This window comes from Canis aureus, chromosome 9, assembly GCF_053574225.1.
Source record: "Canis aureus isolate CA01 chromosome 9, VMU_Caureus_v.1.0, whole genome shotgun sequence".
Lineage (NCBI taxonomy): Eukaryota > Metazoa > Chordata > Mammalia > Carnivora > Canidae > Canis > Canis aureus.
Window position 1 is genome coordinate 4,960,647 of NC_135619.1, and position 125,688 is coordinate 5,086,334.

At 44.7% G+C, this 125,688-nt stretch overlaps 2 protein-coding genes and 2 long non-coding RNA genes across 10 annotated transcripts in view; 1 reads left to right on the forward strand and 3 right to left on the reverse strand.

Annotated features, from left to right (window-relative positions):
* Nucleotides 1-475: 475 nt before the first annotated feature.
* LGMN (legumain) lies at nucleotides 476-32,573 on the reverse strand. 2 transcript variants are annotated; one of them, XM_077908540.1, is made up of 14 exons: nucleotides 32,416-32,573; nucleotides 23,058-23,224; nucleotides 13,155-13,252; nucleotides 11,920-12,001; nucleotides 10,189-10,274; nucleotides 9,080-9,155; nucleotides 8,300-8,362; nucleotides 7,501-7,567; nucleotides 6,563-6,681; nucleotides 6,387-6,476; nucleotides 4,248-4,448; nucleotides 2,582-2,752; nucleotides 1,106-1,173; nucleotides 476-877 (listed from the first exon to the last, which is right to left on the reverse strand). In XM_077908540.1, the coding sequence occupies exons 2-14, from the start codon at nucleotides 23,193-23,195 to the stop codon at nucleotides 835-837; spliced, it is 1,302 nt and encodes a 433-aa protein (XP_077764666.1). In that variant the 5' UTR covers nucleotides 23,196-23,224; nucleotides 32,416-32,573; the 3' UTR covers nucleotides 476-834. The 2 variants fall into 2 exon arrangements, with proteins under 2 accessions (XP_077764666.1, XP_077764667.1); XM_077908541.1 differs by lacking the exon at nucleotides 32,416-32,573 and adding an exon at nucleotides 16,415-16,514 and having other exon boundaries at nucleotides 23,058-23,184.
* A 26,827-nt stretch (nucleotides 32,574-59,400) lies between these two features.
* On the reverse strand, nucleotides 59,401-64,035 carry LOC144320251 (uncharacterized). The gene is made up of 2 exons (XR_013385807.1): nucleotides 63,805-64,035; nucleotides 59,401-61,888 (listed from the first exon to the last, which is right to left on the reverse strand). It is a non-coding gene; the product is annotated as an uncharacterized LOC144320251 (long non-coding RNA).
* Nucleotides 64,036-64,284: 249 nt separating this feature from the next.
* Nucleotides 64,285-97,656, forward strand: GOLGA5 (golgin A5). Of its 3 annotated transcripts, none has more exons than XM_077908543.1 (13): nucleotides 64,285-64,493; nucleotides 66,393-66,966; nucleotides 73,734-73,961; nucleotides 75,527-75,746; nucleotides 76,602-76,725; nucleotides 79,889-80,092; nucleotides 83,799-83,969; nucleotides 86,986-87,114; nucleotides 89,526-89,624; nucleotides 91,537-91,762; nucleotides 94,100-94,205; nucleotides 95,623-95,686; nucleotides 97,186-97,656. In XM_077908543.1, exons 2-13 carry the CDS (start codon nucleotides 66,423-66,425, stop codon nucleotides 97,264-97,266), a joined length of 2,196 nt encoding a protein of 731 aa, XP_077764669.1. In that variant the 5' UTR covers nucleotides 64,285-64,493; nucleotides 66,393-66,422; the 3' UTR covers nucleotides 97,267-97,656. The 3 variants fall into 3 exon arrangements, with proteins under 3 accessions (XP_077764669.1, XP_077764671.1, XP_077764670.1); XM_077908545.1 differs by lacking the exon at nucleotides 64,285-64,493 and adding an exon at nucleotides 64,969-64,989; XM_077908544.1 differs by lacking the exon at nucleotides 64,285-64,493 and adding an exon at nucleotides 65,536-65,683.
* Nucleotides 97,657-114,337: 16,681 nt separating this feature from the next.
* The window catches only part of LOC144320253 (uncharacterized), a 12,891-nt gene continuing 1,540 nt past the window's right edge, over nucleotides 114,338-125,688 (reverse strand). The window contains exons 4-7 of one of the 4 annotated variants that reach the window (XR_013385811.1): nucleotides 123,250-123,338; nucleotides 116,512-116,677; nucleotides 115,777-115,968; nucleotides 114,457-114,900 (exon numbers count right to left, since the gene is read on the reverse strand). This is a non-coding gene — a long non-coding RNA (uncharacterized LOC144320253). Of the gene's footprint in view, nucleotides 115,969-116,511; nucleotides 116,678-122,429; nucleotides 123,022-123,249; nucleotides 123,339-125,688 lie in introns of those variants that run through there. The other 3 variants (XR_013385810.1, XR_013385809.1, XR_013385808.1) reach the window with 3 other exon arrangements.

The following is a 125,688-nucleotide window of genomic DNA, read 5'->3' on the forward strand; positions in this document are numbered from 1 at the left end:
CAGGTGACTTGGCTGGGTGGCAATCCGTTCCTGTTTGCTGCTCTAGGCCGCCCCCTACAGGGGTGCGCTCAGGTCACAGACACGTCCTCAGGGAAGTCCCTGCTGAGTTCATCCATGTGGAGGGGGGGCGCTGGGCCCAGGGAACAGCCAGGCAGCCTCTGCCTCCAGAAGCGGATGCACCCCCCACCCCCCCATCCAGTGAGCTCAGACCCTGACGCAGCTGAACTGTGAGACGCCCTAGCACAGCCCTGCCAGCCAGGGAGGAACTTTCTGCAGACACTCGGGATGGGGCTGAAGGGGCTCAAGGGGAAGTGGCACCCAGATTCCCCTGGGATCTGTCACTGGAGGGAAAGGCGCTGGGGGCACAAGGGCAGCTGGTCACAGGGCACAGGAGGCTGACGCGTCTAGGGCGCAGGACTGCGGGGGAGAGGGCAGCACCAGCTGCAAAGTCAGGGGCCTGGAATTACTACTCAGGCTCAGTCATGAATCTTTATTTTCGTAAGCCTTACCCGTTATTGATAAATAAAGATATAAAAACAATCAAAGATCCTAGCATTTTCTAAAGATCATTTTTCATAGGGGGCTGTGCATCCATCTTGGGTAAAATCATTCCGAGGATGCGCAGGCCCGGCCTCCAACCCCTTGGGACAGAGACCGTGGTGGCAGCGAGAGCCTGATGCCCCCCTACACCTCAAGACTGGAAGCACACTCAGAGGCAGGCAGGCCCCAAGGCACACGGGACCTGAGGGAGGTGGGGGAGGGAGCCTGCACCCAGGAGCCCCAAGGCCCCTCCCGGGTGTGGGTCCGCGCAGAGGCGATCCAGAGGCCAACGTGTCAGTAGTAGCGGAGGCACACCTTGTCCATGGACAGCTTGATTCTGCAGGAGTCAGGAAGGCAGAGCGGGTGAGCCGTGTCAGGGGTGGCAACCCCACGCCAACCTCACACAGCCTGGAGCAGGCCATCCTCGGGACGCAGCCGTCAATGGTGAGCACCCGGGGTGGGGATCTGACGCCCTCCCATGTGGTAGGCAGAGAAGACAGCTCCCCGCCTCGCAGGGCCGACCCTCCCACTGCTGGGGGGGGCGGGGGGGAGGCCCGTGACCTACCTGTCGATCGGGAAAGGCCTCTCACAGAGGTTGGCGAGCACGTGTAGCTGCCTGAGCGCATACTCGTACTGCAGGGAAACAAGCCCCCAGGGACGTGGTCAGACGCCCGTCGTCGTGTCGCTGCACCCAGCTCCTCATGGGGAACCCCACCACCACCACACTCCCAGACCTAACGCCTCCTGACCCATAGTCCTGGACCCCCTCCCCCAACTCGGTCATGCACTGAGATTTGTGGGCTGGGGCCCATGGCGGGGTTGGAGTTGGGCCCCCCGCCCGCCTGGCCTCCAGTTCCAGGAACCTCCTTCTGGGGGGGCCTGCACTGAGGACGGGACCGGCGGATGCGGCTCCAGCTCGCAGCAGGTGAAGACTGCAAGGACCAGGAAGGATGGTTTATCTGGATAAACCTCCCAGGGAGTCTGGAAACACTCAGGAGGAAGGAACAGATCCACTCCAAGTGGTTCCAGACGCAAAACATCAACCCCCGAAAACAAAGCATTTATTAAACGAGGGGGAGAGTTTCAATTAAACAAGTGAGAAAAATACCTGCCTGACAAAGTTAAAGAAAGAAAAAAATAAAACTGAGAGCCTCTGGGTAACAGAGTGCATCATCCCGAGCTCCCAGCTCCCTGTCTTTGGGGACATCACAACCGAGTACACACATCACGGCCCGACCGTGCCTCTGCCACAATGGAAACATTCTAGACAATTCTTCCCACGCAGAGGCTGTAGCCGCAAGGGAGTAGCGCACACTGGAGATGTGGCTACTGCAGCCAAGACACAAAGCTTTCATCTTATTTCATTTGAATTAGTCTAACGGATTTGAATCTAGATCCAAGCGGCCGTCCGAGGCCAGTGACCCTGCATGGGGAGCACAGTTGAGAAGCAGAAGTCGGCACACCTGGGAAACGCTGGAGAGGAAGCATTTCTGGCTTTGCAGGAGGCAGGAGCCCCACAGACTGCAAGGGGAGCATGGCCACGCCCCTGGGAGACAGTTTATGAGGACAGGCTGGGGCAGGACAGGCTCGCGGCTGCCCTACCAACCGTGTCCCCACAAGGGTCCAGCCGCACAGCCTGACCAAGGCGCCTACTGCCCGACCTTGTGGGGTCTGCGGGGACGGAACCACGTTCCCATCCTCTGACAGTAAGTGTGGGGATAGGTTGGGGGCCCAAGAGACAGAGTCTCGATGGCCGCTGGGGCGTGGGGCATGCAGGGACCCGGCAGGCGCTTGTGGGGAAGCAGCACCCCCAGTCACTTGAGTCATGACAGACACATGCTCACCCACCTGGCAGCGTGCATGCCTGGGGCCGGCTCCTGCAGTCAGCAACCAGGCCGTCCTACCCCCACCCCTCCCCACCCCCATGCCCGTCGGAGGCCCCAGGCGGCGCCTCTGGTTCCTGAGCCTGGATGGGACCCTCTATGAGGCAGCAGGCCTCCTGTGACCTCAGGGGACAGGCACCTCGCAGTGGGGATCTCACCATGACGGAGTGCCAGTTGAAGCAGTGTGTGCGGAAGTGGGTCACGGCCGCCTGGAAACAGTCATAGGCCCTAAGCTCGGCCCTGTCGGACAGCAGCCACTTGGCCTCCGCGTCGGAGCTCGCCATCAAGGAGACCATCTTGCGCACAGCTGTGTCAATGACGTGCCTTGCCTGTGAGGACAACACAGCCTGACTCAGGGTGGCCCCTTGGAGCTGTGATCGCCCAGGGGCCTGTGTACAGATCGCTCTCCTCACGTGGCTCCTGGCCCAGCAACGCCCACAAGGCGCTGGGGGGCTTCACCGGCCTCCAGCTCAGGACGTGATCTGGGTCCTGGGGTCAAGTCCTGCGTTGGCGCCCTGCCCGGCAGGTGCCTGCCCTCCCTCTCCCTCAGCCCCTCCTGCTGTTCACGCTCTCTCCCTCTCTTACTCTCTCACTTGCTCTCTCTCAACTAAATAAATGAATCTTTAAAACAATCAGACGCCAACAACGGCATCCTGTGGGGGGAGCCATGTGCAGGGGAGACGTGACAGCCAGAAAGCCTCGCACGACCCTGTGCTCTTGGGGTCTCTGACAGATGGACACTTTTGCCTCCAAACACCTGAGGTGCAGGCAAGGCCCACCCTGAGGAGCGCAGCAGGTGTACAAACTGTGGCCAAGCAACTGTCCCCTGAATGGGGCCGCCTGTTCCAGAAACCACCTGACAGACATGGGGCACAGAGGGTGGTGGCACGTCCTTCCCACATGCTGAATAAAAAACATACTTTACCACAAAATAGGTCGAATACTTTTCTAACAGGTCAATATATTTTTAAAACTTCAGCGTTCATTTCTAACGCAGCAGATACCACAATCACCGCATGTCAACACAGCACTTTGGAGTCCAGGCTCTAGTAGGAATGGAGGGAGGTCCCAGACCAACCCAGACCAGGACCTCCTTGTCACCCTGTGCTGCACTCTGGTTACTACGCCCCTGCGGGGCCCTGTTGGGATTATCAGACACAGGAATGGGAGCCAGACCACAGCCGTGGTCTCTGTCTTGGAAACGCGGGCTGCACGGCACATGGCGGACACTGCCAGGATGACACAGCCTCTACCCGGCCTCCCGGGGCCCGCGTGCCAGCTGGTGCTTCTAGACACATGGCTGCAGCTTCAATCGCCAATTCTGCAGGTTTCAAAGAATCAGATGAGCTGCTGCAAACAATCAGCAGTGGTAAAAGGGTAAAAGATCGCTCACACGAATTTTAGGCTCAGGAAGAATTTTAGGCTCTATGATTTCCTAAGGGGTTAGAAACGTAGGCTGCATTGCATTTTTTTAAAGCCATGATTGGCTAATAACTCACCAAGTGGCAACACACACGCAGAATGTTTCCTGAGCAACTAGGAATAAAAACAAGGAAACGCCCACATCCCATCTGTGCTGCTGCTGCCCAGGGACCAAGGTCAGGATAAGGACAGCTCGGCCCTGCTCACTCACCTCCCTGTTAACACACACAAGGGCCACACGCCTTCCCACTGCCTCCTATGTGGCCGGAGGGGGTGGGCCCTACTGTGGCCCAGCTTCACGTCCCACTGGCCAAACATCAGGACGCAGACACCCAGGTCCCTTGTGCTGCCTGCTGAGGCTGGGAGCAGCGACTGGAAATGGTTCCTTCAAGCACGACTTACATCCAGGTGCCTGTGGATCTGCTCCACGAGAGTCCTGGACTCCTGCAGATCATTGGTGCTCATCAGCTTCCTTTTCATGATGGTGAGGGGCACCTCAGGGCTCGGGGTGAGGTCAAGGTGCTTGACAGGAGGCAGGGAGATAGGGGCGCTGGCCTTGTGCTTCATCCCCTGGAACTGCATCACTTTCATGGCAGAGATAGACTGAGGAGAGAGGGGACAGCCAGGTGAGTGGGAGAAGCAGACAACCCATTTGGTCCTGGCTCTGGCCGCTCGGGGAGGCTCCCCGCTCAAGCCCATGACCTCAGGACCACAGAAGGGCCCCAGTCACAGCCTGTGAACACACACTTGGCCCTCAACACGGGGACAGAAGACACATGTGAGCACCTGAGGTCCCCTAACAATGAACTTCGAGATGCCTGAAATCCTCTATGGGAGAACCACTCACTGTGTCACAAAGGAAAGGCCATCACAGCTCCACGGGGACCTGAGCCAGGACTCAGGTTTTCAGCCAGGAAAGACTCTGGGTTCTGCTGCCCTATCCAAGCACCACCCCCTCCCCAGCCAACCCCACAGCCGCGCGCCACCCCCCCGCCCAACCCCACAGCCCATGCACCACCACCCCCAGCCAACCCCACAGCCCACGCCACCCCTCCACCCAACCCCACAGCCTGTGCCAGCCCCCCCTCCTGCTCGACCCCACAGTCCGTAATCCCCTGGCCAACCCTGGATTCAGGATCAGGAAGGCACAAAGCCCAGCTTAGAACTGGATGACATGTGGGTCCACTGAGAGGGACGGCGGACCGTCAGGGCCAAACAGGCATGTCAGCCAGGCTCCAGACTAGACCCCCCATCAGAGGGAAGAAGTGTGACAAGGAATCCTTTTCCTAAACCAAGCAATAATAATCTAAAAAGTTCTAAGACAAACAATAAAATACACACAAACATCTATCAACACATCGTGTTTGGAAAGGTCCATCCTATGTCTTCAACCAAGACCAGGCACAGCCTGTACAGAAGAAGTCAAATGCCAGCAGGAAGCCTCTCATGCTTCAATCCCACAGCCAGGGCAGTGCCACCTCTGATCCTGCCTCCAGCAGGTCACCTTCCCTTGCCATCTCCCCTCCTTGCTCCACCACCACTACTCATGAGGCCCGAGAAGGCCTGGGGCACCCTGAGGGCATATCTCCTACCCAGGCTCAGGTCTACATGGTGCCAGCGAGGAGCTGAAGGCAGCGGCACTGACCAGCTCACAGCGTCTCCTACAAGGACAGTGCTGGCATTGAAGGAACACATGACTGCTGGGGCAAGATAAGCTAGTGCAGGGGCAGCCCCGGTGGCGTAGCGGTTTAGCGCCGCCTGCAGCCCAGGGTGTGATTCTGGAGACCCAGGATCGAGTCCCACGTCGGGCTCCCTGCATGGAGCCTGCCTCTCTCTCTGCCTGTGTCTCTGCCTCTCTTTCGCTCTCTCTGAATAAGTAAATAAATAAATCTAAAAAAAAAAAAAAAAAAAAAAAGATAAGCTAGTGCAGGCCGCCTGGGGAACACTGTTCGGTCACAAACACCCCCCTGCACATGGCAGGGGTCAGCTCCAGCTGGCAGCACAGCAGCCACCTGCTGTGACCTCTGTCCACACAGCCCTGATAAACTCAACCATTTAACCACTGTAGGTCCCTTCTCAACACAGCTGGGGCTGGGGCTGTGGAAGTCCCTACATTCTGGTCTGACAGTAAAGGTAACAAGCTGCCACCACATGCAGGGCTGGGGTCCTCTGAGGCACTGCCCCGAAACTCACAGAAGCTTTCAAGGCTGTGACCTCTTCCCACGTGCCAAGCCTGCTTAGTGTTTCTGGTGCGTGGTCTTCTTTGATTGAACTCTACATCTCTGACCGAGGAGGACATGGAGATTCGGGGAAGCAGTCCACCCCAAATCTCACAGCTTTTCAAGAGTGAACCTGACAGAGTCTGATCCCAGAGTCCAGGCCCGGTGCCCCGGATGCAGCTGGCAGCAAGGGGCAAAGCCATCCACACCTCAGCCATCTCTCTCCTGGGTCCTCACCCTTCTCCCCCAAGAGAGGCATGTTCCGGGGGAGCCAGGCCGAGGCTCTACATCAGTGGCAGCAGTGTGAGGCTGCCCTTCTCACCTTGTTTCCGTACTGCATGACGTGGCTGGTGTTGGTGTGGGACTTCACCAGCTGGTACTGCCTGTGGAGGGTCTCCTTCGTCAAATCCTCCTGCAAAGATGGAAACATGAAAGTTCTCTGATGATCAGAGCCAATGACCACGCCTCAGTGGAACAGCCAGATTCCCAGGGGCTCACCACATCCGAGTCCTCCATCCAGTTGACGCTATACCAGTCCCCCAGGAATGTGGACCTCTTCTCGTCATAGTAACAGGCGTAGGATGACTCGCTGGGGTTGGCTGCTGTGGTCGCATAAACTAGGAGGGATTCAAGACGTCGTGCTGTAACCCTCTGCCCCCTGCTGTGGGTCCTTCCCTCCTTCCCAGTGCGCTCAAAGCTGGCAGCTGTACCCAGCCCTGTTCATTCGGTGACAGTCACTGTCTACAATTAAATGTAGGAGAAAGAGAAGCCGGTTGACAGACACTTTCTGTGAAAATAAATAAGCAAGCTCGCATGCTTACTAGGACGCCGAGGTATTTTAGAACAATGCTGAAAGATTATAATAGCTCTGGAAACTCAAAGGACATGAAATGAAACCTAATCTCACTTCCAGAGAAATCCACTGTTTACTGGAAAACGCTTTGCCTAAACATACACGATAGCCAGCATTTACTATCTTGCTACTATGGGCTCAGGATCGTGCTGGGCAAATGTCAACACCTCAAATGCACCTCCCCCAGCAGACAGGCACCATCTTTATCCCCATTTTACAGGGGGGAATAACCGAGGGTCAGTGAGGGTCAGTCAGTCAACTGCTCAAGATCACAGCCAGCTGGCAATGCCTTGCAAGGGACCAGAGCTGGTCTCAGGACTATGTGACCCTGGACTTCAGGAGCTTTACTAGTCCCTGGAAGAAGACCAGAAAGCTCCCATTGGTCTTTTCTCCCGGACCACTAATATGTGAAGGCGGAGCCCAGAGCTGCCCTTACCCCTACTTCTGTGCACCAGGCTACCCTAGTTCCCTACTCATAGAGACCCCTTGGTTCTTCACGTCACGGAATCGGAGTGGAATAACCAACTGTGCCACTGAGCAACCTGCTCACCCGCTGGGCTCAGAGGCCAGACCCACCGCCTACCATTGATGTTGCTGGGCAGGTGCCTCATCATGGACCCAGATTCACAGGCTTCGATGTAGAACACCATCTGTGAGGCAGATGAGACAGGTGACCTCACACACATGTGGCTCTGGCTCTGCCCCTCTCTTCACCCACTTTTGAGAGTCTTTTACTCTTGCTTCTGGGAGCTACCTCTGCTGTCAGGGGCTGCTGCTGGAGGCTACAGAAGCTGCCGTCATGCAAGCCAGAAAGACTCAGAGCTATTCATTACTAACAGACTAAATGATCTATTAGTTCAAATGATGCAGGCAAATAGTCCCACAGGTCATTCTAAGGAAAACTGTTTCGCTATTCGATACAGGGAGACAGTGCAGCAGGCCATCTTTCCAACATTTCTGTCATGTACGTGCCTGGGCTATTCAGTTTCTGTAAAGGCTGTTCCTGGGATGAGCAAAGGCCAAAGTGTGGGTAAGATGGTGGTATCTTCGCCAACAGCTAACTGGTGTCAGCGCTAAAAACAGGGGTCTTCAAAGCAGCCCCTAGACCACTAGTATAAGCATCAACTCAAAGCCAAGTTTTCAGGCCTCTCCCCAGGCTCTGAGTCAAACTCTAGACCTGGGGTTCACACCGTGTCTTAATAAGAACTCTAACAATTCTGATCTAACAGCTAAAGCCCTAGAATCACTAAAGGTAAGTCCTGGAGAACTGCCGATCAAGACTGACCACATGGACTTTCTCCAGAAAACAGCTGTGTGGAGTGGGGGCAGTCGTGGGATGGCAGGCTCCGCATCACCCCCAGGCCATCAAGTGTTGACATTACCTTTTGGTACATCTTGTGTTTGTACATGTAATGGATGGTGTCATTCAGGTCCTTCACATGAAGCTGAAAGGTAGGAAGACTGACATTCAGACCAAAAGATCAAAAGAAACCATTTGCTGGATAACTTGCTGATAAAGCCCTAACGATGCTCTGTAAATTCTGGCCCTTAGAAACATCGTGACCCGCATTATCCCCACGTGGCATCTCACGTGTTTTATTTAAATATTGAAAAAGGGAGGGACACCTGAGTGGCTCAGTGGTTGAGCATCTGCCTTTGGCCCAGGGCGGCGTGATCCCCGAGTCCTGGGATCAAGTCCCACATGGGGCTCCCTGCATGGAGCCTGCTTTTCTCCCTCTGCCTGTGTCTCTACCTCTCTCTGTGTCTCTCATGAATAAATAAAATCTTAAATTAATTAATTAATTAAATGTATGTATGTATGTATATACATATTTATAAAGTGGAAGAGAATGTGCTTTCTCATTCATTATTTTGTCTGAAGCATTCAGAGACCGTGTTCTACTATTGCATCTAGTGCCATGTACCCAAGTCTGGAGACGGTTTACTGAGGCTGGGATATGAAGAGAAATGCAGGGAACTCCTGCTGGAAGAGATGCTTCTGCAGATTCCAGGCTGCTAAGTGTGTCCCCTGCACTCACTGGCCACACACAGAAACCAGACCAGGCAGGGCGTTAGAAACACACATTACAGTCTTAACGTTGACACCAAGGTTGTGTTTGCCAGCCTCCTACTCTGTCCTCACGATGTTAAGAAAAACTCACTTCATCATTAGGAAACACCAGGATGCCAGTAGCTCCATGATCAGTGAAGTAAATGAACACATGATCCCGGGGGCCACTGTCGAGAGAGTGTGACAGACAAGGAGAGTCAGATTTGACCAGTTCCTATTCCCACTTCTCTGAAAAGTTGCTCTTACCGAAAAGTAAGAAGAGGCTTGAGAACTACGGTCCCCCAACCAGACACGACGAGGAACCCAGGGCCTGCTACCCTCCTCTGCCCTCAGCCCCCTCTGAGGGTGACCATGAACCCCAAGGCACATTCTAGAGCTTCACAGTTATAAATTATAGTCAGGAAGGCAGAGACGTCTGCTGGGTAGTTTATCTTATGGACCAGGTGTGATTCAAAGAGTGGCATCCCTTGGTAACCAGGATGCACGCCAGCAGCCACTCTCTTACCAGGTCTCCCCAAAATGAGGAATGAAGCCAGAACACACACAGAAAAAAAGTCCTTCAGCTCAGACATCCTCTCTTCCAGGCCCTTCCGCCTGCACATCGTCTGCCCACGGTGTGCCCTGCCCACCTGCCCATATACTCACTTGTGCTTACCCCTCCCCTCCAGCATGAGAGGAATAGTACCACCTGTTAAGGACCTGAGGCGGTCTGAAGGCATGTGACCACAGTCCCGATATCACTTAAAAGTGCTATATAAAGAGATGCTAAACATCTCCCACCCAGCCAGTGGCAGGCAGCAGGGCTGGTTTTGCCAGTACAAAGGCTAGTGCTGTGCATGTGGACATGCTCCTCTCCCCAACGGGCCGACCTCGAACACAGCACAGAACAGCAGCCCAGACCAATGTGACCAGCTGCGGGGCTTCAGGCCCGTCTCGGGTGCATTCCGCTGGCTGTGGAACATACCAGCACTAAGACCCATGGACAACAAAAAGCAATGGGTATAAGTAGTAGGGAACATTTCATTAATAATAATAATGAACCACCCCGGCTCCTAGAGTTTATTCAGTACAGAGATGGGCTCCCCCGAAGAAGCCACAGCTCTGCACAGCCTGTCTAAAGTCAGGACAAGGTAAAGAACGTCACCTATGCTGGGTGCCGAACCACTCAGGAAAGTGTGCTAGCTATAAAACAGACGTTACCTCTTCAAGACCTTTCCAGAGCCTTTGCCCTTCACTGCTTCCTCGTCACCTCTCAACACGGCGAGGAAATTTTGTGGGGTGACATCCTACAAAGAATTGGAAGTCAAAATCAGATGTCGCTGTCATTCCAAATCAGAGCGATTACTGATGTAGCAGACCACACATCTTTAAGGCTCGAGGTTTAAGAGCAAAGACTGGAATGAAGTAAGACCTGACACAAGGCCAGTGTTTCTGGAGCCTGTGCATGACCTCCTGTCAAATATCATCTTGCTGCTGGCTGATGGCAACTCCTGCCATCCCTTCCTGACCATTACGAAGTCCACGTGTAGAAACTCAAGACGCTGGTAGGTAGGGACTAACAGCAGAGAAGGAGTGAAGCATCTCAGAGGAAGAGCAGGGGGAGGAGAACCATTAGTACTGGGCCTCCCTTATGCATCCAGTTTGCTGTCTACAAAGTCAAATCCCAAGGATACTTGAGGTCCTTCAAGGTTAAAGATAACACCGATGCCTGAGCATTAAAAAAAAAAAAAATATATATATATATGTGTGTGTGTGTATATATATATATATACACACACACACATATATATATAGAAAAGTATAAGGAGGGAGGAATCACCAATTTTTTTTAATAAATTTATTTTTTATTGGTGTTCAACTTGCCAACATACAGAATAACACCCAGTACTCATCCCGTCAAGTGCCCCCCTCAGTGCCCGTCACCCAGTCACCCCCACCCCCCACCCTCCTCCCCTTCCACCACCCCTAGTTCGTTTCCCAGAATTAGGAGTCTTCATGTTCTGTCTCCCTTTCTGATATTTCCCACACATTTCTTCTCCCTTCCCTTCTATTCCCTTTCACTATTATTTATATTCCCCAAATGAATGAGACAATATAATGTTTGTCCTTCTCCCATTGACTTATTTCATTCAGCATAATACCCTCCAGTTCCATCCACATTGAAGCAAATGAATCACCAAATTTTCTATACCTACCATCTAAGAGTCCAGATGTTTCCTTATTTCACTATATTAAAGAATTTTCATGAAAATGGGATCATCTACATCACATGTATGATGTGTTCAGTTTAAGTGTACTTGAATTTAAAAGAAAACTGAAAGAACTGCTGAATTTCAGATAAATGCTTCTTTAACTATCAGGAATATTAGTTCGTAAACGATGCTTCTGAAATCAGGAGAAAGAGACCATGGCAAACCACAAGACAGCATCACTATGGTGCTTTTTACAAATGTGTCAATTGCTTCAGCCTGTATCAACAGGGGATACAATTCAGAAGTGATTTGCATTAACAATTAATGAAAAACATTCTCAGCAAAATCAATCCAGGGCTGCTCTGTGCCAGGATTGGTGCTGAGAAAATTGATTTTCAGAAAAGAGCATAGGTCTCTAATTAGGTTAGCAGCAAGACCTCAAGAAAATCAGGTATTACTGAAGGAAATCTACGATCAGGCTTAAAGTGTGGGACGACCAGAATCTAAAGATCAGTAGACTACCACTTATTTCTAACTTGCTTTTCCAGTTTTTTTTCCCTTGGCTTTCTTACAAAACTCTCAGAAATTACTCCTCAAGCACAAATCTTAACAGGAACACAAAGCACTGACCAGAAATCAATTAGTCCAGTGAGGTTCAGAACCTGGAAATGCAAGAATGAGGGGAGAATCATCGCTGGAATGAAAGCAAAGCCTTTGGCTCCATGCCCACGCCCCTCACCTCGCCGGTATAATCCTTGAGGACACCCTGGTAGACGTCCGAGCCATTGGGTCTGTTAATCACAATGCCTGGTGTGGGATTGCTGAAAACCAAAGGACACATTAGAAGCACATGATGGGTCACATCTCTGAAATCTCTCTTGAAAAACAGGCCCCCATTACATATAAAAATAGTCGACAACCACGTTTGCTAAAGACATTTCTTATCACCCACCCAGTCGCCAAGGTACTAAGGGTTTTAGAGCTTGGGGGGTGGGGGGATCTCAGGCAGCCCCCAGGTGTCGAGTTCTTGGCAGGAGCAACCAAGAGCTATCCTGGAAACTGAGGACAGGTGTGCCTGGCCTCCTGTGAGAACCATTGAGCATCCCGAGGGCAAGATCTGAGCAAAAGGTTTCTCAGAGCAAAACTACTTACAGAAAAAGACAGGAGGAAAGACAAGACCTTAATACAAGAGCTTAGGTGTGAAAGCCCAGGATGGAGTATGTGCCATCACAGGATCCCCATTGTTGGCTCCAGCCGGTAAGTCAGGGAGAAACCACGTCTGTAGACATAGTACCCACACTGCTGCCCCGGTCTCCTCAAGACATCAGAGAGGCAGGCATAAGAGAACTATTCATAAAACTGAAGTCAACAAATAATAAAAGCAAACAGGCCCAGAAAGAAGGGTAGTTGGATCTAACCTACAAACGAGAGCCTTCTATGCACGGGGCTGCAGAGGCAACTCCTCCGTGCTGTGCGCCCTGCTCTAAGGTCACAAACAGGCCATGCAGAACCCAATGTGAGGTCTCCATGCTGAGGAGGAACTCACACTTTAAGCTCTTCCAGAGCACTGGCCCCCAAACACCCCTCAGCACTCAACCGCTGCCGCTGCCCCTGAGCAATGTTCCAAGTTCTATGGAAGCAGCCTTTGGGGTTTCATCTGCATGTCTGTTTTACGTTCTAATGTCTGTATTCTAATGCTGATTCTACAGATTCCTATGAGTCTGCATGCATTTATTAAAAAAATATCCTGGGGGGGCACCTAGGTGGCTCAGTCTGACTGGTGGTTTTGGCTCAGGTCACGACCTCAGGGTCCTGGGATTGAGCACCTCATCGGGCTCCCTGCTCAGTGATGAGTCTGCTTGTCACCCTCTCCCTTTACCCCTCCCCCCACACACATGCACATGCTCTCTGAAATAAATCCATCTTTAAAAACATCCTGAATTCACCACCAAATTCAAAACGCTGCCTACTTACTCTTCAGAGTTGGCAATGTCATCGTACATCATCACAATGATCTGTTCATCAGGAATCCCATTTCGGTGAACAATCTGGTAGGCGTGGCATGCATCTGCCTGGAAGGAATGATTTTGTCAAGTCTTAGATTTTGCCCAGAAGGAGGCCAATTTTGGAGTTCTATGGAGCAATACATTCCTTCTCATGGAAGACATGCTCTGACTTATGCTTTACTGGTGAGGTATTTAAATTATCTTAAAACACAAACACCAATATTTTTTCAACTCAGTTTTTTTTTTTTAACTTTTTTTTTTAATTTTTATTTATTTATGATAGTCACACAGAGATAGAGAGAGAGAGGCAGAGACACAGGCAGAGGGAGAAGCAGGCTCCATGCACCGGGAGCCCGATGTGGGATTCGATCCCGGGTCTCCAGGATCGCGCCCTGGGCCAAAGGCAGGCGCCAAACCGCTGCGCCACCCAGGGATCCCGTCAACTCAGTTTTTTAAACTTCCTCATTTCACTCAATATCCAAACTGTTATTCATCAGGCAGTTGGTGAAGATGTGGACAATACATGGACATGCACACAAAGCACCACCACTGGGTAACCAGGCCTTCAAAAGCCCTGAATAATTTTCCCTCTTCCACGCTATGTAAGTCTCCTGAAAGCCCTGAGATGGGTCTGAAGAACAGAATAACAAACGAAAGACCCAAAGCCTACTTCTCTATCAAATGGAATTCTTCTGATCTGAGTCACTGTGGCTGCCCATAGCAGCTATTCAGAGACCTGAGTGAAAACTCTTCAGCTCAGGAATGGAAAGGATGAATGTACTCTCTAGTTTAAAAAAAAAAAAAATTGCAACCACCGCAAGGCTGACAATATTAGGGATGAAAGAAAAGCTTTTGTTAATGTGAGTCTCCGTCTGTAAGAGGCTGAAGACATTCTTTGCTTCCTTTTTCAGAAGACATGCAGTAGACTCCAGGACAAAGGAGTCATTTGAGGACCATGAAGAAAAATGTCCCCTAACGTTCTGCTTCTGTTTAATGATGTCTTTCCAGAAAAAAGACACAGGGGCACCTGGGTGGCTCAGTCAGTTAAGCATCTGACTCTGGATTTTGGCTCAGGTCATGGTCTCAGGGTCATGAGATGGAACCCCATGTCAGGCTCCAAGCTCGGCACGGAGTCTGCTTGAGATTCTCTTTCCCTCTCCCCCTGCTAGTGTGCTCTAAGATAAATTTTAAAAAAGAATACAGACATAAATAAACATGAAGAGAGTAGGGAGCCCAACTATCTCGCTCTCTAAGGAAGACGGCTTTAGGAACTGGACCTTTTATACATAATGTCTTAAACACTCATCAGGGCAATAAAGCTCATCAAGCATTAATCCCAGCGTTTTGCCTGTAGATGACTCACACATACAGACTTCACAGCCACAATGGGTGTTAAATACACCACTGCTGAATGTTGGGTGGGTAAATCCCGGGTTTGGCACTCGGGAGCTGTGGGATGAATGGATGGCTGAATAAATAATAAAAACTCACACATTTATGGACTTGTCAGGCATATACGGACTAGTGTTTGTCGGGTACTGCGCTGAGATTTTTCTATGCATTTTCTCATTTGATTCTCATAGCAACCCTACATGATCAAGGTAACGATTCCCACCTTATAGATAAGGAACCTGGAGCTTAGGGAGGTGAGGTGACTGGCCCAAGTCACCCAGCTCAGAGTGAGATATCCCTGGCACTGACTCCAGAACCTGATGCTGCTTTACGCAGGAACAACAGGGGAATCGTGAAAGTTAAGCCCATGGAAAGGGAGGAGCTGAAAATCATTAAAAAATAATTACTACTGGGGATCCCTGGGTGGCTCAGCGGTTTAGCGCCTGCCTTTGGCCCAGGGTGCAATCCTGGAGTCCCGGGATCGAGTCCCACGTCGGTCTCCTGGCATGGAGCCTGCTTCTCCCTCTGCCTGTGTCTCTGCCTCTCTCTCTATGTCTATCATAAAAAAAAAAAAAAAAAAAAATTACTACTTTACATCCATACAAATTGTTGAAATGTTTAAGTCCCCATAACTGTAACACCATCTGTAGTAGGAAAGATGTTCTACTACGGTGGTAGCCCCCAAAGATGTCCACATCCCGAAGCCCAGAGCCCGTGACTAAGTTACATCATATGACAAAGGGGAATAAGACAGTGGATGGATTTATGGTGGCTCACTGGCTGACCCTAAAATAAATAGGAAGGTTATCCCGGATTAATCCAGTGGGCCCAATGTGATCACAGGCGTCCCTGTATGTGGAAGTAGGAGGCAGGAGAGTCATGTCACAGGGATACAATGTAAGAATCCTCAACTGTCACTGCTGGCTGTGAACACAAAAGAGGAGGCCGTGGGCCAAAGAATGAGGACAGCCCCTAAAAGTTGGAAAAAGTAGGAACATGGCACCTCCCCCAGAGTGCCCAGAAAGGAACACAGACCCATTTAAGATTTTCTCACCTCCAGGGCCCTAACATAATAAACGTGCACTGTTTTAAGCCACTAAGCTTGTAGTGATTTGTTACAGTCACAACAGGAAACTAACCCACTGATGGTGGAAGTTTACTGGGATTGGCACTTCCCTCAGGAAGACACCTCGTCATCATCCAATCAAGTTGAAGCTCATCCCCACCAACCCGGTGATTCTGCTCCTAGCAAAACCCTAGGGGAACTCTACCCATGTGCCATAGAGGATTCCTCAGAGCAAAACAAAACAAAACCAAGAACTAACCCAAAGGACCATCAATAGCTGGAAAAACAAACTGCTATGTGTTCCTATAACGGGATGCCATGAAGCTCACGTAGGCAGATGGGTGAATGAATGAAATACAACCCATGTTTCAAAACAGATGAATCTCAGGAACATAATGAGAAAAAGAGCAAGTCGTAGAAAAATACACTCACTATGATTATAGTTACATAAAGGCCAAAACAGGCTAAAGTAAACACTATATGGTTTACAGTTAAATACTCACATGGTGAAACCATAAAGCAAAGTGAAGGAATGACTGACAGAAAATTCAGGCACTCACCCTCTGACGAGGAGAGCAGGGGGAATCAGTCAGAGGATAGGATCTTAGTAATGTTCTTTTTTTTTTTCTTCAGTCTGATACAGATATTCATTTTCTTATTACTCTTTAACTTGCACACACATGTGATATAGACAATTGTTTGCTTTCTTTTTCATTGAAAAAAAAAACAAAACAAAACATCAAACCAATATGATGTCAGATTTCACCCACCTTTATGATACAAGTGGGCAGGCATACCACCTGCTCTCCTTGGTGACAAGGCATCCTAATTACTGATTTATTTTGTCGGAAGCCAGGTTCATTTAAAAAACTAGAATAAAAACAGGAATAAATCTAACAAAAGTATAAGACTTGTACACTGAAAACTTGAAAATATTGTTGAGGTAAATTAAAGATCCAAATAGAGAGATTATCTCATATTCATGGATTGGAAAACTTACTGCTATTAACATTTAAAAAAAAATGATCAGCAGGCTTTTTTTGCAGAAGTCAACAAGATGATCCTAAAACTTACAGGAAATTGCAAAAAACCTAGAATAGCCAAAACAATTTTGAAAAAGTTAGAGGACTTTCACTTCCTTTCATATGTTGTATGTATCGTATACTCTATTCCTACAATAAAGTAAGCTAGAAAAAAGAAAACATTAAGAAAATCATAAAGAAAATACATTAGGGTATTACTGTATTTATTGGAAAAGATCTGCACATAAATGGACTCATGCAGCTCAAACCCATATTGTTCAAGGGTCAGCTGTACACTGGGGAAAGAAGAGTCTTTTCTTTTTTTTTTTTTTTTTATTTATTTATGATAGAGAGAGAGAGAGAGGCAGAGACATAGGCAGAGGGATAAGCAGGCTCCATGCACCGGGAGCCCGATGTGGGATTCGATCCCGGGTCTCCAGGATCGCGCCCTGGGCCAAAGGCAGGCGCCAAACCGCTGCACCACCCAGGGATCCCAAGAAGAGTCTTTTCAACAAATGGTGCTGGAACCATTTGGAAATCCACATAAAAAGATGAACTTGGGCCTTCATTTCACACCATTCACAAATATTAACTCAAGATGGATCATAGACTTCAATGTTAGGGCTAAAACAAACACTTCTGGAAGATATATTAGGAGAAAGTCTTCAGAGTTATAACTGCCAAAGATGTAGATACACCACCAAAAGCATGGCCTATAAAAGAAAAAAACTGATACACTGGACATCATTAAAAATTTTTTTTAATTTTTTTTTTTATTTATTTATGATAGTCACAGAGAGAGAAAGAGAGAGAGGCAGAGACATAGGCAGAGGGAGAAGCAGGCTCCATGCACCGGAAGCCGGATGTGGGATTCGATCCCGGGTCTCCAGGATCGCGCCCTGGGCCAAAGGCAGGCGCCAAACAGCTGCGCCACCCAGGGATCCCTCATTAAATTTTTTAATTTTCAAAAGACACTGTTAAGAATTTGCAAAACTTGTATGAATAGAGAGCTTGTATCTAGAACATCCAAAGAACTATAGTAACCCAATTAGACAATCCAAAGAAAAACAGAAGATGTAGGGGGTTTTGTTTGTTTTAGAAATTTTCATTTATTTATTTCAGAGGGAGAGAGAATGAGCAGGGGAGGGAGAAGCAGATTTCCCGCTGAGCAGTGAGCCTGAGCAGGATTTGATCCCAGGACCCCAGGATCATAACTTGAGCCCAAGGCAGATGCTTAACCAACCGAGCCACCTGAGTGGCCCCCAAATGGAAGATTTGGAATAAGCATTTCACCTAAGATACACAAATGGCTAAAAAGCACATTAAAGATGCTCAATATCACTAAGTTATTCGGATATGTGAATTAAAGCGACAAGATATCAATTCACAGCGAGACAAACAGTAACAAGGGTTGGTGAGGATGTGAAAACCAGGACCCTCCTCCATCCACTGCTTGTGGGAACATAAAACGGTGTTGTCCTTTTGGAAAGCAATTAAATGGTCTCTTAAAAGGCTATGCATAAAGTTACCATATGACCCAGCAGTTCGATTCTTTCTGCACAAGAGAAACAAAAACATTTATCTGAGGGAAGATGTACAGGAAAATATTCTTAGCGACATTATCCCTGATAAGCAAAAAAAACGTACACAACCCACATGCCTGTCAACCGTAAAGGGGCAGATACAATGTGGTTGATACATACTATTAATATTCTTGCAATAAGGGATCCCTGGGTGGCGCAGCGGTTTGGCGCCTGCCTTTGGCCCAGGGCGCGATCCTGGAGACCCGGGATCGAATCCCATGTCGGGCTCCCGGTGCATGGAGCCTGCTTCTCCCTCTGCCTGTGTCTCTGCCTCATTCTCTCTCTCTCTGTGACTATCACAAATAAATTTAAAAAAAAAAAAATTATAAAAAAAAAAAAAAAAGATTGTGCGGGAAACGGCATTTAAAAAAAAAAATATATTCTTGCAATAAAAAGGAACAAAGTGCTGACATGCTACAAGGCAGATAAACTTCTGAAACGCTATGCAAACAGACACCAAACGCTACAGGTCGAATGACTGCATTTACATGAAATGTTCAGAAATGGCAAATTTATAGAGACAGAAGGTGTGTTTTTGGTGGTTACCCAGGGCTGGGGGCGTCTGAGGAAATGGGAACGTTCTAGCGCCGGTTGGCGGCGGCAGCTGCACACCCCGGTGAGCTGACCGAGCCGCCGGAGTTGCACACGTGTCCCATCACATGCCAGCGGCGCCTCCTACGGTCTGGACTCCTCGCCACCCGAGACGCACACGCTTTAAGCCCCATTTTGAAAAGGGGGACGAAGGCCCAAAGGGCTCAGAGACTCAGCCGGGGCCCTCCCTCTCAGTCAGGTCGCGGTTCCCTCCCGCGCCGCGCCGTGCGGCGCTGCCTCTAACCCCGTTAGCTAAGTCGGTGGCACCGCGGTGGGCAGGGGTCAGAGGCCGCCCACACACATCCCCGGTGCCTCCGAGGCGGCACGCGAGGGGGCACTGGGCAGAGGCGAGGCCCGCCGGCCCCCGGAGGCGACCCCCGGGGGCTGGCCGCGGTCCCTCACAGCCTGCTGGCGCCACCTCCACCTCAGGCCCACCGTCGGCCAAACAGGGGCAACCGCCTGGGAGCAAAGGTTAGATTCAACTGGCACGCTCCAGTCTCGGCCACCGCAACGGGTCCGCCTCCGAGCCGGGCAAGCGCCGGAGAAGGGGCCTCGCAGTCCACTGCCTGCCTGCCTGACGGGGGCACAGGGACCGCTTCCTGCATGTGCTGAGCACGGCGAGGCAGGGGCTTTGTGGAGTTGCCCCCCGCCCGAGCCAACCACCAAGTCAACTGTTCCAGAGGAGAACTGAAGATTTAACATGAGATGGGATCAGGGGCAAGGGGAACTAGGGAACTTTCTAGAATGATGAAAGGGTCCTAATACTAGACTGTGACAACGCTTGCAAACTGCATGAATTTCCTACAACTCATGGAACTACACAATTATAACAGGTGAATTGTACAACACGTGAATGTCTGCCTCAATAAAGCTGTTATTAAAAAGGAAGATCGGGGGGGCAGCCCGGGTGGCTCAGCGGTTTAGCGCCGCCTTCAGCCCAGGGCCTGATCCTGGAGACCCGGGATCGAGTCCCATGTTGGACTCCCTGCATGGAGCCTGCTTCTCCCTCTGCCTGTGTCTCTGCCTCTCTCTCTCTCTTTCTCTCTCTCTGTTTCTCATGAATAAATAAAATCTTCAAAAAAAAAAGTGGTGATCGAACACATTTTTTAAAAATCTATAAAACAAAAGGTGGTCTTTTAGAAATGGAATGACTCTGCTGTTCGGTTCTCCATCACATCAGTCTCCCAATTCCAACAAGTGCGACTCTCCTAGCTTCTCCCTCTCCTCCCTGCCTCCACTGATCTGCCTCCCAGCCCCCAGGACAGATGTTCTCAAAGCTTCTGGAAGCAGGCAGTAGCCCCTTTCTCTTCACTGCAACCCAACTCCAGACCAGCAGTGAGGCGGGGCAGGTGCCAGCATCCCGCAGCTCCCACCCCTGCCAATACCCGGCAAACCACCTTCCCCCTAGGAGCCCCAAGGGCCAGCCACAGTCTCAAACTCTCCCAACCCCCATCGTCCCAGTGCACGTGGCTCACATGTGCCCTTCCTCCCCACTCCTGTCACCCTGAAAGGCCCTGTGTGACAATGAACTTCACCTGCAATCTACTTCGACAGCCACCTCTGCTGCTCCAGCCCATGTCTTCCTCCTCCCCACACTCAGACCTTTGCCCCTGAGAGGAACTCTCCTCAACCCAGGTCCTCCGCTGGTGCCTATTTCCATCCCCTTCACAAGCCTGTCCCCAGGTGCTGCCTGCACTTCAGGACATACCTCTCTCCCCTTGGTCACAGCCACGGCAGAAGCCTGTCCTCACGAGGACTTGCCCGCACCCCAACTCAGGACCCAGTGCAAACTGGCTACCAGCCACACCTCAGACCAATCCCCTCATCCGTTAATCCCAGCCAAAGATGGAAAACGGAGAAACCCAATTTGGCCAAGACAACACATGATTTAAATAACCATCATTGGGGGCGCCTGGGCAGCTCAGTTAAGCAACTGACTCTTGAGCTCAGCTCAGGTCATGAGCTCAGGTCATGAGCTCAGTGTCATGAGATCGAGCCCCAGGTCCTCCGGCACTGCACTCAGCGGGGCATCTGCTTGACATTCTCTCTCCCTCTGCCCCTCCCCCCACCATGTGAGCACGCTCACTCGCGCTCTCTCTCTAAAATAAATCTTCAAAAAAAAAAATAACCATCATCAAGCATATAGCAAAGTGCTCAGCAGCGATTCAGGGACTTGTCCTCCCTAAACAAAAGAAATTTGTGTTAATATGAATGTGTGTTAATCCAAGCAAAAGGTACACTTCCATAAAAAATCTAAGTTTATAAGTCTGTATAGGTTCTACGAGGAAAGTTCATTCAAGTGCTCTTTTAATGATTAGGCTCCAAAGTCAAGAAATTAAATGCTGGCCACAGCTGAGAACAGAGCAGGCCAGCAGGGCTACAGGCTGAGGTCAGCCTGACTCAGCATGGCAGTTCCTCCACAGGGAGGCCAGGATGAGTATTTCACTCTGTGGCCACCTCTTCTCCTTGCTTCCCTTCATTCTATTTCAATATTATTTCACCCATGGAAACTAGCGATGCTTTAAAAAAAAAGAAAGAAAGAAAAAAGACTTCTCTAGGAGCAAAGGGTAAATGGGGTCCTATACTTAATAATGTTTAACCAATCATATATATATTTTTTAAGTTGATTGTGTACAAACCAGTGTGGCGGATGAATGAGCCTATTGACTATCTGGTGACCTGTATTTAATACTTTATCTTTTGAACTTGTGGTTAGAGAGGAAGGAAAAAAATCGAGAGATGATTAGTTTCGTACTCAGGTTGCACCTCTGTAACTGGGTCAGGTCTGTGGTTAAGCATTAAAAGGTAAAGGGATCACTTTGCCATTACAACAACTTTTCAATCAAGCCAAATTTCTTGTTCAACTAACATAAAGGCTGAGATCCCTGGGTGGCGCAGCGGTTTGGCGCCTGCCTTTGGCCCAGGGCGCGATCCTGGAGACCCGGGATCGAATCCCACATCGGGCTCCCGGTGCATGGAGCCTGCTTCTCCCTCTGCCTGTGTCTCTGCCCCTCTCTCTCTCTCTGAGTGACTATCATAAATAAATTTAAAAAAAAAAAAAACTAACATAAAGGCTACTCACAAAGTGGGTCATTCAACAATCGTTATGTCTTAGAGCCGGTAGGGAGTTCTAAACCAAGCCCCTACTTAACAGATATGAGAACCAAGGGCTGGGAGGAACACACACAAGGTGGCACCACAAAGCCACCAGGTGTGTGAAGACACTAGGCCTGTGCCGTCCCGTACAGCAGCCTCCGGCCACACAGAACAACTGAAACTTCAGCTGTGGCCAGTCCAAACTGAGTACACTGTGAATGTACATGCATACCCACTTCTGGTGATTTGGTGAAAACAAACATGTAAAGTATCTCAGATTAACTTTCTTTAGTGATTACAGTGAAATGATGATAGTTTGCATATGTTGGGATAAATAACAGGAAAGTTAATTTCACCTGTTACTTTTTACTTAAAAAAAAATGTGGCTGGGGTGCCTGGGCAGCTTGGTCACTGTGGAGTCCGACTTGATTTCAGCTCAAGCTGGGATCTCAGGTTCCTGGAACTGAGCCCTGCCCTGGGCTCTGCACTTAGCAGGGAGTCTGCGTGGGATTCTCTCTCTCCCTGGCTCTGCCCCTCTATGCTCACTCTCTCTCTAAAATAACAAAGCTTTAAAAACAAAACATAAACAAAGGAGGTCTTGTGATACATGGACTCAGGCCTGGTTCTGTCTGCGCTCAGCCTGCGTGTGGCCTCGGGCGAGGCTCCTCCTCTCCTTTACCGCTCCGTTTCTTCATCTGTAAAACGAAGGCCTCAGGCCAGTGGGTCTCGGGGAGGACATGGGGCAGAGGCTGGAGACACTTCGGGTGGGTATGCTCCAGGTATCTGGTGTGTGGAGGTCAGGGTGCTGCCAGACACCCCACAGGACTGGGGCAGCCCCCACAGCAGTTACCTGGCCCCAAACGTTGGCATGCCAGGGCTGAGGAACCTGGCGTGAGACTCGGGTGACCCCACAGGGGCTATTTTGACGAAGTGCCAAACTGTTTTCCCAAATGACTGTACTATCTACGATCCCCCATTTCTCCACATCCCCACCGACACACATACTTCTGCCAGCCCTGAGGAACGTGAAGGACTTTTTTAAAAGTCTGTTCTACTGACAATGTCCAAGGCTGTTTACAGAATACCAGCGTCATAAAGAAAAACATGAGCCACTGTCTTACCTGGTGCCTGTAGTTATACCAGCCGTTGGAACCTGCAACAATCACCACCCAGTGCTTGCCCCCGTCCTCGGGATCATCTATGGGAACAGCACCAATTCCCAAGACCATGCTGAGCAACACGGCCACTTCCCAAATCATCCTGTGCCTCAGAGTTCAATGGCAGAAATCTGGAAAGAGAAAAGCAGAATCAAGCAAAAAGGAATGACAAAAACAGACGACTACTGTTGTCCCCTAAGAAAACATCACAGCAAATGAGTCAGAGATGAAACCATTTGGTCATCAGACAGAACAGACTAAGGATAAAAACGATGACAGTGTGGAATTTTATCTTTACCTCTGTAGCCCCTTTCCCCACGGGAAGAAAGATCTACCCACTACAGGTTGAAGTTATGGGTATAAACCAAAAGAATACCAGGATAATCCTTTTGGCCATGTTAAAAGGTTTTAACAAGTTTTTGTTACAACTTGGAATACGTAGATAAAACCAACAAAATTCACCAACTGGAAAAATGTCCACCACGTTGTATGAAATGTCTGCAAGACAAGATGACATACGTAAGTAATGTGTGCCTACAATGTGTAGAAGGCAGGCATAGAAATTTGGTAGTTATTGATTGGTGGTAGGTGGAATTCAGGATGATTTTTTTCCCTCCTCTCTTTCTTTTTACCATAATTAACTGACATTACTTATGCAATACAGTTCATAAAAATTCAACGCATGTTCAATATAAGCACCGAGGGACAATTTAGAAGTTCACAAGTGAGATACCTGGATGAGCTATAGTCAAACAGTGGCAGCCCAAATTAACGTCTTTATACAACACTCCTAACCCATCTACGTGTATGCAGAACAGCAGGCATGGCAAAGGGTTCATTCCTTATTTTACAGAAAGGAGAAGTTAAAGCACACAAACTTGTCCGATATTCAGTTAGCCAGCTCTGGCCAGAGACCAGAACCTATGCCTTCTGAGTCCCTTGCTCAGCCTCTCAGTGACACGGCCCCACACTGAGACTTCATTTTTAATGAAGTACGTGCCCGATTTTATGCTTTACTGCCAAAACTTTCAAGTTTTAAGGCACAAAAGGCAGCACTCTGGCCGAGTCCTGGCCACAGCACATCACCCAGATCAGACATGTGCTCCGCATCCTGAATGTGTTATTCTAAAGAAACAGCCTTCCTGTGACAGACGCTAGGCCTGTGACACTGAGATAAGAGGGAAAACAGTCTCTGAGATGTACGGACACAGCAACAAAGTCTGCCAGGCTGACCTCTGACTCCTATGCCGTTCGTCAAACAGAGCTCATTCACTTACCTGCTCGTTTGTTCACCCGGGTGGCCCTAAACATGAGGGAATAGGAAACCCCGAATCCGATAAAAGTTTAAAAACCTAAGAGCACCTTAGGCCAGTGCTTCTCCAACCTGACTGTGACCCACAACCTCTGGGGATGCAATGCTGATTCAGTAGGGCCTGCGCTGGGCCTGAGACTCTGCATTTCTAACAAGCTACAGGCAATGCCCAGAACTCCACTCATTAACCTTGGCTCTAGTTCATGTCTGGCCCAAAGCCCTGTGAGCTGACACTGTTCCTTACCTGCCACCCCCTCCCTCTCCAGTATCCCCTTCAGGAACTCAGTTCTTTTTTTTTTTTTTTTTTTTTTTTAATTTTTATTTTACATAAAGCTCCACGCCCATCGTGGGACTTGAACTCACCACTCTGAGATCAAGAGGCACAGGCTCCATGGACTGATCCAGCCAGGTGCCGCATCCAGGAACTCCATTCTTAATGCCTAAACCAAGTTGGTGCTAGATTCATATTTCTCTAGCGTGACTTCAAGGTCACCCACCAATGAACGGGTAACCACAACAAAGTACCCTAGATCTGTTTTTAAGCTTATTCTGAAATGGCCATGCTTTTTGTTTGTTTTGTTTTCATTTTTAGAACAGTACATGGCAGATGAGGCCAGGGAACAGACGAGGGCAGTGGACTGCCCAGGCCACCTGGTGCCAGAACCAGCCAGCCACCTGAGGATGCTGTCCCCATATCCTCCTGGCCCGAATGGGAGGTAACAGCAGAGATGACAGTGACTACAGAAGTGATCCCACCAGCAGCTCTTTGATGCTGAGATCGCCTAGCGGCCTTCTGACTGCTGTAGAGCCTCCTGGGAAGCCTTTCCCTAGGGTAGCAGCTGGCACATGTTGTCTCTAAAGGGCTGGACAGTAAATATTTCACCCTGCAGCTCTCAGCTTCTCCTCACAACTGTTCAGTTCTGCCCTGGTACCATGGAAGCAGCCAGACACCATAATAATAAACCAGTGGCCGTCGAAATGTTGTGATAAAACTTGGACAGGTGGTCTCTGGGACCCACCCTGGGGAGCGAGAATATGCCCTCAGCCCACATGACCAGAACAGCCTAGCTTGTTCTTATCGTCTTCCATCAGCAATCATTAGATGGGCTCCTGGTTTGCATACCAGTCTCTTCTGAGTCTGGCTCATGTGACCTTTTTTTTTTTTTAAGATTTTATTTATTTATTCATGAGAGACAGCGGGGGCGCAGAGACACAGGCAGAGGGAGAAGCAGGCTCCATGCAGGGAGCCTGACATGGGACTCGATCCTGGGTCTCCAGGATCATTCCCTGGGCTGAAGGCAGCGCTAAACCACTGAGCCACCTGGGCTGCCTGTTCATGTGACTTAATCATGAAGAGGCTCATTCCTGGGGAGGCCCTGGCATGTGACTTTCCCCCTTCATATTTAGGAAGAAAAAAGGGTATGTAAACTACCAGAATCAAAAAACTGGCCTGAGGGCCGCCTGAGTGGCTCAGTGGTTGAGCACTTGCCTTTGGTTCAGGGCATGATCCCTGGGTCCCGGGATCAAATCCCACATCAGGCTTCAGGGAGCCTGCTTCTCCCTCTGCCTGTGCCTCTCTCATGAAAAAATAAATAAAATCTTTAAAAAAAAAACAGAAAACAAAACCTGGCCTGACTGTGAACCATAGAAGTGACAGCACCAGCTTAAGTGCCAAAATTGGCAACCACCGCAGCATGTACTGAAAAAGCACCGCCAGGTTATTTTTACAAATTCAAAATTATCTGTCATTCTTCTACTAACACACTAGCATGCTACCCCTCAGTGAGGAAAAGTGCCTTATTAATACACACGCGATACTTTCACAGTTAACATTTGGCAATGGTTTGTCTGCCACTTTTGTTTCTTATAAACAGAGTATGGTGCCTTGAACAGAATAGCAAGCTAAGTGTCTCACAACATGACACTGATCAGAAAATGTCACTTAATAAGCACATATGTTAAGTGGCACCTGGGTGGCCCAGTCAGTTCAGCATCCAACTCTCGATCTCAGTTCAGCTCTTGATCTCAGGATTATGAGTTTGAGCCCCGTGTTGGGCTCCATTCTGGGTGTGTAGCCTACTCAAATTAAATTTTAAAAACACATTATGTTAATACCATTTGGGGAAACATCCTGGGGCCTGAGGTGAAGATCAGACGTGAGCTGATTTCCATTAGCTGATTTTCCATTAGCCTCAGCAAGAACACATCTCAAAGCAGCCAGCCTCATCCAGCCATTTCCTGATTAGCAATATTCTTGATGATGTCAAAGCCTCAAAACAAAGTCCCAAATGATCCTGCAACATGTCTATGAGTCTACCAAAGAGAAAAGTTCACAAAGACGGAGTAAGCAATCTCTGCCGAAGTAGCTCTTTGCGATGGGTATTTTCTGCAGTCTCCCCCCTTCCCACCCATACAACACACATAGCCTGAGCACCCAGAGTGCTCACAAGCACAAAGAGGGAACCAAAGGACAGAATGCTTCACTGAGCTGACATGTAAATCCACACATTGTCAGAGGGATGATCTTTAGGGAAAAACTAAGGCAGGAGGAGTTCAGCAGCTGTGGGAGGCATTATTTTTCAAAAGGGAAAGACTTTAAGGAGGCGAGGAGATGGGGCCCCTGGGTAGCTCAGTGCTTGAGCATCTGCCTTCGGCTCAGGTTGTGATCCCAGGGTCCTGGGATCCAGTCCTGCATCTGGGCTCCCGCAGGGAGCCTGCTTCTCCCTCTGCCTGTATCTCTGCCTCCCTCTCTCTGTGTCTCATAAATAAATATATAAAATCCTTTAAAAAAAAAAGGGGCGGGAGGAGGTGAACCCATTTCTAACAGCAAAATGCTGGAGCAAGAAACACCGTTATCTACAGCGCGCTGCCTCGTTAAATCAGTTACGGTACCCCCTTAGGATGGGACACTGTGGAGCCTTTTAAAAGGTAGGGCAGCCTGGGTGGCTCGGTGGTTTAGCGCCGCCTTTGGCCTGGGGTGTGGTCCTGGAGACCTGGGATAGAGTCCCATGTCAGGCTCCCTGCATGGAGCCTGCTTCTCCCTCTGCCTGTGTCTGTGTGCCTCTCTCTCTCTCTCTCTCTCTCTCTCTCTCTCTCTGTGTGTGTGTCTCTGATGAATAGATAAATAAAATCTTTTTTAAAAAATGAAAAATAAAAAGACAAGGCAGACTTCCATGGGCCAAGAGCAAGAAGATCTGGGGGCTGTAAAGGGTATGTTCTGAGTGTGCAAACCACCTGTGAGGAGAAAAGGTGTCCCCCAGGGTGACCTGTGTTGAGATGCTGCACAGGACGGCAGAGTGTGTCTGCGATAAACCACGCAGTGTACACTTCACACGATCCTCACGAAGCTTCGTGAACCAGCCTCGTGGCTCTGCTCACAGAGCTGAGATAAGGGAGGCTGGATGGAGAGAGGAATACGCTGGCAAGCAGCCCTACTGGGGGTGACACACAGATCTGGTCCAGAGACTGCTTTTTCTACCATACCTCGTCGCTTGTCACAAAAAGAGTTGTTCATGTGAATGTTTGCGAGACCGGGTAACCACAAGCAGGCGCCCAGGACGCTCCACCCAGGGCTCAAGCCCTTCCTCCAGCAGGTCACCCCACCACCACCCCACCATGCTCTTTGCCACCCTACTATTTTAAGGCAGTTGTGGGCAATCTGCGTAAAGAGCTCTCCTCTTAGAAGAGCCCTTCAAAGGAGAACCTGAACCACACAAAGTCAAGACCAGCAGCCAAGCCTTTACAGATGAATTTTACCAGCCTCCAATGATAAGTCCTCTGCTGTTCCCACTTTGCCCTGTGTCCCTCTCAGGCTACAGGGCTACCCAAGGTCATAATTCCATTAAAGGACTCCACTTGACTTAAAGAAGTATATTAGCAAGTGAAGTTAAACTCTTGAGAGGTCTGGGACAGAATGCCCATTCTAGAGAAACCGTCAACAGCAATCCAGGTAATGAGACCCCAATCACAGGACTATCTAAGCAGCACAGTCAAGTTCAAACCAAAGTCTGACACCAGAGCCCACACTGTAACTACCACCAGGTATGACCTCTCACCACCAGTCCTGATTGGCTACTGGCCCTGGGTTAGAAACAGGGAACCATCAAAGCCAAGCAAAGCAGCCAGCTCAACAATGACACCTGAAAAGAGCCTTCCAAACGTGAACGTCTTGGTTCCTGCTCGCTACTCTCCAGAGGCTTACAGTAAGATCAACAAAGGCGGACCCTGATTGACCCATGCCGGAGAGACCAGGGTTAAGGATAAGGACCCCTCCTTGACCAAAGTGAGCCATCTCAAGCAGATCTTGGCCTGCTAAGTTCAGTTTACCAAGAATCCTATGAGAACGGCCCACTTTGACATCTAATCAAGTTCCTGTCAGTAACTTTCCATCCGCTGACTCTCTCAGCCCATAAATCCCAGCTATCCTTGATGTATTTGGACCTGAGCTCATATCTACACTGAAGTTTCTGGCCCTAATCTAACTGCTGGAAGAAACTCTGTCTTGCTGTTTTTAACAAGGATTTAGAGCAATTTCTATCACAAGACATATAGCTGCTAAGTCTGACAAAAGCCCTCCCTCTGGGCCTTTGTCTCCCTATGCAATAACATGGTAGAACTAAATTATTAAGGTCAGATTCAGTTCTCAAATCTTTAATTTCCTGTTTGAAGAGTGACACTAAAACAAAACCCAACTAGCTCTTATCTCAAATCTCCAATGAAAACTGTAGTCTATTCAGGTTAATCAATATTATTCCTATGGAGAAAATTTCTGATTCAGTGGCAAACTGGATTCTAAATGAAAGCATGTCTTTTGGTTCCCTAATTCTGATTCTATGCAATATTTTCCTTTATATCTCTGTAAACTGGATAATGGCAATGCAAACAATTCCTATTTAAAGACACACAAATGAATTATATCAAATGGAGGTTGGGTTGGTTTCCAGTAGAAATAAGCCAGCTTTGCCTGCCATTTGCCCATTCATTTCATGATTTCTGACCCTGGAGTCTCCTTTGATCCGGCTGCAACCATCACATTACGTCTCCTCATTGTAAGTTAAATGTAATCTTTAATACGTGTTCACTTTTATACATATCTGTATTGAGTGATGACTTGACCTCTTAAAAATTATCTTTTGGGGTGCCTGAGTGGCTCAGTCGGTTAAGCGTCCGACTCTTGGTTTCAGCACAGGTCATGATCTCATGAGTCATGGGACCGAGTCCAGAGACAAACTCTGTGCTCAGCAGAAAGTCTGCTTGAAGAATCGCTCCCTCTGCCCCTCCTCTCACTCTTTCTCTCTAACAAATATATATATATATACATATATATATATTTATTAATATATATTAAAATCTTCTTAACATTACAAAAAGTGTGAGCAACTAAATTGTATTTCCAAATAGACACAGTCAATAAACACTTTTAAAATCTCTTAATGGTCATTTAGAAGAATTTTGGAATCTAGCAAAGTAAAATTTGCCCAATCATTAACAGTTTTTCCATTTTTATTTTCACAGCTACCTGACACCTGAATTCCTTTTACCAAAATTACTATTTTTGAAACCTGGTATCAAGGTAGTTTGTAGTATTTTCCCACAATGATTGAATGACTTTTCTAGCCAGATGTGGAATTCTTAAAGTTAAAATTTTGTTATAATTTTTATTTCAAGAAATCGAAGGGTAAACAACAGAAATATACCAAGTATAATGAAAAACATCTGGCAACTATCATAAAGCCCATAAGCTGTTAATATACTTTGCAAATCTGTGAACTCTCTTTTCCCATAAAATAAAATATTACAGATGAAATTTCTTCCCATGTCCCATCCCATTCTCCCCACAGAGAAGATAACGCACGGTCACAAGTTAATATTTCTTTTCATTCACTTTATTATACTTTTAAAACATATATGTCCACTTTATAAACATTCCCTTCTAAAGGACATTTAGGCAGTTTCAATTTATAATAATTGTTTGTCATCATAAACAATGTTGCAATAAACATCCTAATACTCCTGGCTTATAAATGTCTGTTTCTTAGGCTACTTTCTGGAAGCAGAACCACTTGGTCTTAAGGTACACATACTCATTTTGATAATAGCTATTCAGTTCTAAGACACACTTCTGCCTGTAGTGAATCTTTTCCTCAAATGTCTATCATCTCTTAATAGTATCAGACTTTATAATTTGTAATCTGCTGAATATGAAGTGATCAAATCATGGGTGCAATTTCCACTTCCTGGAATGCAAGACAATTTGGGTCTTATCCTTAACCGCATCCTCGATACTTGTGACAATTTCCCATCATAATCTGGGATTTGAATTATGGTCTACAAAGCAACCTCTGCAGTTAAAAAAAAAAAAAAAAAAAGTGCTGGGTAGTTCCTCAGAGGATAGGTTGGAAAACTCAAGAGACAGCATTCACTTCAATATACTTTTACTGAACAGTACTGGATATGGTGTATTTCACCTCCTTAACAATTCAAAACTTTCTCCTCTCTTCTCCTTTCCCACTGCAATGTGGGAAATTAAATCCTCAGCAATTCTCCTGGGAATTACTGCTTAGCTCCCTATTGTGACCCTCTCCAATACTTCTTCACACCACAGACTACCTAAGATACACATCTATTAAACTCAACTTCCCAGGCTTTCAGGACAAAATCTAAATCTCTTAGAGCAGCACAGAAGGCCCTGCAAGTTGTACCACTCTACTCTTAGGAATCGGAGCTCATGAAATCTATAATCCACATGAAACCCTTTGTTCAAACCAGGCTCCAGGACTCCAGGTCCAAAATCCTGGCTCTTTCCATGCCTTCACCATGCTGTTTTCCTGGTGAAACCTTCTCCTTCATCATAGTAGCTTCTGCCTATCTCTCAAACCCCACTCAGGAATCCCCTTCCCAGAAACCAGGATTAGATGCTTTGAACAGGATTAGATGTGGCTCCTGTGTAAACCTGTAACACTGGAATGATTCTCTATAGACTGCCTCTCCCCTTTACAAATAACCCCTGCTCAATAAATAAGGCTCAACGAACGTTTGCTAACTAATGGAACCCTACAGAAAAAAAAAAGAAAAAAGAAAAAAAAAAAAGCTGAGCTACTGCACTATGTACCACAGGGCAAGTCTCAAACTCTTGGTGTTTATTTTTATCTATAAAATGAAGCGCATGATACAAAGTTCCCTCTCCCAGGCCCCAGATTCTACAATGCTCGGCCCGGAATAACCCCTGTGCCCACAGTCTCATTTCCAGTAGTTAAGGGGCAGGGGACCTAACCAAGCTTTCAGTTTCACGCCGAAGCTAATCATCCTGAGTTCCACCCGCTCAAGCCCCTGAGAACAGGGCATCCCTCACGTCCCAGGAGGGATGTTTTTACACGGTTGGGTATTTCTGTCGTCGTAGGCAACAGTTTTTCCGCTTAGGCTAAAGAACCGGGTGGAAATAGGGGCAATCACCGCCTCCCCAGCCCCGAGCGCCTGACCTGCGGCCGAGCGCGGAGGCCGGAACCAAGCGCCAGACCCGCCCCGCGCGCCCCGCGGGCCCCAGCCAGGACCGTCCCCGCGCCCCGCGGGCCCCAGCCAGGACCGTCCGCGCGCCCCGCGGGCCCCAGCCAGACCCGCCCCGCGCCCCGCGGGCCCCAGCCAGGACCGTCCGCGCGCCCCGCGGGCCCCAGCCAGGACCGTCCGCGCGCCCCGCGGGCCCCAGCCAGGACCGTCCCCGCGCCCCGCGGGCCCCAGCCAGACCCGCCCCGCGCCCCGCGCTTCCAGCCGAAGCTCGCACGGCGAAGGAGCTCCAGGCAGCCGACGACCACCCTCGGGCGCGGGCTGAGAGGTCGCAGCCTCTCCCGCGGGATGCACCGGTTCCCGAAATCTCTTTCGCAAGGTGAGGAACAGATTACTCAGGGCGGCGGGAACTGAAAATCGCTCCCGTGCGGCCCGGAGCCGCGGCAGGCGGACGTCCCCGGCCCGGAGGTGGGCGCCTGGCCCGGATCCCCGGCCGGGGCGCGCGGTTACCTGCAGCGGGACGGCGGCGGCGGCCAGACCGTGGGAACTCCGCGCCACGCGCAGCCTCAGACGCGCACCTCGTGACGTCGCCCTGCAGTGATTGCGGGGCAGCCGCGGGCCCCGGGCTTTAGTGGCCTAGGGCGCCGCGGTGATTGGCGAGCCTTCGGGGGCGGGTGTCTGCGGAAGCCAATGGGAGGCTGAGGGGGCGGGGCCCGAGAGCCAGACGGACTACAAATCCCAGCATGCACGGGTCGGGGCTTCTGACCCACCCCTCGCGAGCCCCGGGAGAAGCTTGGGCGGTGAAATGGGGGTGGGGGGCCGAGGGGCGTGGGGCCTGCCTGGAGCCACGGTAATTCCAGAAACGTCCAGCGAGGGGTCGAAAGCAGGGCGCCGAGCGCTGCCACCTGGTGGTTTTCAAACTTGTCGCACTTTGGAATCATCTAGGGAAACTTGAAAAATACTGATGCCCCTGCCCCTCCAGACTTTCTTTGTCTTGAGTTCCTTGGTCTGCACGTGTCCTGGGTTTGGGAATCTTTAAGGATCCCCGGGTGATTTCGGAGGCGCGGATTCCCTTAACCCTGGAGCTAGCCCCCTGAGACATAGGCACGATTATTGTAGCTCCTGCTTTACAGTTAGGACGATTGAGGGAGGTTGAGCCACGGAAAGTAAATTAATCTTCTGAAGATCACATAGCCCTAAAGTGGCAGGGCCAGAACTCACCGCAGGGCAATCTGTCTAGCTCCAGGATCCTGACCTCTTAATCCCTATGCAATGCTATTTTTCAGATGTTTGGTATTATTATTTCATAGGGAAATGGGGAAACAGTATAGGTACCTGTGCCTGTGGTAGAGCACAGTAAATTGAGTTGAGTGGAATTGATGTGAGCGAATAAGTGCAATCCTACCCAAGCTCATCAAGTGTAAGATCTAGGGCAACATTCACGGGTTGTGTCATTTGATCTTCTTTTATAATATTTTTTTTTACAGTAAGTCATGCATCAGCATATTGCCCTGAGCCTGCTCCCTATTTTTATAATAAAGTCTATGAGAACACAGCCATGCCACTGGTTTAGGAATCATCTCTGGCTGTTTTTGCAAAAAAAGGCAGAGTTGAGTAGTTATACAAGAGACTGTATGGCCCACAAAACCGAAAATATTTACTGTCTGATCATTTACAGAAAAAGGTTGCCAACCCGGAGTCAAGTACTTCACACCCCTAGCTTGGAAGTGACCATGGCCTTCAAGCCCAGGTCTATCCAAGTCCAATGCCAATTCTCATGACCAGGATGCTTTCACAGTCTTCCTCAGTGGGGAGTCTTAGGAGTTCATTCAACCATTTATGCAAGAACACGTTTAGTGAATGTCCCTTATGTGCCAAGTGTAACTGATTATTGAGAGAAATTGGATTTCTTTTCTTTTTTGGGGGGGGGGGGAGAGATTGAGAGAGCACATGCAGGGTGGAGGGTGTTGGAGGGGCAGAGGGAGAGGGGGAGAGAGTATCTTAAGCAGGCTCTATGCTCAGTGCAGAGCCCTACTCGGGGCTTGATCTTACAACCCTGAGATCGTGATCTGAGTCAAAATCAAGAGTCAGACACTTAACCAACTAAGCCACCCAGCCACCCTGAGAGAAATGGGATTCTGTTCCTTCCCCTTGGTAATTCACCATCTAGTAAGAAAGGAACAGCATGTCTTTAACCACTCCCTCAACTCACCTAGAATAAATGGTGACCGTTGGCTGGTTAGGTTTTCACAGGTGAAATGGAACCAGGAAGTGGTGGCCTGATGCCAGGTATATTTAGGCAAACAAGGATCCAGGAGTAGCCCCCTCAGTCTTCCTCAGGAATACCATAAACTAAGGGCTCAGAGGGTGGGACAAGAGAAGGAGGTTGAAAGTTGAGGACCAATAGGTGGCTGGGGGTGACGAAGAAGAGTTGGAAGGCAGGCAGGCAGGGACAAGGGGCCTCCAACCTAAGAAGAAATTACCCTTTAAAGGATTTTACACCACCCTGGAAGGAGCCCTCTGCCCTTTCCTAGGTGATAGGTAGATGACAAAAACCTGATTGGATGATAGGTGAATTGGAAGGTTCATCAGATTAAAAGAGCCCACCAACAAGCCCATAAAAACCCCTAGACTTAGAAACTCTGGGGCCAAACTTCTTGGGCCCCCTCTCTCTTTGGGAGCATTGTGCTATTGCTTTACTATGGCTCAATAAACTGTGCTTTGCTGCCCACCATTCTTCATCTGGTCTACCTCTTCATGGTCACCAAGAACCATGGGCACCAAAAGAAGAAATCCTGCAACAGGGGTTGGCAGAGGCTCCCATGGTAATGGTCGGGGGAGATGCAGAAGAGACTGCAAGGTGGCTAGCCTAGGCCACAAGGAGGAGGCTGGGATGACAGAGGCCTGGAAGGAGAAGTAGGCGCACATAGTGGGCTCCAAATTCCAGTCCCAGCTCCAGCACATACAAGCTATGTGACCTGAGCAAGTCAGTGCCTGTTTCCTCAACTGCAAAATGGAAGAACCACACCTATTCTCTATAACTTAAAGGAAACACAGTGCTGAGCACCCAGTGAGTGCTAAGTAGTACCAGTAGCCACCTGCTGGGTTAAGAGCAGAATGAGAAAAGGAAAATAGGAATCTCTGACTTTGTGGCTGCCTGTGCTCGGATACCTCCACCTCCGCATGAAGTGGCAGCATGGTGTGGGAAGGGCAGCACCAGTAGGAGACATCAGGAACCAAGAGGTAGGCACTGAAGCAACCCCAGGGTGGCACAGGTGGCAGGGGGGTGGCAGGCTCCCTGTAAACATATAGGCATGGAGCCCTCTCAAATGTCCCCAGTGGAATTCTCACCGGGAAATTCACAGTGTGGGGGGCTCGGATGTTAGGGTGGCTCAAACCAGATTTAAATCTGTGATATCACGGACTTAAATCTGTGACGTCACAAGAATGTGGCTGATCACCCAGCCCACCAGAGATAAGGGCACTGAGGAGACCTTTCAGATTCTTTTTCTATCTAATAGTGGGAGACTAAGTGAAAGGTTAAGATTGGGATCCCTGGGTGGCGCAGCGGTTTGGCGCCTGCCTTTGGCCCAGGGTGCGATCCTGGAGACCCGGGATCGAGTCCCACGTCGGGCTCCCGGTGCATGGAGCCTGCTTCTCCCTCTGCCTGTGTCTCTGCCTCTCTCTCTCTCTGTGACTATCATAAATAAATAAAAATTAAAAAAAATAAATAAAGGTTAAGATTATAAAGCAGTAAGAGAGAAAGTAAGAAAGAAATTGGTTTAGAGTAGGGTTTCTGAAAAAAAAAAAAGGAAAAAAGAAAGAAATAGGGTCTCTGCACCTCAACACAACTGACATTTGGGGCCCGCGTAATTCATTGTTGCATGTGGGAGGTTGGGGGATGTCTGGCAGCATCAGCGTCTCTGGCAGGTATGCGCCTGAGGCCAGGACCAGCCTTCCCTCAACTTGTGATGACCAGAAATGTCTCCAGACATTGCCAAAAGCTTCCTGGGGGAAGGAGGGGCAAAACCTTCATGTACAGCCCCTCCGCCCCACCCCTGCGTGTTGAGAACTGCTGGTTCAGACAGAGATAGGGCTCATCGTATCCTTCTGGTTGGCCCTCCTTCCCAGCTCCAGATGTCCTATGTCCTGGGTTTTGATTTTCCATCTCTGCCACTTCCTGGCTGTGAGATCCTGGACAATCGTTTCACTTCGTCTGCTTTTCCTAGGGTTGTAAATCAAACAAATTGACACGCATAATGAAAAAACTCAGAACAGACCTAGTCCGGTGTCAGCTGTTACGGATTGCGTGATGCATGGCGGCCACTAGCCAGCACCCTGAGAAGCCTACATTCACTTGTCACAGATGCACTGACCTTTTTCATGTAAATATTTTGATTGAAATATACAATAGTGTTGATCTAAAAAAAAAGGGTAAACTGAGGCAAGCTCAAAAAGGAGGAATTTATTTGGGAAGAGCAGGGGAATTGCAATTTGAGACAAGCAAACTGTTGAAAGCTACAGATGAGCCCAGTGAGGGTTTGAGGTGGATTGTACTTGTGGGCAGGAAATGTAAAGAAGGGAAGGTTCAGCCAGAACGTAAGAAGCAAATGTGAATGAAGACCAGCTTAGAAAATGAAGGAGTCCAGGACAGGCCCCAAAAGGTGTCCCTTTGGCGTTTGGACTTTCTTGAGCTGAAAGCACTGTGGGCTCAAGAGAAACTTTGATCCCTCCCTTAACCACATAGAAGAATCTATAGGGTCTTTCCCCAAAATAAGAGTTATTAATGAAGATAAATCTCATCTGAGTGACCAATCTGTGTGGTAGGGCAAACTTCTAATTACCAAACATCCACTCCTCTTCTTCTCACCCTGTGAGTGCTTTCCTTTCCTCTGAAGGCCCAGACCCCTACCCCTTCTCCTTAGCTCAGGATGACCTATATAACTCATTTCCACTTCCTTGGAATGTCCCTGTCTGTGTGGATTCCCCACACGTACATTATTAAATTTTATTTTCTTCCGTTAACCTGTCTCATGTCAATTCAATTCTCAGTCCTGTGAGAAGGATCTCTGTGGGGACCAGGATTCTTGCTTCTTGACACAGTACAATATATAGGAGAGAAAATTTGCTACTTACTCCATTTTTACATGTCCAGTTCAGTGGCATTAATCATGTTCATGTTATCACAACCAATCTACTTCCAAAACTTTTCATCAACTTGAAAATTATGCCCTCCTTCCTCAAATAAACTCCTACCTGGCTAACATCATTTGACTGCCGCTTATTCCCATGACCTCATTTCCTGTCACAGGACGCACTCCACTCCAGCCCTTGTGGCAATTCCCTCCAATTCTAATGCAACTCCCTCTTCCTGGCATGCCCTTCCCCCTGAGTCACCCGGCTGGCTCCTGCTCCCTATCCTGTGCCAGCTGTCCTAAAACAGCACACAAAACCCCATTACTCTATAGAGTTTTTCATCTTGCTTTACTGGTTCTCTATACATTTCTTAATTTCCTAGCTCTTCACTAAAATTTAAGAGCAGGGGCCTTGTTTCTCTTACTTATTTCTATAGCTCCAGTGCCCAAAGCAGTAGCTACCATATAGTAGGTACTTGGTAAATAACTATCAGTCAAAATTTTTAAAAGATTTTATTTGACACATACACACACACACACACACACACACACACACCACAGCGCAAGCAGGGGGAGCGGCAGGCAGAGGGAGAGGGAGCCCGATGCAGGACTCCAACCCAGAATCCCAGGATCATGACCTGAGCCAAAGGCAGATGCTGAACCATCTTAGCAACCAAAATCACCCAGGTGCACTTATCAATTGAGTTAAATGGCACAATAAAGGTATATGCACAGATTGCTGTGGTCCTGAACACGGGGGGTGGGGGGGGCACCATCTCTTCCTGGTGGTTTTTGAAGGACTTCCAAGCAATTGATAAGCATTAATTTAACTCTGGTAGGCAGTATTCTTAGAATGGCCCTCCAGGACCCCTCACTCCTGTATAATCTCCTCCTGCAGGATGGGTGAAACCTCTAAATAGGATATGTTAGAAAAGAAAGAGCAGGCCCAGAATGGAGTCATTTATGATAAAACCCCCATAGCAAACCAACTGAGACTTCATACCTAACCTGATTGCAGTTTCAGCCTCTCCCAGGAGTGGAATTATTAAAAGCTTGGAATTTCCAGATCAACACAAATGAGGTAATCTGCATGATAGACCACTGCCCTTCCTCCCGGCAACACTCCTGCCCTCCAAGAAAAGTGACCTGGCCAGGAAAAAGTCTTTTCTTTTCTTTTCTTTTCTTTTCTTTTCTTTTCTTTTCTTTTCTTTTCTTTTCTTTTCTTTTCTTTTCTTTTCTTTTCTTTTCTTTTCCTACTAACTTCCTTGTCCCACCATTTCTGTATGTTAGTCTTCCATTTCTTAAAAAAGATTTTATTTATTAGAGAGAGAAAGACAGTGAGCACCAGCAAGGGAGGGGGAGGGGCGGAGGGAGAGGGAAAGGCAGATGCCTGGCTGAACAGGGAGCCCGATGCAGGACTCGATCCCAGGACCCCGAGCAGAGGGCAGACGCTTACCTGACTGAGCCCCCCGGGCACCCCTGTCTTCCATCTTATACAGCTCTTCTGACCCCCTTTCTACTTGCTAGCAGGATACTGCCTTCAATACTTCATGAAGTATTGAAGCCAATTCGATCTCCAAATTTACTCAGTTGAATTTTTGCTTTTTAAACAGATTACATATCACTTCTATGATTATGTTATTGATGAAGGATAGTTGGAAGAAAGGCAGGCAGGGACAAGGGGCCCCCACCCTAAGAGGAAACCACCCCTAAAAGGATTTTACACCACCCTGGAAGGAGCCCTCTACTCTTTCCCATGTGACAGATAGATGACAAAAACCTGATTGGATGACAGGTGCTTAGAGGGTCAATCAGATTAAAACAACCCTGCCAACAAATCATAAAAGCCCCTGGACTCAGAATCTCTGGAGTCAACCCTCTCAGGTCCCCTCTCTCTTTGGGAGTGTTGTATTGTCACTTTACTGTCACTCAATAACTAGGCTTTGCTGCCCTCGGCTCTTCATTGGCTCTTCATCTGGTCGACCTCTTCATTCTTTGAAGTGTGTGACCAAGAACCATGGGAAACAAAGGAAAAGGACATCCCATAACATTATATGGCAAAAGGAGATCTTCTGAGCTGTTGAGCCTACTTTGATTGTACGAGCTCTTCAAAAGGACTTTTCTCTGGCTGGCAGTTGAGATCCATTGCTGATGAAGACACATTATAGTAGCTGCTCAATAATTGTCTCTTTATTCATAATAATAATTTTCATCTTTATTCATCCCCATTGCATCCCCATTTCTTTATAGGTTAGTCTTACAACCTGTCCTCCACACAGCAGCCAGACCGCTGAGGCTTCTAAATCTTACACTTTTAGATTACCTTTCTGTCCCAAACAAACCTTACCATGGCCTTTGAAGCCTTCCATGAGCTGGCTCCCCAGCTCCCTCTGCCTCAAAGCCTGTGCCCACTGAATTCCCAAGATTTATTTGTTGTTTTCTTTGTATTGTGAAATATAACAAGTGCACAGAAAAGCACATAAAAACATGTACCTAAATGAATTGAATAAATAATTGAATTTATTTGAATAGTTGAATGAATAATGAATAACTATTCACTGAATAGTTGAATGAATAATTATAAAACAAATCACCCAGGTCAAGAAATAAAATCTCATCAGCACCTCAGTAGTCCTCCCCTGCCAAATGCTCCAACCTGGCCACAATTCCTCCCCACTCCCCAGAGATGGACCTTGTCATCTGTCCGCTATAATTTTTTTTTTGCATTTCTTTATATGGTTAGCATCTAAGTCTGTGTCTTTAAACAATATAGTTTGATTTCATCTGTTTTTGAATTTACATGAGTTGGACCATACTGTCTTTTTATGCCTTGCTTCTTTACTTAAAAATTTTTATTGTTGAAGTATAGTTGAAATACAATGTTATAGGGATGCCTGGGTGGCTCAGTGGTTGAGCGCCTGCCTTCAGCTCAGGGCGCGATCCTGGAATTGAGTCCCTGCATCCGGCTCCCTGCAGGGAGTCTGCTTCTCCTCTGTCTTTGTCTCTGCCTCTATGTGTCTCTCATGAATAAATAAATTTTTAAAAATACAATGTTATATTAGCTTCAAGTGTATATAGCATATTGATTCAAGGATTCTGTGCATTCCATAATGCTCTAGCTTTTTTTATTGAAATATAATTAACATATGATGTTATATTAGTTTTAGGTATCAGCGTATTGATTCCATAATTCCGTACATTACTCAATGCTCACCACAATAAATGTAGTCACCGTTCATTATTACAATATTATTGACTATATTCCCCGTGCTGTACTTTTAATCTCTGTGACTTATTTCTTTTATAACTGGAAGTTTGTACATTTTAATGTCCTTTAACTATCTTGCCCTTCCCCATACTTCCCTCCCTCCTGGGAACCATCAGTTTGTTTTGTTGTTTTTGTTTCTTTGCTCATTTATTGAGTTTTTTAGATGTTACACAGAAGTGAAATTGTAGGGTACTTGTCTTTCTTTGATTTATTTCACTTATATGCCCCGCTTCTTTTATTTTTTTTTAAAGATTTTATTTATTAATTAATGAGAGACACAGAGAGAGAGGCAGAGACATAGGCAGAGGGAGAAGCAGGCTCCATGCAGGGAAACCGATGCTATCCTGGTGCACGTATGCATGAGTTTCTCTTAGGTAAATACCTAGGAAAACACAGGGTAAGTACCATTCCAACTTTTCTTTAAAAACCCAAACCAGTTTCTGTTAAGTTTTTTAGTAACTAGATGGAAATGAGACCGCCAAGGCAAGCGAGGGTCCAAGAACAGATTTTATTGCAGGCACCCTCGGGCGAGGTTCCACGACTCACGGGGGGCGGGGGGGGGGGGGGGGGGGCGGGGGGGGGGCGGGGAGTGAGTCGAGGAAGTCGCCCCAAGACAAGGTGGTCGGGGGTTTACATAACGTTGTAAGGCAGAACGGTTTCCTATTGGTTGGCTCATATGCAAAGGAAGGATTGCAATCCAACCAGTCAGAGTGACCCTCACTATGCAAAGGAAGGATTGCAATTCGACCAGTCAAAGGTGACTTCCTCCTCTGGGGTTTGAAGGGCATTGGGTTCGGTTGGGGAAGTTCAAAGGAGAGGTGGAAGGGTCTGCTCAAGCTGTCATCCCAAGTGGAGGTGGTGACAGGAACCTCAGCCATTTTGGCGTATCCGCCATCTTGAGGAGTTTCCCTTCCCGCCTGGCCCCAACAGTTTCTAAATGAGTTGTCCCACATTACATTCTACCAGCCAGGGATGCAAGTCTCATTTGCCGCATGACCCCACCAATACTTAGTATTGTAGACTTTTTACCAACCTGATATGTAATGCCACTTCATTGGGGTCTTTAATCCGCTTGAAACTGGTATTTGTGTATTAATTGAGGTATTTCCTCACTTGAGTCAAATGTCATTCTCTCAGAAAGGCTTTCTTGAATATTTATTAAATATTACATGGAATAGACAGCCCTACCCACCCCAGGCTCTCTCTCCAGGGTTCCATCTACCACTCCCTATCCTCTTACCCGGTTTTCTTTCTCTTGTGATCTAAAAGCTTTACACATATTCTTTTAATCCTCATGACAACCCCATGAGAAACAGCCCTATATGGTGGATACTATTATTAGCCCATTCTATGGATGAAGAAACTGAGGCTGGAGACATTAATTGACATGCTCAAGGTCACAACCAGGCAATAGTGCAGGAGTGCACTGTTTATTTATTATGTGGGTCTCCACTAGAATGTGAGCTCCAAGAGGACAAAAACTGTGCATGTTTTGCTTACCTTAGTGCCTCTGGTGCTCAGTACCTGGTAAACAAGAAGTGCTCAGTATGTGCTTGCTGATTGGCCTTGGAAAAGCCTGGCTCCAAGTTCTTTGGAAGAGCTGAATGTGGTATATGAGGCTGATCTTCAGAACTGTAGTGCAGAGATTGTGAAACCTGGTTCTTTTTCTTTTTTTTTAAGATTTTATTTATTTATTCATGAAAGAGAGAGGCAGAGACACAGTCAGAGGAAGAAGCAGGCTCCATGAAGGGAGCCTCATGTGGGACTCGATCCCGGGACTCCAGGATCATACCCTGGGCTGAACGCAGGCTCTCAACCGCTGAGCCACCCAAGGGATCCCTGGTTCTTTATCATTTTGTGCAAATCCTATCACCTTAGAGTTCTTTTCAATGGCTAAGCCAGGCTGCTTAACCATGGCACAATTGACATTTCAAGGTAGATAATTCTTTGTGTAGGAGACTGTTAACGTTTGTGTGTTATAGGATGCTTACCAGCATCCCTGACCTCCACGATTAGACAGTTGCAGCCTGCCCTCCCCCAACTGTGACACTTAAAACGTCTCCAGACATTGTTAAATGTCCTCTAGGAGACAAAATTGCCCCCGGTTGACTGTACTGAGGGAAGCCTTGAACTTTTTCATGGAGGAAGAGTACCGGAACCTAACCCAATGTCACAGAGTAGGGAAAGAGAAAGAGATGATCTGGATATACTGTCATCCATCGAGAAGAGAAAATCTGTCCAAAATTTTCTTGGGGGAGTGCTAGTCAATAAGGATTTTCAAGGCCAATAAAAGCCAGGAATTTTCATGTCCCTCTAGCAAAGGCTCACATTTTCATAAGATAGTTCAGAAATGGCTGAGAAAGGTGTATGTGTGGCTGTGCGGGTGTTCTGAAGGGCAGCCCAGAATGATTGACCTACCCCAGCAGAGTTTGGAGAAGGCAGCTGAGAGCTCCTGGTGGCTCATCAAGCACAAAGTATAGAAGCAAACTGTAGAGCAGCACCATAGAGCCAGGAGCAAGTCCCAGTTTAGCATCTGAGAACCTAAGTGGGACCAGCCAGGTAGGCACCCCTGCCGTATGCCAGAGAACTAACCCAAGTAAGTGTCCAGGCAGCAGAGACCAGTAAATCTTGGAGGATAACATTGAAAAAGGGCCCTTCTCCCTGGCCACAGGTTACCTCAGTCTACCCTGTCTCCAGACACCATCTGGGAAAGAGAAGAGGGGACAGGAACTATGACAAAGTCTCAAAGTGAACAGTGACATAAACAAGATAGAGAAGATTTGTCTGTCATGAAGTACTCCAAGTGTTAGCAGTCCAGAGCCCTTGGTATTAGGGACCCAGGCTCCTCTGTCTTGAGTTCTTCCGTTCCTAGACTGTTGGCTTCATCTGGTCCAAGATTGCTCTACATCGTGTTCCATTCCCCAATATGTATATGTATCATGTCCTATTGGCCAGAACCGAATCACAGGGCCATACCTGGCTTCAAGGGAGGCTGGGAAATGTAGTTGGGCATTGCCATGGTCCTGGCTAAAACTCAAGGGTTCTATTATTAAAGGGAGAAAGAGAAAATAGATATTTGAGAACAACCAGACATTTCTGCCACCCAGAAGGTAGACTGATCACTTTTCCAAAAAACAGTGCTAGAAAGTGATTTAAACCAGAAGAATCTGAGATGCTTCTTCTTCTTCTTTTTTTTTTTTTTCTTTTGGATTTTATTTATTTCTTTATTTGAGAGAGAGAGCAGAACAAGAGAGAGAGCACCAACAGGGGTGAGGGCCAGAGGGAAAGGGAGAAGCAAGCTCCCTTCTGACCAGGAAGTCCAACTCAGAGCTCGATCTGAGGAGCCTGAGATCATGACATGAGCCAAAGGCAGACTCAACTGATTGAGCCACCCAGGCATCCCTGAGGTGCTTCTAATTGGCAACCTTAAACTGCCTCCCTTTCCTTGCCCTTTACCCTACAAGACCCATCAACACCATCTGGAAAGGAAATAGAAGAACACAATATGGAAGGGAATGGAGAACACAATATTTCCTGCCCATCTGAGGGTAACTGTGTGATTGTTGAACCTTACCAAGAGAGAAAACAGAACTATGTAAGGTTTTTATTTCAAATTCTGTTCCAGAACACCCAGGCAGGCCTGCATAGGCTCACCCTTGGGAGAGGAGGAGCAGGGGGCTGTATTGCAACATGCACTGTCACCCCTAAAGCAGATCTAGCAAGAGCCACATGAGTCTTCTGCAGAGGTCTGGTGAGGACTCAGTAAATTTAGTAGGCAATGATAGAAGAGGAGGAGGTTCTAGGGTAATCGGAAACACGTCTGTACTGTTCTATTCATTTATTTGTTTTTAATAGACTGCTTTTCTAGAGCAGTTTTAGGTTCACAGCAAAATTGAGCTGAAATAGGGCACCTGGGGGTCTTGGTCGGTTAAGTATCTGCGTTTGGCTCAGGTCATGATCCCAGAGTCTCAGGATCGAGACCTGCATCAGGCTCCCTGCTCAGTGGGACGTCTGCTTCTCCCTCTGCCCCTCATCCCCCACTTGTGCTTTCTCTCTCGCTCTCTGTCTCTCAAATAAATAAATAAATAAATAAATAAATAAATAAAATCTTTTTTAAAAAATGAGCTGAAAGTACAGAGAGTTTCTATAGAGGTCCCCATCTCCCATATGCACATGGCCTCCCCAGCTATCAACATCTTGGTCCATTTATTACAGTCAATGAACCTACACTGACCCGTGACCATCACTCAAAGAGCACAGCTTATATCAGGGTTCACTTTTGGTGTTGTACGCCCTATGGATCTTGACAAAGGTAAAATGACAGGTAGCCACCATTTCAGTATCAAACAGAATAGTTTCACTGCCCTAAAAATCCCCTGTACGTGGCCTATTCATCCCTTCCCTCCCTTGGCAACTACTGATCTCTTTCTACTGTCTCTATAGTTTTGCCTTTTTCAGAAAGTCAGAGTTAGAATCCTATGGTGTGTAGCCCTCTCACACTCTTGGCTTTTTTTTTTTTTTTTTTTTTAACTCATCTCTATACCCAACATGGAGCTTGAACTCACAACCCTCAGATCAAGAGTTGCATGATCTTCTGACTGCGCCAGGTGCCCCAGACTGGCTTCTTTCCCTTAGTTACATGCATTTAAGTTTCTTCCATGTCTGTTCACAGTTTGATAGCTCATTTCTCTTCAGTGCCAAATAATATTCCATGGGCTGGATATACCACAGTTTATTTATGTGTTCATCTATGCAAGGATGTCTTGGTTGTCCCCAAGTTTTGGCAATTATGCATAATGTTGCTGTAAACATCTATGTGGTGATTTTCTGTGGCTCTAAGTTTTCAGCTTCTTGGTGTAAATACATCGTATGGCCAGAGTATGTTTAGTTTTGAAAGAAATTGCCAAAGTGTCTTCCAAAGTGGCTGTCACTGTTCCATCTTGCATCCTCCCCAGCAATGAACAGGAATTCTTGTTCTACGTTGTCTCACAAGCATGTGGTGTCATTGGTGTTTGCGATATAAGCCAATCTATGCGTAGTTAGTGGTATCTCACTGTCGTTTTAATTTACAATTCCCTAATGACACATGATATTGAGCATCTTCTTATATGTTTATATACCATCCCTGTATCTCCTTGGGTGAGGTGTCTGTCCAGGTCTTTTGACCATTTTTTTAAAGATTTTATTTTTAAATAATCTACACACCCAACATGGGCCCAAACCCACAACCCTGAGATGAAGAGTCACATGCCCCATCCACAGAGCCAACCAGGATCATTTTTTTAATTGTGCTGTTCATTTTCTCATTGTTGAGAAAACAATGTTACGAGTTAAGAGTTCTTTGTGTATTTTGGATAAGCCCTTTAAAAAAAATTTTTATTTATTTATTCATGAGAGACACAGAGAGAAAGGCAGAGACACAGACAGAGGGAGAAGCAGGCTCCCTGCAGGGAGCCCGATGTGGAACTTGATCCCAGGACCCCAGGATCATGAATTGAACCAAAGGCAGACGTTCAACTGCTGAGCCACCCAGGCATCCCTATTTTGGGTAAGTCCTTTATCAAATATGTCTTTTGCAAATATTTTTCTCTGAGTCTGTGGCTTGTCTTCTCATTCTCTTGACTTATTTATATTTTTAAAAAGTTTTACTGAAAAAGGATGACCCTTGAAAACACTCTGAAAAGTGAAGGGAGCCAATTACAAAAGGCCACATTGCCTCATTCCATTTATATGAAATGTCCCTTAGGCAAATCCACGGAGTCAGAAAATACTGGTTGTGAGGGGCTGGGAGAAAATGGGGAATGACTGCTAACACATACAGTTTCCTTTCTGGGGTGATGAAAAGCTTCTAAAATTAAATATTGGTGATGAAGGCACAACTGTGAATACTCTAAAAGCCACTTTACACCTTTAAAAGAGTGATTTTTGTGGTATAGAAATTACAATAAGATCATTACGTTTTAAAGTTTGTACTATAGAGCTAAAAGGTATACAAATTTTAGCTGAATACTTTCAATAGACATTTTTCATTAAAAAATTGGGGGATCCCTGGGTGGCGCAGCGGTTTGGCGCCTGCCTTTGGCCCAGGGCGCGATCCTGGAGACCCGGGATCGAATCCCACATCGGGCTCCCGGTGCATGGAGCCTGCTTCTCCCTCTGCCTGTGTCTCTGCCTCTCTCTCTCTCTCTGTGACTATCATAAATAAATAAAAATTAAAAACAAAAATTGGGCTTCAAGGCTCCCTAGGTGGCTCAGTCAGTTAAGTGTCTGCCTTTGTCTCAGGTCATGATCCCAGGGTTCTAGGATTGAGTCTTGCATTGAGCTCCCTGCTCAGTGGGAGTCTGCTTCTCCCTCCCTCTGCCTACTGCTCCCCCTGCTTGTTCTCTCTCTCTCTCTCTCTCTCAGACAAATATATAAAGTCTTAAAAAAAAAGTTAGGTTTCAGGTCAGAACACGATTCCATATTTATATAACTTCAGTAGCACTCCCCATCTAATTAAGGCTCCCTGTATTTTCTGTATCCTCTGAAACTGCCTTCTTTCTGGAACAAGACTTGGTGTAAATAAAAAGAGAAAAACAGAAATACCGGATTCATCTTTGCATTCCCCAAGTGCCTTTAGCCTTGGGGGTCCAGACATTTCCATAGGTGCCTTTGCAGTGTATTTTCAGAAGCAAGGGTGAAATCGAGAATTCAGGTCGGGGTCCAACCCCAGGGGTTACAAGTCACATGTCCCACTCGGCTGAGTCTTGGGGAAGTGCCCTTAGTTACCAACACAAATAGTCAACATCTTCTCTTTTAGTCCAGTAAGCACTTCTTAGTCATTTGGCAGATGCACCTCAGAACCTTTGATTGTCATGTGATGATGTGGACTGGTCTGGATCAGGTGACTTACCCAGATTAATCCACTCAGTGGAGCCAAGCATTTCCTTTGAACTGTGTCCTTGGCAAAGCCTCTCAACATGTTAACCTAGCCAGAATATCATACCTCAGTGTGTACTGATAAGCAGATTGACAAAAGAGTTCTTAGATTCATGAAATCAAAGGCACCTCTGCGGGGAGGGGAGAGGTTTGCAGTGAGAGTGGACACAAATGAACGACCAGACACTGGCTGGGCAACCTTGGACGAGGGGTTCCACTGCCATAGCCTTCAACTCTTTCTCATCTTGAAAATGAGAGAGTTGAATTCAATGATCCCTCAGACCTCTTCCCACTTTAACAGATCAGCTGGTCTAGAGCTTCCTTGGACTCCTGGACTTCACATATCAGTACAGTTTTTACAAACATTCAAGAATTGACATGGTGTTAGGGGAACCTGGGTAGCTCCTTTAGTTAAATGGCCGACTCTTCACTTCAGCTCAGGTCATGATCTCTGGGTCCTGGGATCAAGCCCTGTGTGCTCGGCAGGGCATCTGCCTGAGGATTCTCTCTCTCTCTCCCTCTGCCCTTTCCGTTGCTCACACTCTCTGTGTGAGACCCTCTAAAAAGTAGATAAATCTTAAAAAAAAAAAAAAAAGAAAACCAACACAAAATGTTTACTTTTTACTTTACAAGGAAAGACAATGAAAAGAACCACTATTATTACTGCCATTTTCTATCATATCACTTTCAGAAAAGAAAGATAAATTAACTTTAAAAAGTAGGAAGGAAATAATCTCAGAATGAAAGACAGTCCTTGTTAAGAAAAGGGCTGGTGGGATGCCTGGGTGGCTCAGTGGTTGAGCGTCTGCCTTTGGCTCAGGGCGTGATCCTGGGGTCCTGGGATCGAGTCTTACATCAGACTTCTCTGAGGGAGCCTGTTTCTCCCTCTCTGCCTCTCTCTCTCTCTCTCTCTCTCTCTCCCTCTCTCATGAATAAATAAATAAGATCTTTTAAAAAAAAAAAAAGAAAAGGTTGACAACTTGGCTTCAGCATAAGCACTGTGTCCTGTGTTTCTCGTTTAAAAAAAAAAAAAAAGCTTTATTGGGATATAATCTAAATATCATACAATACATTCATTTAAAAAAAAAAAAGTAGGTTCCACAATGGGCATGGAGCCCAATGCTGGGCTTGAACTCATGACCCGGAGATCAAGACCTGAGCTGAGGTCAAGAGTCAGATGCTTAACTGAGCCACCCAGGTGCCCCTCCATTCATTTTAAGTGCACGATTCAATAATTTATAGTATGTAAAGTTGTGCAACCATCCCCACAATCTAATTTTAGAATATTTCCCATCACCTCCAAAAGATCCTTTATGCCCATTTCCAGTCATTCCTCATTCCCACCCTGAACATGAATCCACTTCCCATCTCTATAAATTTGCCTTTCCTGGACATTTAATCTAAGGGAATCATGTAGTATGAGGTCTTCTGTGTCTGGCTTCTTGAACTTAGCATAATATTTTCAGTGTCCATCTATGCATGTACCAATATTTCATTCTATTTTATGGCTCAATAATACCGTATTGTAAGGATATACCACACCTTGTCTATCCCTGGACATTCAGGTTGTTTCTGTTTATTGACTATTATAAACAATGCTACTGTGAACATTTGTATACAAGTTTTTTTTTCCCTTAATGTTTTCAATTCTCTTGGGTGTATGCTACAAGTAGAATTGCTGGGTGTGGTGGGCAGAATAATGGCCCCCAGACAACGTCTACATCCTAAACCTGAGAAACCTGTACATACGTGTCTGTATATGGCAAGAAAGTTTATAGAGATGGTTAAGGATCTTGAGATGAGGAAATTATTTTGGATTATCAAAGTGGGCCCAATGAAATCAAAAGGGTTATTATAATGAAAAAGGGGAGATAAAAGTCACCAGTGTCAGGTGATGCAGCGTGAGAAAGACTCATCTGGGTATTGGGGACTATTGTAGATGGAGGAAAGCCAGGAGTCGAGGAGCATAGGCAGCCTCCGAGAAAGGCAAATAATTCCCTCCTAGGGCCTCCAGAAGGAATGTAATCCTGTCAACACGTTGATTTTAAACCAGTGAGACCCATTTTGGGCTCCTGAGCTTCAGAACTATCAGAGAATAAATTTTTGTTATCTTAAGCTGTCAAATTAGCGGGAATTTATTACAGGTGCCACGGGAAACCAATTCACTGGGTCGTAAGGTAATCCTAGGCTCACTTTTATGTTACTAACAGACTTGTTTAGGGAAGCATTGGCGAATGAACTTAAGAATACAATTTGCCAGGGATATGGGTTCAAATCCAGCTCTACGACTTATTGTATGCCATCTTGATTAAGTTTTTTTTATTAAGTTTTTAAAAGCTGTGCATTCCTCAGCTCCCCCATCTATAAGATCAGATTAATAAAAATACCACCCTTGCATTCTATTTTGAGAAATTTGAAGGGGACTTAGTATAGCATCTGGCATATGGGAAGCACTACATGGAATCATTTACTCTTATCATTACTCACATAGTCTTCCCCCAACAAAGCAATAATAGGACCTGCCCCCAGTAGAAACAAAAAATCTATTTAAACCTTTCAAAACATGTTTTCTTCCTCCCAGCAATAATCTTGCTCAGAAATCACAGGTTAGTCCAGGGACAGCAGTCAGTTACGTGTTTTTATCCAGTCCCTCAAGACATTGTTAGGCACCTAGCAAATGTTGGCTGAATACCAAAGAAATAAATGAATGGGAGCTGGCCAGAAGAGCCCTTTGATTCAAACTTCTGATGATCTTTCTAGAATAGATGAAGACCCTTTTATGACTTTTGGATATAAAATTTTGGAACTTGAATAACTTTGGAGATGACAGGGCCGAGGACGCTGGTTTTGCAAATAAAGAAATTGAGATATTGAAGGAAACACGACACCTAAGAGTATGCAGCAAGTTGGCCACAAACCAAGACTCGAAGATAGCTCTTCTGGTTTTCAGCCTAGATGCCTCTCTAGATGTTGCTACAAGTGATAGAGTCTAAGACTTTGGACTAAATGGGTTGATCTCAAGTCATGCCCTCAAAATCACTTGCAGAATCAAGTTCCTGGTATCACCCTGTTTTATTTTCTTATACTTCCTCTCCTAAATAAAGCTTCTTTCTTAATTTTAGGGTTCAGTAAATCAAAGAAATGTTATCGGTATTATTTCTTTCCACATCTTCAATCTTCAGCCCCCAACGAGCATGAAACAACATTGGCAAAAGCCACCATTGTCTTTGGCTGGTATCCTGGAACCCGTGACTTCCCCCAGCAAGGGCTGAATTGCATAAATAGTAAGGCTGGCTTGTGAGGCTCAGCAAAATACAGAAACAATAATTAACATGAACTCAAAAATAAAACTAGTTAACAGGAGGCCAGAGTTCCTCTTTTTCCTTCTTTTTCTATAGCAAAGCACTTGATTGAATAAAAGACTGCTGACTGAGAAACTAAAAAAAAAAAAAAAAAAAATCAAAACAGGAAGCAGTAAATGGCTAACAAAGCACTATATTTAAGAATATGCTAGACACCATCATGCTTTCGTAGATGAGCAGACAGCCCCTGACTCAATGAAGAATGATGCAGAATATATGTATACACTCCACAAGCATGGAGACGCTTAGGGAGACTTAGGGAGACTTTATACAAATAGGGAGACTTCTCTAAGGGAGAATTTATACAAATAGACTTCCAGGGCCCCTTACTTTCTTTTATATCATTCAGGAAAGGAGTAACTTTATCACTTATATAGATTCATGCAACCACCACCACAATCAAGCTGTCAAGATACAGAACTATCTCATGAACACAAAAGAGTTCTTTTAAAAACACAATCTTGGAGTGCCAAGGTGGCTCCATTGGTCAAGCACTCAACTCTTGTTTTCAGCTCAAGTCATGATCTCAGGATTGTGCCATCAAGCCCCATGTCAGGCTCTGTGCTCAGTGGGGAGTCTGCTTGGGATTCTCTCTCTCTTCCCCTCCTTCTGCCCCTCCCTTCCTCTCTCTCTCTCTAAAGAAAAAAAAAACCATAATCTTAGCACTATTAACACCTTAAATAATTTCTCAATACCACTATAATCCAGCCATTGTTCAAATTTCCCATTCTTTCTTTCTTTTTCTGTTTTTGTTTGAAAGAATATCCAAGTAAGATCCATCCATACATACAAATCTATAGGTCTCTTGTCTCTGCTTCTCTCTCTCGTTTTTGTTATAGTTTCTGTTTTTTTTTTTAAATTTTTTTATTTATTTATGATAGTCACAGAGAGAGAGAGGCAGAGACATAGGCAGAGGGAGAAGCAGGCTCCATGCACCGGGAGCCCGACGTGGGATTCGATCCCGGGTCTCCAGGATCGCGCCCTGGGCCAAAGGCAGGCGCCAAACCGCTGCGCCACCCAGGGATCCCTTCTGTTTTTTATTTTCAAATGTGTTTGTTGAGAAAATCAATTTGTCCTATAGAGTTTCTCTCATTTTGAATGTTGCTTATTGTACCTCCATGGTGTTAACATGTTTCTCCCTGAAGGCTTAATTAAGATTCAGATGCTAATTTTTTTATGAGAATGCTTCTTCAGGAAGCACCTCGTGCCTGGTTACCTCTCTATCTCTTTTTTAAGTAACAGCTTCATTGATATACAATTCACATAAAATTCACTCTTTTAAAGTATATAATTCTATGGTTTTTACCATATTCACAACATTGTGCAGCCAACACCTCACGATGTAATTCCAGAATCAGATAGAATTCCATCCCCCATAGAAATCCTATACCCATTGGCAGTCACTCCCCATTCTCTTCCACCTCCAACCCCTGCAAACGCTAATCTACTTCCTGTCACTGTGTTTGACTATTCTGTGCATTTCATATACAGCTGACTCTTGAACAATGCAGGGGTTGGGGTGCTGACCCCCCATGCAGCTAAAACTCCATGTATAAGTTTTGATTCTCCAAAAGCTTAATTAACTACTAATAACCTACTGTTCACCAGAAGCCTTACTGATAACATAAGGAATCATTTAACACAGATTTTATATATGTATTACATACTATATTCTTATAATAATACAAGCTAGAACAAATAAAATGGAGACACCTGGGTGGCTCAGTGGTTGAGCATCTGCCTTTGGCTCATGTCGTGATCCTGGGGTCCTGGGATGAAGTCCCTCATCAGGCTCCTCACAGGGAGCCTGCTTCTCACTCTGCCTGTGTCTCTGCCTCTCTGTGTCTCTCTCATGAATAAATAGATAAAGTCTTTTAAAAAAAGAAAACTACTAAGAAAATCATAAGGGAGAGAATATACATTTATAGCATCATACTGTATTTATATTTTAAAAATCTGTGAAAATCTGTGTATAAGTGGACCTGTACAGTTCAAATCTGTGTTGATCAAGGGTCAGCTCTAATGGAATCATGCAATTGTGTTCTTTTGTATCTGGAGTTTTTTTTCAAAGATCATATCTATTTATTTGAGAGAGAAAAAGAAAGAGAATGAGAGCAGGAGGAGGAGCAGAGTAAGAGGGATAAGCAGATACCGTGCTAAGTGCAGAGCCCAATGTGGGTCTCAGTCCCATGACTCCATGACCTCATGGCTCCAAGATCATGACCTGAGCCATCAAGAGTCAGACGCCCAACTGACTGAGCCATCCAGGTGCCCCTTGTGTCTGGATTTTTTAAGCACTTAGTGGAATATTTTCAATGTTCATCTGCATTGCGGTTTATATCAATACTTCGTTATATCAATACTTCGTTATATCAATGGCTGAACAATATTCCATTGTATGAATGTGCCACATTTTTAATCCATTCAACAGTTGATGGATATTTTGGTTGTTTCCACTTGTTTATTAAGAACTGCACTTCTATAAACAGTTGCATATAAATTTTTGTACATATATTTGGACATAAAATTTGAACATATATTTTATGACTTTTGGGTATACACTAAGGAATAGAACTTCTGGGTCATTACTAAAATTTGTTTAAGTTTTCTTACAGCTCTTTTTTGTACTTAGGGTATATCTACGAGAATGTGCAGTCAAATAATTTCATTTTAAAGTCACTTGAAATAGTTTCTACTTGTGTGGTGATACCACAACTCAATACACAGATTTTATTTCATTTTTGCTTTGGATTTGAAGGATTTCTTTTTAAATTTAATTTTGTTTTATATTTATGTGAGATATTCTTTTTTAATATTTAACTTATTTATTAGAGAGAGAGAAAGAGAGAGCATGAACAGGGGGAGGGGCACAGGCAGAGGGAGAAGCAGACTCCCCGCTGAGCAGGGAGCCCGACGTGAGGCTTGATCCCAGGACCCTGAGATCATGACCTGAGCTGAAGGTACACATTTAACTGACTGAGCCACCCAAGCACCCCCCATGTGAGATATTCATATGGGTCCCCATGTCCCTTCTTTGCTCCATTCCCTAATAATCCAGCTGAAAAGATTGGGCAGGTGCAGGTGAGGAAGACAGCCAAGTTTGGAGGTGCCTCAACAGCTGTCAGAGTCCAGACAAGGTGAGAGACCCCACAGATCAGCAACCTGGCAGTTGGGGCCTCAGGAAGGAAGGTGGCCACATTGGCCAATGACAGAGCAGAGCTGAGAGTTCAGTTACATGAAGTGGGATTGAGCGAATACATAAATATATTGAGGATAATTGATAATGGGAGGCAAGTTTCTCATTGTCGGGGGAGAGTTCCAAATCTTAAGGAAAAATCTAGAATGAACCTCTGTGGTGTTGGATTGGAAGTGGAGGTACTGCTGAACTCCTGTTCCCCAAAATAAAAGATAGATATAAAAATAGACAGCAAATAACAATGAACAAACCCAACACTCAGATCTTGGGTTCTAAGTGCCAATCTTTTTTCTAGCCAAGTGAACAAGGGACCCTTGGAGAAGTGACTGATTTTTGGAGTGAGGCACAGTAAGTCTATAATAAGCCGAAAACATGCTGTGGTATCGGAAAATGCTCTCGTGAGAGTGACATGTCAATGGGACAAAGCAGCTAGATTCTAGGGCAACTCTTTAAAAAAGATTTTATTTATTCATTAGAGACACAGAGAGAGACAGAGACACAAGCAGAGGGAGAAGCAGGCTCCCTTTGGGGACTCGATCCCAGGACCCCACGATCACGTCCTGAGCTCGGGTCATGATCCAAAGGTGGGCGGGCACTCAACCACTGAGCCACCCAGATGCCCCTCTAGTAGTTAGCGAAAGAAACAGATTGTACTCTGTTGAATGAAGCAGGAATCCATACATCTACATTGACATCAATAAATGAAAGGATGAGTGAGAAAGAAAAGCACTTCCTGCAGTGGAATGTTACCTGATCAATGTGAGAAGAGAGATGGAATCATAAAATCATCATTTGGCTGTCATTAATCCAGTCAAAAAACATCTACGGATGCTAAATCCAGCAGGTGAATCTCTAATGAGAGGCAGGGATGGCAGGATTCTCACTGTGTTCTCACTTGGTAGGGAAGGAGGAACTCTGGTATCTCCTCCTAAAAGGGGACTAATCCGATTTAACAGGGCCCCACTCTTATGACTTCATTTAACCTTAACTACCCTCGAACATGCTCTGTCTCCAAGTCCAGTCATATTGGGGGTCAGGGCTTCAACATTTGAACTCAGGGTGCACACAATTCAGTCCTGTTGGGGAGTGAGAATTCCTGTCCCCTACAAGGTCCTTCTAGGGAGGCCAAGAATCCACTTGACATGTGACGTGAACAGGAGAAAATCAAACTTAATTTCATATGTATGGGGAATCCACACAGACATGGGAATTCCAAAGCCGATCAGAGAAAATGTGGTATGGATGTCCATCCTGAAGGAAGGAGAAGAGGGCAGGGACTGGGGTTTTGAGGGAAGGAATGCACTTCATGGGGCAGTAAAAAAAAAAAAAAAAAAAAAGGCAGACGTTAGTTAACTAAATGTTGCCCTACCAGACACGTATGTCTCTCTGATAACATTTATCTCTGGTAATAACTTTTATTCTGGGGAAGACTGTCAGTTTAGATTCTTCTATTTAGCTGAGGGAGGGAGAAAAATTCTCCTGAGTCCACAGAATCCCAGCATCTCAGAGTTTGAGGAGACTTAAAGATTACTTGATGCTGCAAACACAACATTCAACTCCTTTGGAGTTCTTCTGAGCTATCTCCTGACGGGGTGCAGGGAATGACTGGGTGGGGCTCTGCATACCTTCCTCCCCGCTCCCACCCGCCTTCATCCGCGCTCCTCAGTCAGGACTGCTCCACTTTGACATATTTTACATACTGGGCATAGACACAGGATTTCCTTTAAAGAAAGAACTCTATGCTTGATGATCACTCACATATACTTTAAAAAACACTAATCACCCATTTTACAGATGAAGAAACTGAGGAGGCCCTGAGAGTACAAGGGAGTTGTGCATGATGCCAAAGCAAGGCACAAAATGCTGTGTGTTGATGCCCAGGCAGGTTCTGTTTCCAGGACAACACATAGCCTCTTCTCCACCCAGCCCCACTGCCAATACAGGGTCACCTGGGGGTTGGGGACCTCTCAGCAGGAATAAAGACAGGCTAAGGAGGGGCATGGATGGGGATCTAGGAGGTTTCATCAGGGGCTTGGAGCAGCTTAGCATTCCAGATGATATGGGAAATGTGCATCATTCAGGCTCAATTCATGAGAAGATTACATTCTGTGCTCTATAAACAAAAGGACACAGCAATACCCCCTTTACCTGTCAATCCAGATAGAATATATATACGCACAAACACACATATGTGTATTGTAAGTACTCAGTGCCTCCTGCTGCTGGAAGATAAAAATGCACAAATTTCATTCTTCAGTTCTGTGCAACAGGAAATAGAACCACAGAACCCAGGAGCTGAAGGAACACGGAATCTTCAAATGAAGGCCACAGAATTCCTAAGGGATGCCTGTACCAGCTGGGCAAGTGACAGAAATGAAGACTATCATGTGATTCCAAGAGGCAGGACTACAAGGACGTGGAGGAATACATTCAGCCTCCTAGGATATTCAAAGTTCAGAAAAAAATTAATATTATTTATTTTCAAAAAATAATAGATTCACATGGTACAGAGTGTAGAGGGTACATACAGAAGAGGATTCATTAAAGAATAAACATCCCTCTCACCCCTGATACCAAATCAAGTTTCCTCCAGGAGGCAAAGAAAATACCCCTCAAAGAAAGTACCTTTCAAGAGATACACTCTACACAAATGGTAGCATGTATGGACACCAGTTTGTGTGTGTGTGTGTTTACCTTTTGGGCTTTTGTTTTAGTTTAACATAGATTGTTCAGATATCAGAGCTCTTTTCCTATCCCTACATAAGAGCTTCTGTGGTTTTTTTAAACAGCTGCACAACATCCCATTGGTTAAATGTACCAAGATTTTTCAATCAATGAATATTTAACTCATTTCCAGCTTTGCTATTATGTAAGCAACACTGTAATTAATAACTTGGTGTATGTCAGTTCACATATGTGTAAGCATATCAGTAGTATAATTTCCTAAAAGTGGAAAATTTCCTAATTTTCCTAAAAGCCTAAAGAGTGTGCATTTTTTAATTGAGATACAACATAGATGCAAAAAAGAAAAAGAACAAATGTTAAGTATTGTGCATAATGAACTTTTAGGTATGTACCCACACCTACCATCAACACCAAACTCAAGATGTAGAGCATTATCAGCAGCCTAGAAACCTCTCATCTTGACCATTCCTACAAAATATCTATCCCCCTCCCTCAAGGTAACTACTACTATAACTTCCATAATCACAGGTTAGTTTTGCCTGTCCTTCATCTTCATGTAAATGGAATTATAAGTATGTGGTCTTTGAACTGGCTTCTTTTAACTCAACACTGTTTTTAACTCAACTATGTCTGATTCACCCATGCTGTTGCTTGGAGTTATAGCCTCCTCGTTTTCATTGCACATGCTTTTAGCCCAGTATAGACTAGCCCTGTAACCTCATCCAAGTGAGTTTGTTCCTTGGTGAGTCACAGATACACCAAGTGGAGTTGTCGCACAGAGTAAAATTTATTTGCAGCAAATAAGGAGATCATAGGGAATAGCTTCCAAAGCCATGACTCCCCGAGAGAAGGTGAATGGGTACCTTTTGTTTAGGGTTAAGATGGACATTTATTATTTTTATATAAATTTATTTTTTATTGGTGTTGAATTTGCCAACATATAGAATAACACCCAGTGCTCATCCCATCAAGTGCCCGCCTCAGTGCCCGTCACCCAGTCACCCCAACCCCCCGCCCACCTACCCTTCCACCACCCCTAGTTCGTTTCCCAGAGTTAGGAGTCTCTCATGTTCTGTCTCCCTTTCTGGTATTTCCCACTCATTTTTTCTCCTTCCCCCTTTATTCCCTTTCACTATTTTTTATATTCCCCAAATGAATGAAACCATAAAATGTTTGTCCTTCTCCGATCGACTTACTTCACTCAGCATAATACCCTCCAGTTCCATCCACATCGAAGCAAATGGTGGGTATTTGTCATTTCTAATAGCTGAGTAATATTCCATTGTATACATAAACCACATCTTCTTTATCCATTCATCTTTCGATGGACACCGACCCAAAAGCATAAGATACCTAGGAATGAACCTAACCAAAGAGGTAAAGGATCTATACCCTAAAAGTTACAGAACACCTCTGAAAGAAATTGAGGAAGACACAAAGAGATGGAAAAATATTCCATGCTCATGGATTGGAAGAATTAATATTGTGAAAATGTCAATGTTACCCAGGGCAATGTACACGTTTAATGCAATCCCTATCAAAATACCATGGACTTCCTTCAGAGAGTTGGAACAAATTATTTTAAGATTTGTGTGGAATCAGAAAAGACCCCGAATAGCCAGGGGAATTTAAAATAAAAAAACCATAGCTGGGGGCATCACAATGCCAGATTTCAGGTTGTACTACAAAGCTGTGGTCATCAAGACAGTGTGGTACTGGCACAAAAACAGACACATAGATCAATGGAACAGAATAGAGAATACAGAAGTGAACCCTCAATTTTATGGTCAACTAATATTCGACAAAGGAGGAAAGACTATTCACTGGAAAAAGACAGTCTCTTCAATAAATGGTGCTGGGAAAATTGGACATCCACATGCAGAAGAATGAAACTAGACCACTCTCTTGCACCTTACACAAGGATAAGATGGACATTTAGATAGTGAAGCCTTGTCATCATAAGTAAAGGCCACCATAAAGTCACGCATGTGCCTCAAGAAAACATGCCTATGCGTAAAATGTGTGTTACATAAATGAGTCTAAGGCTCCTCCTCGGGTGTAGATTTTAGTATTATAATAAGATAAAGGTAATTGTAGGTCATATGGGGGTCATTCCATGGCCCATCTGCATAGGCGTGAGTGAGTCAGTAGTTTGGCTCAAAAGGTCTGGGTGGCCTGGGCCAGCCGGATGTCTTGTCATGGTGGTCCCTGTCACTTGAGAGGTCTTTCAGTTTAGAGGGAATCTGAAAGAAGAGCTTAAGGAAAAATGGAAGACAAAAGTAAGTAAATACAAACAGAGAGGCAGTGAAGGTCAGGTCTTGGTCTAGCAGGTGACAGGTCTATGTTTAACTTTAATAGACAGAGCCCAATTTTCCAAAGTAGTTCTACCACTTACACTCCTGTCAGCAATGCCTGCGCATTCTAGCAGCTCCATGAATTCACTAATCTTGGTATTTTCCATCCTTTTACACTTTCACCATTCTGGTGTATGCATAAAGATATTTCCTTGTGATTTTACTTTGCATTTCTCTGATGATGAATAGCTTTCTCATGTGCTTTTGGCCAATTAAAACACTTTTAATGTGCTTTTGGCTAAGCATGTATTTTTCTCTTTGATTATTTAAGATATTAGTCTATTTTTGTTAGGTTGATTGCCCTTTTTTAATTGATTTATAAAAGAGCTTTACCTATTGTGGATACAAATCCCTTTCAAATATATGTATTGTAAATATCTTCTCCCAATTTTTGGCTATCTTTTCACTCTCTTAATTTTTTTTTATGGAAGGCAATCCTTAATTTTAACAAAGCCAAACTATCAATCTTTTATTTCATAGTCAATATTTAATATTTTGTGTTGTGTCCCATAAAAGGTTTTTCGTTTGGTTTGGTTTTGGTTTTGGTCTATCTCAAGGCGATAAAGATATTCTCCTGTTTTCTTGTAGAAGTTTTATTATTTTCCATTTCACACTTTGGAACTGATTTTATGTACACTGTAAAGTAGGAGTATCTTTGTCCTTATGGGCTGCTTTCTCACAAATACCATAGATTGGGTGGTTTACAAATAACAGGAATTTATTACTGACAGTACTGGAGGCTGGAAAGTCTAAGATCAAGGCACTAACAGATGTAGTGTCTGGTGAGAACCTGCTCCTGGTTCATAGACAGTTGTCTTCTCACTAGAGTGCTCTGCTCTCAAGGCCATAATCATCTGTCAAAGGCCTCACCTTCAAGTACCATCACATCAGGGATTAGAATTTCAACATATGAATTTTAGGGCTACACAAACATTTGGTCTATAGCAAGGGAATGAGATTCATTTTTTTCCTCATGTGAATATCAAACTCAGCAAGGAGCTTGTACATTTTAAATTCTGATATACATTACTACATTGCCCTCATAGAGGTTGTATCAATTTACATTTCTATCAATAAATGTAACTCCTGCCAGCACAATATGAGTGTATGTTTGCGTGTTTTTAAATTAAACACTTGGCTGTGGCCAAAACAAAACAAACAATACAAAAGCAATTAATTGAGGTTGCAAACTTATGACCATAAATTTTGGTTCAATTATTCATTTCATAAATGAAACCTGGGAAATGGGGCAGTTTGCTCAAGCTCACATAGCTAGGAACTAGAACTATGATCAGAACCAAGGTCTCTTACTCTCAGCCTAAATATATTCTAGTTTTAAAATTGAGGGTCAGCAAGATAAAGGCACTTGAAGCTAATTGACATCCCAAATAAGAATCCGGATCATCCAATTTCTGCCCTTTTCCCATGCTGTCTCAATTCATTGTACACTATTATTCATTATTCAACACATCAGAGCATCTGTCCATGCCTTGTACTTTCCTAAGCTCTGCTAATATAGCCACAGACCAGAAAGATACTCCATGCCCTCCTTCACGTAATCACACTTGTGTAAATGCTATGAAGGAGAAGCATGGGGTGGAAGGAAGAGTGCCGCAGCTGTAAAATGCTAGTGGGAGACACAGAAGGAGACACTCCCCTCACAGAGCTTATATTTTTACTGAGGGGGGAGGCAAACACCCTGAAATGTCAGTGTAACCAGGTTATTAGGAAATCCCAACTCAGTGGAGGCACCGACAGGAAATAATTTCTTCCACTAATTCTCTTTGACAATGCTTTTGATTTGTAGGAGATCCCATTTTTCCCTCCGAATGATAGTTTCTTTGAGATGATCTTGCCTGATTCTATAACTTTCAGTCACTTTCAGTTATTAGAACAGACTTGTCCTAATATTTAACATTCAGCTCTTTTAATTTCTTCACTTAGATTCGAGTTACTGTAGCATTCCCTTCATTTGAAAGATTTCCCTTAGTGTTTATTATGTATTACATATATTATTATATATTATTTATTTCTCATAAGGAAGATCTACTCGCCACAAATTCTCTCAGTGTTTATCTGGGAATGTCTTTATCTTGACTTCACCTTTGAAAGATAATTTTTTTAGAGAATTCTTGTTTGACAGTTTTTTTTCCTCCTTCAGCACTTTATATATGCCATTCCACTGCCTTCTCCATTGTTCCTGATGCGACATCAGCTTTTATTCTTGTCCCCCCTGTATGTGATGAGTTGACTATTCAAAAGCCAGGTAGTTTACAAGTCTGTCCTGTCTTTTATCCTACTGGGTTTTCCAGTGTCTCCTCTGTGACAGCGTAAGGCTTCATGTTGAGTCAGGATGAGCAGATGACTAGGGCTCTCTCAAGAGTCTCCTGAGCTTACACAGCCTCCCAGACCACCAGTATATGTGGGAGCTTATCAAAGCCCATGATGGTCTCCCTGCTAAACCTCTAGGAAGCCTTCTCATCAGTTGTTGGCCCAACCAATACGGCAACCTCAGCGGGCAGCTGCGAAGTTGGCGTTCCAAATGGAGGCTTCCCCTTGGTCATGTGGTTTTTCTGGCTTGGCTCCAAATCAAGCTGCCCTCTCTGGCAGCAAAGCTGCTCGTTTCCCAGCTTTCCCAGCCCTGGAAGAACAACTTCCATGGAAATGGAGGGGGGAGACTGGGACATTCTCTGGGCTAAAATGTCATGCACGCTCACTGTTCCTACACAAAGTTTAGTAGCTTTTCTTGAGTAAATGTTTCTTAATTTGTGTCATGCCTATGATCGATTTCCAGGGAGCTGAAGTGGTTTTTTAGCACAATTTTCTCCAGTCTCATCATTTGCCATTTGGGGAGAGGATTTGCGGAGTTCCTCGCTCTGCCATTCCAAAAGTCACAACACAGCCCTGTTTGTTCAAAACCTTATTTTTCAGCTCTGTTCAGTGTTCTCCTCCCTGGTCCATGGAGCAGACTAGCTTGGTTGCACTAGAGACTTGGAGTGGAGGCTGGGGTCTCCCTCTGGTCCTCACATACCTTCTCTCCTTTCTTTTTCAAGGAGTTAGTTCCTCTGGTGGCATGAGGACAGGAAGGAAGGGAAAAGAAAAGAGCAAATTTTCTTCCTTATTGGATAAGGTTGTAACCTCTCTCTCTTGGTTATGCTGTTTCTCTGGCTGGTCTAGCCTGGCTCCAACGACCTCAGGGTGGCAGATCTCTATATGCTGAGCCTCTTAGGGAGCACCTAGAACATTCTGTAAACATCCTTTGGGGGTCCTGCTCACTGCTAATACATTTGACGTGGAGATTGGGCTCTGCTTCAACTTCTTTCATCCTTTCCCTTTCAATGGTTAAGAGCATTGTTTCTGTAGCCACACTAACCTGGTTTGAATCCCAGATGTACTACCTATACCCTGTGTGACTGTGCAGCTGCACCTTAGCAGACTCTAAGCTTAGGGTGGGTCATGGTCTGGTGAGGTCAAGAAAAGACCCAGAGACAGCGATTGAGATGTAGGGTTTCCTGTAAGTTATGTATAGGGACTGTAGGAGCAGCCGACTGGACAAAGCATCCGCTGCTGGGATCTACATGCAGCAAGTTTTACATCACAGCAACTTAGCAATTCTCAGTGGTCCTTCCCCTCTTTTTATGACCAGCGCTTCCCAGAGTATCAAGGCCTGACACATGTGAACTTTGTTACAAGGGAGACACTCTGGGTTGGCCACCCCCGGGGCCCTGACCTTGAACACTGAACAACACATTCTGCTGCACATTCCGCTTGATAGGAATAGAGACAGAGGACAAGATCTCTACATTTTCAACATGGGCATTCAGGGTATGCTTGCACAAACTAGCTATGCAGCATGTGCCACACAGTGATCATGGGAAAGTAACAGCCTCTCTGAATCTGTGTCTTCATCTGTAAAATGGAGGTATTAATCATATTTCATTAGGTAAGGATGTATGAGATACAGTCCCCAAATCTCAGTGGCGTCGAAAAGCAAAGGTTTATTTTTCACTCCTGTGACATGTTAGATGTGGGTGGCTTTGCATCTTTTTCCTTCCTGGACGCAGGGGTGGAGCAGCCCTATCTCGACTAGCTATTCTCAGGAGAGGGGAAGATCAAGATTGCTGATAGAACAGCTCTTAGGAACCAGACCACCTATCACAAGGTAATAACCGCATCTTCCTTACCATTGTAGTAAGAATTAAACGAGATGAAGCATGACCAATGTGTAACAGTATTCTGCACTTAATAAGGGCTCAAGAAATGTCACACAGAGAGAGAGAGAGAGAGAGGCAGAGACACAGGCAGAGGGAGAAGCAGGCTCCATGCACCGGGAGCCCGACGTGGGATTCGATCCCGGGTCTCCAGGATCGCGCCCTGGGCCAAAGGCAGGCGCCAAACCGCTGCGCCACCCAGGGATCCCGAAATGTTAGATACTATTATTATTATTATTTATTGTTATTACTTCCAGCTGTTGATGAAAGTTTTTCCATTCACTAGACTGGACTACATCTGACTTGCGAAGAGAAAAAATTGTAATCATTCCCAATATTCGATTGGAGAAAATAAAACACTGAGTCTAAGGGCACAGGCTTTCGAGGACTGTGGACTCTTCATGAGGATGGTCCTCGACAAGTTGCTTAATCTCCCTGCGTCTTAGTTTCCACCATCTGAAAATGGGGATCCCTGGGACTACGTTGTAGGCTTGTTATTAGAGCCCAATCAGCCCGATCCCGTGCACCAGAGCAGGAGCCGAGTATTTGTTTAATCACTGAATGTGGATTTTAGACTAATTTCAAATATTCCATGAGCTGTATGCATAACCTAACTACCATTCTGCTGTATGGTAAGACCTCTTACAGGTCTTTTCCATCTTTTGGGTCTCAGCTCAAACTGGCACCTCCCCAGAGACACCTTCCGTGATCACACCATTTAAAGCGGTTCCCCCACTTCTTAAAATTGTCTCGCTCCGTCATTGGCTTACTTAATATCTGTCTCCGCCACCTGAAGGCAAACTCCAAGAAATCAGGGATCCTGCCCTGGGTCCTCTGCATCCTCATCCGTAAAGCTGGCAAGTGAAGGAGGAAGAGCCAGGTGCAGGCTGGCGGGCCCACCGGCAGCTCCCCCGCCCGACTCCAGCCTCGAGCTCCTTCTGGGCGGGGCCCCCCGCCTCCGGTGGGCGAGGCCTGCAGTGCTCGGCCGGCCGCGTGCGGGCCGACGTCCGCGGGGAGAGCGCTACGTCACACGCACCGGGCGGAAGGGGGCGTGGCCTCGCCGGCCGCGTGCGGGCCGACGTCCGCGGGGAGAGCGCTGCGTCACACGCACCGGGCGGAAGGGGGCGTGGCCTCGCCGGCCGCGTGCGGGCCGACGTCCGCGGGGAGAGCGCTGCGTCACACGCCCCGGGCGGAAGGGGGCGTGGCCGAGGGCGAGGTCCCCGCAGCCGCCCGCGCGGTGCCGCCGCCGGAGTCGCCTGCGGGTGGCTGTTCTCGGCCCGGCCGCTCAGGCAGCTCGGAGGCCACTCTGTTGTGGGGTCCTCGCCGCCCTTCCACGTCTCCCGGAAGAGTAGCCGGGCCGCGGCGGGGCCCGGAGCAGCTTCCCTCTGGCCGCCGGCTGCTGCGGGGGGCGGCCCAGGAGGGCGCCGAGGCCGCAGTGCAGCCGCTCCCGAGTCCTCAGGTGAGGCGGCGGCGTGAGCGCAGTGGGCCGGGCGGGTCCTCCGCGGGCGCTAACGGCCTTGGGCGCGGGACCGGCCGCGACCCCTCGGCGTGCGGGGGCTGAGGGGCGGGCAGGCGAGCTCCCGGGGCGGCAGCAGGTGCTCAGTGCCTTCGTCTCCCCTCCGTGTCCCCGCCGCCTCCGCCGGGCTTGGCCGCGCCGCCCGCCCCAGTGGCTCGCGAGGGCGGTGAGCGGCGAAGCGGGGCTGCGACTCGCCTACCTGGGCTCCACCCGCTGGCCCCAGCCTCCCGCGCCGTGTTGACGCCCGGCTCGGGGCGGGCGCTGCCGCTGCTGGGTGCGGACCCCCCGCCAGGCCCCGTCGCCCTCTTCGCCCTCTTCGCCGCCGGGTGGGCCGTTCCCTGGGCGCCGCGCCTGAGAGATCGCCCGAGGGCACCGGACCTCTTAAGCCCGCTGGAGCTGCGACCCGGGCAAGTGCCCAGGACCCGTGTTTGTCCCGAAAGTGGGTGATCAATATTAAGGCGCGGGGTTCTGCTTTAAAGCCCTATGGACTTTGAAACGGGAGGCGAGTTAAGGGCATCGGCGAGTGTGTTTTGACTGCGTTCCTGGCGAGACTCGTCCTCCGCCCACTCCCCGCCAGCGTCCCCTTGAGAACACTTTAGGTCGCGGTGGGAGCCCCGGGCCTCACCGCCGGACTCCTCCGCTTTCGTGTCCCGGCACGCCCGCTGTGCAGTACCCGGGCCGGTAATAGTCCCTTTTTGTCGGGAGCAGGTGTAGAGGCTGAGTTTCTTCTTGAGGTTATTCAGATACTGAGAGGCCAGATGGAAAGGCAGGGGGTAAAAAGAGTGGGTTTGGCCAACTTGGATTTGAGTTGCGAAGCTGCCATCTAGACTCTGGGATCTTTCCAAATCTTTTCCCCGTTTGTGGAAAAAGGAATACTGCTGCTGACCACATAATGTGGTCGTGAAAAATTATGTGTGATACATACAATGAGGCAGGAAAAAGCCACGTAAAACGTGGAGGGTGGTGAGGGAGAAGCGTAGCATGTGAACAGAGAATGACGGGACCTCCCCTAGGTGGGTCTGAAGCAGATGACACTGGAGACTAAGAACAAGAAAGAGTTAACAGTGAAAGAGCATTCCGAGCCAGAGGAGCAGTGCGCACATTCAAGACGCGGTTGTTGACTGATTTGTAAGGTATTCTTCTATAAGGACTAATTCATCATTCTGATTCATTGTGGCACACTGTGAGTGCTCAGGTCTGCTCATCAGATACATGGCCATGCAGTCTTTTTTTTTTTTTTTTTTTATTCTGAACTTAGCCAGTGTGCACATAGTAGGTACTGAGTATGTAAATTATTGTAGGTGTACTTTACACAGATTACGTGCACACCTAAATTATCCATGATAATACCGCATGCTGTATGTTAACACAAGGATGGATTTAGTATCAGAAGTTTATTCAGGTTTTAGCACCTTAAGGCAAACTTTAGGGAATTGTTTTTATTTGGTTGTACTGCAATTTTGCCATATCAACTATTTGCTTTTTGAATGCATTTGGTACATTAATATTTGCCTTTTGTTGAAATAGTTATAACCGTAGTGATAGGTGTAATTATTATGGTAATGGCAGTTACTAAAATGAGTGTCTGCTGTGTGTCAGGCATTTTGCAAAGAGTTTTTTAAATCTATTATGTCATCTTTAAGCTGTCCTATAATGTAAGTAAACTTATTTTCCTCATTTTCTAGATAAAGCTTCTCGGTTCAAAGTAGATTGCTCAAGGTTACATAGTTAGTAAGAGGCATGGTTAGGCTTTCAGTCCACGATTGTGTGACTCTGGAGCCTGGTCCTAACTGCTATGCTCTGCTGTTATGCCATCCTAATCACTTTATGTCGTTTTTACAGGTTCACCGATAGCATTCTTCTGCTTCCAACATGTCCTGGTTTGCCGATCTTGCGGGAAAGGCGGAAGATCTTTTAAATCGAGTTGATCAAGGGGCTGCAACAGCTCTCAGTAGAAAAGAGAACCCCAGCAACATCATATATAACAAAAATGCTGACTATCCTGAACTCCAGCAAAATACAGATTTGACTTATCAGACTGAATCTAAAGCCACATATATTTCCTCAGCAGCTGATAACATTAGAAATCAGAAAGCCACTATCTTAGCTGGCACCGCAAATGTAAAAGTAGGCTCTAGGACGCCAGTGGAGGCTTCCCATCCTATTGAAAATGCATCTGTTCCTAGGCCATCATCCCAGTTCGTTCGAAGAAAAAAGTCAGAACCTGATGATGAGCTGCTGTTTGACTTTCTTAATAGTTCCCAGAAGGAGCCTTCCGGGAGGGTGGAAATCAAAAAAGAAAAGAGCAAGACACCTGTCTTTCAGAGTTCTCGGACAGCAACTGTCAGTTCTATGAACACCAGCAAAACCACCGTGAAAACCATTGAGGAAAATCCTCCTGGGAGCCAAAGTGATGGTAGTTAATCAGCCCTCTGTTTCTTTTAGAGTAAAGAAAATTGGATGTGTTATCATAGCCTGAAATGTTCTGGTAGTGTTTCTCATCTTCTGTTTTGTTACCTTTTCCCACTGGTACAGAGGCAGTCTCTGAAATGTGTGGTATAAACAAGGGTGACAACATGGTATGCTATTAGTCAATATACTATTATAATAGGGACCTTTAAATGCTGTCTGTTTGGTAACTTTGCCCAGCCTAGCATCTAAGAAATTCTGTCCAGAATGATTTTCTAAGATATTTTAAAATACAAAAAGGGCAGTTTTGAAATCTGAAAGAAAATGTAGTTTTGGATTTGGGACTGTCTCATTTCATTTCTTTCCGGGATTATAAAATAAGAGGCTGTACATCATATATATCCTGGATTGTGAGGATGTGTGTGTGTGTGTGTGTGTGTGTGTGTGTTTTCCCCGTGCATCCCTCAGAAGTAAAGCTGAGAGAGTGAACTTCAATCCAAGCTGGAGGGTTGAAGGCATTGACATGGTAGTGAAGTAACAGTTTAGAATTCGTGTTTTCAGTTGTTTAGTTTGATGTGAAATTGCCTCTACCTGTATATCTTCTCACCCCCAAAAAATGAAGTTAACATGGTAACGTGGGTAATTCAAGTACTTACGAACCATTTTTAAAATAGTAATACACATGATAGCTTCTTCCAGAGATTCTTTATAGAGATGATGATTAACGGAAGCTGGTTATTTTCTTAAAGGTTACAGCTTCTCCCACAGTCTTGGCTGTTGGTGAATAAAATCTGTCTTGTATCTTCAAGATAAAGTGGTAAAGAGGCAAGTTTGGGGGGCTTTCAAGTCCAGGTCATGCAGTAGCAGTTGACTAATTATGTACACACACCTACATTTCTCTCAGCAGGGTCTGGTGGGTGAGACATGTGTGAACAGATAATTTACATAAAGTATATTAGTATATAGTATAGTAAATACAGTAATTGAGATACGGTTGGAGTATTGTGGAGACACTAAGGAGAAAGGAACTAATTGCCTAAGGTATCAAGTGATGATTCACGGGGGGGTCTGTAATATGAGCTGGGACTTAAAGAAGGAGTAGAAGTTTTCCAGAAAAGGAGGATTGGAGACAGCATTCAGTGCAGAGAATCTTTAAAAAGTTTGATTAGAATAGTTGCTCTGGGACAGTAGTGAAGAAAATGAAGTTGGAGCAAAGGTTGGGAGCTGCTTCTAAAGGCCCTTGTATGCCTCTGTTTACATGTTTAAACCCATTATTCGTACACATCATTCTTAAAGAGTGGTCCCTAAACGACCTGCATTTGAAACATTTGTGTGATTAATAAAAAATGGGTTCCTCCCCAGACTTCTTGAATCCGACTTTCTGGGGACAGAGCCATGGCATGTGGTATTTTTGTTTTGTTCTCCAGGTGGTTACTAGGCCAGTGTAAGGTGGAAGTGACATAGCAATGTGGTGTTAACAGAGGTCATTCAAAGAAAGTTACAATATTTTTTACTTTTAAGGAAAACCTCTTAGATTTGTCAAAGGATGGATCAAGGGAAAGCTGGTTAGAACCAGTTAATACATGGGAATTTAAAAAAAAAAAAAAGATTTTATTTATTTATTTGACATGGAGGAGGAGAGAGCATAAGTGGGGGGGTGGGTAGCAGGGACAGGGAGAAGCAGACTCCCCACTGAGCAGAGAGCCCACCATGCCATGGGGGCGCTTTGGAGCTCCATTCCAGGAGCCTGTGATCATGACCGGAGCAGAAGGCTGACCCTTAACTGACCATTCCACCCAGGTACCCCAATACATGGAAGTTATAAAGATTAAATTTTATTTCTTTAGGGCAGGGTCTCTCAATCTTGGGACTACTGACATTTTGGGTAGAATAAATCTTTGTTGTTGGAAGTTGTCCTGTCCTTTGTAGGATGTTCAGCAGCATCCCTGGCCTCCTACCCCATTAGATGCCAATGGCATACCCAGTTGTGACAAACAAAAATGTTTCTCTATATTCCCAGACGTCCCTTGGAGAGCAAGGTCACCCTAGGTTGAAAACCAGTGCCCTAGGATGCCTAGAAATATCTATAAATGGAATTGCTGAGTTGTGAGGTGTGCTGGTGTTCAAGTATACTGGTACACCAGAGTTGTTTCCTGAAGAAGTTGTACCAATTTATACTTGACCGACTGTGGTTAATATTCCTTTTGCTCTGCATTCTCACCAATATTGGATATTTTCAATGACTTTGTGCTTTGTTACTCAGATGTGAAAAGTTTTGTTGTTTTTTACTTTTCTCAGTACTAATGAGGTTGAGCATCTTTTCAGATATTTATTCAGATTTCATCTTCTGGGAAGTGCCTATTCAAGTCCTTTGATCAGTTTTTTTCCAGTGGATCATTTGTCTTTTTCCTTATTGATTCATAGATATTCTTCATATATTTCAGATGAAAAAGAAGAGAGGAGTTGAAAATCTGTTATCTCAGCAACCAGTATCATTCATTGAAAATACTTCCTTTCTCTATCAATCTGCAATGTCACCCCTGGCATATTATCAAGTATCCGTCTCTACATCACTGTGTTTTTAAGTGCACTGTGGCACTTAATTCTGTTTCATTGGGCTATTTGTTTTTGTGCCAGTGCCACACTGTCTTAATTAATATAGTTTTATAGTATTTTGATATCTCCTAGAGCAGTTTCTCCCACCTGGTCCTTCAAGAGTGTATTGGCTATTCTTGGACTTTTTCTTACATCCATATTCATTTTAGAATTTGCTTTCCAATTCTACAAAAAATCTGTTAGCCTTTTTATTGGGAGTCCATTGCTTCTATGTGGACAGTTAGTTGAGTAAGAATCAGCATCTTTACATTACTGAGGTTTTTACCTATTATAACATGATATAATCTCAATTCAAGTTTTAAATGTCTTTCATTAAGATTTTATAGTTTTCTCCATGAAGGTCTTACGTATTTTTTGAAACTTGTAGATGGTATCCTTTTTAATTTTTGCTTTCTGTTGCTGATGTATTGGCTTTTAACACAACGATCTCTACATAGCTCTTAATCTTCATATTTTTCTGTGCATTCATTTAGATTTTAAACAACACGGTATCTGTGGATAATGACAGTTTGGTTTCTTCTTTATCCTTTTTTATCTTTTAAAAAAAATCTTTTCGTTGCCCCACTGCATTGGCTTGAACTGAAAACCAATTTTGTATCTTTTGTCTTAAACAGAATGCTTTGTTTCACCAAATACAATGTATGTGTTAGGCTTCTCATAGGTACTTTTTTAAATCAAGTGTAGAATGTTTCTATATATATCTAGTTTGAATTTTACTGTTGAATTTTAGCAGTGTTTTCTGTATGCGTAAGATAGCATATGATTTTTTTATGATTTTTGTTCATTAATATTAATGTGGTATACTTTTAGCTTGCTAATATTCTGGTTAGGATTTTTGCATTTATTTCATAAGCCAAATTGACCTGTAATATTGTTAGATTTTAATATTAGTTATGTTAGCCTTATAAAATGAATTGCAAAATGTTCCCTCCTTTTCTGTTGTCTTAATTATTTGATGTAAGATTATTTATTCCCTGATTGTTTGCTGGAACTCACTGGTAAAACCATTAGGGTCTGGAGTGGTATTTTTTTATTTTATTTTATTTATTTATTTGAGTGAGAGCACAAGCCTAGGGGAAGGGCAGAGGGAGAAGGACAAGGAGATTCTCCGGAGCAGGGAGCCTGATGTAGGGCTGGATCCCAGGATCCTGTGATCACAACCTGAGCTGAAGGCAGATGATCAGTTGACTAAGCCACCCAGGCGCCCCTGCAGTATTCTTAATGGAAGATTTTAACTATTGATTCCACTGGTTTTCCATTTCCTTGTTTTTGGTAAATTACATTTTTTCCCCTTAGAGTTTATGTATTCCATATGCACTTTGGGAGATTATATTTATTTTACTTAATTTTAGAGAAATAATGAAAGTGTCATAGCTGAAACAAACCCAGTTGGACACTAATACATTCATACTGACCCTGTAGAAACTAAAGTTTGATCACAGATACTACCAGAAAAATATCAATATCTGGCACTGGGCTAAATGCCCCCCCCCTTTATTTTTAAATAGTGTTAAGTATAACTCACATATAATATATTATACATTTTTAAGTATACAGTTTGGTAGGTTTCAACATAGTACACATCTAAAAAATTTTTGACATAGTGTTTATGATATGTCCCATTTTAATTCTCTCTAGCAAGTTTGTTTTCTATTTTGTTAATTTCTGATCTTTATTGTTAATTTCTGCTTTGGGGTTTATTCTGTTTTGTTTTGTTTTATTTTGTTTTTTTTTTTTTATTTATTTACCCATGAGAGACACAGAGAGAGAGAGAGAGAGAGAGAGAGAGGCAGAGACACAGGCAGAGGGAGAAGCAAGCTCCATGCAGGGAGCCCAACGTGAAACTCAATCCCGGGTCTCCAGGATCAGGCCCTGGGCTGAAGGTAGCAATGAACCGCTGAGCCACCCGGGCTGCCCTGTTCTGCTGTTTTTATAGCCTTTAAGGTGGATACAAAACTCATTCTTTCTTTCATTTTTAATGTAAACACTATAGAAGTCCTTCTAAAATACAACTTTAGGTATATCCCACAAGTTTGGATATATATTTCTTCAGAAGGATCTTTATTTTGGAAATTTTAAGCATATCAAAGTAGATTTTGATGACTCCCTCCAATATTACTTATTGTCTGGCTACATTAATCAATACTTGACAGCCATTCTTATGTTATTTATACCCCCTATTTTCCATCCCTTCCTTTACCTCTACCTTCCACAGAATTATTTTGAAGCAAATCAAAGATCTCCTATCGTTTCTTCTAGAAATACTTCATTTTATTACTCTAAAAATGCAAGCTTTATTTTTTAAAAAATATTAATTTATTTGAGAGGAGGGGTACAAGCACGGGGAGGGGCAGAGGGAGAGAGAGAAGCAGACTCCTCATTGAGCAGGGAGCTCCTTTGTAGGGTTCATCCCAAGACCCTCAGATCATGACCTGAGCTGAAGTCAGGTGCTTAACTGCCCGAACCACACAGGTGCCCCAATATGCAAGCTTTAAAAATAAACATCCATGCCATTATCACCCTAAAACTTTAATAATTCCTTAGTGTCTTCTAGTGCCTAGTCATTATTCAGATTTCCATTTATCTCATAATTTTTTTCTGTATATTGAAATGCACAAATCTTAGCTATACAGGGAAATGGTTATATCTATGTAACACACACTTTGATGATGATGAACACTTCTTTCCCCTTTCCCTCATGTCCCTTTCCAGTTAATCTTTCCACCCTATTTCCCCAACTACCACTGTTCTGATTTTTTTACCTCAGTTTTTTTTTCTTTTAAAGATTTTTTTTTTTTTTTTAATTCATGAGAAACACACAGAGAAAGGCAGAGACACAGGCAGAGAGAGGAGAAGCAGGCTCTATGCAGGAAGCCCGATGTGGGACTCGATCCCAGGTCTCCAGGATCATGCCCTGAGCCAAAGGCAAGACGCTCAACCACTTAGCCACCCAGGCGTCCCTTTTACCTTAGTTTTTGTCCTAAAGCTTCATATAAATGGAATCATGTAGTATGTATGTGTGTACACTCTCTTTTCTGACTTCTTTTACTCATCATTTTAGATTCATCCATGTTATTGGGTATATCAGTAGTTCTTTTTTATTCTCTAGTGTTCTATCAAATATTCCACAATTTATCCATTTTCTTTTATGGGCAATGGATTGTTTCCAGTTTTTGGTTATTGTGAATAAAGCTGCTTTGAACATTCTTGCACTTGTCTATTTTGTGGGAAAAAATGTTTTCATTTCTCTTGGAAATGAAAACCTGGGAGGGGAGTCACTGGGTGAAATAGGTGCATATTTAATTTCATAAGAAATCGCAGAACCTTTTTCCACAGTGGGTATATTGTGTTGTACTCCCACCAGAAATCTGTGAGAGTTCTGGCTGCTTCACGTCTTTGTCAGCATTTGGTGTTGTCCTTTTAATTTTAGCCATTCAGGCTGGTTTGTATTGGTTCTCATTGTGGTTTTAATTTGCATTTCCTTGATCACTGAAGATGTTGAGAACTTTTTCATATGCTTTTTGATCATTTATCTTTCTTTGTGAAGTGTCAGCATTTTTACCCATATAGTTACTTAGTCCATTTGTAGCATATACCTGATTTTTTTTTTTTTTAAAGTAAAACATGTATTTGGATCACAGTACTGAAAACAAGATGAATCTGAATTTATGAGTCTCTCTTTTTGTAAGGCACTTTAGATTCCAGTTTGGTATGTAACAAATTGCTCTGACCTATTGTTACTCTCCTTGCTGAAACCCACAGCTGTTCTTTTGTGCCTTTCTAGTATTTTCACTGAAAAGACTTTTCTCTTTTTTTAAGAAAATGCTTTGGAGACAAAGGGAAACAAACTCTTTTTACCTAAACCTAACTGCTTAAATTATCTCTGATTTTCTCCTTTCCAGAACTGTATTCTTGTGCTTGTTCTTTATCACCATTCATTCACTACATCCAAATTTTGAAATCCTTAGAGCTCTATAGCCTCTATGTAGGAGAATGAAATTTCATCAAAAGGAAATATTTTGAGAATTTAAGTGATTTTTTTATGATATTTTAGCTATAGCAGTCACCTTGAGCCAAAAGACATTCTACCAAAGGAAGCTTTTTATGTGTATGTAGTGAGTGTTCCAGTGTCACAAAAATATACTCTCTTTCTTACAGAAACCTCTAATAATTCAGATTCTGGCCATGAAGTTCAGGAGGATTCTTCAAAGGAAAATGTATCATCAAGTGCTGCCTCCACTGACCACAACCCAACACCTACTCATGATGGCAAATCACATGAACTGTCTAATCTCCGATTGGAGAATCAACTGTTGAGGAATGAAGTTCAGTCTTTAAATCAGGAAATGGCCTCATTACTCCAAAGATCCAAGGAAACTCAAGAAGGTAGAGCCTTATTTAAATTGTGGAGGATTAGGAATTTAATATTTTAAAATAAACAGAACGTGATTACATTGAAACTTAGAAATATTTCACATGGGATCCCTGGGTGGCGCAGCGGTTTGGCGCCTGCCTTTGGCCCAGGGCGCGATCCTGGAGACCCTGGATCGAATCCCACGTCGGGCTCCCAGTGCCTGGAGCCTGCTTCTCCCTCTGCCTGTGTCTCTGCCTCTCTCTCTCTCTCTCTCTGTGACTATCATAAATAAATAAAAAAAAAAAAATTAAAAAAAAAAAAAGAAATATTTCACATGAAATTTATAGTGTTTCCATAGAAGTATAGGGCCTAGATTTAGAAATGGGACCCAGCCATCATCCTTCCAACCTGAAACAGAGCATTGGCTTGTTTGGTCATTCTTTAGGAGTTATGAAATTTGAGAATTGAGAACATTAGTAATCATCTGGTTAATTTGATGTCTTCTGAATTTAAAGGGGACTGTTCATGAACCAAAGGTGGGATTAAACAAAGGAGTGCACCTGTAGGCGTGGTCAGAGTATTGCACTGCTCCAGGTGATGTAAAGTGAACATGGAATTCAGTTTGAATAATGCCCTCTTGAAATATGCAGTAAAGAGGCCCTAGAGTAGAAAACCCTTGGATTCCTCAGAAATGGGTAATTTAAAAGTAAATAATCCTATGAATGAGGTTGTGGGGCCAGAATATGTTAGTCCTAACATAAGTGTGGCTGAGGGAAAAAAAAGGGAGAAGAGAAGGAGTCTCTGCCTTGGTTCCTGGCAGTGATTGGAAAGGAGTGCAGGAAATGTTTTGCCAAGAGACAGATGGAAGCCCAGAAGAGTACAAGAGGAAGAAAGTTGAAGGCTTGTTGGACTGAGTTTAGCAAAAGCTTCACTTTACCAGACCCATGTAGACAGAGAAATAGAGCTTTTGCTGAGACCCTATAGAGTTTGCTTCAATATTGAAAACAAAATATTTTTTTGCTTGCAAACTGCTGTTACAGATGATATGCAAGGATGTGGAAATCTGTACTGCATTGTTCTTTTTGCACCAATGTTCTCAATTTTAAAAATAGTATCTTTTTGCTACAGTAATCAAGAGAAACAGATTTTTTTCCTGTTTATCTTCAGGTTTTGATTTTGTTTGTTTTGGTCTTACTGGGGTGTACATTATCTACCCTTGATTTGTGTTTGCATTCTTCCTGTCCCTCGCAGAACTCCACAAATCCACTCACTGGTTTAGTGTTCTGAACTCTGCTGTATACTGATTTTGGCTCCCAAATGCTTTATGATATGTCTCAAAAAGAATTTTTTTTTTTTTCAAAAAGAATTTATTTAAAGAAAAGCAGCTCACATCATGCCCTTTCCAACCTATTAACTGTAATATAGATGTGAATGATGGCCTTGAGAAATGAGTATCCCATTTGGAGCAAATTTGAAGATATATGTAAGCTCTTAATTTTGGCAGTAAGTACGATAGGGACACAAAGGAGAGTCTGTATGTGCTCTGAGAAAAATGTATCTGCACGAATAGAGAAATTTCTCTCTCTCTTTTTTAAAGAATTAAACAAAGCAAGAGCAAGAGTTGAAAAGTGGAATGTTGACCATTCAAAGAGTGATCGAATAACTCGAGAACTTCGAGCCCAAGTAGATGACCTGACTGAAGCGGTGGCCGCCAAGGACTCTCAACTGGCTGTGCTGAAAGTGAGGCTACAGGAAGCTGACCAGCTCCTGAACACTCGCACTGAAGCCCTGGAAGCCTTACAGAGTGAAAAGTCACGGTAGCTCATTCGAGTAATAATGAAAAAGGGAACTGGAAAGATTCATTCCAATATTAAGTAATGATAAACACTGTAGTGTGTACTACCTTATGAAAACTTAGCTTTTGTAATTCAGAGAGGGAAAATTTATATTTTAATAATGTTGGAAATGTGCCTGATTAAAAGTTGATTATTTGAATCTTGAGATGCATTGCTAGCAAATTCTGAATCTAAAAATATTAGAAAAACATAGTGTTATTAATTTTTTGACATATAATGATATGTTATATATGCATATATTTGGATGCCTAAAAATATAGATTGTATTCCATTAAAAGGCAAAAAGATATCTTTAAGAATATTTTAGTCAAGGGATCCCTGGTGGCTCAGTTGGTTAAGCATCTGCCTTCAGCTAACGTCATGATTCCAGGGTCTTGGGCTTGAGCCCTGCATTGGGCTCCCTGCTTGGTGGGGAGCTTGCTTCTCCTTCTCCCTCTGATGCTCCCCCTGCTTGTGCTCTCTCTCTCTGTCAAATAAATAAATAAAATCTTTTCTAAAAAGAATATTTTAGTCAAACCATCTTTTTTAAAAAAGATTTTTTAATTTTGGAGGGGTGGGTAAAGGGGCAGAAGGATAGAGAGAGAGAGAGAGAATCTCAAGTAGACTCTGTGCTGAACATGGAGCCCAACATAGGGCTTGATCTCAGGACTCTGAGATCACAACCTGAGCCGAAACCAGGAGTCAGATGCTTAACCAGCTATGCCACCCAGGCACCCCAGTCGAACCATCTCTTTAGTGCTAACAAGCCAGTGCTTTAAAAATTAATCCCCCTTATCACTTGTACACTGTCCTTTCAAGTGGTGTCTTTTCTTTTAGAATAATGCAGGATCACAGCGAAGGTAGCAGCCTGCAGAACCAAGCTCTGCAAACCCTTCAGGAGAGATTGCATGAAGCGGATGCCACCCGGAAGAGAGAGCAAGAGAGCTATAAACAAATACAGGTTAGAGAGGAGGAATGACTTTATGCTGCTTTATAATGCATTTACTATTTAATAAAATTCTGTAGTGCATTTTGGAAAAATCTCTGTGACAAAAACCAAGTGTTTGAAACTTTAGCTTCATTCTTGCTAAATTTGCTTATTACTCTTATGTACTGGATTACAATTAAAGTTCAACATCCTCTGTGATCAACAGGATGTCGGCAGGAAATGTGGGGACTTTTCTTCTGAGACGGTACTTGAAGGGATGATGCATAGGTTGGACAGTGGTCCCAGAGAGAAGGGGTGTTACATTCTCTGTAGAGAAACCTCTGTCAATAGTAAAAGGGGAACAGCCCCTCAGCACCCCTTAAAAAAAGAAATATAACTAAAATAGATAATATTGGTTAGAGATAAATATTTTTTCATTTAATTTTATTGTGCAACAAACATTACCATTATTTGATGAAAAGCTGATTTGAGGCCTCTTAAAACTAGATGGTGCTGAGAAACTTTTGAGAAACTTTGCTAAGTGAGGGAAAAAAAGCCGGTGTGAAGCATCTTGTTTATTTTTTTAAAGCTTTTTCTGACTCCAGTTTAATCTGATTCTTTTATTTCCAGAGAAAGTTGTGCATAATATGTAGAGTTTTACTCTTAAACACTTTTTTTTTTTTTTTTTTGCATTTTAGTTCAGTGATTCTCAACCCTGTCTATACATTAGAATCACTTGTGTAGCTTTTAATACTTTCTGATGCTGGGTCTTTACTCCAGGGAATCCCATCCCACTGTGTGAGGTAGAGCATAAGTAGTGGTGTTTAAGTTTTATAAGATTCACAGGTGTATCTATTGGCCAGTGAGGTTGAGGACCACTGGTCCAGCCTGTTTTTTCAACAGGTAAAAATAGTTCAGCTTTGAAAGTAACTATCAGCTAGTGTGGGTTTTTTTGAAAATCTTATGAATGTATTTTACTAAACACAGTATATCCAAAGTACTGTCATTTTGGGACACCTGAGTGGCACAGTCCGTTAAGTGTCTGACTCTTGATCTTAGCTCAGGTCTTGATCTTAGGATTATGAGTTCAAGTCCTGCTTCAGGCTCCATGCTGGGCACGGAGCCTATTTAAAAACACCAACAAAAATCAAAGTACTGTCATTTCAACATGTAGGTTTTTTTTTTTTTTTAAGATTTTATTTATTCATGAGAGACACAGAGAGAGAGAGAGGCAGAGACAGATGGAGAAGCAGGCTCCAGTCAGGGAGCCTGATGTGGGACTCAATCCCGGGACTCCAGGATCACGCCCTGGGCCAAAGGCAGGTGCTAAACCACTGAGCCATCCAGGGGTCCCTCAACATTGTAGTTTTTTTTTTTTTTTTTTTTTTTTTTAACATTGTAGTTAATAATAAAAATCATTCATGATTTTTAATGAGATATTTTACATTTGTTTTTCCAAACTGACTCTTTAAAATATGGTATATTTTATACTTAATTCTGTCATAAATATTCTCACATAATACTTAATCTATATTTAGATTTCATGAAATTTAGAGGTGAAAAAATAATTCACGGGATCCCTGGGTGGCGCAGCGGTTTGGCGCCTGCCTTTGGCCCGGGGTGCGATCCTGGAGACCTGGGATCGAATCCCACGTCGGGCTCCCAGCATGGAGCCTGCTTCTCCCTCTGCCTGTGTCTCTGCCTCTCTGTTTCTCTCTGTGTGACTATCATGAATAAATAAATAAAATCTTTAAAAAAAATAATAATAATTCACATACCCAGTTGTTATAAACATATTCAGAAGTTTTCCCCTAACAGACAATTCCTCAAAAAGTTAAGCGGAGAGTTACCATGTGACCTAGCAGTTCTGTCCTAGGTGTATACCCAAGAGAATTGAAAATATCTGTCCATGAAAATTATACATGGATGTTCATAGCATTATTCACAATAGCCCTGAACTGGAAATAATACAATATCCATCAGTTGCTGAACGGATAAACAAAGTGTACATACAAGGAGATGTCATTCAGCCATGAAAAGGAATGAAGTACTGATTCATGCTACGACAGGGATGAACCTATAAGAGATTATGCTAAATGAAAGACACCAAAGGCCACATATTGTATGATTTCTTTTTCTTCAAAATAGAAGTTAATATTGGGTCAAAGGTTTATGGCTTGAATTATTGCTGTGTGAACTATAAATGCTTTTGGACTTCTGCCTCACTTTCTGAGTGTTTTGGTGATGGGAGCTTTTGAGAAGGTAAAATATAAATCTCAGAACTAGATAGGCTAATAAGTGATAGGCCTTGTGTTTTCCTAGAGTGTGCTTTAAAAGTTTCTTAAGCTAAAAAATTACATTCGTGAGAAAATTGAAATAAAAGGAAAACAGTCACGCTATTAAAAAAGATGTAGTGGTTTACTTATAGCTTTCATTTGCTTTTTAAAAAAATTTATTTATTTGAGACAGAGGGTCTTAAGCAGATTCCACACTGAGTGCAAAGCCTGATGTGGGGCTCGAGCTCAGGATCCTGAGATCATGACCTGATCTAAAACCACGAGTTGAATGCTTAACCAGCTGAGCCATCCAGGTGCCCCTTCATTTGCTTTCTGATAGACTTTCTGTTTTTATCTGTTGATCAGCTAGTATCAGGCTGACCAGATTCACCTTGGAAATTTCTTTTTTTTTTTATTTTTTTTATTTATTTATGATAGTCACACAGAGAGAGAGAGAGAGAGAGAGAGAGGCAGAGACATAGGCAGAGGGAGAAGCAGGCTCCATGCACAGGGAGCCCGACGTGGGATTTGATCCCGGATCTCCAGGATCGTGCCCTGGACCAAAGGCAGGCGCCAAACCGCTGCGCCACCCAGGGATCCCCACCTTGGAAATTTCTTAAACAGATTTTCATTTCTAAGCCTACTCTTAGAAATTCCAAGTCAGTAAGCCTGGGGAAGGCTTTGGGTGGCAGTATTTGTTTAAAACTCCTTAATTGATTCTGATGCATTGCCATATTTGGGAGCCAACTACGTTAGATTCCCTATTCTTCAGTTCCTAACAAATGAAGTGTTTTTTTGTTTCTAACTTCCCTGGTATGTTGCTGGGCTGAGCTAAAAAATCCCATAAGACATCTGATCAGATGGTTGTAAAATATATTTCAAAGGAAATGGTATAAGTAAAATGTAAAAATTTGTCACAGAGTGAGTTTGCTGCACGCCTTAATAAGATGGAAGTGGAACGTCAGAATTTGGCAGAAGCAGTTACTTTGGCAGAAAGAAAATACTCGGACGAGAAGAAGAGAGTCGATGAGCTACAGCAGCAAGTCAAAGTGTACAAGTCCAACTTGGAGTCCTCTAAGCAGGAATTAATTGATTACAAGCAAAAAGCTACCAGAATACTCCAAGTAAGCATGAAATATGTTCTTTTGGATGTTAGGATTTGCCGGTGGGAGACACTTTCTGACTCCATATAGGTCTGTGAGAGGATGTGTTTATGTTTGGCTGGGTTGGCTCACTTCAGGTGCCTTCCTCAGAGGTATTACAGAAGGCTAAGATGTCCCTTGTTTCTACCACTTTTCTTTCTTTTTATTTAAAATTTTCCGTCACAGCCCCGGTCAGGTCTTCCACCTGTCACCTTAAACATGGCAATATGGACATGTGTTGTCAAGCAGACACTTTATTCTTCGTGGCTGATCCTCCATTGAGTCTTTCAGAGCCACTGGTCTCAGCCTCAGTCAGTGTCCCCCATGTCATCTCAGGGAGTGTTCAGCTTCTCTTTCCTGAGGGAGAGGTATCCTTTCATCTTTTCCTAGGAGGGTTTACAGCCTGTAGACTGGTTCATCTTCTGCCTTATGTCAGCTCTTCCTCCTACATCTGTCCTCTCCCTTTGTCTTCCTCTCTGCCTCCTTTTTCCACCTCAGCTTGCTCAAGAGCATATGGTTACTTGGTGGAAAAACAAAAACTAGATCTTGGAACTCCTGCCTGAGGGAAAAACAATATTTTGTCTTTTTGACCACTTGGATCCATTTCCCTATCCTTTCTTTCACTATTAGACTTACTGGAATTGTTTTAAATATGCTGTCTTTCTCTTAGAGCTGTTAACTAATAACCCCTTCGTGTAATTTCTGTCCCTGGTACACTTCTGGAATTGTCTTCCCAGATGCCTCTAATGACCTGAGTATGTATTTTCTTTCTTTGTTTCTATGCACTTTGATTTGAGTAGAGTGTTGGATACTGTTAGCCTCCTACCTTCTTAAACTCCTGTTTCTGCTGCCACTGCACTGCCTGCTCTCCCTCACCGCTCTTTCTGTCTCTGTCGGACCCTCTTCCCAGTCTCCAGAGACAGAGTCCTCTCCCATTCAGTCCTAAGCCCACTCTTACTCCTTCCTTCACGTCATCATATATTCATTCTGCTTCTGTCTGTCACCTCGATGGGACTTAAGTGTGTCTCCAAACCTAACTTCCTGAGCCCAGTTGCTAAGCACCTTCCAGGCTTCTCTCCATGGGATGTCCCATCCCCTACACCAGCTTCTCCTTCCTTCTCCCATTTCCACAAATATTGTCTTCTTCCCAGGCAATAGAGCTTGAACCACAATGATGTTTTGACTCCACTTTTGTCCTTTATCTCCTGCCTCCTATTGGGTATGAGCACAATTTTGATTCTACTTTCATGAGACAGCATATCCATCTCCCCGCAACTGTTCTAATTACTTTTGCTGTGTCACTCTAATTTATTAATTCGTTTAAAAGTACTTATTGAGCACCTAACTATTCGTGAGGCATATGATAGGAGTTGGGGGTGTGACTTTTTTCTGAAAATAGTATTCAGTCAGCAGAAAGACAGTGAGGTAATTGATGCGATGAAGTTACTGATGCAGTAAACCCTTAAATCTGCCAGGGATGTCAGGGATGACTGGAGATGCTGTCTAAACAGGAGCTTGAAGGATGAGTAGGAAGAGATTTCAGATAGAACAGCTGTGCTGGAGCAAAGAGGGTCTGAGGGAGCATGGTATATTTAGTGGACGGCAGCTAGTTGCCTGCCACTGGAGCATGGCGGGTGGGGAGTAAGAGGTGGGAGAGAAAACTCAATGACAGGCAGAAGCCAGACCATGAAGGGCCTCACATCCTGTGCAGAGGAGTTTTGATTTTTATCTCCTAGGTGGTGGTAGGGGTGTGAGGTAAGGGAAATCTGAGCAGCATGATCATATTGAACATGAGGCCTGGTGGTGATGAGGAGGTGAGGGGAGAGTTGGCATAGGGCTGGGCCCTTAGGAGGTGCTCCATTAATTGCTGCATTTAGGGGTGAGGATGGGATGGTAAGAGGGCAATGGTAAAGGGAAGAGTATTGGAATTAATGGTGAGAAGTTATAAGGACCTGGTCTAATTTGTGGCAATGAGGGTGGCAGATGGGACAGATAAGAGACATGTAGGAGGTGAGATATGAGACTTAGGGATTTAACTGGAGGAAGAGGAAATGCAAGTGGAATGTAGGAGGACTCCGTTTTTCTGGTTTGACTGCATGAGTAATATGCTCCCTTAGTGCAGCAGAGAAACAGGAAAGACCATAGGCTAGCACAGATGGACATTAGGACAAGTCACAAGGAGTTTGCAAAATTGATGTGACACTGAGGTGAAAGGTTCAGGAAGGCAGTCAGAAATACAGGCCTGAAGCTCAACAAAGGGGTCTGGGCAGTAGCTATATGTGGGCAGAGAAAGAATTATGTGTGTTACAGAAAATTTTAAAAATATAGAGAAATTTGAAGAAATCACCCATAATTGTACCACATAGAAAGGAAAAATTATTTTTGATGGAGGAGAGTGCATCTCAAATATTCCTTTCTTTTTTTTTTTTTAAGATTTTATTTATTCATGAGAGACAGAGGCAGAGACACAGGCAGAGGGAGAAGCAGGCTCCCTGTAGGCTCCCTACAGGGAGCCCAATGCTGGACTCGATCCCAGGACCCCAGGATCATGCCCTGAGCCAAAGTCAGATGCTCAACCGCTGAGCCACCCAGGTGCTCCTCAGTTATTCATATTGAAGGTGAAAGAGCTGATGGTCCTTACTGCTGGCCTAGAATTATAGCACTTCTAAACTAGGCTTCCCACACTGAATCTCTTCTTCTAACTTATCCTTTCTACTGGGGTCAGCAAACTTTTTCTATAAAGGGCCAAACAGTACATATTGTAGGATTTTGCAGGTTCTATGTAGTCTCCATCACATATTCTTTATTTTTTTTTATTATCCTTTCAACATGTAAAAATCATGCTTAGCTTGTGGGCTGTACACAAATAGGCCACAGGCCAGATGTAGCTCATCAGCCATGGTTTGTGAACACCTACTTTATACCACTGCCAGATTAACCCTCCTAAAATGCATCTCTGGTTATATCACTTCTCTGTCTACTTTTTAGTTGTTTATTTTAGCTCACCAAATAAAAGTCAAATATTTTAGTCTGGTACCTGAAGTGCCCTCCAGATTGGTCCTAGCATACTGTCTGAGCACATCTCACAGTATTTTCTAATACACCCTAATGCTTTTGCATTTTTATGCTTTGTCCTGTTTTCTTCACACTTGTTAAAATCCTAGCCATTTTTCAGGATCAGCATAACTACTGCTTTCTAATAAAGCCTTCTTTTCCCCACTACGTGGTTTCTCCTTGGAACTCTGCAAGTCATCTCAGCAGATGCTTCTCTCAACTTGTGTATTGCCTTCTACTAGATACTTGTAACTTAACTTTTAGTTTATAAGACAAAGGGTACTGTCTCAAATGAGAGAGAGCTCTTCATTGCATAGGTCTCTTAGCACAGTGCCAAACCCATAGTAGGTGTTCCGTAAATATTTGCTGAGCAGCATGCCATGGAGATAAAAACCATGAGAAACAATGAGAAGAAAATACGAGGGAAATCTTGTTAATACATTTTGAACAGTAACGTCCTCCAGTAACGTGTACAGCAAGGCTCTGTTGCATTCTTATCCTAATGTGGGCTTTCTTTGATGGAGAACATAATTGGACTATTTGCATAGTGGCTTAGTTGATGTAAGATTGATGGTATTCAGTACATCTCTGTTTTGCTTAAACATACTTCTTTTTTTTTTTTTTTTTATAATAGTCCAAAGAAAAATTGATTAACAGCTTAAAGGAAGGCTCTGGTTTTGAAGGCCTTGATAGCAGTACTGCTAACAGCATGGAGCTAGAAGAACTCCGGCATGAAAAGGAAATGCAGAAGGAGGAAATACAGAAGCTGATGGGTCAGATACATCAGCTGAGATCTGAATTACAGGTAAGATTCAGTACAGCTCGGCCGCACAGCCAGCACTTACCCCCAGTTATTGGCAGGTGAGAGGCTGCAGAGTGTATTTTGGAGGAAGGATATTAGTGAGGCAACGTGTGGAACTGGTGTGGGAATAGTGGTCACCTCGAGGAAGTGCATCTATAGCGATAGGTTTCCTGTCCGTGAGAGATGGACTGTGAAATCGTGGGGATCACAAACATAGGTACTAGGTTTGTTCAGTAAACAAATTCTTACCGTATGCCCACCATGTGCCAGGCATCTTGTAAGCTTGGAGTTATAGCAAGGAACCAGACAGAATCTTCCTATTTATGGATCTTACAATCTAGTGATTGAAACACAAATTAGATTTGGGCTTGTCTATAAAACTGGGATATTTTCTGATATTGGAATGAATACTGGGACAGTCCCTTAATTATGGTTTCATGAATGATTAGTCTTATGATACATAGTTTATGTGTAATTGCTATTTCTAATCCAAAATAAATTGGACCTTTCGTTTAGATTAAACATGGAGTCTTTGATGTAAATACCGTAGAAGGAGTCTCTGAGAATGAGAAAAGATAAAGTACAGGCTAACAAGTCTTCTTGAAAGGGGGGGAAAATATTTATCAAAGAGTAGTCATCCATGCATTTACTCAGCAAATTATTGCTTCATAAGATGTGTGTGACAAAGTAAAGTGTGGAAGTTGCAAGGATAGAGGTTCTTATCTAGAGTGTGGGCTTGAATATCAGATTTGGAAAGAAGTCCCATCTTTGGAACTTAGTAGACGTGTTACCTGCATGAGATACTTCATCTCACTGAGCCTTAGTTTCTCATCCGTAAAGTGAAGATAAACACAGGTTCTTTTGAGGATAGGGGATATGTGTAAAAGGGCCTAGCATTATTCCTGACATGTGTTAGGTCCTCAACAAATAGTAGCTAATATTCTTTCTGGATTTCTTTCTTTTTGGCTAAGTAGAAGAGCTGGTGCTGTCATCCTTATAGTCTGTATAGTAGGATTTCTTTTCTTTCCTTTTCTTTTTTAAAGATTTTACTTATTTACTCATGAGAGACACAGACTGAGAGAGAGAGGCAGAGACACAGGCAGAGGGAGAAGCAGGCTCCATGTCCCATGTGGGACTCGATCCCAGGACCCCAGTCGGGGGTCATGCCCTGAGCCAAAGGTAGATGCTGAACCACTGAGGCACACAGGTGCCCCCAGCATTTTTTTTTCTTATAATTAATTTTGAATTCCAAAGAATTCAGTCTTGTGAACTTAGAAACTAAGTAGATGCTAATCCTGTTCATACCTTGTCTTATTCATACATATATTTGGGGTGAGATTATGAAAAATATGACTAGTTTTATTTAATATTCTTACCTCATGGGATCCCTGGGTGGCTCAGCGGTTTGATGCCTGCCTTCAGCCCAGGGCGTGATCCTGGAGACCTGGGATCGAGTCCCATGTTGGGCTCTCTGCATGGGACCTGCTTCTCCCTCTGCCTGTGTCTCTGCCTCTCTCTCTCTCTGTGTTTCTCATGAATAAATAAATAAAATCTTAAAAATAATAATAATAATAATAATATTCTTACCTCAGCATCATTGATATTGACCATTTATTTTTCATGAAGTTTAGCCACTGTCAGCTCATCCTCATTCAACCATATGGTTCATGCACTGTGGTAGCTGTAGTATCTGTTGGCTTCTCTCCCTATTTGCCATAGTAAGGAGTATAGTATATCTAGCAAAATGAGAGAATTGTTAATCAGTTTTAGCTAAGCACTTACTTGCCAGGCATTGCACTAAGCTCTCAGCATATGGCCTTCGTTTACTCCTTTCTATAATCCAGTAAGGGAAATGGTATAGTCTCATTTTATAGTTTGAAAAAATTCTTTCACAGAGAAGGAAAGTAGCTTCCTATAACTAGTAAAGTAGCAGAGTCAGGATTAGAACTTTAGTCTGATTCCAGAATATGTGAGGTTTTGGCGGGGGGGTTGAGTGTGGTTTTTTTTTTGTTTTGTTTTGTTTTGTTTTCAGATCTTGTGTACTTAACCATTGCTCTTACTGCTCACCTCCCAAGAATTCATCTGATTAAGTCAAATTGATGACAAAGACTAGTTTACCTACTACTGACCCTGAAAACTCAAGGATTGGGGAAAATAATTGTACTTATTGCTGCCTTCCTCTAAATCCACAAAGTTGTGTGACTGTAGATACCACACTGGTATTATTATCTGGGAGTATCATTAATCTCTTCTTTTCAAACAGTATGTGAAGTGCCAGAATTTGCATAGATGAGTATAAAACAGCGCACCAAAAGATAAAAAAGTGAATTAAGATGCTGATTTTAATCTCTTAGAGTACTGTATGGATGGATACATGCTTAACCCATAGAAAGGTTAAATATAGAAACCTAGAGTTATGTTCTTTGCGACTAGTAGATTTCTTTTTTTTTTTACTAGTAGATTTCATAGCAAGTCTGGGAAGTGGTTTTTGAGTTTGAAGAAGTGAGAATAATGACACTAAGTGAAGGAGTAAGAAATAGAGAAAGATTAGAAAATGACAATAAAGCCAAAAAAATGAAATAATAAGCTAACCTCAGATGACATGAGAGAGAAATTATATTCCTACTGACAACACATACACAAAAACTAACTATAACCTGCAATTCCAGGGGCTTGATGCAGTGAAGTTCTTTTTGATGTTATGTTTCTGTTCCTTTGGAAATTGTTAGCTTTTGGATAGAGTTGCAGTCTCCCAGTTAGCCACTGTCAGCTCATCCTCATTCAACCATACGGTTCATGCACTGTGGTGGCTGTAGTATCTGTTGGCTTCTCTCCCTATTTGCCATTATTGTACTGCAGAGCATCAGCGTATGTGCTCCTTTCAGGCTGAGACCGTGTCTCGCTCATCTTTATCCCTCTAGTGCCTGCTGAGCCTGGTTCAGGGCACTTAGTGATTACTTGATAAATGTTGAAATGAAGAGGTAATTCTTGCTTTCACATAGAAGGCTCATTGTTTTAGGATATGGAAGTGCAGCAGGTTAGTGAAGCAGAATCAGCAAGAGAACAGTTACAAGATCTGCAAGACCAAATAGCTGGACAGAAAGCATCTAAACAAGAACTGGAGGCAGAATTGGAGCGACAAAAGCAGGTAAATATTTTAGATGGATGGTTAAGACGCTTCACTGGCAGTCCTAGGAGGAGACTCTCCAGTGAAGCAACTTACTGAAATTCTTACAGAATGGGCATAGAGTTAGACCTTTTAGTTCCCTCCTGTCTTGTTACTACCCACCCTTCTCACTGTTTATGTAACAGTTGAAAAATAGAGCCACAGAATGGTTATGGGACTTGTCTAATCTCACACAGCTAGAAAATAGAACCCAGAATGCCTCTCCCACAGTTCTTTCTGCTCCTTGTCTGTATTTCGTTTTATCTCCTTGTCATGCTGTGTATGTATAGGATACCTAAAAAAAAAAAAAAAATCAGTCTATTTTCACATTTTATTACATTTGTATTTTCTAGGAACAGCAGTAATATTAACAGAAATATAAATACAACATTAGTGCCAAAATTAGATTACTCTTTCTGTTTGGAAAGAAATATTTATAGACTGTTCTTACAAATCATGTTTAAAAATACATTTCTTTGTTTAGTTAGGAGTTGTCTGTTCCACAAGCCAAATTCTTTTACTTTAGTATATTTATATAATAATTTCCTTGTTAAAACAGTTAAACATGCTTGCATCCACATTTTCAGAACAAGATGCTGTATCTAATGTTGATAACATCTATAATTTCCTGAATAATGACAGTTATAGGTACTTAGTATACATTATTTCATGTTCACGATAAAATCTATATTCTCTTTTACAGAAAATCATTCTTACAATTATCAGTGCATCACCTATAACATTTCCAGCTTTGGATATTTATATTCTTTAAATCTTTTTTTTATTAGGATTTATTTCTGAAACTGATTCTATTCTCAGAAATGTCTGTTTTTATTATGAAGGTATGACTTATATCTGTTACTGAGTAGTAAGAAAAAAACTGATCGAGTGGCAACCTGCAGAGTACATCATAGGCGGCTGTCTTAGGTAATTTAGTTATAAAATTGGTTGTCCTTTCAGAAATTGCGTTTTAATTTATTCAAGGAGCTATTACGTATTGAAAGGCAAAAATTTGATGTTCTTGATGGTTAATGAGATAATTTTCATTTTATTATGGCAGATGGTCTTACCATATCCGCTGCCAAAGCCCAGTTTTAAAATGATAGAATTAAGAAGAGGCAAATGCAGCTGAATATAGCTCTAGGCTATTTATTTAGTCATTAGACATCCTAGGTATAAGTGCTTAATCTAGGGATTAAATAGTCCTGTAGTGTTCCTTATTAATTTAAGTAATTTCAGCCTTAAATTTTGTGCTAGCCTAAAGCTTAAAAGAAATCATGCAGATCTTCTGGTAAATTACAGTTCTCCTACCCTAATTGCTGCCTCATTTTCTCTGTTCTCACTTATCTCAGTTTTTTTCATCTGTGAAGTGAGCATGTTGAACTAGTGTTCTAAAGTAGTCTAGCAATTTGGTCCTGTCTCCTGTTTACTTTTTTTTTTTTTTTTTTTTTTGTATTTCTTTTTTGTATTTTTTTATTTATGATAGTCATACAGAGAGAGAGAGAGAGGCAGAGACACAGGCAGAGGGAGAAGCAAGCTCCATGCACCGGGAGCCCGATGTGGGATTCGATCCCGGGTCTCCAGGATCGCGCCCTGGGCCAAAGGCAGGCGCCAAACCGCTGCGCCACCCAGGGATCCCCTCCTGTTTACTTTTTAATGTAGCCCCTTTACTTACTTTGTGTGCACAGTTAAGCATAATGCTTTTGAAGGTTCTTAGTTATTCCTTCTTCCCTGGCATGTGCTTTGCTCTTAAATTCTGACTGACACCGACTCATCCTATCCATTGTACAAACCAGCAGCACATTCATACAGTTCTTAGTGAATCCAGAGGTATTTTTTTTCTCCTTTATTGATAGAGTAAAACAGGTTCATGATATTGTCTGATACAAATAAGCACATGAAGAGCTACTCAGCATCATTAATCATTAGAGGAATGTAAATTGAAACCATAGTGAGATACCGATACATCCCCATAGAATAGTACTACTTAACCGAGCCTGACGATTCCAGATGTTGGGAAGGATGTGGATAGAACTAGAACTCTTTCATACTGCCGTGGGAATGCCAAATGGTGCAGGTATTTTGAAAACTGTTTAGAAAACAATTTGGCAGGTTTTTTCCATTTAAGTTAGACATAACATGTACATGATCCAGCAGTTGTAGTCCTACATATTTGCCCAAGAAAAATGAAGACCTATGACCATGGAAAGACTTGATACATAATGCTGGAGTACTAGTAGTCAGACCCACCCAAGTCTTTTCACGTGTTCATTCAGTATAGATGCGGCACACGTTGGCTGAGTCCCTCCGGTGTGTCAGGAACTGTTTTAGGTATTGGGGATGAAGTAGGGAACACTGATTTAGCTTCTGTTTATTCATGTCTCACTTTGTAGGAATTCCACTACATAGAAGAAGATCTGTATCGAACAAAGAACACATTGCAAAGCAGGATTAAAGATCGAGAAGAAGAAATTCAAAAACTTCGGAATCAGGTATGAAAGAGTGTTCACAATTTGGGAAAAGATACCATAGCAAAGCTAATTTTTTTTAAGGATACAAAAAGACCTTCTTTTCCCATATTTTCACCTGAGTTCTGTTGCAACGTGAGATAGTATTTTCAATCTGATACAGAATTTTCATCTAATACCATTTGAATCTGCATTTGCTATTTTCTGTGGCTTGCTTCATCTAGAAGGGTCTTGAAGCCAGAGCCATCTGAGGACATGGGACTTAACCCAGAATTTCATATCTTATAATTTCAGTTGTTGTGCTGATTACCAGTTTTATAATTATTGTTTCTCTTTCCTAAGAAAAATCCAATGATAAATCTTCCTATTAACAATTGATAGGTCTTTGGTAAAGTCACCAAGCACCCCCCCCTTTCTTTTTTTAAGATTCTGTTTATTCATTCATGATAGACACAGAAAGAGAGAGGCAGAGACACAGGCAGAGGAAGAAGCAGGCTCCCTGCATGGAGCCCAATGCAGGACTCGATTCTTGAACTCCAGGGTCACACCCTGAGCCACCCACGCATCCCCCAAGACCTCTTTTTAACTCTGAAAATGTAAAACATAGGAAATGACATGTGCCACCACCCAGATTTACCAGTGCTTATCGTTAACTGTGACAAAATCATGCATTCACTTACCATGTAACTCAAGCTTGTCCTTTTCTCCGTTATGTTCACATTGTCCTTAATCCCTTATATTTATTGGCTCAACAAATAAGGGAGCTCATTGATCATTTAAATAATTTATGTAAGGATTGATTCTTCATTTTTTAGTTAGCTAATGACTTAGTTTGAACATAAAAAGTCAAATAACTTTAGTTTTTAAGTTGTTAGACTTCATAGTAATCCATAATTCAAAAAATTTAATTTCTGTAGGAGTTGGGAACATCTGATTTCAGTGTTCATTCTTCCCTCACCTACCTTTGCGAAGTGCTTACAAGTGGTAAAATGACTTGCTAGCAGAAAATTAAAAGAAGAGAGCATTAACACATCAGCTGGTTTAATTCTTAAACTTCCTTGTGTTTATTAAATGTTTTTTGAGCTACTACTAAGCCTAAGATATTGTGCTATTTTTGTTAATTAAGAATTAATCTTAGGGGAACATCTCTTAAAGATTTTTTATCTAAGTAGAACAGAGGAAAATCTTTGTCTCATAAAAGGAAGTTGATTTATACTATTTTGAAAAGAGATGAGCATCTTAATACATTGCCAAAAAAAAAAACAAAACAAAAAAAAACCAATCCATAAACAAGTGGCCAAATAAGCATATAAGTAGGTGCTCAAAATCATCAATCCTCAGAGGAACGCAAATTAAAACCTCAGTGGGATATAGCACTACATTGATACTAGAATATAGTAGTATCCCTAAATATCACGTACAGAGAGGCATAGCAATTTGTCTGAAGTCAGATAGCTAGAACACTGCAGAGCAGAGGTGAAAACCTCAGGTTGTGGTCTTTGCAGTGCACCACAACTGCTGAGTTATGGAGGGTTTTGAATCCGGGTCAAGACGTTCAGACTGTCCTGTGGATCAATGCCTTCAAATATCTTTGGCCGTGATGCCACAGTAAGAAGTAAAGTATACTTTGTGTCTCAGTACTCACAGGTACTTACAAATACAACACTAAGAGGTTTCACAAAACAGTACTCTTACATAGCACATGCTGTACTCTCTGTTCCATTCTATTTTATTACTATTTTAAAATATGGATTGTGATTTGCCAAGTTGATTCTCTGGCCCATTAATAGTTTGAAAATCTCTTCTGTAGGAGTATAGGAATTACCACAGAGTTTTGAGAAATTGATGAATGCCACGCTTTACCTGTGGGAACGTAGATTCTATGTTGTATGACTTTTGTTTTATGTAATAACTTTATGAACACTTTGCCTTTCAGCTTACTAATAAAACTTTAAGCAACAGCAGTCAGTCTGAGTTAGAAAACCGGCTCCATCAGCTAACAGAGACTCTGATCCAGAAGCAGACCATGCTGGAGAGTCTCAGCACAGAGAAAAACTCTCTGGTTTTCCAGTTGGAGCGCCTCGAGCAGCAGGTGAACTCTGCCAGCGGAAGTAACAGTAACGGGTCTTCCATTAATATGTCTGCAGTTGACAGTGGCGAAGGTAACAAAAAAAGGAATTTTCGAAAGAACATTACATTGCCTTAATTTCTAACTTTGCTAATTCAGGCATGACTTTGAAAAGTTACAGAAAGACCATTTTTATTTGAAAAGAAGCTCCCTTCAGCAAAGCACGGCTTTTCTCTGATATGAGGCCTGAGCCATACACGGTTTGACATGATCATTAGCAAATAGGATAGTGCACTGATTAATAATACCCCTCGTTAGTATGGGAGTTGGAGAAGGGAGGTCCAAGGAATAATGATCCTATTGAAATACAAAGGGTATGCCACCAGCTTGATGACAAGGCAGATGATTTGGCAGAGAGGGGCTTTCAGGAAACTTAAAGGAAGATTTGTTTTAATAATCTTCTAGTCCATAATTATGAATTTTAAAGCTAATTCTTAGTCATATATCTGTGCTCTATAATTTCAATAGAGAAATCTATAGATTCCCAAAGTACATAATCAAGAAGGATGCTAAAGACTTCAGTATAAGCTTCAACAGATCAGGTTTTTTAATCTTAGAGTTTCATAAAGTCTACAAAGTAGTCCAGCGGATCTCTCAGTTCCTTGGCTTTAATAACATGGTTGCTGTGAAAAGAAATATCCAAAAAAGGATATTATGAAATCATCCAAATATTTTCTTACCCTAGATAACATTTTGGAATATCTTCTCTCAGACTTTTTTGTTTGTTTATATTATCTGTTTTATTGGTTTTTACCTTTTTTTCATATAAATCCATTTTTTTAAAAGTTTGTTTATTTATTTAAGGGGGGAGGGGCAGAGAGAGGGAGAAAGAGGGAGAGAATCTCCATCATACTCCCCAGTGAGCACAGAACCCGATGAGGGCTTCATCTCACAACCCTGAGATCATGACCTGAGCCAAAAATCAAGAGCCAAGACACTTAACTGAGCAACTCAGACACCCCTAGAGCTTACTTAAAAAAAAAAAAAAAAAAAAAATCTAATCTCTGATGCTAGCGAAACAGAAAAGACAAAATAGCACAGAAAAGGATTCTAATTAATATATAAGAATTAAATATATAATAATCTGTCAGAAATTAGTGAATGATGGTGGTGCTAAACTAGCTGATGAGCTGGGGGGAATTTGTTTAATGTTAAACCTTCATTTCATTTGCACACAAATTAATCCCTGTTAAAAATTAAATATTAAATTAAAACATGGAAAAATTAGAAATTAATATTTATAATATTTCTGATTAGAAAAATGTTCACTAGTAAACACACCAAAGAAGGCAAAATAAAGCACTTTATTAAAGCCCCAAAGGAGGTAAAATAATGACAGACTAGAAGGAGGTCTGCAGGTATAGTTTCCAGGCAAAGAGAAGAGCAGGTGCAAAGGTCCTAAGGTAGGAGCAATGCTGGCACGTTGTAGGAACAGCAAGGAGGTAAGTACAGCTAGACAAGACTGAGTAAGGGGAATTCAGAGACTTTGGAGGAACTATTTAGGCCTGTATAGGGACTTTTACTCTGAATAAAGTATGAAGCCACTGAAGGACCTTGAGGAGGTGATTGATATGACTGCATTTTAAATGCAAAATGCCTCTGGAGTGGAGGTGAGGATGAGAGAGGAGCCGTTGGATTAATGTGTGTGAGGGATGATGGCAGTTAAAACCAGAGTGGGGCTTGAGCAGTTATTTTAAAGATAAGCAGGCAGATTGAATGTGGAGTTTGAGAGAAAGAAAAGAGTCGAGGTTTTTGGCCTCGACATGGCTGATGGAACCATGTTGTCATGTACTGAGATAGGGAAGCCGGCAGGGTGAGTAGGTTGGCAGGGAGGTAGGAAGTCAGAATCATGGTTTGGGGCATGCTGAGTTTGAGATGATGTGAGACATCCAGATAGAAACAAAACAGATTAAAAAAAAAAAAGAAGAAACAAAACAGATGATGAGTCTGGAGCTGGTGATCTGGGCTGGAGATAATGAACCTGGGAGTCATCAGCTTTGGAGAAAGGGTGTCTGGCCTCACTCTTGCTAGCACAGAAAGAAAGTGCTCATTAGTGTCAACTCTCAGCAACACTTGGTATTTGTAAACTTTAATTTTTGCTGACTTCATGGAGAAATAATGTTTTTAGTTTTTTAATTTTTTATGGATATGGAAGTTTAAGTATTTTATATAATCAAATTTATCTGTCTTTTCTTTATGGTTTTGCCTTCTTTGAATATAATGCTTAGAAAATTGGCCTTAAGATTAATTTCTTCCATACAAATGGAAGAATATTTTGTAATACAAAATACAATATATATTCAACTATAATTTTGTTAGGATGTTGCTTTTGATGTTTGTGCATTAATTCATTATTTTCTTGCTTAAACAGGCACACGGCTCCGAAATGTTCCTGTTCTTTTTAATGATACAGAAATGAATTTGGCAGGAATGTATGGAAAAGTCCGAAAAGCTGCTAGTTCAATTGACCAGTTTAGGTAAGCAAGTGCAGTACTGATGAGGAATGGAGCATCGGCTCCTTCTGTGCTATTTTCCGGTGGCTCCAGTCACAGCCCCATCAAGCAGAGCTGATACCTAAAGTGACATTTACCCTACTTCCTCTCTCAATATTTCAATCTCAGTGAGATTGCTTTTTGCAGTCTTCCAGTGCCTGTGTTTTATTAAAGACGATTAACCCTGATCATTTAATTCTTTCAGTAGTAAACTCTTACTAAATCTCATTGAGAAAACCTCTAGCTCATGTAAATGCATCCGTTGGAATCTTTTCTTTCATTACTTTATCATGTGAGAATAAAAGATGCCACTGTGTCTAAGTGAGCTCTGCTCATTTTAATATAGACATTGTATCTACTACATAAGCAATGTTACATATTACTGTTACATGTATATTTACATGTTACATGTTACTGTATATTTGTAATTTCTTTATACTAACAGACATGCACCTTATAAAGAAAATGTTTTAACTATATGGTATGCCTTGATAAACTTTATGTTTAAGTAACCCACTAAACTCTTTTGCCTCTTAGTGTTTATAACTAAACACAATTATAATGAATTGTTGCAAATAATCCTACCTTTTTGTGTCAGAATAGAACTATGGTGTTAAAAGTCAAGAGGATGATTTTTAAGGTCCTTGAGGCCACAGATGGGCCAAAGACAGCATAGTCGTTATGTCCAGATTATTAAGCACATTTATTTCAACTATTCATTTATTCAACATATGTAATAATTTTTAGAGAAACTAGATACACAAGGCATTATGCTGATGGCAGTAAAAGCAGCAGAAAGGCCTAGAAGAAAGGTGTATTTGCCTATATGGGTATCCATCTTGACAGGGAAAAAAATGTTGCAGAGCAGCGTGAGTAGTAAGGTCTGGACATCGTATTGCTTCTCACAGTTACTTCAGTTAAGTGTTTGCTGAGTTTCTACAGTTTTGTGCTGTTAGAAGCTGTGTCCACGTACCAGCCTCCAGATGAGCTCTTTGCAAGTATTAACCAACCAGACTCTTTCCTATTCACATGTTGATGTTTGCCTTAACTCTTGTAATTTCTTTGGTCTCTAAAAGAAGAGTTAGAGAGGGACCAAATTTGCCTCTTGTAGTTGTAGCTGAAGAATTAAAAGAAATACTGTACTTAACAGTCAAGCACAAACCATAGAGAAAGTATTTGCTTACTATGATGTTTCTGTATGGTTATTTCAAGTACTCATTTAACAGTCTACCTTAAAATGATTTTTCTTTTACTGTGGCCACATAGTTTAAATGAGAGAAATCCAAAAAAGAGAAAAGAAAAATGAGAGAAATCCTAAAGAGCATCATTAGCTGTTGCCATAGGAGGATGTGCTTGAGTGTAACTGTTCCTTCTCCGCCCCCCCCCCCCCCCATTTGTGCAGCATCCGCCTGGGAATTTTTCTCCGAAGATATCCCATAGCGCGAGTGTTTGTCATTATATATATGGTAAGTACACTTACTTGAAAAAATAAGTCTGCGCTTGATTTTTAACAAGTGTTTTTTTCCAGCTGCTGCTCATTTTGACCAGCAATTAGTTTTGAAAGAAAATAGAACTCATTTTTGGTCATTTAAAATTTTTTTTCTTCAAGGATGCAAGTAGAGTTACAATTCATTACATGTAAAATATAAATTTTTCAAAGGCTTGTCCTGCAATAAAATTACCTGTAGTAAAACAAAACAAAACAAAAAACACAAAAAAACCTGTAGTGCAGTTGAATAGTTACCTCTACTTCTGAGCTCCTCTAATGACCACAATGCAGTGCAAAACGATTTCATTTTTATCTTGATGTGAACTTTCTTTGATTATTTTCATATGTTTTGCTTTATTTTCTGGAAGAATCTCAAGGTTGATTTCCATTCTTTCAGATTTCTTAGCTGTAATACAGTAGTCACCATGGTTTGGGATACTGTTTCATGTGTCCTATGACCCTAAAAAGCCCTCTGTTCTGAGTGAGGATGTCTAAGAGTAGTTGAGTTCAATTAAGACAAGCAGTCTTCCTGAAAAATTAAAAAACGCTTCCTTAGAAATTTCTCTGTGATCCACTAGAGGGAAGAGTTACTCCTTTGAATAAAAAGTTTTTAAGAAGTGAGGAATGGAGAGAAGGAAAGAAAAAAATTGGCATCAGTAAGGACAGAATAGGCCCAGCCAGGCTGATTCCCTGGTGTTGGAGATTATAAAGAACACCTGTACCACATGTCAGCACGAGATGTGAGGCACTTAGGAACCTCACATGAAGTCAACACTGCCATGAGGGAAATAGGGGAAATTCATTACTGTAGGTCCTGTGCTAGACCCTAAATCAGCCTCTGAAGCCTGACACATGATTTCTGTCATGAATGTCTTCCCATCTCCTCTTCACCTAATCATGGCTAAACCCTTTTGCAAAACACCAACCATACAACCATGACTGTTCTAAAAAGCCTTTGCAACCAACTTCATGTATATCTAGCAGTTTTATTTATTCATTCAGGAGAAACACAAAGAGGGGCAGAGACAGAAGCATACTGAGCCTGATTGTGGGACTTGATCCCAGGACTCCAGGATCACAGCCTGAGCCAAAGTCAGACGCTCAACTGCTGAGCCATCCAGGCGTTTTATCTAGCAGTTTTAATCATGGCACCTGCTCTGCATTATAATCACCTGATCAGTTATTTATGTGCAGCCGTGCATACTGTGACTGTGCTAACAATTTTGATAATTCTTAACTGAGAATTCTGTGGCTTGCAAACTTATCCTCCATTGCACTTAGCTATTTTTTTCCATATTTGTTTCTTCATTATTTATCTGGTAAACATGTAATGGGCCCCTGCAATGTTGCAGACCCAGGGCTAGCCACAGGAATGCAAAGACAAGACATGGTTCCTGCCCTCAGTGCACTACACAGCGGGCCTTTGGTGAAGATTGATTTTTTGGCTAATCTGTAAATTGTTTTCTCTTTCTTTAGGCTTTGCTTCACCTCTGGGTCATGATCGTTCTATTGACTTATACACCAGAAATGCACCATGATCAACCACATGGCAAATGAACTGAACCCAGTTGTTTCAGTGGTTTGTTGTCTTTTTTCAAACTTGGGATCTGCAAAAGGACTAGTTGCCTAAAATTGCTGAGGACAGTGCACAAGGTTATTTCATCACTACAAGCTTTTAACTTGTTAAATTATTATACAAGTTCTCTGCTACCTAAAGCTTCCTCTCATTTCCTTCAAATGGTAAGAGTTTCTAAAACAGACAATAATTTAATAATCTCAGCTCTGCTTTGTCTGAAGTCAGAGGTTCAGTGTATGTTTGTATACACATAGATGTGCTGGGTTTGTTCGCCCCTGTACAGACCATCCTATTAAGTGACATGCATTATGGGTTATAATCAGGGAAACTAATTATTTGGTGATACAAATAAAATTGTTTTCTTTTGCTAATTCAGTCTGCTTTTGTATTTTCATATATTTAGCTTTGCAAATATGGATTTACTTCTTACGTGTTAAAGGTTTGATTGGTATAAGTTTTCATTTAATACATAAATAAAGTTTTTTGTGCTTTTTTTTTTTTTTTAAATAATAGTTTCTCATCTCCCTTAAATAGGACCTTTCCAAACCGGGCTTTAGTGAGTAGAGCAGGCATGAGCAATGGTGTCACCTGTAAGTGGTTCTTGATGCTCTACACCTGCTCCGTGTGTTCACCCCTTCCTCTCATCCCTGCCGTGCTGGCTTCCTCTGTATTTACGCACTCATTTACTGTCCTTCTCTTTTCTTTTTCTCTGGCCTATACCCTGGGTTAGCTCAGGACACCCACAGCCCCAGCGTGTAGCATTTAGGAATGAAATCAGATTTATCAACCTTTGGACTTAATAAACTCCAGCACAAAGACATTATGGAGTTATTCTCTGGAAAGAGACATTTTCTTTAAGTTCAATGTAATGTCTCCACATGTCTGAATTCTTATCTGGTCCCTTGGTTACTGGTGGTCTCTCTTCACATGTGATCAATACATGTAGATCTTGGGCAGGGGTGTAGTTCTTCCTGTCAGGAATGTTTTTGAAGAAGTCTGCTGGTGCCTAACTAAAAACCTGATCAGAGTTTCTATGCTTAATGACATGTGTACTATGACTTTAATTGACCTATAGATTCTTTAAAAGTTTTGATAGCCTAGGAGATACTAAATATCTTATTAAATATTAAGCATGTTTCTTATTTTTCTTTTTTAACCTTATTTTCTTATTTTTCATCAGAAAATGAAGTGGTTTTTAAAATTTATTTATTTATTTATTATTTATGATAGACAGAGAGAGAGAGAGAGAGAGAGAGAGGCAGAGACACAGGAAGAGGGAGAAGCAGGCTCCATGCCAGGAGCCCGACACGGGACTCCAGGATCGCGCCCTGGGCCAAAGGCAGGCGCCAAACCACTGAGCCACCTAGGGATCCCCAGAAAATGAAGTTTTGAAGGTCATCTTATGTATGCTTGAACTTTTTCTCAACTTAGCATGAATGAAAAAGTCAGAAATGCCACATCAGCTAAAAGTGGATATGAGAGAGGTGCCTGGGTGGTGGCTCAGTGGTTGAGTGTCTGCCTTCGGCTCAGGGCGTGACCCCGGGGTCCTGGGACCAAGTCCCACATTGGGCTCCCTGTGAGGGAGCCTGTTTCTCCCTCTGCCTGTGTCTCTCATAAATAAATTTTAAAAATAATAATAAATATATTTTTTTAATGGAAATGAGAGATTGGGGGTAGGGACACGTTACTCAATCTGCAGGGTTTATGTCACAGTTCTTATGCAGGTGTAATAGCCTCTCAGAGTGGAGCTGTGAGGCCAGATTTGATCTCAGTCTTGCTAATATCTTTGAAAGGGTTTTTTTTTCCTTTCCTCTAATTTGGGAACATTTCTGGAAAATGATTAAAACCAGGTTACATACTTAAAATGGAAAACAGCACATGCCTCATCGTTGTGTGCTGCCAGACTTCCCATCTCCGCACATCCTCCTGGCTTTTGTTGGGATGCCTCTAAATCTTTTTTCAGTCTTTGTACTTTCTTGGCTTTAGAAATAGTTTGACAAAGTGTTTCCAAGATTGTTTTTCTACAATTACTGTTTAATTGAGTTCCAGTTTCAGTATTCTTAGCCACTGACAACTGGGGAATTTTTAAAAGTGTTCCCTTTCATTTAACCTCAGCATGAAACCTTGACCTAATTAAAATTATTACATGAGAGCCCATCGTTTCCCTTTCCAATCCAGTGTATTTGTTTAAAGACATTATATGTATGTGTGTGTGTATATATATATATAATAAATATTGTGTAGAATATATACATACATGATATACATGCACATATATTGTCAGAACCGTGTACTGCTTCGTATTTATAGCTATCAATCAGAAAATAAGATTGTTTTATTATTATGAGAATATTTTTCTCTATACTTCATACTTACCAAAAGCTAGCATTTCTGTTGCTACAGAACAAAACCATCAACAGAAAAGCATGGGTTTTATAAACATGTTAAATAGCCTGTTTGGTCGAGGAGGGGATAGGCTGTCTGGGGATGGGCGGTCCAGCCTTAGTTTAAGAAGGCTTATGTCCATCTCCCCTTGTAGGGGCAAAACCCGAGACTACTCACATGTGCTCTCACTGGGTGCTCGCTCCCCATTGCAAGAGGCTGGCTGTACTGGAAAAGGCCTGTATGGCCACCTTGATGGGATAGAAGAAGAAGGAAACAACTGTTAAAGCCCAAGAGCATAGTGAGGACTGACGGCCTCAGGCAGGCACTTCAAGCCGTGCTCAGTCAGAAGAAAGGAATGAGAAAAAGGTCTTAGTGCTTATTCTGAACGTTTTTTAACTATTAACTCTTAAAAATAAATAAATAACTCTTTCCCAAGCAGGAAGAACATGGAATAAATGAACTTCATGCTTCTAATGGGTGACTTGCTTCCCCAACACAGACTCAAACACACAAACACCTCAAAAAAGATTTTTTTTTTTCTAAGAACATGTGAGCATCAAGTGTGTTACCTACAGAAGTTTCATTCATAGAAGATGTCCCAAAGAAAAAAGTGAGTGGTCAAGTTTTATTTTAAGCTATAATAAGGCTACGAAGCAATTCAAATTATGAGTGCCCTGTGTGCTGGTCCTATCCAGGAACTGGGGGTAGCAAGAAACAAAAGTCTCTGCCCCAGCAGGGCTTATATATAAGTGGGAAAGCCGACTATAAGCATAGGCATAAGGTGACCCTTGGCATTAAATGCTGGGAAGAACAATGTGAAGGTACAGGGACAGGTAGGAAGGAGAGGGGATGGGGGAGTCCTCTGCAGGTACAGGGCCTGAGTGCAGGGGTGGGCCGTGCGGAACACCCACGGAGCCTCCTGGGCAGGAGCTCATGTAAGGGCAAAGCCTCTGGAATGGGAGTGTGCTTGGTGAGGCCAAAGAGGCCAGCATGGCTGGAGCAGAACAAGGGACAAGAGAGTGGTGGGGCTAATGTGGCAGGGACCTGTAGTCCAAGGTGAGGACTCGGAATGGGAAATCCCTTTTTATTTCTCCTTAGTAGCCCCCCTCTGATGGTGAACTGCCAGTTTCTTTACATTTCTTTCCTAATTTTAAAACTTTAAAAAATCTATACTTTAGAAATCCACGGGCTGCAATGGTTCCACATGCAGATGATGAATAGCATAGATTTCATTTTGTTGCCGGGAAGACAAGCTGAACCCGAGGCAGGTGACTACATTTTCCTATGTAGTTACAAAGACTACCAGATCAATGAATCTGTGCGTATCCCCCATAACTTCTTGGTTTCCACATTCACTGTTAACTCTTCATGTTTGTTCAAGTCAAGAACAAACAAAAATGAAATGAAATCCAAGAGTACAGCTGAAGAAAAACGTGGCCCATGTTTGACTACCCACATGCAGCATGACTCACTGCCTGGCACCACTGCTGTCACATGGTCTGACCTCATAAACTCCAGTGCCTTTGGATGTTTCTGACCCCTGAGGGTAAAGATAGTCCTTTTGCATCCTCTGTTGTATCCCTAGTGCCTAGACTAGTGCCTGCACATACCTGACCTTCTGTTGATGCTCACTGCCCTTCGCTGACTGCATCAGGCAAAGCATGAAAGCTCTCGCATGGTTCCTCTACGCGCTCCTGAGACCTTCACTCAGCACCTACCCCGCTCATGCTGCGCATCTGGTTCCTAAAACCAGACCAAAGAAGAGCAACTAACTGGCCGGGTATGTTGCCAGTGCTGAGGACTCAGGCTGAGCAGCCTGCCAGGATTTCCCCAAAAAGGGAAAAAGCTGTCAATATTTAAAATACGAAAACCAAAGGTGACCCAAGGATCCTGCTGGTCCTACCCCTACATAGTGAAGAGCTCTAATCACCAGGGAACGTTCAGTCATGCTTCCTGGACTTTCCTAAAAGACAGTGGAGAAGACTTCTGAAAGCAGAAAGTTACTTAGGTTCAATTTTTGGAAGTTCTGCAAAGCAACACCTGCGTAGAACCAGGTTCTTCTATCAAATTTCCCCATCTTCCCCACGGGGCCCCTCCCCTCTAGGAGTGCTGTTTAAGCTAAGTTCGCGTAGTAAGGTTTGTGCACACACACCTTTCAGCTATTTGCAATTTCCTTTAACTCACAAACATGGTGTAAGTCAATTGGACTCAAGAATTAATTAAAACCTTGGAATATAATCACAGCTAGAACATGCCTATAACAGGGGCTGATATCACCAGCAAGGGGGTGAAAATTGGTTCTTAGGAGGATAAAAATAGCTTAGTGTTTTCATGGATAAAGCCCAGGTGCATGCAGTGCACCGAGATTTCACGGAGGGGAGTGATGATGACGGAAAAGGCTGGGAGACCCAGCCCTCGCCCTCAAGGAGCCTGCACTCCAGCAAGGGAGACTGATGCACATCAGAGCTACGCATGGTCTGGTCGTCACCACCTCTGAGCTTCTAGTGCAGGGGGTATGTGCCCTCCCCAAGCAGGAGCTTTAAGCGTCCTCCTGTGGTTTTGCCCCTCCCTGTTCCCCTGCTATGTGCCCTGCCTGTTCAGGTAGGTGCTCCTCCTCCTCCTGTTTGAAGGTCCAAACAGTGTCCACAGTGGACATGTAGCTTAAATGAACAGAATATCTCCATGTCTGTGGGACCCTAAGACTTGGGAGGTTGGTTCCTGGGGAACATAAGCTAGTGATTGCTAATGTCCCCACTGGTGCCATGCCTCCTCGCTGCCTCCAGACCTCCTTTTCTACCACCTGTCCCTGCTGCGGTCAGCCTTCATGCCTCTTTCTCTACGAAATCTGAACACCGCCCTCCCCCCTCTCCAAAAAAAGAAAAGATACATAGTCTGGGTGCCTATAGGGGCAGGATAACGACCCCAAAAGATGTTCATGTCCTAATCCCTGGTGACTGTCCTAGTCCTAAGACCTGTGACTGTTATGGCAAAAGGGACACTGCAGGTGCAGGTAAATTTAGGATTGTGATGCAGGGAACTTATCCTGAATCATACGGTGATCCTACACTGGCCCTTAAAAGATGGAAGGAGAAAGCAAAGTCAGAGGAAGATGTGGCAGAAGCAGAAGTCAGAGCGGTTCAGTTGCTGGCTTTGCAGGTGGGGAAGGGCCATGACCAAGGAACACAAGCGGCCTCTCACAACTGAGGAGGAGGAAGCAGATTCCTCCCGAGGGCCTCCCTGGAGGCCTGCAGCTCTGCCAAGGCCTTGAGACTAGCCCAGTGAGGCCCACTTCAGACTTCTGACCTCCAGGGCTGTACTAAGTCATTTGTATTGTTTAAAGCCACAAAGTTTGTGGTAACGTGTTACAGCGGCGCAGACACCAGCAGGGCCCCTGCCGGGTTAGGAGCTCCCCAGCACACCGCGGTCCCTGTTCACCACGCTGGTGCCAGATGGCGCTGCCCCTTTGCTTTCCATCACTCTACTAGACCCCAAGCCTGTCCCATGCCCCAGTGGTATCTGCAGAACCTCGAAGGGTGTGTTGATTTCTAGAATGGTGCAATTTTAGAAACTAGGACTAAGGAGAAACAGTGATGTGTGACAATGAAGAAATACAAAGCTAAGAATCAGATGCTGCCACTTTCTGGCTTAACTAGCTGTGGCAAAGTCACTACAAATCTCTGACTTCAGTTCCCTCATCTTTAAGAATGGAGAAATGGGAAAGAATCACAAAGAATTTCCCTATAGATAAAAAGAGCATTTTCTGAGTTGAAAATGTATTCAAATGTTATTTTTGTTGGGTGATGTGTTTTTTTTTTTAATATTTATTTATTCATGAGAGACACAGAGAGAGGCAGAGACACAGGCAGAGGGAGACGCAGGCTCCCTGCGGGGAGCCCGATGTGGGACTTGATCCCAGGACCCCGGGATCACGCCCTGAGCTGAAGGCACTCAACCACTGAGCCACCCAGATGCCCCAATTTTAAAGTTGGGTGTTATACACAACTGATGAATTACTGAACACTATGTGTGAAGCCAATGATGTACTATATGTTGACTAATTGAATTTAAATAAGTAAATAAATATTATAGCAATTTAAAAAATACAGTTGGAATGGACTGCAAAAGTGGAAAACAACCCTGCTGACAACGAGTTGACCATGTTCGCAGCAGAACACAGTGTCAAGAGCAAGATGGTGACAGGGCCACTCTTGTGAGCACGAAAATTACTAGGCCTCCCCTCTTCTGACAAGCATTGCTCCTCTCTGATCAATTGCTGCTGTATATCACAGATATTAACTCAAACCCCGTTTTAACTCTCCTTCTAGATGGAGATACGCAGTCACCAAATCACCCCCACTGGTTGATACCACCCAACCCAGAACTGCTCCGGTTCTTTCTGCCTTCACCATCCAACACAAGCCCAAGCCCCCGAGAAGCCCCTCTCAACTCCCATCTCCCCAGTGGGTGTACTCCTGAGACAGCAAGCTTAGCCCCAACTTTCGGCGTTTGTGTTTTATTTGTTTTGGCCACAGGTGTGGTCTGGTCAGTTGTCTGTGATAGAAGGTCCTCCGTATTCAGTCCTCATTCTACCACGCAGGTGAGTTCAGAGGCCCATGGGGGTCCTCCAACTAGTCACAAACGTGAAATCAACTAGATCTTTGGCTTGTTTGTTTTCATACAGCCACGGGATTAAACCGAACATGTGCCCTCACCAAATCTGTCTGGTGCTAAGTCTTCCATTTCCCATCCCGGCTATAACCTTCCAGGAGCTTTTAGTCACTGGAGAAAACCTGTCATATTTTTTCAAATAACACTTATTCCTGGGGCAAAGCCAGATATGTTCTGATGGGAGTTAATTGTTCTTTATCAGTGTGAGAGGAAGCAGGTGTGTGTTCCCCACTGCCATCTGATTTATTTCTCCAAGCTCTAGGAGCAGACACTCCATCAGCCACCCAAGCAGGAAATTGCTTTTCTGCAGAAGGTAAACAAAGACGGTTTGTGTTATTTTTAACTATAAAATTGGACCTAAACAACATTCAAATCACTTAGGCTTTTGCCCCTGATGATTAGAATAATATTCTAATTGTGAGAGACAGAAAAGTATAAAGAAGAAAATATCATTCATCCATAGGCTCACCAGTCCACACTAATAAGTCTTCACATTTTGGCCTGTTTCCTTTCAGTTTTTTTTTTCCCTTCCTTGTGTATATGTAAAAAGATCCCGAAGTGGAGAAAGAGCGGGTATAGTTGAAGTCATAGTTTTCAGTGAATCCATGCTCATGGCAAAAACCCTAAGCAACCATATGTACAGAACATTCAAGTGTCCTTTCAGCATCTCCCCATCCAGCACCTTCCCAGTGACAACCACTGTAGAAGTTGGAAGAAATGGGTTAGTACACATGATGCTCATAAAGAGCAAATCAATGGTTAGTGGTGTGTGGCACTTGTTAAGTGGATTCTCCTCATCCCCTTTGTGGCAGACAGACCCTCAGCTGACCTCCAGAGATTTCTCACCTCCTGGCGTGCGTGCAGGTGGGACTCCTGACTTGCTTCTTACCAATAAAATTTGGCAAAGGTGATGGGATATCAGTCTCTTGATTTGGTTATATTACATGGCAAAGGCGATAAGATTCTATCTTAGACTGGATTCTCCTTTTTGGTGATTAAATGAGTGGCCATAATGAGGAAGCCCACGTGTCAAGGGACCATGGGCAGTGCTTAGGACCTGATGGGAGCCTCCAGCCAATAGCCAGCAAAAATTCGGGGCCCTTGGTCCTACAACCACAAGGAAATGAATTCTGACTACAAGCAGAAGGAGATTGGAAGTAAATTCTTCCCCCAGGCAAGCCTCCAGATGAGACCATAGCCATGGCCAACATCTTAACTGTAGCTTTGTAAGACCCAGAACAGAGCACCGCACTAAACTGCACACAGACTCCTAACCCACAGAAGTTGTGAGATGAGTGTGGTTGTTTGAAGCCACGAGACTTGTGATCATTTGTTATACTGTGGTAGAACACTAGTGCACTCTTCTATGCATTTCCATACTGTAGTGGGGACCCCTTGGGTGCAAACAACAGACCCCAGCTCAAACTGGTATGAGCACCAAGGAAACCTGCAGGTTCGCCTAACTTCAGGCATGTTTAAACCCAGGTACACTGATGCTGCAAACTGGTATTGTTTTCCTTTCTTCTTAGTTGGCTTGGTTCATAGGCATCTACCACCCAAACAAAGATGACAACACTGCTTCGGTTTACATTACACCAGCTGGACAACCTCCATGGAAAAGAGTACTGCCTTGACCCCATAGGTCCAGCAAAAGCCCTGGGGTTCATGTCCATTGGCTCAGTTGGGCCAACTGAAGACATGTGCCCACCGATCCCTGGGGACAGTTGGATGTGGTTCATATATCCACATCCCAACTTCATGAACCAAGAGAAGGAGGGGTGAGTTCCAGAAGTACATAGAGGTGCTGCTAGTCGAAGCAGGTGGAATGGAAGCGGAATGATAAAAGTAAGCAGCCACCACGGGTACCTGAATATTTGTATATACACGTGTGTATGCAACTTGATAGGACACTTTGGTGACACAGTAGCATGTAACAATATTGTCACAAATACCTCCCATGCAACTTTTGCCGATGTTGCTGAAAATAAGCACCAAAAATGTCCAACTCACAGGTAAGTTGAAGAAATAATACAATGACTATCCACAGGCCATTCCCTGAGATTCCCTCACTGTTAGCACTGTGCCCCGCCTGTTTTCTCTTCTTGTTCTGAATGACCAAGTAAATGGCAGACCTCGTGACTCTTCATCCCGGAATATTTCAGCTGGAATCCAAGAAGAAAGTCTGTTTAACAATACCACTAGCACATCCAAGAAACTTGACATTGTGCAAGGATATTCCCTAATATCCACTTCCTGTTCACATTTTTCTTAGAGTCCAAAAAATGTTCTTTGTAAGCTGTTTTGTAAGTTTTTGTTTTCTGATCCAGGATCCGATCCAAGATTGTACTGAATTATCCCATATCTTCAATCCCTTTAAAACAGCTCTCTCCTCCTCCTCCTTTGTCCTTTGTGCATTGATATTTTGAAGAGTGAGGGCCTTCATACAATATGGACTTTTCTATTTCCTCATGGTCAGATTCAAGTGTAATATTTTGGGGAAGAATGCTCTACAGGTGGTGCTGGGTCATTCAGGAGGCACACAGCGTCGGTGGTGCTATATTTGATCTTTTGGTTAAAATGGTTCCTGCCAGATCTCTCCATCATAAAGGCATATTTTCCCCTTTTTTGTGAACATCTGTTTTGTGGGGTGATACCCTGAGACCATGGAAATGTCCCATTCCCCAGCAGTGGTTTTTAAATGCACCAACAATCCTGGCCTGAATTTTTATATTAGTAATTTCAAAATGGTGATTTTCCCAATCATCTTTTTTTCTACCATTGCTAGCTGGCCTTTTTTCTTTCCTTCGGCTCCTCTTTTTTTAATTTGATTACTATGTATGTATGGATTCTTTTTGTTTTTAATTCAGTGTGTTAAAACTCATGCTCATCACTATAGCTGTTGATATTTAAATTGTCTCAGATTTGGTTTTCGGGAGCCCTTTAAGCCAGCTCCCACATCCCGACCACTGGTCCCCATTCATTTTGGAGCACTTCTTTGCTTTCTGGACACCAAAATATTCTGGTCTAACCTGGAACTTTGCCCTGCCTGGATCTGGAATCCGCTATTTCTGCAAAAGGCCCCCTAGTTATTTTCAATGGAGAATATTTGGGGAAAAAAATCTCAACATTAGGATCTTCCATAACAATGTTTTAAATTGCTAATCACCATTTTAAATTGCATTTAAATTTCTACTGGGTGGTTGAACTACAACTTAACTCTTCAGTTGTTTCTGGGTATTTTGGAGAGAAAGAATCATTTCACCATTCAAAATAACACAGTGATGGAAATCTGTGTGTACGTATATAATATACACAAACTGAAAATGAGTGGCTGGGAATATATCCTAGAATGGAACTGCCAGGTAAAAGGGCAGACATGCTTTTCAGACTCTGCAAATTGCCTAATTGCCCTACAGAGAGATGGGGCCAGCTTACCCACCCACCAGAAGTGAATCCAGTTCCTTGTGCACTCTCACCAGCAGCAAGGTGAGAATAAAAAAGAGAGATGGGGCACCTGGGTGGCCACTTAAGCATCTCACTCTTGGTTTCGGCTCAGGTCATGAGCTCAGGGTCCTAGGGTCGAGCCCCAAGTCAGACTCTGTGCATCAGCGCTGAGTTGGCTTGTCCCTCTCCCTCTGCTCTTCCTCCCTCCCCCCCTTTCTCTGTAATTAAAAAAAAAAAAAAAAAAAAACTTTAACAAAGAAAAAGAGCAGTTCTAGAAGAGCACGGTTGTCTCATTGGTTGAACATTCATTTCTTTGACTACTGGTCAGGTTGAGCATCACAAGGAAGAACATTTTTCGTGTTTATTATTTGAATGTGTTTTATAAAATCAGGTCATGTTAGCAGGAAGACTCAGCAAAGGAACCCCTCAGTGCATACTGTTGATGTTCTTGTCACATTGCAAAAGGCAGGGCAGGGAATCACGAATCACTGGGCCCAGTTTTTATGATCAAAGCAGCTTTGAAGGAGAAGCGACGAGCTCATGAGGTGTGGCCCTAGTTAGAGGAACATGTCCGAGGACACAGTGACAGCTCCCGGGCCCCAGGCCCCATGAGAAGGGTTCTATGTGTATATCATTTGGTTCTCATAACCACCCAACAGTTAGGCCCCGTTGGTGACCTTGCCAAGGTCGCAAGGCCACTGTAATGGAGCCGGGATTGGAACCAGGGAACCTGGGAGCCGAGGTGCAGGGCCACCCTGTTACCTTCCCGGCTGTGACACCGGGAGCACAAGGCCTGGCTGTGCAGCCGTATGTGCATCGTACTCTCTGTTAGTTTCAAATACTTTTGCTTTTTGTGTTCTTAATGAAGGAACATGGGACTAAGATGAAATAACGCTTGGGAATTCTTTGGATAAAAAAGAAAAACACAAGTTCCAGGTTAGAATAAAAAATATGATCAAGGGGATCCCTGGGTGGCGCAGCGGTTTGACGCCTGCCTTTGGCCCAGGGCGCGATCCTGGAGACCCGGGATCGAATCCCACATCGGGCTCCCGGTGCATGGAGCCTGCTTCTCCCTCTGCCTGTGTCTCTGCCTCTCTCTCTCTCACTGTGTGCCTATCATAAAAAAAAAAAAAAAAAAAAAAAAAATATGATCAAGACCATTCCTCCAGCGAATCGCAGAAATGTATGAGTCTCAACCCAGACCTGGCTCTGCCAGTTGCCAGGCAAGTCACTGGGCCTCTCTGAACATCTGTCTTCTTGTCTGTGACATGGAGCCCCAGCTTCCATAGTGACCGCAGGGATCAGATGAGATGGGTGTGTGACCGTGTCTGGTTCTGCCCAGCATGCAGCCGGCACTGGATAAATGCAGGCTCCCTTCCTCAGTATCTCTGCCTGTTCACTGGGAAAACCCTGGAGGCTTGAAAGGGGGCCTTGGAACAGTTTTGTGAGGCCACCTGAATGGGCAGAGGGCATCTCTGCAAGCTCTGTTTCCCTGCTCATCCTGTGTGGATTGCTATTTCCTGCCAAGACTTAATTAAATCCTGGAGCAGCAAGCACAGATAATTAACAGTGAGGCTCGTTAGGCGTGACTTTGGTTAATGTCTATGACTGTGGAAGATTCTAGTCACAGGCAATTAGTATTAACGTGTAATTAGGATGCTCAGTTGGCAGGAAGTGGGTTAGCAGCTTGCCCATTTGGGCAGCAGATGGAGGTCTGGGGTTCCCTGGGCCTAATGTCAGCCAGACGGGGACAAGGGCCCTGGGAGGGGCTGTGGCCCGGCTGTCCCGTGGGCATGGAGGCCCCACGGCAGCTCGGACCCTGAGCAGCCCTGCCTTTAGTTGGCACCTTTAAGTTCAGGGGGTCAACATCAAAAGCCTGGATGGGGCATGTTTGAACCTTGAATTAAAATAAAATAGAAAAGCAGATTATCAAAAACTTTAGGTTGCACTTATTTAAAGTCTAAATAGGTGATACACTCAGGTGGTTCTACCTTCAAAATGCCTGAAAAGACAAACCGGAAGTCTTCCTCCGGCCCCTGCCTCCTGTCTGCCCAGATCCCACCTGTCTCCACCCAAGGGTAAGTAAGACAGGGAACCTGCTGACACTGGCTTCTGTGGGTCCTTTCCAGAAGTCCTGCTATGCACACTCATGCAAATCTAAGCATGCACTCTTTCTCCCACTTAAAAAAAACACACAAAAATTAACATATACATGCTGACCTTTGAACAATAGAAGTTTGAACGGTGTGGGGCCACTTAAACGTGGATTTTTTTCAGTAAATACAGTACGGCAAATGTGTTTTCTCTTATGATTTTCTCAATAAGATTTTTTTCTCTAGCCTACCTTATTGTGAGAATACAGTATTTAGTACATGTAACATCCAAAATATGTGTTAATTGTTCAATATCAGTAAGGCTAAAATCACTCTAAAAATACAGTCTAATAATAAAATTTTTTTAACTCCCTCGTTATTTCGACTACTGCATGGAATCCCACTGGACAGATATGTCTTCATTTCTTTAGCCAGTCACCTGCTGGTGGACCCGTAGGTCACTTCCAATTTTCTGCTATTACCAACAAGGCCCAGTTGGGGGTGGGGATGGCTAAGGGGATGAGACCGCCCCAGGGGCTGTGCCTGTAGGGTGGTAGTAGTTGAGGGCCAGGTCAAATGCTTGGATGGCAGGAAGGAGAAAGAGAAAGCCCAGGGCCAACAAGGCCTCTAAACAGCCAAGGGCAGAGGTTGCATAGGTCACTTCTGCACCCGTTGCAACGGAGAACATGTGGAGGCCACAGTGGGCTGTGGGGAATGTATGTAGCTGGACACATGTCCAGGAAGAGGGAGGCACGGAACTGGGAAGAAAGCCAGCAGTCGGCCCCCAGGGAAATCTCCAGACCTGGATGTGCTGGACCAAAATGTAGCGACAGGAAAAGAATGAATTCTTGGTAAAGTGTGTCTGAGAGACAAACATCTCTTGAAGTCTGAACTCAAATGAAAGTCGTGACCTTTGGGAACCACCGACCACATGGTCCCTTTGGGATCCTAAAAGAAATTTAAAACAAAAACAGAAACAGAAAAGACCAAGTGTGGATGAGGATGTGGAGAAATCAGAATGCCTACTCTCGGTTGGTGGGAATGTAAAATGGTGTGACCACTATGGCAAACAGGATGGAGTTTGCTCCGAAAACTAAAAACATGGCCCAGCAATCCCACATCTAGGTATGTACCCAAGAAAGTTGAAAGCAGGGACTCGAACACATACGGTTCATATGCTCATGGCTGTGTATTCGTAGCAGCATTATTCACAACAGCTAAGAGGTGGAGTCCACCTAAACGTCCATCATCAAATGAACAGATAAAATACGGTGTGTTCACACCAGGGAAAATTATTCAGCCTTAAAAAGGAACAGCATGGATGAATCTTGAGGACATTAGGCTAAGTGAAATAACCCCGTCACAAAATGATAAATACTGCCTGATTCCGTTTATACGTGGTGTCTAAAGTCATCAAGTTCATAGAAACAGAAAGGAAAATGGTAGTTGCCCGGGGCTAGGGGAAGGGGGATTGGGGAGCTGTTGTTCAGTGGGTAGAGTTTTAGATTTGCAAGATGAAAAAGTTCTGGAGATTTTTCCAGAGATTTGAACATTTACTTTACATTATTGAACTGTATACTTAAAAATTGTTAAGATTGCAAATTTTATATGTTTTTTTTTAAAGATTTTATTTTTAAGTAATCTCTACACCTATCATAGGGCTCGAACTTACCACCCTGATTTCAGGAGCCACGTGCTCTACCGACTGAGCCAGGTGCCCCAAATTCTGTTTTTTTTTTTTTTTAAATCACAATTAAACATGCACTAAAAAAAAAGAAGGAAATGTCTAGGATATCTTTAAGATATTCAGGCTCTCTGACCTAGCTAGAAACTCCCCTTCTTAGCAAGTGGGGGGGAAACCTACACACTATTTAAGCACCAACAGTTCAAGATAGGTTTATCAACATCAGCATGAAATGGAAAACAACTGCAGGGTTTAGAAACAGAGGCGTGGTTAAGAAATTGTAACACCCCCAGTTGATGGCAAATACTGTAGATGCTTCACACAATGCACGAGAAAAGATGCTTGTAGACAATTTACAACATGAAGAGAGCTAAGATTAATTATAATAATTATTAAATTAAATATTAATTAAATTATAATGATTATTAGATTCAATATTATTTATTATGATTAATGGGGGGAAAGAGGAATAAAAATGGTATATACCAGGCTATGTCCAACCCGAGGATGTAGACACACACACACACACACACACACACCAGCGGAACGCTAACGCAGGCACAGGATTACAGGTGATGGTTTTTCTTCCTTTTCTCTCATTTTTTTCCTCATTTGCGGAAGTCAGCATGTAAACTTTTTTTAATCATGAAACACTCCTCATTTGGAGATAAACAAGCTGTGGTACATCCAGACAACCAAATAGTATTCAGGGCTAAAAAAGAAACGAGCTGCCGTGCCACCACATTCAGAGGGCCTGTAAACATGCATGCTAAGTGACCTGAGCCACGCTGAGAGAGTTACACGCTGTAGGACCCCAGGTGTGTGCCATTCTTGAAAAGGCAAAATTACAGGGACAGTGAAAAGATTCCTGGTGCCGGGTCTTAGGCGAGAAGGGTGACCATGTGGAGCACAGTCAAGGTTTAGGGCAGCGAAACTCTTATCCATGATACATAATGGAGGCTGCAGGGCCTTCTTCATTTGTCCAAACACAGGACATGTGCGAGCCACGGGAATGATTGACCAGCAGACACCAGCCCTTTGCAAGGGGCGGTCACTGTTTCATGGGCACAGAGTCTCAGTGTGGGAGGTGGATGGTGCTGATAGTCATACACAGTGTGAAAGGTCCTTTGTGCGGACACCCGGGGCTCAGTGGTTGAGCAGCTACCATCGGCTCAGGGTGTGATCCTGGGATCCTGGGATTGAGTCCCACATCGGGCTCCCCGCATGGAGCCTGCTTCTCCCTCTGCCTGTGTCTCTGCCTTTCTCTGTGTGTCTCTCAGGAATAACTAAACAAAATCTTTTTTTAAAAAAGTCCTTGTGCTTCGCTGCACACTTAAAAATGGTTAAAATAGTAAATTCTATGTGATGTGTATTTTATTACAACTACAAGAAAAACTGTAGGCTTCAGGTACAAACAACGTCACAAAACTGGCTCATGGATTGTACCTAATGCACCACACGTGAGATGTCACCAGGGGAAACTGGGAGAAGTGGAGGTGGGAGCTTGTGGGAACTCCCTGTACTCTCTGCTCAATTCTCTAGATTAAAATGGCTCCAAAGAATGAAATCTTAATTTTTAAAGAGCCTCATTTTGCTTTTCACGAAAAATAAGGCCTGGGATTTGTCAACACCCATCTTGTGAGGAGCAAACCACAGACTATGTGTCTTCCCAGCAGGTCTGGGCAGGCTCTTGTGCTGGGCACAGGTCAGCTAAGACTCATTCCTTGGTTCATAGAGTGGCCTTCATCACTCAGCTGGGACACTCCACTTCCTCAAGGGACACTCACAGGACAGGGGGCACTTGTGGGTCTTGCTTTCCAAGGGGCAGGTCCATCAGGTGGGGTGAGAGCAGGGCTCCGGAGGGTTCCTGGCTGTCAGGCATGGGCTATAGGCACAGATGCAATGAAAGCATGGGCCCCTGGGCCTCGGATCCCAGCCTCAGGAGCGGGACAACAGTCTGGAGCGGCTCCGGGCCCCGGGCCCCGGGGTCTGTGGCATGCGACGGGGGGGCGCTGGCTGTGTAGATCTTGGCTGGGCCCTACATGCATCCTTACCTGCTCAGCGGGCAGAAACCACAGGCCACCGAGAGGTCCAATGACTTGCGTCTGGTCACAGCCCCCCCACCTGGATGCAATCAGGCTCTGGGAATACGGGTGCTTGTGAGCTTTGGCTGGAGTATTTTCTGTAACTTGACCCCTTTTCCAGAGAGATCCTGTATCCAGCGGCAGTGAGGTCAAGACGACTTTTTTCTTGTTTGCATTTACTGTTTTAAATAATTGCACTTACGGTTTGAAATAATTCACAATAGTCTTTAAATCATTGCATTTATACTTTTAAATAATTTTCTGGAAAACTGATCACTGTTTGATGTAGAACACTCAGACCAAATACATAGAAGAAAATTAAGATCGCTTATATTGACACTGCCTAGAAGTACTGTTATGGACATTTTGAAGTCAGCCTCTGGCCCCTCACTGCTCTTTTTTTTTTTTTTAATGAAAAAGAAAATTTTCTTCCCTTGTTCTATTTATTTATTATTTATTTTTATATTATTTTTTTATTGGAGTTCGATTTGCCAACATATAGCATAACACCCAGTGCTCATCCCATCAAGTGCCCCCCTCAGTGCCCGTCACCCAGTCATCCCAACCCCCCGCCCACCTCCCCTTCCACAGGCTCCCCTCCGAGCAGAGAGCTCTGTGCAAGGCCCCATCCCAGGACCCTGGGATCATGACCTGAGCCGAAGGTAGATGCTTAACCAGGTGAGCCACCCAGGTGCCCCTAAAAAAGCTTTCTGAGATACAGGCTTCCCCTGCTATCTGAAAGTGGGGCAAGGTTATGCAACCTTTGGTAAGCTGCGATGGTGTAAAGCAGAGAAGTAATTACCACTAATTCTTTTCTTTTGTTTATTTCTTTATTTTTAGAGGATGGAATGGGAGGGGCAGAGGGACAGAGAGAGAGAGAGAGGATCTTAAGCAGGTTCTATGCCCAGAGCAGAGTCCAACACAGGGCCCAATCTCATGACCCTGAGACCATGACCTGAGCCAAAATCAAGAGTCAGATGCTTGACTGATGGAGCCATCCGGGCACTCCACCATTAATTTATACGGAAACTTTTTTTAGCATTCCCAGACCCAAAAAATAACCTCTCTCAGGTTTTTTTGACACCTTAGGACACATCTTGCTAACGATGCTCAAAGTAAATCAGGATGGAGCCTCGGTGCTCGCAGACACAGGTCAGAGCCAGCAGCCTGATGCTGAGATGATGAGTGGAGTCTGGGGCAGGAGCGTGGCGGAGGGGCCCCTCTTGCTGCTCAGGTGGGGATGCCCCCACAGTAGCTCTGTGGGCAGCAAAACAAATGCTAAACGCTATTTTTGCTTTTCCCCATTTTTTGTTAAAGTGCAAATCCTCCTCAGCTTTCTGTTGGTTAGCAAAAAACAAGTACAAGTGGTGCGATGCGGACTTTCAAAAAGCAGGGCATACCTACAAGTTCAAATTCACAGAGACTGTAAGAATGTGCAAGAGCCCCTCCTCTGCCCAGATTTACCAAGTGCTAACATTTCCCCCATGTGCCCCCCTCCTACCTCCTTTTTCTGAACAATTTGAGAGTAAGTTGCTGGCGTTGTGACCTGTTTACCCCCAAGTGTGTCAGTGTATTTCCTAACAACCTCTGCGTAACCTCCACGCGAGCATAAAAAATCAGCAATCGGGGCGCCTGGGGGCGGAGCTCAAGTCAATTAAAGGACTGATTCTTGATTTCAGCTCAAGTCATGGCCTCAGGGTCCTGAGATCCACTTCCTCAGGCTTTGCACTCAGGGCAGAGTCCGCTTGAGATTCTCTCCCTCTCCCTCTGCCCCTCTCACCTATACACTCTCCCTCTCTAAAATAAATAAATATCTCTTTTTTAAAAAATCAGCAATGTAACCCTGCTATTATACTACTATTTTCAGGGACTCCCGAGTGGCTCAGTGGTTGAGGCCATGACCCTGGGGTCCTGGGATGGAGTCTCGCATCGGGCTCCCAACAGGGAGCCTGCTTTTCCCTCTGCCTGTGTCTCTGCCTCTCTCTGTGTCTCTCATGAATAAATAAATAAAGTCTTTTAAAAAATCATTACTATTTTCTAAGTCATATTCAAAATTTACCAATTATCTCTGTAATGTCCCCTAGAGTAGTGTCCCCCCCCCACCCTCCGGGACCCAAATGCAGGATCACATACTCTGCTTTGCTAGATTGACAGGCTCAAATGATATCCTGTTGTGATTTTCATTCCTTTGATTTTTGGCAAAGCCGAATGTGTCTCCTCATGTGCGCTGTTCACTGGTGTATCGCATCTTGTGCACCAACATGCTGCTGCCTCATCTCCTGTGCCCCTTTGGGTGTCCGTCTCTCGTGGATTTAGAGAAGCACTCTAGGGAACAGACATGATCTTTCACAAACAGACTCTGGCCTGGAAAAAGGGGTGACCTGCTGCCCCCATCCCCTACCAGGGCCCTGTCCCCGATCAGCCTCTTGGCCAGATTTTTGATATAGCACAGTTGTCTGATCCAAGCAACGACACCCCATCCATCCCTTCAAACTCTGGGGAGGACAAACATGATTCCTGTTTGAGTTTGGGTTTGACATTTCCTGTGGGATCTGACCCTCCGCCAGCCCCAAGTCTGTGTGGGAGAGGCCACCTGCTGAGTGTCAGTGGCCCCCAGGGCGGCTGTTGATCACTATCAGCTCCAGTGGGTTCCTGCATCTGACCAGGCTGTGTCCCAGGAACCAGGGACGGGCGTGTGCACAGTGGAAAGGGCGTGCTGCTGGGCTGGACCCAGACTGGGCTTCTCGCTCTGACCTCACGGGCCCCTTAGTGCAGCCAAGACTGCTTCCACACTAGAAACACAGCAAACACTGAGCCTCACAGCCACTGGGACAACCACAGGGAAGCCACAGCCACCGCGACACTTACTGCTTGTGTCGTTTGTGTGTGCGTTTTATCCACATGTCCTCACTCTTTTGTGCACTCGTGGAAAGGAAACCATAAGAAAAAGAAACTTCTTCAATATTCAGGGTCTGACTCTGAATCGCCTTTTTTTTTTTCCCTTTTTTCGGTGTCTCTTGGGTCTTGATTTTTCCTAATGAGGGGAAATTTAAATATATAAAGTTAGAGGAGATAGGATAATGAATCCCGGGGGGGGGGGTTAGGGTCCTTTCTGGGATCCTGCCACCCTCCCAGGTTGGCACAGAGCAGACTTCAGATACCCCGCAGTTTCCTCTGTGAACAGGTGGGTTTGTGTTGGCGAAAGATGAGGTCCCTTTGCTTTTCACATCATCCTAACATCACACCTAAAACATAACAGTGATTCCTTAGTATCATGAAAATGCCTATTTGATGTTTAAATGCTCTTTATTTTTGTAGTTGGTTTGTTCAAATCAGGACACAAAGCAGGCTGATGCTTGGCATTGGGTAGATATGCCTTCAAGTCTCTGTATTTCGCCTCCCTCTTTTTCCCCCTCTCAATTCATTTGTGGAAGAAACTGGGTCATTTGTCCTGCAGAGGTTCTGCGTTTTGCATCTGATTGCATTTCTGTACCATCACCCTGGGCCCCTCCGTCCCCTGTATTTCCCGCAAACTGTGGTCAGACCTAGAGATGTTCTGACAGACGGAGACAGGCCACATCCAAGATGTTTCTCAGTCACTGAGAGTCTCCTTTAAAGAGGGTTTGGAAAGGGCTAGAAATGATTATAGAGGTTGGGACAATACAGCCCCAACCCTGTTCTTGACCTGCCCCCGGGGAAGCAGTTCGGGGAGGCTCAGGCCTCTCTGGGGAGCCAGGAGCCAGACCTAGGGTCTCAGGCCTCCTCCGCCCTGCGGTGCTGACGCTGGAGTTGGGTAACAAGGCCTCTGGGAGGCAGCTGTGGGCCGCAGTGAGGAGCTCGGCCCTCCCTCCAACCCGGGAACTGAAGGTAGCTGGTTCCCAGGTTCCCGGACACCCCGCGCGCCCCCTGCAGCCTCCACTAGACCCTGCACAGGGCGCCCAGGGTGGGGACCGGGAAGCTGGCCCCATTGGAAGATCTCCGCTGGTGGTTGGATGCACCTGCGTCCTGGTCACGTGCCCAGGTTTGTCCCAGGGCCCCCAGGGAATGCTGGCTCCTTTCTCTGATGGCTCCAGCGGCAGCTGCAGCAAGTCTCCCGCCTGCTCAGAGGGGCCTGGAGGTCCCGGTGCAAGTCCTGCTCTGCCGCCACCCACCTCAGGCAAGCTCCTTCTGGGGGGCCAGGCACGTGCTCCTAAGTCCCCAGCCTGCCTCGTATCTGCACTGGAAACCAGCAAGTGGCCGTCCCTCTCGGAGCCCCCTCCCCGCAGAACCCGGTAGGCGGTCCGGGCGCCACAGGGTTAAGGGAGGCAATGCTCTCAGCCCAGATCCCAGGCACAGTAAACACCCAGGACTGCTCTGATTTGTAAAGACAAGGTCAGCCTGGGGAACTGTGTTGTCCCTCTGAGGTCTGAGAGATTTAAGGAGAAATCTTCATCAAATAAATCTATAAACACGGCTCCGTGTAAACAAATCAGTTGCTCTCAGAAATGACTTATGAGTGTACTTTTATGGCAAAAGGAATTTTGCAGATGAGATTAAGCTGAGGATCTGGACATGGGGAGATCATCTCCGGCCACTGGGACGGGCCCAGTGTAATCACAAGGGTCCTTATAAGGGGAAGAGGAAGGCGAAGCGAGGCAGAGAGAGAAAAACGATGTGAAAATGCCAATTGGAATGACACAGCCAAGAGCCGAGGAACCCAGGCAGCCTCTGGAAGCTGGGGAAGGAGAGGGATGCTCCCCTCAAGCCTGGCTGCTCTGGGAACACGGCTGCTGCCCTGCAGACACCTCGGTTTTAGACCAGTGGGACTCCCCAGTACTCCTGATGGCCAGAGGGGCCAGGTCCATTTGTGTTGATGGAAACCGGGACTTTGGGGCAATTTGTCACAGCAGCAATAGAGTAGGAGGGGGGTGAGGGGCAGAGAAAGAGGCCGACTCCCCGTGAGCCTGGAGCCTGATGTGGGGCTGGATCCCACGACCCCGGAATCATGACCTGAGGGAAAGGCAGATGCTCAACTGACTGGTCACTTTAATTCATGAGCTTCATCCTTGATACAGAGACAGAGATCACTTCATTTTAATCTTGATTTTCACAGCACTTCCTCCAGTGTCCATCATAAATGTAATACAAGCATAGAAATTGAGATACTTACTCTGTTGTGTTAAGACAATCTTCTTATATTTTTAATTTTTAGAGTTTCTAAAATAAAAGTTTGAATGTCATTGAAGGCTTTTGGAGTATCTCCTGAAGCAACTGTACGCTGTTTCTTGCATGATTTATATAATACTTGTTCCACTTTGTTGATAGATTTCCATCATTGGGATAAATCCCACTTGGCTATGTCGTATTACTCTCTTAATATACAATTAAAGCCTCAACTACTAGAAACGTAGACATTTGGGGCGCCCAGGTGGCTCAGTGGGTTAAGCGTCTGCCTTCGGCTGTGCTCAGCCAGTTCCTTTTTCGGTCATTGGTTCACTCAGGTTTTCAATTCCTTGAATGGAAAGAGTTACACTTGGAGACCTGAATTTGGGTTTTATCACTTGCTGGCCATGTTTGTTCATTCACTCATTCACCCTTTCATTTGCTCCACAACTGCCCGTTACCACGAACTAATGCCAAGCACTGTGCTGAGCACTGAAGATAAAATGGTGGACAAGACAGCATTCCTGTCTTCGAGGTCCTCACATCCTCTAGGAAGAGACACCACAAACCAACAAAGAAACAAGAAAATGTTCAGGGGTTTAAGTACCTCCCCCAGGGGCTGGGGACTCCTGGCCACTGACTGAAGTGCAGGAATCCAGATACCCAGATTCCCTACTTGGAATCAAAGAAAACTCCAAGCTGTGATTTACTCTCCAGGACTAGGCAGTGGGGTGGGGAGGGGGGGTCAGACTAGACATCATGCACTTTACTTGGCATGTCCCCTTTCCCTGTCCTGCTTCCCTGCCTCCCTGCCCTCTTGCTTCCCTATGCCAGCGCTTCCTTAAGCAATCACTCACCCACATCTCCCCACTCAGGGTTCAGCTTTACAAGAATCTGACCTAGGACAACCTCTAGGAGGCAATAATCTTGAAGCCGACACCTAAAAGGTGAGAAGGGGCCAGTTATGGGAAGAGCTGGGAAGGCCTGGGCAAGGCGCTGGACTTGGGGGTAGAGGTAAGAAGAGCATATGCAAAGGACCTGACTTGCTAAATTTGAAAGTGCATATTTTGTTTGGGAAATGGTGAGTGAGTCCATCAGGTCAGAGGGAAGACAAGGCAGGGTTGGACACTGAAGGGTTTTGAATGTTGGACCAACATCCTTAGATTCTATTTATTTGTGGGTGGCAAGGAAGGGTTCTGTGCAGGAGAGAGGCAGGTGAGGGCTGAACCCTATGCTGTGGACAGAGGAGCTGAACTCCAGGGTCAGTCCGACGGGAAGGCAGATTCCGTGCCTCCCTGGTCGCTGACACTTCTCCACCATTGGAAGCTCCAGGGAGGGGCTCAAGTCAGAGCTGCGCTGGGTGATGGGAGCCACTGGGGTCTCCAGCAGCGGGGAGATTTGGCCGGATTTGTTCTTTAGAAAGACCTGTCAGGCAGCAATGTGTCGAAGTAGAGGACATCAAGATCGAGGCTCGTAGGGGCGGGTGGCAGTCATCCGGGCACAAAGTTATGTGGGTCTGAACCCAGCGGCCACGGGGTGGGGAGGGAGCCAGTCACAGATCAGAAGATAAAACAGAAAAGACTCAGGAGGCTGAGGACTATAATGGGAAAAATTTTAATTAACACAAGCAATCTGCGAAGCTACGGTGATGAAGAAATGATTCAAGCTTGGGACTTGGACCCAGGTGAAGGAGCTCACCTCTCTGGGCATCCGCAGGACGAGGCAGGTCTGTGCCCAGGGGCCCTTGGTGGGAGACAGGAGGAGCAGCCCCGCATTCCCACTGTCTCTGCTCGTCAAGACGAAAGGGCTGCCCCAGGAGGGCTCTGGAACCACTGTCCAGCAGACGTTCTGCAGTGTGTGTCGCCCCACAGCCCCAGAAGCTGAGGGCATGGAGGCCCTGAGTCTGAAGAAGTGCGCTCTGCAAGCAAGCAGAGCATGGAAGGCAAAGGCGTTCAGTGGTTTCTGAATGGCTGCAACTCTGTTGCATTCGCCACTTAACCAAATTGCTTTCTGTTGCTTGATGGGATGCAATTGCAAGGAGATAAAGGGGCTTACTGTGAAAAGCTTGGCTGGCCTGTGTGACTAATGAATTATCTGTTCCCCTCTCTGTGGAGCCTCCTCCCTGTGGGCACCCAGCCCGCAGTCCCATCCCCTGACCCTGCCCTGGCAGAGGTCACTGGCGCCACAGGTCACCATGAAGATGGCCAGCATAGCATCCTGACTGCATGGGGTCTTGGCCCTGGCATGTCCCCCCTTAGCACTTTCTCCCCATGGCTGATGATGGTCAGGCCAGTCATGGGGGTGGTGAAAAGAATACTCCCTCAAAGCTTGGGTGCTGGGGCTAGCTCCCCCACTGACCAGGGACAGACCTCCAGTGAGACGCTAATTCATAGACAGAGCTCCAGATCTTAAGTACTGACACACACCGAGCTCTACTGGGTGCTTTCTCACAATCCCTGTGCTCCCCCTTCCTGCTGTCAGCAGCTCCAGGAGGGGAGATGGCTTGTTGATCTCGGTGTCCCCAGCGCCAAACCCAGGGGCTGGCACAGGCCATAACTTTGTGCCCGGATGACTGCCGCCCGCCCCTACGACAGACCCTCAAGAGATGATCTGTATGAAGTGATGGATGAATGGAAGGATGAACAGTGGGTAAAAGATTGGATTTGGATAAATGATTTCCGAAATGGATGAATAAAAGTATAGAGGAGAAGCAGATGCAGAGAAGGATAGACAAGCTGGCAGGTGGAAAAAATAAAGGAAAAATGGATACAGAATGAAAGGATGGGTGGCTAATGGAGAGAAGTATGAGTGATGGTTGGTTGGAAGGATGGATGGAGGGAAGAATGTATAGATAGACAGAGGAAGGATAAATGGACGGAAGGATGAGTGATGGTTGCAAAGATGGGTGGACGGATGTATGTGTGGATAGAGGGATGGAAGGATGAAAGGATTGAAAGACGGATGGATGGCCTGCTGACTTTGCTCCTCACAGGGAGGTACAGTCTGAGAGGTTAGCCCAAACTGTTTTGTCCAAAGCCATCCAACATGAGCCTAGAAGTGACCTGGATTTCCAAAGCATAGGTACAAGAGGTACCTCTTGTCTTCACCTGTAACATAATGAGATAGACTAGCTGATCTCGAAGGTCGTCACTCTAGTTCCTGCCCCCTGGGGTGTCAATTCTTTCTTTCTTTTTTTTTTTTTAGAAAGAGGCAGAGCATGTGTGCTCACACAGGTGTGGGGTGTGGGGTGTGGGAGGGGCAGAGGGAGAGGGAGGAAGAATCTTTAGCAGGCTCCACACCCAGAGCTCCAGTCGGGGGTCAGTCTCACAACCCTGATATCATGACATGAGCTGAAATCAAGTCAGATGCTGACTGACTGAGCCCCCTAGGCGCCCCTGGGATCCTAATTCTTAGGAGTCGGGGGGAAATGACAATTATCACTACCTATAGTTTAGAGAACGCTCACAAACATCATTTCACATGATCATGCTGGACTGGGGTGAGACTGATGAGCTCTCTGCACTTCTGCTTCCTCATATTCAATCACATTTATAGGGAGCCTCCTGTGTGCTGAGTCCAGTTCCTGGTACCAAAGATGCAGAACGGGAAAAAACTCCAAAGCTTTACCCTCATGAGGCCAAAAAAAAAAAATTTTTTTTTGACGATTAACATCTTTATTGCTCTGGGTGCAGGGGCAAATGCTCAGGAGCTCTTGGTGGGGCAGGCCCGCTTCCTCTTCACCATCACAGGTGAAGCCAAAATTCTAACAGCGGGAGAAGACAATATATAAACAGTAAGTTATGGAGTGTACAGCTGTGTAAGTGCTGCGGAGAACTTGAGCAGGGAGGGGGCAGGGAGGGGGCAGGGAGGGCTGCCAGTGGGGCTGGAACTTTGGTTCTAAGGGTGACCAGGAATGACCTCCTGTGATATTTGAGTCTAGACTTAAAAAGGTGAAGGAACGAGTGCGATGGGTATCTGGGAGGCTTGTGTTCCAGGCAGAGGGAACTGTATGTGCACATTCTGTGATTTGGGAGCGAACCTGGCATTTTTGGGGAGCTGGGTGGGGACATGAAAGAAAGTCTAGAGGAAGAGATCAGAGAAGGAATGGGTTTGGGGCTCAGGGGTGGAGAAGAGGCATGGTTTGTGTCCAGGAGGTGTTGGAAGCCACGGGCCTGCACGAGGACACCCAAAGGGACGCAGAGTGTGAGGCTGAGAGGGAGCCCGGTGGACACCAGCCTGGACAGAGGGCGAGAAAGAGCAGCGATGACTGGAGGTGGCCCTGCTGCCCCCGCCCTGCTCCAGCTGCTCTCAGCCTGATGCCCAGGCTCCAGGGGCGTCTCCCTCCTTCACAGGGAACTGGCACCACCTCCCGCTCCCCCTAGAACCTAGGAGGCATCACGGGGGTCCCCTCCTCGGCATCCAGCTTGGCCGACACACCCCTAGAGACCAGAGAGGGGCGCTCACCACTTGGGAGGAGAAGCGTGGGCCTCCCTCTTTCCTCCTGCCGTCCCGCTGGGCCCCAGCCGGGCCCTGGGCACCAGAGTTGGAATCGTCTGTTTGAAAACGAAATGACTCCCGTGTTTTTGCATGTTGAAAAAGTCACACACGCTTGTTTTATTTTTTCAATCAAAGAATACAGAAGGGTAAAGAGAAAATTAAAATTGCTTACGATCCAATTCACCAGAGAAAATCACCGTATCCACTTTGCTGTGTATCCATCCAGAATGTTTTCACCCACGGGCACCTGTCTGTGCCCCCCCCCCCACTTTTTTTTTGTTCAGTAAAAAAGGGCAACACACCACACGCCGTCCTGGAACCAGCTGGCTATTTTCCCCCTATTAATTGTGAGAATGTTTCCCTGTCGGCACCGAGATCCCCGTCACTTTTTTATTAGCTGAAGAATATTCTGCGGTGAGGAGGGGCCTTCCTGTGATCGCAGGCCTCTGACAGACACTGAGGTTCAGCGGCGCAAAACACTTTCCTTACTAGAAATGATGCTCTGTGTACATCCGTATTCATAAATCTCTGAGCAATAAAACTGGACTATTTGAACTTGTGGGTTAATAGAGCCCCCTGGCTCACGTCACGAAGGAAATTGATTTTTATTTTCAAAGTCAAGGTGACGAAATGAACAATGGTTGCCAGGCAACCTGTGGGGGGGGATGGGGTGTAACCCAGAGCCCCTCAGGCCCTGAGTCCAGGTCGTGAGCACCATTCAACACCCTGCTGTCTCCAAAGACCCCAGGACAAGCAACAACGCCCCCCAACAAGACAGAGCCCCCCCCACTGCCCCGGCTTCATCCAGCGTAGCCTCCTGCCCTGACTGCCCAGAGCAGTGGAAGCAAGGACTCATCCACCCCCCGGTTCCCTTCCAAAGCCACTGCAGGCGGTGAGGAAGCATTCGCAGGGAAGGTCCCGGGCCAGGCTATGATGGGCAGAGCTGCAGAAATGCGCAGAGTAGCCCACGTCCTGGCCGCAGGTGAATCTCACGCATTCTTTTTTCTTTTTCTTTAGATTTTTATTTATTTATTCATGAGAGACACACAGAGAGAGAGAGAGGTGCAGACATAGACAGAGGGAGAAGCAGGCTCCCTGCGGGGAGCCCGATGCGGGACTCGATCCCAGGACCCTGGGGTCACGCCCTGGGCTGAAGGCAGATGCTCAACCCCTGAGCTACTCAGGGGCCCCACACTCACGCATTCTTAAGCAAATTCATTCTCTAAGCAAATTCTTAGAAATCTGGGAGTGTTACCCTGTAGAGTTTATCTACTGTGTGTACAGGACCCGCTTCCACTGGTGCTAGGGTATCAAGAGGGCAGGTATGTGGAAGACCAGAGCCTCTGAGAGGCGAGAGGAATTTGCAAAGGACCCTACAGTGCCCTCCGCCACCCCACAGCCTGGCATAGCTTCCAGGGGGAGGGGCTTGTCTTCCACCAGGAGGAGCCCTTGGAGGATTTTGAGCAGGAGACAAACAGGAAAAAAAAATTCTGTAATATCGTGCCTCCCTCCACAAAGTAGGATTGTTGATGGGCCGGAGTCCTGACACCCACTGGGAGGAGGGGCTCGAGGGCCTGCTTGGGCTCCCGTGGGTCGTTGGAAAGAGTGGCTGAGCCAGGAGCCTGCAGGAATGCAGTGGGCAGCACGTGGTGCGATGGGGCCCTGGGTGTGCGCAGGGGGGAGGGAAGCCCTCCTCTGACTCCCATGCTGCCTCCCTGCCATGTAGGATTCGAACTCCCTGTGCTGCTTCTCAGGAAAATAAGCTCAACAACCACCTGTACAAGGACGTCTCCCCAGTGTCCGGCATGTGCTGGGACCTTCACATGCACCTTCTCACGTCACTACGCATGGGCACTGTGACAGCCCCCATTTCACCGATGCAGTATCAGAATATGCAGTCCTCCTGACAAGAACATCTGTCCACCAGGTCAAAGCTAAGATCTGAACCTGCCTGCTCCAGTCCCCGTTCCCTCCGACACCACTTTTTAAAAAATGAGACTTATTTACAACAGCCCAGTCTTGCACCTTTGCTGGTAGGAGTAGCTAACTTTGGCCCCTGTCCCATCTCATGCGACTCCAGCCCCACCTCTCTGGTCTGACACTTGTCATCACTCACAACACCTCGACCAGAGAAGAAAATCAAAGACCCCACCACAGTTACAGTAACCCTCCCACATGGGCATCACCACGCCCTCCGCACTCAAGCATGCAGGATGAACACACAAGCTCATCTCTGAGGCCTGGTGGCCAGAGGTCGTCTCTCCTCTGGGTCCTGCGGACCCTCTCTAGGCAGACCTCCCCCCCCCCCCCAGCAGTAGGAAAGGTGGTGTCCCTTCCCTCTGGACAAGGTGACTCATGCAGAGCAGGATGGGTGAACCTTTCTCTCCTGGATGCCAGGGCTGCTAG

Bases quoted from the DNA above. Each gene is read 5' to 3' on its own strand.
- GOLGA5 (XM_077908543.1), top strand. From the start codon at position 66,423: ATGTCCTGGTTTGCCGATCTTGCGGGAAAGGCGGAAGATCTTTTAAAT. The intron at 66,967-73,733 runs GTAGTTAATCAG...TCTTTCTTACAG, and splicing joins TCCTGGGAGCCAAAGTGATG to AAACCTCTAATAATTCAGAT. The intron at 91,763-94,099 runs GTAACAAAAAAA...TTGCTTAAACAG, and splicing joins TGCAGTTGACAGTGGCGAAG to GCACACGGCTCCGAAATGTT.
- LGMN (XM_077908540.1), bottom strand. From the start codon at position 23,195: ATGATTTGGGAAGTGGCCGTGTTGCTCAGCATGGTCTTGGGAATTGGT. The intron at 13,253-23,057 runs GTAAGACAGTGG...CATTCCTTCCAG, and splicing joins GGTATAACTACAGGCACCAG to GCAGATGCATGCCACGCCTA. The intron at 6,477-6,562 runs GTGAGCCCCTGG...CCATCTTTGCAG, and splicing joins GGATGGAGGACTCGGATGTG to GAGGATTTGACGAAGGAGAC.